The sequence below is a fragment of the Oryza brachyantha genome, chromosome 5 (assembly GCF_000231095.2).
Source record: "Oryza brachyantha chromosome 5, ObraRS2, whole genome shotgun sequence".
NCBI lineage: Eukaryota > Viridiplantae > Streptophyta > Magnoliopsida > Poales > Poaceae > Oryza > Oryza brachyantha.
Genome location: NC_023167.2, coordinates 12,330,021 through 12,447,305, shown reverse-complemented (window position 1 = coordinate 12,447,305; position 117,285 = coordinate 12,330,021). Strand labels below are relative to the sequence as shown.

Here is a 117,285-nt window from a genome sequence, read left to right as displayed (position 1 = left end):
GCGGGCAGCAACGGGGGAGATGGTGCGGAAGCGGAGGGGAGGCGCCGGCAAGGAGGAGCGGGCCAGGCTCTGCTGCTGCTGTAGTTGGAGGATGAGCGGAGGGCGGCGGCTATCTGTTTTTCCAGCTCAAGATGCACCTCTAGCTCTTCGAGCTGCAGGAGGTCAACGGCGAGAAGCCGGCGCTCGGGTTCTATGGCGCGCACTTTTGGCAACGCTCAGGTTCTACGGTGAGGAGCTGCAGGAGGCGCCGACGAGGAGGAGGTGGGCCATGCTCTGCTGCTGCTGCTGCTAGAGCTGGAGGAGCAGCGGAGGGTGGCGGCGGCTGGCCTACGTGGCGACGAGGACGGCCGGGGTCGACAGCTTCGTGAAGAACGCCTTCTCCGGCGAGCGGCCGCTGAAGTCGGGAAGAAGACGGAAACGAAGCATGCGGATGGAAAAAAGTGACGGAAGTGGCATGGCTGCAATTTGATAAAATTTCAGTGGCACGCATACGATTTCGTAAATAGTAATGGTATTTTTCAAAACCATGAAATTTATAATGGCATGGATACAATTAACCCATAGGTTAATTTGTAGCAGTGCAACAACGAGCTCGACATATATGCCAAACTGTTGCATCCATCTTCTTCAACCTAAGGCCCTGTTTAGTTCCTAATTTTTTTTTCAAAAACATCACATCGAATTTTTAGACACCTAAATAAAACATTAAACATAGATGAACCAAAAAACTAATTGCATAGTTATGAAAGAAATCTTGAGACGAATCTTTTGAACCTAATTAGTCTATGATTAGTCATAAATGCTACAGTAACAACAAGTGCTAATGACAGATTAATTAGGCTCAAAAGATTCGTCTCGCGGTTTCTAGGCTGGCCGTGAAATTCGTTTTTTCATTCGTGTACGAAAACCCCTTCCTACATCCGGTCAAACATTTGATGTGACACTTCTTCCAAAAATTTTCTTAATCTAAACACCACCTTAGCCTTCTGTCATCGTCATCCCGTCAGCTCTTTAATGTGTGGAGGTCTTGAGCTTCTAGCCGTCGGATCTAGCCATTGACAATAGAGAGCGGTGTGGCAGTTGGGGGCACAATCAAAATGGTGGGAAGTTTTGGTGGAATACGAGGTTGGCATGAAAAGTATATGAAATTTAGATTACATAGTGAATGATCATTTGGTTTATATATATTGAAAAATCACTGTTTTTGTTCACCATTACATATGCAATATATATTTATTAAAATTTAGCATATTATATACTAGACATGAATACTTTTCATCATTGAACTGCATGAGGTACTCTTACCAGAAAAATAGATGTAGTCAAGGTCACTCCACAATTCAACATTCACGGGACTAAACAAAATATCTTGTATATAATATTCATAATAAACTCCTTAAGCAACGAACCTAACAAACTTATTTAGACTAATACATCTATTCCAGAATATAAGCATTTCTAAGTTATTTAAAATTATTTATAAATACTAAGTTTATGTCAAAAGTTGTCAAAAGATCATCTTTTAGTCACTTTAGTGATAAAATTTGAGTATTGAATTAGTTAGATCTCTTTCCAAGTGCTCGATTGACTCTAGAATCATTCACCCTTAACGCTTCTGTTTGTAAGCCCAAATTTAAATTTTTAAACTTAAATTTGGAATTGATTTTAGAGCTTTTTCATCATACATTATTTTTCAATCTTTGCTTTTAGATCGCTAAGAATACTATATAAAATTTTTATTTACAAATTATTGTTCCTTTATATATATGTGCCGTTGGGCTATTTCCTTGTAAAAGCTAAACAATAATCCCCATGGTAATCAATGCAATATTATTTATATCCCATACTATAAAATTTTAATTCTATAAATGGTTATATTTTAAAATAGAATGAGTAATTGATACAACCATCCAAGCAACCCTAATTGTATGCCGGCCCTGTTTCTCTTCTCTACTCCCTATGACCTATGTAAACTATTTTTTTTTTTGCACTAGGTGTAATCTGTATGGAGAAAGCCAAATTTGCAGCAAATTGGATTGAGTTCAGTTTTTGACCAAGCTCGTGTTCAGTTTCGCCCCGACTTGGGCTACAGTGGTAAACATACCTTCAAATATAGTGAAGCGTGGCAACCATGTATGGCAGAGTAAGACCAGTCTTAATATATATTTTATATAGGTGTCATACACATTAAATAGAGTGTCATATTAGTAAAACTTTTGACTTCACAGGATCATTAAATAAAGGAGTTTTATGACATGGGAGAGAAGTTTTATCCCATAAAACTTATTTGACTTGGTTACTTAGTTTACAGTATTGGTAACTATGTCATGCACTGGCCTAACCGCCACCTTGAGCTAACAAATTAATCCCGTATAAATCATACTCAAAAACTATTTTTCTCCACCGAGCTCATCTGATCGAACGACATAGACGGATACCAATCGCCGATTTCACACGAAAGGGGAAAAAAAAAACAGATGCAGTAGCCAGCTCATGTAAACTTACACACAGATACACTTGCGAACAAAGACAAGAACAGATTCTATGCGTGATGATCTGATGATCTCCCTGGATGGATGAGAGATGGAGAATTGGATATTCCTCCCTTGAACTTGAAGATAAGCAAAAGCAGAAATCTCTCCTGATAGCAGAAAGGAATACATACCTGTCTGGCTTACCTACAAAGCAACCAACAAAAGGAGGAAAAATCTGCTGTATTTGGTCTTCCCCAGCTGCAATCTTTTCACTTATAATACTTCACTTTCTAGCGTATATATTGGCTCCCGATCGATCGAAGCATCAGCACAACAGCAGCAGCAGCGCAGAGTGTGTTTTCTCGGGGAGCAGAGTTAGAGGTAAGAGCAAGATCAGCAATGGCGACGGGGGGTCCCAGTTCCATGTCCGCCGGCCTCCTCTTCCTCAACCTCATCATGTACGTCGTCGTGGCCGTCATCGCCGGCTGGGCCATCAACTACAGCATCGACGAGAGCTTCAACTCACGTAAGCGCAGCGCAGATTCCCGCGCGCGTCTGAAATTAATTAACCCTGGACGCACATCACGCATGGATGTGCGCGTACGTGTTGCTGCGTTCGGTTGATGTGTTGTTGCGTTTTTTTGCGTGCGTGGTGTGGATGCAGTGCAGGGGGTGTCGCCGCCGGTGCGGATGTTCCCGATCTACTTCCCGATCGGCAACCTGGCCACGGGGTTCTTCGTCATCTTCGCGCTCCTCGCCGGCGTCGTCGGCGTCTCCACCTCGCTGACCGGGCTCCACGACGTCAGCCAGGGCCACCCCTCCAGCATGATGTCCGCCGCCGCCACCTCCCTCGTCACCTGGACCCTCACCCTCCTCGCCATGGGGTAAGCACCAAGAAGCCCCCGGTCAAAATCCCCATTCTATATATCTTCGATCGATCTGCAGGTTCTCGCGAATTAACACATTAACCAATCGCAGGCTGGCGTGCAAGGAGATCAGCATCGGATGGAGGCCACCGAGCCTGGTACGTAAATTCACCACCAACTAGCTTCTGAACTAATTACCGCGTGTTCCTCGTTCTTGAAGCTGAGCTGAGCTGAGCTGAGCTTGTTCTTGGGGTTCTCTTTTGGTCTCTGTGCAGCGAGCGTTGGAGACGTTCACCATCATCTTGGCCGGGACGCAGCTGCTCTGCGCCGGGTCGCTGCACGCCGGAGCACACGCGGCCATCATACAGACGCCCATGGCGAGCAGAGTGTGAGCACGCGCCGGAGGATTCTGTTAAACAAGACCGTATCAATCTTGGCGACGATTGGTTTCTGGTGTACGCGCACGCGCGCGCGTGAGGATGTGTGGATTATGTTAGTGTGTGTGTGGAACTGTGGATGTGTCTGTGTGCTCGTGGCGAATCTGTTCGTTTGTATTTGTCTCCGGCGGTAATTCTTTTCATTAATTAATTACTGAACTGAAGTTTGTGAATAATTAGGATTTGAGATGATTTGTAACCATGTCTGATTGACTGCGATTACGGACGTGGTTTAATTGTGGAGGGTGGCTGCAGTAGTGCAGTCACGAACTAAAGCTAATCGAAGAGGCTCAGTTGGAGAGCGAGTGAAACTTGAAGGAGAAGAAAGAAGAAGAAAATCAAACGAAACTAGGCGAGTTATTAGCATATTATTAATTGAGTATTAATTATTTTAAACTTCAAAAATGGATTAGTTTAATTTTTCAAAGCAACTTTTTTATATAGAAGTTTTGAAAAGACATGTTGTTTAGGGGTTTAAAAAGCATGCTCATAAAAACAGGTGATCTTTTCTCCCGCTAGCTCCAACGCGAGATTTTCATCTTTTAGCACTCAATTCGCATGCCTTTCATTTTTTACCATCTAATTCGCACGCCTTTCACAATATACCATAGGGGAGTGCGAATTTCTTTATTCCACACCACTTTCTTATCTTTTCTTCTATTTTCTTTTTTTTCCATTTTTTCTTTTCTTTTCAGTTGGATGGACTGTTTTGCCCCTATGTACACCTGCCAGAATACAAGTACTACAAAATTGAGATCGATCGGATCAGAGAAGGGAACTCGATTATCCTTGCCTGCTCGAGGGATCTCGTACTGGCAAATCGCATGCAGCATGCAGATATCGTCGTTTTGCCTCCCCGATACTATCTCCTGCAGGTCGCATACAGATATCCTGGCAGGTGGGCCTAGGGGCAAAACAGTCCATCCAGCTGAAATAAAAGATAAAATGGGAAGGAAAAAAATAGAAGAAAAGATGAGAAAGTGGTATGGAGTAAAGAAATTCGCACTCTCTATGGTATATTGTGAAAGACACGTGAATTAGATGGTAAAAGATAAAAGACATACGAATTGAGTGCTAAAAGATAAAAAATCTCCTCGAACGCAGGAAACGAACGTCGATCGCTCAAAAGTTTTTGTGACCATTTTCAGCCCTGTTTAGTCTTGGAAAATTTTTAGGTTTGGTTGTTACATTAGATATACAAACATACATTTAAAGTATAGTTAAATAATAAAATAAATTACAGATTCTGCCAGAAACTACGAGACGAATTTATTAAAACTAATTAATTTGCCATTACCAAATGTTTGTAGCACTATATTATTAAATCATGATATAATTAGGCTTAAAAGATTAATCTCACAATTACACATAAACTATGTAATTAGATTTTCCCCTAGATTTAATACTCTGTGCATATATCAAATAAGCGTGAGAAATTTTGTTTTGAAAACTAACCAGGCCCTCCATCCATCCCACGCGTGCACGAATGGCCGAGGGGCGTTTCTCAAAGACGGCACGAATCTAAAAGACAGATCGGACCTCTAGAAAGCGAGAGGACGCCACGCCACACGCCGACCCATCTCGCTTTGGCCCAACGAATCCACCCCCCGCCGTCCCCCCACCAACTCCGCCGCCGCCGCCGCCGCCGTGACCGAGTCCCGAGCGCGATGGGCCTGTGGGACGCGCTCTACCGCGTGGTGATGCGCCGCAACGCGGTCTACGTCACCTTCGTCGTCGCCGGAGCCTTCGCCGGCGAGCGGGTACGCCCCCCACCCTCTTCCCCTCAGATCTGTCCGGCCGCCGCGTCGCCGTTTGACCCGATCTCATGTTGCGCTCTCTTGGTTTCGCTGCAGGCGGTGGACTACGGGGTGCACAAGGTCTGGGAGATGAACAACATCGGGGTAATTATCTCTCTCTCTCCCTCCCTCTCCCTCTGTGATGCTCTCCCTTTCTAGGTTTCTTTTTTGTCGCGTGTTTTGAATCGTGGCGTTCTAGATATTGTATTCGTGATCTGAGTAGGGTTCTATCGGTATGTTCGTTGAAATTTTGTTCTCCGTCGTGATGGGAGTGATCCGTTGTGGAAGTGCGAACAATCTATTCGTGGTTTTTGTTTGTGCAAAATGAGGAACAGCCACGCGTAGAGATTGTTTGATCACATTTCGTGCTACAATAGTTGTTTGTTTAGGATTTTTCTGTCTATAAATTGGTACCTAGCAATATCTTTGTTCTGGTTCTAGAATTCCTTGAGGATTCTCCTTTTCTTTGTGAAACAAGAGGGTGACCTGCTTTGATCGTTACTTGATCAAAATCCTTATGATGCAATGTTTTTTTTTTTTTTTGCCATGCCATCGAATTTAGATGGCGAAATCATAAAAAAAACTGAGGCTACACCGTAGTATTTTTATTGTGCATACTCGAATTCACTTTAGAAATTTCTGCTTATCAGTTATTTGTTGGTATTATGCTAAACAACATGTTGTGAAGTTAAAGTCTAGAATCAGCGATGTTGTGGCATGCTTCATAAGAAAAGTCTATGTATTTTGATCATGGCTCAGGATCCTGCTGGTAGCTGCTATACTCCGAAAATCACCATCTAGGAATCTGAAACCTGCATGCATTGTGTTCTGCTTGACTTAAATGTATTTCCTATGCCACATACACATAGCATGGATGAACATGGTTCAAGAAGGCACTAGGTGCTAGTTGGGTGGCTACCTGGTGCTTAGCGCCTAGACCTGCTGAGACTGCCTAGGGGGCAGGGGAAAACAATGTATTCAAGCATAGGGGAGGGTACATAGAGCAAGTTAGGACTTAGGAGGAGCACTTGTTTTTCACGCCAGCCATGGGCCCATGGTGCAATCTAGAGGGAGGGAGATGGAGCAAAAGGAGAGGGAAATAGGGTAAGGAGAGGAAGAGAGACGAATTTGAAGGAGGGTGAGGACGACACTGCTTGTTTACCCTGATGGTAATCTCGTTCTTTGCTGTGGTCACGAGAGACAGAGAAAGGTGAGGGCGGCTGGTGGTAGCAAGGGGGAGAGGGGATCAATGTATAGAGAAACTATATAGAGTGCCTCCTCATGGTGCAAGTGGACATTGAGCTATCACAGCCGTTCGATACAACTCATCTCACCAGCTGTAGTACTTCCCTCTTGATGCCCAAGCCTGATGACGCCACGTGAAACAGAGCATCAAGCAGCGCCATGCCCTGTGAGCTCATCCAAGCCCTGCTGCTGCCTCCATGTGAGCTCCTCCGATCCTCACTGCCTCCCTGTGCCACCTCTGCCTGCCCCCACCAAGCAGGGGCTATCCCCACCGAGGCGGGTAGCCCGCCTAACCTGCCTACAAGGGCAAATCGTGGCGCTGAGCCCCTGCCTGGTGCTGAATCGCCACTGAGGTGGTGCCTAGACCCAATTTTTAGAAGTTGTGGATGAATCTTTTTACCAACAATAGTTGTGCAGTTAAGAAAGTAGGACTTGTGATGCACTTGATTTTCTGTGCAAAATTTGTTGACGAGCAAACTTGGTAAATTGCTTTGGTTTATTTACTGGATGCACTACATGAAACTATATAGTATGATTATACTTCAACTTATAAAATACAGCAATTATGAAGGAAAACTGTGTTTCGAATGGCACTGATAATTTGGTGAAGCCCATGTGAATATAATACATAAATGTATGTACCAAAGTATATGGAATCTGTTTTATTCCAAAGTGGAGAGTGAACTGTCTTGAGGGGATTCACATTGGTGAATACCCCATACGGAATATACATATTGATTTTGCTATGGACAACTTTCTGGTTGCAGATGCATATTTACTACATTTTTATCTAACATAGTATTGCATCTTGTTTGTGTTTTTGTCTATGCATGACCTTTGTATCGTATGCAAATATAACATTATGACGTGTCCCTCCCTATCTTCATTGTCTGCATTCCACATTTCCACTGCCCATACCCTAGAGTGATTTGGTGAAATGTGTACTCGATTCAATGATTTTCCCTTCTTTTTTTCAGCTTAGAGCAATTTTCTTATATACTCCCTCCATGTTTTATTATATGATGCCGTTGACTTTTGGATATATGTTTGACCATTCATTTTATTCAAATATACAAAATTATAAGCCACACTTAAAGTTCCTATAATAATAAATCAAATTATAACAAAATAATTAATAATGATTTTTTTTGAATAAGACGAATAGTCAAACGTAAATATAGAAGTCAACGGCGTCATATTAAAAAACATGGAAGGAGTAACTCCTTTATGTATACATTGCTACCCAATAATTCTGAGTTTGGACCTAGCTTAACTCATCGTTTTAGATGCAGATTGCCTCATTGTTACCCTTATTCATGTGCAATACTGTATAGCTTAATTTGTTTTTGAAAAACCCAAATCCTCTGTTGATATAGTCTGTTTGCTGAAAATGCAGAAAAGGTACGAAGATATATCAGTTCTGGGGCAAAGGCCGGCCGAGTAGAACAATGAAGCTCAACACATTATCTTGCTTTACTTGAAAGTAGACAACTCTTTTAATCTCATTTCTTCTGCACAATAAGCAATGTAAAACCCCTATCTCCGTTTCTGAGAGTTGGCACTCGATTCATTCACTCGGAACGTGATCCGTGAATTTTGAGATGCATTTGTGAAACCTTTTCGGTATCCATGTGATTGTGCGCACTGGAATCAGTTGAAAACTATCCAAACTCCCCGGAATGAAAGTTATTTTGCTGTTTTTTTTTTTTTGGTAATCAGCCATTACGACTTTGGATCGCTTTGGAATCAGATGAAAACTATTCAATCTTGGAACGAAAAATATTTTGAGGTTTTGTTTTTGTTGATATATACTATACGTACTTGTTACAGCAGCATGACATCGTACGTACGATTCAATGACAATGAGCACTGGTCAGAGACGCGGTACAATGTCAAGATAGGCCACCATATCTACTCAAGTTTTTGTAAAAGACTACTTAGAGCAATCCGTTGTAGTCTAGCTGGTTAGGATACTCGGCTCTCACCCGAGAGACCCGGGTTCGAGTCCCGGCAACGGAATTTTTTTTCCAATCTTCTTTTTTTGGTTTACTGCTTACATCACGTATACTTTTCTTTGAAATATGAAATATACATCACATATACTTAATAAGGGAATTGTGATAATTCATGATTTAGGGAATTTCTGAAACCAGGTGCTTTAGAGAATTTTGATAATTATGTAAGCTGCACAATTAATTTCTAATTTATCGGATACATCAGGGGCTCAGGGCAGCACATAGTAGTCTTTTTCTTATTTATTGGATGTATCCAAGTCCAAGGATTCGTGCAGCTGAAGCTCCCAGCTGTCTCAGAGTTTCAGATACTTGTCGAACCATTTAACCATGTCAACTCGAGCTTCGTCTGCAGTTCTGACGGCGAACGGATCGCTGGTGTTGTATCTGCAAGCGAAGCCATGGGGTGCCTTCGGAAAGATCTTCACGAAGTGATCAACCTGCAACCACACGAGTGTTCACGCTAAGCTAACTTTGGTTAAGTTAAACTTAAATCATCTGAACATGGTTGCAAATTAATCTGTAAATGCAATTACAGCCGATGATTTAAACCGGGTATAAAAGTGAAATCAGTTGGAACTTTTACCCTTTTGTTCTTATCTAAGGCATCCTCAAACTGGTGCGCTAGCTTTGGTGGAGACAAAGTATCAAGCTCACCTCCAAGAATTTCAATGGGGATTTTAACCTCTGAACATCACCAAAAAAAAAAAACTCAGAAAGTTTAGAGACAAATAACTACTGAACAGTTTAGGATTTTAGGGTTAAGTTTTGCTAAAATGAAGAAGAGATCAATATATTATATTCTGTACCGTTCATGTCTTCCACAACCACTAGCGCAGGATGCGAAATGACTGCTACTTTGGTTTCTTTGGTTTTCGATATTTCCGTGGCCACCTTTCCTGTTGAGAATTAAAGAGAAAAGTTAAGATACTGAGTTGGAAGGATGAACATGCATCTCTGGCACAAAAAGGAAAATAGAAGAAAGGAGATTGATTCAGATTTACGCAATAAGAAAGCAAAAACTTTTAGTGTTCATGTTGTTTAACTGAATGACTCACCACCCCAGCAATAGCCTCCGATCCCAATAGAAGACATCCCATCTTTCTTCATAGCCGCAATAAGGGGTTTAGTCTTTTCAGCTGCTTCCACCTGCGCAACAGCAACCAACAATACATAAATTTATCCTTCATGTTCTGAGATTGGGTGATTCAGTTAACATTCATATGATAAAAATTGCATTAGAACATGGACGAGTTTTTCATCAAATAATTTCTTAGTGTACGTTCTACTGTTCTCAGTAATGTAAAGTAATCAAGAGGTAAAATACATGAAAGGCATGGTGACCAAAGAAACAAACCGGAGAGTGAGTCTTGATCCACTCCTCAAATGGCCTCGCCGGATCATCCGTGTAAGGGTCTCCGAACAACAAATCAGGAACCACAACGCAGTATCCACGAAGCGCAACTTTGTCCGCTATTTTCCTTCAACTCAAGCAAAAAAACGAAAACATGAAAAAAATAGAAAACATGAAAAAAACGAAAAAACATGGAAAATAAAAGTGAGTTCATAAGGCGAGGCGGCTACACGAGACGAATTTGTGTAATATATATTCATGGAGTATTTAGAAAATAACTTGTGAGTACGTACCTCAGTTTTGGTGCTCGGAAACCTGCAAAAGATGAAGTGCCAACGACGTCAGCCATAATAAATATTTCCCGTATTTTAATTGATGATATCATTAAATTTTTATTCATAAGTTTGATCATTTATCTTATTTTAAAAACATATAAATTTATTTTATTTTGATTGAACTTATTACTAAATATATTTTAATTATAACTTATATTTTGTATATTTATATAATTTTTTGAATAAGACGTGTGATCAAGTTCAACAACTTCATGCTGCGGAAGGAGAGAATTTTATCAGATGGTACGGACAGTGTAACTACTCTCGTGCTATCGATCCTAACTTAGGTAGTACTAAGTACTGGCTATCATCTCCGGGTTCCGGGTAGGCAAGCGGCATGCATGGATGCACTGACCGTAGTAGTCGGAGACGAGGATGACGGCGAGGTGGAAGCGGCGGGAGCCGGTGACGTAGGCCTCCAGGCCGCCGTAGTCGTGGACGACCTCGCCGGCCTCCCCGCCGGTGTTCTCCGTCATGTTCGGCGGGTTCTCCAGGCACGGGTGGTGCTTCGACGTCCGCGCGCGCGACGACGACACCACCGAAGGGGACGGCGATGGCGACGGGGACACGTGCCATCCCGCGCCGCCGTTCTCCTCGGCCGAAGCGGCGGCCACGGCGACGGCGGCGAGGAAGACGAGGAGGCAGCGGGGCAGCGTCGGCGTGATTCCGGCGTCGTCGCCCATGGCGAACTCAGTACGGCAAATATTTCAGTCGATCGGCCTGCGTTTCGATCAGGCCCTTGATTGATTGATTCGTTGATCCACGAAGTGCTCCGGATGGTGATACATACATATATACATATATATAATATGAAAATTAGATCTAACAGGTGTAGCTACCCCTGCACGTTCATGATGAAAAACATTTTCATAACTATTTCTGCTTCCATCCAACAGAAAATATAAACACTATTAAATCTCGTATGAATTATACAACTACATGTACAGAGCTCGTACTTTCTATTAGAAAAGAGAAAAAAATATGTATACTTGTGTAGCTACTCGCTTCACGTCTAAGATATATATATATATCGGGACACGAAATCAAGAACAATGTCAATAGGCTTTAAAAAAAGAGAGAGGAAGGAACAGTGTTAATTGTGCGCACATACTACATGGGTGCAAGATGGTCAGACATCAACGGCGCGGCGCAGGATACGCACTGTGCACCATTATTCAACAAAGTAATGCTCTAGAGCAAGTACTATAGTAAGTCTTTTGAACACAAACACTAAAATGACGCGTGGAATTAAATGGTGAGGTACTGTACAGAAGAGAGGTGATAGAATAAGTCACCTCTCATATAAAGAGTAACTTCTACTCAATGTTCAAAAGAAAAAATAAAAATAATATATTGATTAATCATTTGTTAAAATCAATGTGCTAAAAGTAGTTTAGAGGTGATATGTTATTTATGTGACATTCATCTTTATTATAAAACTTACTTTTAAGAAACAAACATCCAATCATTTTGCTTTTGCTCATGGTTATAAGACAAAATTTAAATTTCCATTTTTAAATTTAGAATATAATTTTAGATTTTTCACTGTAGCTTATTTTTTAGTCTTGGTATTTAAATCGCTAAAAATATATATACATATGCAATTTTTATTCATAGATTAATTTTATTTATAAATATGACGTTTGTTTTTTTTTAAAAAAAATATCAAACAATCAGCCAAAATGTGCATGCGCGATTACCCGTGCGTCATAACTTCGTCCACGTCGCTCGACCGCACGCACGAATCGGAGCTTACACAGTTTGACCATTTTATGAACATTATTTGTTAGAGTAACATGTTATCTAAAAATGTTTGGACTAGGATAAAACATCCCTCTCTTAATGTATAGTTTTATCTATTATTGTTTTCTAAGTTACATGCAAGACATAAGCTATCTAACTCTGCATATATGGTTTATCTCTTTTCATTAATATGTTACCATATCATAAAAAATACACCCTATTTGCTGTTCATACAACTTTCACCGAGACCGGTGTTACACGGCAGGGGTGTGACCGAAGGTTGTACTACGTGGCTTTTAGAGCGAGCGAGAGCGTAGCAACGGCGGTACGTAGCTAGCTAGGTACGTTACGTACGTACGTACGTACGTGTGTGGCTTGCAAATGGAAACAAAAGCTAAGGTTTTGTTTAGTTTTTAAAAAGTTACTCTAAAAACATCGTATCAAATCTTTGGACATTTAAATAAAGTATTAAACATAGATAAACTAAAAAACTAATTGCACAGTTATGAAAGAAATCGCGAGATGAATTTTTTGAGACTAATTAGTCCATGATTAGCCATAAGTGCTACAGTAACAAATATGTGCTAATTACGGTATAATTAGGCTCAAAAGATTTGTCTCGCGGTTTCCAGACGAGCCGTGAAATTCATTTTTTCATTCGTGTCCAAAAACCGCTTTCAACATTCGATCAATCGTCTGATGTGACATTTCTAAATGTTGCCATCTAAACACCCCTGTACACCTAACACGCTCCGAAAAGGGAGAATACAATGCATACATAAACAAGATGTGTTTCCGTACGTACGGCGATCCATTCGACGAATAGAACGGAAGTACTGGGTTTCTGACTTTCTGTCCAACAACAACAAGAAATTTGCTCTCAAACAGGGATGAAGGGAAAAAAAAACTCGTGGACGAGTGAGGAGCTTCACGCCGGCAACATATTCTACCGCTCCACTACCCTGTGATTTTTTACCTTTTTAAATAAAAACACTTTAAATTATATACCAGTTATAGACTTATAGTTACACATACTTTATAGTTTTTTTGAAAAGACTAGATAATATATTTTTTTGAAAGTAGATTTCTTTTTGTTGAAAGTTGTACAGTTATAGTTGACAGAGAATAAAAGGTTCACGAGACAAAATGGAGAGACCAATAATAAAAGTCTAGTGGAGGAAAACATCAGCAACGCTGTAAATTTGGCCCGTGAGCCAACAAGTCACGCACCCGGCCCGTCCACCGAAATAGCAACCCCCTCTAATTACACCACACCACGCCCCACCGTACATGGTCTAGTTCCCTACGTCCTGCGACCAGGTAACTGTTCTAAAATCTTAACTAGACATCTTCTCATATAGTGTACGTCGTCTAAATGGGTACTAACATTTTTTGTAAAGATAGATTAACATTATCTCTATTTCATAAATTAAGATGTTTGATTTTTTTAACATTTTACCATTCGTCTTTGAGATTTGCTATCGTTCAATAAAAAGTACCTCAAGTTACCGGTACGTGGTACCAAATCGTTTCTGATCGTTGGATTTAACAGTGCATATCCTACTTAGCTAGATCCAATGGTAGGAAATGATTTAGTAACTTGAGTTACTGATACCTCGAGATACTTTTTATTGGACCAGAGCAAATCTGTTCGTCTTATTCAAAAAGTAGTACAAATACAAAAAATGATAAGTTGTGGTTAAAATTATTTCGATAATAAACTAAGTCACAAACAAAATAAATGACATTTTCATAATTTTTTGAATAAAAAAAATAATGATCAAACATTAAAAAAAAGTCAAACATCTTACGTTACGAAATGGATAACGTAACGGAGGAAGTACTAAATATACAACTCGATAAACATATGAGTTTAAATATATCTTCAACAAATTATAAAAAAATATATATATGACCGTGAATATACGTATATTATTAAGAGTTTAAATTTTTTATTTTTGTTATAAATTATAGAAAATATATTTAAACTTGCATGTTGGTGCAGTGACATATAGAATATTAATATATTTTATAATTTTTTTAAAATTATTTTATAACTATTTAGTTGACATGAGTGACGTTCTATCGAGAGTTTAGAATCTAGGTGCAGTTGCGAACAGCGCGAGTAAGATTTTCTTTAATGAATTAACGTTGGCGAGGATCCGACGATGCCCGGCGAGGTGGCGAGAGGTGCTCGAGGCTGGCGCTGGGTATCTCTTCGGAAGGCCGGAGGCTGCAGCTGCCATTGGATTCCTCTTCTGCTCTGTTGGTAAGCTCTTCCTCGATTCTTCCATCATTACAGGCTTACAGCGGTGCCAAGAACAAGCAGGAGCCGTCGCTACCGGATCATACCATGAGGAAATACGTTCAAGAAGATCGACACTACTTTATTCATACCATGATCATGTCATGAGACCATGCATAATACATACGGGCTTTCACAGATCCATGAAGAATTCCTCGCCCGAAACCACAGCATACGTAGCAAACTCGCTCGCTCGCTCCGGATGCAGAGCGGAGCGAACGTGTCGTACGCGCGCCGTACGCGGCGCGCAGTTTTTTATTCGGGGCCGGCACGGGCACGGCGGCACAGAGATGTCTAGTTCGCCGCCGCCGCCGACGACGACACGATGTCCCCGTCGAACGGCGCCTGGCCGTGGCAGTCCAGGTTGGGCCCGTAGCTGACGCCGAGCACGTCGCAGTAGCGCCTGTAGAAGGCGGCCCGGTCGGCGCCGCCGTCGCCTCCGGCGGCGCACTGGAGCCCGCCGGTGAGGATGTTCGTGGCGAGCCCGTAGCCCGGCGCGCGGCCGGCCGCGCGGTCCGCGGGCGTCGGAGCCCACTGCCCCGTGACGGCGGCGTGGGGCGACGGCTGGCCCGCGGACCGTGGGGTCATCCACAGCCACAGCGCCGTCTTGAACGCCACCGTCGGGTCCGTCGCCACCAGCTCCGGGCTGCCCAGCAGGTCGGCGCCGATCGCCTCCCCGGCCGCCCCATAGTTGTAGTTGCTGAAATTGAAATTGAAATTGAAATTTACTTTTAGATACTTCTGGTTATTTGAATCATCCTGGCTGATTCAAGCTTCGAAATTGAACTCTCGTTCTCGTCGATGAAAATTGAGAATATCTCGTTTATTCTTGCGATATTTCAGTGTTCGAATCCTCGAGTTCTCTTACTATGCGATTTGCATTGGCCCGCGTGCGTGGTATGCTTTGCCGGGAGCGCACGGCCAGCGCGCGTTCGGCACGCAGAAGTCTGACGTGGCACCCTCCACCTCCTTGTAGCAGTAGCCCCACGAGTAGGGCCCACCTGCAGTGACACATGCGTTCTCATGTATATGACTTCCAGTATGTATGTACGTACGTACGTATACTTGTGGCTGTACTGTACGTAGTATATTCTACTGTACAGTATGTTTACGCGCGAACCAAAGGTGGCGTGGGAAGTCTGCGCCAGGAACGCGGCGACCTCCCGCCTCCGGGCGTCGGCGTCGCCCGTGGCGGCGAAGGCCGGGAACGCGCCGGCCGCGGCGACGAAGGCGCGGTAGGTGTAGAACCCGCGGGCGGGGCACGCCGCGTCGTCGCGGTGGGACAGCATGCGCTCGAACTGGTCCGCCGTCACGACGGACGCCACGCCGGCGCGGCCCCCGCCGCCAGCTCCCTGCACGGGCACGGGCTCGCCGGCGCGGCACTGGCTCTGGCAGCCGCCTTTGCAGTACTCGTCGCTGAGGCCGCACCATCCCCACTGGCTGCAGCAGAGTCTGTTGGGGCACCGCGCGCCGCGGGCCTGCCAGCCGCACTGTTCGGCGCGCGCCGTCGCCGCGGCGCAGGTGAGGACTAGCACGGCCAGCGCCAGGGCCCGCATGGCCACCAGGTTTGCAGCTCTTGCTGCGATCATGACCAGATGATTCTCTCTCTCTCTCTCTTTTGCACTAGTTTTGACTCAGTAGGCACTGTCTGGCTAGTGATGAAGACACAAACTGCATGGCCGTCCTATATATAGAGGTCATGCATTCATGGGCAGAGGAGTGTGCTCGCATCTCAGAGTCACTTTAAACTCTCGCGGAGACGTTCTCTTATTTGTTACATGATATCTAGTTATTAAAAAAATTATAAAGATAAATTAATATGAGATATATCAGTACACAAACCCATTGGTTAAAATATGAATTCTACAATATATAATAAAAATAACAAATTAAACTTTAAATAGTATACGTATACTCACAATCATATATTTGTTATTTTTATTATGTATTATAGAAGTCATATTTGAACTTGTATATTTGTGGAGTTGTATATTTACAATTAATCTATCTTCATAATTTGTTTTTAATTTTTTAATAATTATTTAGATAACACGCAATAAATAAAGGGATATCCCTAAAAGTTTAAAACAATTTCCCCTCGCATCTCGACATTAGTTTTATTGCGGATGACTAGATCGATGGACATTTGATCAGTCTGGAGCTATCTGGCTTAATACTCTCTCTTCAGTTTTTAATGTGTGACAATTAATACAATTTATTTTTAAATATTTGTTTAATCACTTGTCTTATTCAAATTTATATGCAAATTATAATTCATATTTAATGCTCTTTTGATAATAAAACAAATCATAATAATATAAATAATAATTATGTAATTTTTTTAAATAAAATGAATGATCAAAATTAGACATAAAAGTCACTAACATCAAACGTACAAAAGCGAGAAAGAGAACGTAGCAAGCGTGTACAGTACACAGTATTTTTTTTGCGGCACAAGGGTGAGCGCTCATTTTTCATCTCCTGCATCTGCTTTGGTTTTATTAAGGCCTCCGATTCATGGATGCCTGATCGAATCCACAGGGTATGAATTAAACTGGATGAAGAGATAGAACAGTAGTGAAAACGACCATCTTGTCTTCGCAGATTCGTAGTGACATGCATCCGGGCTCAATAAGCCAGATCGAGCCATGCTCTGGTTTGATTCGTCGGAAAGCTTGCGTTAAAACTACCCAGATCTCTCCGCTTACACGATCCATCTCTTTGTGTGGTAGATATAAAATTCACACACGCGCTTGTCTATTCAATAGTTCAATGTTTGTTTTGTGGATAGAAGAAGAATTCATGTACCTCTCTATTTAACACGGTCATTTACTTTGTGTTACTAACAATTGAATTGGGTACGTTCTTAACCTGGCAACATTTTTTCAATGGATTGCAACACTCTTTTGCAGAAGCAGTTACGAAGAGCAACATGAAGTGATGCAGATCGGAGAAAGTGATGTTGTTCGTCGGGTAGAATCTCTCCAGCAGGAAACTATAGCATCCTGCGAAATGAATGTAGTTATGCAACCAATGTCTGATGTCTCTGATCTGAAGAAGAAAAAAACAATTAGTAACTTCGATATGTATAAGAGAGAACGTACGATACACGTCGAGTGATCCGGGGGGGGGGGGGGGGGGGGGGTGTCGCTTTGAAAGATAGTAAGAGATAAGGTATGGAAAAAATACTCCCTTCATATATACGTATGGCGTCGTTGATTTTTGAATCACGTTTGACCATTCGTCTTATTCAAAATTTATATCCAAATATGCAAAATCATAATGCATATAAAGTTTCTGTAACAATAAATCATATTATAACAAAATAATTAATAATTATATAATTTTTTTGAATAAGACGAATGATCAAACGTGAACCTAAAAATCAATGGCATCATAAAAAAATGAAGGGAGTACTATAATAGATGCTAATGGTATGATTATATAGGTAATTTAGTGTCAATTGTGTTTAGCATCGATAACTAAAAAAATATCCATCTTAAAGAAGTATCGTGCTTTTGGTCGTCGGTTGCAAACAGGAGCAATCATGCCTTATTCTTACTATGCAAATAATCCATCTTTAGCGTTTTTCAGTCGAGGAGGGATTGAGGAAGATCATTCTTTTTCTTACTATAATACTATGCAAAATAATCATCCATTTTTGGGTTTTCTCAGTTGAGTTAGAAATAAGGAAGATCGGTTTCATGGTTTTTTTGTGTCTACACAAATATTTTTCCTTTATGGTTTGTCCCTCATGGAGGAGTAAGATCGGTAGATAGTTGCTTGGCCTGATCTGTTAAAAGATTTGGTCGTGAACATGAGAGAAGTTCCCGTCGATACATAGGTGGCCAACATGCAAAGCTAGATATGGATTCAAGATTAATACAAATAAATCGAAGAGCAAAAAATATTATCAAATTTCGGACTAGAAACAACGCACAGCATTGCCGCGCGCACCTTTGATTTTTTTAAAATGACGCAATTAATTTTTAGATTTATGTTAGACCATTTATTTTTTTTAAATATGTATAATTATAAATTATACTTAAAGCTATTTTAGTAATAAATCAAATCATAATAAAATAATTAATAATTATGTAGTTTTTTTAATAAGACACATAGCCAATCATAGATTAAAAGTGAACAACGTTAATTAAAAAAATTAGAAGAAGTATAAAGGTTTATTAGGATTATTTATTAGCCAATGATATTTGATGAAATATTATAGGCTAGTTAAACTTAAATATTTGTTACTCGACACTCATTATTCGAGAAGAAGGTAAGTCACAATGAATTAAAAAATTCAGAGGAGATATAATTTTGGGAACTTTGATAAGAAGATTTTATTTTGCGAGCGGTGCGGCCTGGTGCCTGGCGGGCTGCCCTTCAACCTTGTTGACTTGTGCCTCCCTCTCATTGCTAGTACAGGGCCAAGCGTTGTCCTCTCATTTCCTGGGCAGTGGGTAGTGCCACGTGGCACGTTTCTATTTAGAGAAACTGAACAACTTTCGTATATAGAGATCGCATCAACCTGTATCCGAACTATGTATTCACATGATTTTGGGCATTAAAGCATTAACTGCATCCAACCTCTTTATTCACATGATCGTGCAAATCTTTTCAAAAAAAAAGTCACACAAATCATGTCATACTTGAAAAGAAAATTTAAACCAAAAAAATCACGCAAATCATGTTGGCCGTACGTAAATCACGTCGATACCTTTTATTTCACTCTAACCGTACTGACATGGTACTATTTCTTTTTTTTGACTTTTTTGCCCTTTTGTGAAATTATTCTTTTACACTTCCAACCTAAGTACATCTACTAATACTTAATTACCTTAGAAAAAAGTAAATTTTGCTGTTGAACGTTGGAATTTTACTCCTTTTGAATTCAAACACCGAAAAGATCTCCTCTTCATTTTGGCCAAAGAATAGGTTAGAAGATTCTGTAAATCACTACTAGCTACCAGGTGCATGCTTATGATCAACCTCATATGTCATTTGTTAGTTACTGAGCCAGTAATGTTGAGGTACTTCAGTAGCACTCAGAGTATGCTATAAATTAAAATTTGGTAGTAGAAAATTTCTTGTGATGTTATATTTTCTGATTTAACCGCCTAAACCGATCTCAGGTTTCTGTGGCTCTGTGCCTCTGTCTGATGGTTTCCGAGATGCCAAATGCATGGCGTGAATATCTTTTTATTTTTTGAAAGATCAGGGAGGGAGTTTCCCTACCTGAATATATTACGAGCATACAAAAAATGAGAATAAGAGGGGTGGAGGGGGAGTACAAGTGATTGTATCAGGTTACACCAAGTGATGAAGAAGACGGGTATATAGGAGACCACATGACCATCTTCTTCCTCGTCTGAAAGGATAAACCATATATATGAACAGTCGTAGTGGTGACCTGGTAGGCTGGTAGGTGCATGTCAAACCGAAAGTGCAGTTATTGGATAAATGAGACGAAGGAGCTATATAGCACCAGCTCTAAGGTGGGAGAGGAAACGTATTTTTTATTTTCTTTCTTGTGTGCTATAGAAAGAGATGACAAATTCAGATAATAACAATCCAAATTTGGGACCCAAATTTCGCATGATCAAGATAACTTTATTATCATACGTTTATTTATTCTGGACGGGCACATGCATATCAGCACATGTGTTTCTCGAAGGCTTATTACAGCGCATCTTCCCGCCATGCATACGGCATTGTACATTGTAAGCACCGAGTGTACGACGACGACACGTACAGGATCGAGCGGCAAAGCGCACTTATTTTTACCGGCCGGCCGCCGGCGGCGAGAAGCTGTTCACAGCGCGGCGAACCCGCTGTTGAACGGCCTCTGGCCGTAGCAGTCGAGGTTGCTCCCGTAGCCGATGCCGAGGACGTCGCAGTAGCGCTGGTAGAAGCCGATCCGGTTCGCCACCCGGTCGTCGGGGCCGTGGCCGCACTCCAGCCCGCCGTTGATGATGTTGGTGATCACGCCGTACCCGGGCACCCGCCCCGCCGCGACGTCCCCCGAGGTCGGCGTCCACCGCCCCGTGACCACGTCGTGGCACGACGGCTTGGGCGCCTGCGGCGTCATCCAGAACCACAGCGCCGTCTTGAACGACACCACCGGGTCCGTCGCCACCAGCTCCGGGTTGTTCAGGAGGTCCTCGCCGATGGCCTCTCCGGCCGGCCCGTAGTTGTAGTTGCTGATCGATCAAACAAAAAAAGTCCAAAAACCGAACCATTGATCCGTTCGTGCTGAGAATTCGATCGTACAATGGAAACTTGATGTGCATGGATGGAATAATGCATGGATGCGTGTTGCGACGTGGTGCTTACTAGGAGAGCTGGATGGGGCCGCGGCCGAAGTACTTCTTCCCCGGCGCGCACGGCCACTCGGCGCTGGGGACGCAGTAGTCGGCCGCGGCGCCGACCTCCTCCTTGAAGCAGTAGCCCCACGAGAAGGGGCCGTCGGGCGCGGTCGGCCACCCGCCCGTGGTCTCGTGGGAGGTCTGGCCCAGGAACGCGGCGACCTCACGCTTGCGCGCCTCGTCGTCGTCCCCCATCGAGGCGAAGTCGGGGAACGCGGCGGCGGCGGTGACGAAGGCGTCGTAGGTGTAGAACCCTCTGGCGGGGCACGCCGCGTCGTTGCGGTGGAGCAGCAGCTGCTCGAAGAGTTCCTTAGACACAATCGACTCCACCGCGCCGCCACCACCTCCCCCTCCCCCACCACCGCCGCCACCACCTCCTCCGCCGCCGCCGCAGCCGTCGCACTGGCTCTGGCAGCCGTCGCCGCAGTAGTCGGACGTGGAGCCGCACCAGCCGAAGCGGCTGCAGCAGAGGCAGTTCGGACACAGCGCGCCACCGGCCTGCGAGCCGCACTGCTCGGCGCCTGCGTGCGCCGCCAAGGCCGCGGCGGCCACGAGGAGGGCCAGTACCTTCGTCGTCGCGTTCATGGATGGCCTGGGAGTTCTCGTTCTTGATTCCGAGGTGGTAGAGATGGCGCGAAACCTCCAGCTCTTATAAGCAGCTCTTGCTGGCTCGTTGCTACTCCGAATGGACTTCGCTAGCGAGCTCGAGTTTTCTCCTCTCGGTGCACGCCTGCACGCTGCACGGAGTTTGGTGGTGATTGCTAAGATTGTGACCGCTCAACTGTCATCTTGACCACTATCTTTGATTATATAAAGCACGAAGGATAACTATGCACTGTATTTACTCCCAACGTTGTTTTATATTTGACATGGTTGCTTTTCAGATATAGATTATTTATTATATTTAAAATTTGTATTAAATATGTACGATTATAAGTTATTTTTACTAATGAATTAAATTATAACAAAATAATTATAGAGTAATTTTATCGGACAATTTTACTGTCCTTGATAAAAGTACCTACATATACCAAAATTTACGCTCAAAAATTTTGATGCTTCGAGATACAGAGGAACTGGAGATACCGAAATTTGACGCTAGAAAATATAATACCTATCAGTGCTTTATTAAGGGCGATATTTAACATCCTCCAACTATCTATACGTACTAAAATTTACGCTTAAGAATTTGACATCTCAAAGTATAAAGTAATTGGATGTACCAAATTGTACAAATATAGTACATCATAGTACTTTTTCAAGAATGACAAAGTTGTTCTAACTAATAATTATGTAATTTTTAAAATAAAATAAACGGCTAAACTTAGACAAAAGTTAATAGCGTAAAATAAAAACATAATACAATATGTGGAATTTACAGTGAGGAGTTACTTTTGGATCCATCGGGTCCTCCACGACGGAATGAAAATGGTTACATGTTTGCAAATGAGGACGACAATAATACAAGCGTATGAGATTTTATACACCATTAACAAATGCTGTGGCTATATTTCTGAAGTTGTTGCTATCTGAAAGAGTAGCAGGTTAATTCGAAACAGCAGAATGGGAAGGGATGCTAATTCCTTAAGGGGATGTTTCATTGTTTTTGCATACCGTTTAAACAATTATAAAAGAAGTTTAAAAATCGACATGATATGTCACATAAATGTGTGGTATATCACCCACAAATACGTCATATTTTTTTGCAACTAATCAAAATCAAACTTAAAGTTATTGTGTTTTTAAAACGATATATCAGACATTAATTTATCTTGTCCTTTTTTTTAAAAAAAACTCTTTTATAACTGTTTTGATGAAATATAACAAACAAGATTCGGCCATTGATCCATCGTCTTTCTCGTGTTTTTGTTTTTTGTTTTTTTGTTTTTTTGTTTTTTTGCCTCCTTACAACTCTGTACAGCTGTGTCATCTTCCATCAATCAGAGAGGAACGTTAAGGCTTCAAGCCCCCTTGGCAGAAGATCCACTAATTTGGTTCCCTGATTACTTCAGACTTCTGCAACTTCATCAGTTCATCAAGCTGGTTCTACCATTTGCACAGCCTATACTCTGCGGAGAGGATTGAATTATTTATAAACTCATAAACTTTTGGTAATAACATTCCGAGGTTTTGGGTATTTCAAAAAAAAAGGAAATTTAAACAAATCTTTGCTAGATTGAAAAAAAGAATGGTCATGACACCATCTAACAAGATACATGGGTAAATCCTAGATTTCAAAATTTTAAGTACAATATTTTGAGCCCGAGCTTTGTTCCGGTCCAACGGTTTATACCTTGAGGTACCGGTACCAGGGTTCTCGTTCCCGTTCCTGCCGTCCTGCCACGACACCGCGGTAGCACGGTTACCGCACGGTACCCGTGGATCCGGCAAAAACCGCGATGAATTTGAAAATCAAAAATTTAAATTCAAACCTTGTCGGTAAATTCGGTAACCGAACGGTTTGTCACGGTTACCGCGCGATTTTGCGAGCTTACCGCACGATTTCGCACAGTAACCGGCTAATACGTGCCGAAACAACGCATGAGAATGACGGAGACCGTGCAAAACCACGCGGTTTCGGCTGCGAAAACCGCGGTTACCGCGACAAAACCGCAGGGAGGAGAATATTTAAAAAAAATTGAGATGTCAAATGCAAAAAAACTTTAAAAAATCTGAAAAATATAGAAAATTAAGAAAAACATTTTGTGACTATATTTGTGACATTTAGGACATGTTATAGAAAAACAAGAAAATTTTGATATGACATTTTCTAAATTCTTGACATTGCAACATACCATTTTATATCACACTTCACCAAATAATTCACATCAATAACGAGTAACAACAACTTTATTTTAATTGTTGTGTCATAAATATACCTACTACCCATAATTACGAACAAAATATGTACTAACATGTACATATAATTTTTCTCTATGCATATTTTCCTATATCCATCATTGTATATTTATATTTCAATAGTATGTACAACGTGTGTCTAGTGCAAATTAATAATGTCTCAACAATAAAATATTATTAACCATCTTTTTACGAAATATTATTTGCAATAGGCTATTTTTATTTTTTCCTCCGAAATTTTTGTTATGATTTTTAATTGCGCCGAAAATACATTTTTTAAGGAATTTTTTTGACAAAACTATATTATATATCAACCTATACAACATATTTTTTTACATTAAATTTCCTCAAAAATTTTTACTTCTACTCAAATTTAAACTCAAAACCACGGTACATATCGTACCAAGTCTCCGCGGGACAGCCGGTTACCCCGGTAACGAGAACCCTGAGAGCCGGTACCGCCATCACCGTAGCCTGTGCTCTCCCCAGCGTGTCCTTCTCCGTGGCAAAGATAGTGCAGCCACAGCCAATGCATCCTTCCGCTCCAGACGCCTGACACCTTGTCCCTAATACGCCCCATGTGTCTCTACCACCGTAGTTGATGGAAGAGGTTAATTTTGATTTTTTTTAGTGTATTGAACTTCTGTTATGTGTTGTTTATGGAACATCTAGCAAAAAAAATAATTTTACAATACTTGAGTAGTACCGAGATACTAAAATTTTAGTGTAAAATTTAGTGCCTCGTAGTACCTAAGATACCAAGAGATACTAATATTTATATTAAAAAATGATACCTTCTGATACGTTCACAGGAACCGTAAAATTGCTCGCAGCTAGTTAATCATCTATCCATCACGGCCGGCATCGGTGAATCGATAAGCCATCGTCTAGGGTTCCAGCCCCCTCAACGTTGTCTATTTGTGAATTTCGGGTTTAATTACCTTCAACTTTACAGGCTTACAGCCCATCACTTAAGGCCAAAAGACAATATCACCCTTCCATTTAGCAAACCCTACATCGATGCCACCTCCCTGATAGCAAGGTTCTACCAGTACCAACAATTTTGAGTCATCAGATCTACGCCAACGAACCATCGGTATTTTGGTACCTACCCCCACTGCTGGACCGGAAAAAGAATTCTATCTGAACCCTGCTTCCATATGGCATAGTGTGCAATACTGCAATGGCAATCATTCAGACGAGCGGTGAGCAAAAAATATCGACAAACCGATGTCTAGACCAAACTGATCCCATTTTAAGATATAACGTGAACCGAGGGCACCAACTAAACCGATCTGTTCAGATGCTTCTGGTCCAACAGCACAAGAACCAAGCCCCACCAGTTCTTTTATGTGCCTCCATGTTTCCTTCATCAAGCAAATCGAGTAGCTGCATTGCCTCACATCCTAGATCGATTAGATCGAGCGGCGCTTGCTACTGGCTGCACAGGAAGATCCGCGGCGCAGATTGTAGGCTACGATACGCATCTTCGGTGGAAAACTGAGCCTGACAAAACCAAACTGATTTTATTTGGTAATTCCTCCGTTTCCTCCGTCTTAGATGTTTGACTTTTTTTTGGTTTGTAATATTTAATCATTTGTTTTATTTAAAAAATTATAAAAATATTATTTATTTTGCTTGTTACTTACTTTATTATCAAAAGAATTTTAAACATGATTTGTTATTTTTTATATTTGTACTAAATATTTGAATAATACGAATGATCAAATGTTGCAAAAAAAAATCAAATGTCTTACCTTATAATGTCTTACCTTATGAGACCGAGCGAGTAGTTTTTTTGCTCGGCTATGAGATTTTAGAACTTCTCTTAAGTTTTGTTTTGCAAAAACCAATTTACTGAAACAATCGAGTTGATTAACCCAAAAAAACCGAACGTCCCACCTAGGAGTGAGCCAAGGCCCTTGGTTTTTTCACGATGCTATTTAAGAACTTTAGCTCAAAACTATATAGTAGTAATATTTAGCTCCAACCCATTTTAAACGAAAAAGTTAAAATTTATTAAAAAAATAGGCAGATTACCACCCCTGTCCCACCCCTGCACACTCTGAGGATGCCTTGTTCTGATCGTAATGTTTTCGCTAGGCTTCGTTTAGTTCCCAAAAATTTTCATCTAAAAACATCATATTAAATCTTTGAACATCTAAATAGAGTATTAAACATAGATAAATCAAAAACTAATTACACAGTTACGTGAGAAATTATGAGACGAATCTTTTGAGCCTAATTAGTATATGATTAGTCATAAGTGCTACGGTAACCCACATGCACTAATGACGGATTAATTAGGCTCAAAAGATTCGTGTCGCGGTTTCCATGCTAGCCATAAAATTCGTTTTTTCATTTTTGTCCGAAAACCCTTTTCGACATCTGGTCAAACGCTGATGTGATATGTAAAAATTTTTATTTCACCAACTTTTAGGACTTGTTTAGTTCAATTTTTTTAAAAAAACATCACATCGAATCTTTGGACACCTAAATAAAGTATTAAATATAGATAAACCAAAAAACTAATTACATAGTTACAGAAGAAATTTTGAGACGGATGTTTTGAGCCTACCTAGTACATGATTAGCCATAAGTGCTACAGTACCAACATGTGCTAATGATAGATTAATTAAGCTCAAAAAATCCGTCTCGTGGTTTTCAGGTTAGCCGTAAAATTTATTTTTTCATTCGTATATAAAAACCACATCCGACATCGGCTCGATCATTTAATGTGACATATCTTCCGAGCAAATTTTTTTTTTCGAACTAAAACAGCCCCTAGACACCCCCTGAATACGGTAGCGCATTGCTCGATCGGCATCGAATCTCTGCACAAGCATCATCCCGTCGGCCCGTCCCGCGTCCCTTCACCGAGTCGTAACGACGCCTCCGATAATCTGGACAAGCTCAACGATCACCTCAGCTGTCACGTCGTCCTCTCCCTTTTGGTACGGTAGAAAACGATGTTGCTGCTGCTACTACTACTAGTGAAATTTACCGTGCTTCTAAATCTTCACGTCACATATTATCTCTTGCGCTCACGGTACACCACGCGCTGCATCATCAGAGGCTGCGTCCCCTGTTGCTGGATGCTGCTACGTACCCGCCGCTCGCGTGCATGTCAGCAAACAGAAGCAACAAATTAATCATTTTAGCTCGTGTTCCGCGCAGCCCGTGTACTTAGGCCTTGTTTATTTGCAAAAATATTTTGTAAAAACATTGCATTAAGTTTTTAGACATATATTTAAAGTTCTAAACATAGTCTAATTATAAAATAAATTTCAAATTTCGACTGGAAATCACGAGAGGAATCTTTTCAGACTAATTAATCTGTCATTAGCACAAGTCGGTTACTGTAGCACTTATAGCTAATCACGTTCTAATTAGGCTTAAAAGATTCGTCTCACAATTTAAAGTTCTAAACATAGTCTAATTATAAAATAAATTTCAGATTTCGACTGGAAATCACGAGAGAAATCTTTTCAGACTAATTAATCTGTCATTAGCACATGTCGGTTACTGTAGCACTTATAGCTAATCACGTTCTAATTAGGCTTAAAAGATTCGTCTCACGATTTTCTTCATAACTATGTAATTAGTTTTTAATGTTCATATATATTTATTGTTTTATTTATATATTCAAAAATAATATTTTTGGAAAAGTTTTTGACTAAACAGGCCTTAATTATTTTAGGCGACGAGGCGATGCCGTCCTCCTAGGCTGCCTAGGTCGTAGCCTCGTACTAATTCGGATTATCAAATGCGTTCTCCCCGGGTGATTTGATGCCATGCACATGCGAAAAACACAGGGTTTTCCTGTGCTCTGTCAATCACGCCAACGCATGGACTTCAACATCTGGTTAGGTGAGGTTAGAAGAAATAAAAAAACGTTGTGATTAACCGCTGTGTTTATTGCTGGCAATCAGTACTGCCTCCGTATCGTAATAACTCATTTTTCGATTTATGTGTTTAACGCTGAGACCATTCGTCTTATTTAAAAAATTATAAAAAACTTTAAAAAATTAATCATATATAAAGTACTATTTATATTTTATCATGTAATAACAATAAAAATATTAATCACAAAAAAATTTAAATAAGACGAAGAGTCAAAGCATTATATCTAAAAACTAAAAAAATGATCTTCGTTTGCGGATGACTTACACGATTTCGATCTTAAGGTAACATCAAAAATGTACGTCTAGGGGATATATAGGCACTGTTTAGTTCCGAAATATTTCTCTGCGTTAAATCTGTGAACACCTAAATAGAGCACTAAACATAGAAAAACAAAAAACTAATTGTACAGTTATGTGAGAAACTCTGAGACTAATCTTTTGAGCCTAATTAGTCTATGATTAGCCATAAGTGTTACAGTACCTACATATGTTAATAACAGATTAATTAGGCTCAAAAGATTCGTCTCGCGGTTTCTAGGCGAGCCGGAAAATTCGTTTTTTCATTCGTGTCCAAAAACCCTTCCGACGTCCAGTCAAACGTTTAATGTGATATTCAAAAATTTTCATTTCCCTAACTAAACACCGTCATAGAGATGAATCAGCACATTGATCACTTTGTTATCAACAGCCTGAACCCGTGCCAAGTGTTAGAAACCAATAGGTTTGTTTCAAATAGACGGATAGTTTGAACTGCACTAGTCGTGTCCCAAAATAAATACATGCATGTATACGTCCCCAATACAACTGTAGAAAAAATATTGTTATACCTCTTATATATATATGGGTAGCCAGGTAGGTTGATGGTCGGTAAGCCGACAGTATTGAAGTGATATTTCCCTCTTTTTTTTTTAACTGAAGGTAGGCAAGAATGTAAAGGTTAATTTATTTTGACACAAAATTTAAATTTTACGGATTAATTTATTTTGAGATGTGGAGTATATTTGTACTACTTTTAAATAGAATCACCGATATTAGCCACCATGTATTAAAGTATATATCCCAACCGTCGTAGTGATGCACCAAATGCTAGAGATCAAAGTTAATGGGATGCTAATGTTGTAGGGGACGTTGTAATCACGCTGATTACTATTGTTTAGACGCAAAATGTCTGATTAATCGCTAATAACAGAAATTATAAGTTCGTCAAAGACTAATGCAAGACGGATCAACGATATGTGACGGATTGCTGAACCTCCCTTGTCTTTTCGCTTATGCTTATGCTGATAAACTAAAATTTAATTTTTTAATATTAAATTTAGAGTTGATTTTGGAGTTTCTTACTTAGTTTATTTTCTGACCTTAGCTTTTAGATCACTAGAAATATGTATATAAAAAATTTATTAGTAAATTATTTTTTATTTATAAATACGTGGTTTTTACTTGCACTACGGTAGGGATGGGCGAGTGGCCGATCGGTTCTGTCGGTAGAAGCGGTCCGGTTTCTTTAGGTTTCGTTTTGAAAAGAGTACGCACCGTAAATCATCCAAAAGGAATGAAAACAAATCGTCTAATTTACTCCTATCTAACAACTTTGAATGGTTAATATGGGAGGTCAACAGCTATATGAGTCTACATGTAGTCAGTAATCCCACATCTGAGAAGAGCGAGACTCAATACTAAAATATAAAATATAAGGGATAGACAGAAATAACCAAGACCAAGATACCAAACCAAAATAACCGAGACCGAAATTTGGTTAGCATTTCACTAACCGAAATTAATTCGGTCATCATTCTTCATTAACCGAAATGACTGAACTAACCGAAATTACAAAAATATGATATAGTTACAGTAATCTTTGTAATTTAGAGCTTAAGTTGAAAGTAAAAGCGGGTATAATCGATGCTATCTTGGCAAATTATCAAACTATATATCGTTTGTTATTATCATGTTCTATTTAATTTAGACAACACCTTATAAAAAAGGAGAAATGCTAGTACTAAATTTTTATCGTTATTTGCTTGATTTTTTTCTCCTCAAACTATCATATGTTTTGGTTATAGCTAATTGCCCGGTCTTGATTTTTTTTTTCAACATGATTCAGTCCTAAGTTTTAGATAGTTGATTTTTCTTAAATACCGAATAATTGAATCGAGTAAACCGAATAATTGAGTTTGGCTCGGTTGTGCGAATTTTTTGAATTTTGAATTTTATTTATTAAATAATTTACAAAATTAAATTTTTATTTCAAAAATTCACAAATCTAACCTCCTGCCCTCCTATAGGCGCCGTCCGGCACAGACGGGTGATGACGACAGCATGTGCCCGCCCAGGAATTTTCGATTGAACCGTCGTTTGATACATATGTGTAATTGCTTAGTCACAAACATTATCTTAGCTTAGTGTTCCCCTCTTCTATAGGACGGAATGCCTATGTGGCGGACGGCGGGCTCCTACAAGGATTCGACCTTGGGTCTTCTAGATAGAAGAGGGGGGCAACGACCACTAGACCAAGGTAGTAAATGTGATTAAGTAATAACATACACTATACATATACATATGAAACCATGGTTCAATCGAAAAATCCCGGGCGCGCGCGGCAATTTTACATTTAGGTCTTTACTGCCCTTACAGAGGGCGGAAAGGATCTAAATGAAAAATATCGCCATCCGCCGCCCGTCTGTGCCGGCCGGCCCACCGTCTGCCACGTAGGCATTCCGCCCTCTGAGAGGACGGCAGGAGGTTAGATTTATGAATTTTTGAAATAAAATTTAATTTTGTAAATTATTTAATAAATAAAATTCAAAATTCAAAAAAATCGGTCTTCTCCGGTGTTAGAAAAGATAGGAAGGGCTTAACCCGTGTAGGCCATGACTCAGGCCAGCACGGCTTGTTCATCTCCAAGCGGCCCAACCAGATGCCCTTGGCCCAGTAAGCTTGCACCGAACTGGCACCTCGTCCGGCGGCCTGGCCGAATGCAGCGCTGGACTCGGGCGGTGTTTGCCCCCCGAACCGGTCGGAAAGCCCACACTGGACCAAAGAGGCCGATCTTCTCTTCTCCTCTTGCCCACAGCTCCAAGCTATAAAACGATGTTTACCTTTCTTTCTTTTTAATGTTTGATCATTTATTTTATTTTTAAAAATTATAGAAATATCATTTATGTTGCTTATGACTTAGTATATTATTAAAAGAATTTTAAACACAATGTTATTTTTATATTTGTACAATATTCAAACACTGTAACTAAAAAATCAACATCTTACATTATAAATTATAACACAAAGTAGTAATGATGCGCACATCGTTTTCATCACGTTGGAACCTTTTCTTTTCTCTCTTTTTTTTTTCATTTTGCACGTATTGTTTCGTTGAGTCCGTTGCAAATATTGTCTCAGGATGATAGTATCGCACGAGAGTTCACCGTGTTTACATATTCAATAACTAACACGGTGGTCCACATATATTACGTGGCTGGCATTATTATAAATTGCCTATATACATAATTTTGATATTGATTATTTCTTAGTTTTTAATTCGAATTTTAGATTTTTTTTTTCAAAATTGTAGTTCTACTTGGAACCTCATTTTAATTTTTTTAATTCTCAGTATTGTATTCATACATGAATTATCTACACTCTTTTTTGCGTTATTTATTTTCTAATTCACATTTTAGATACTTCTAAATTATATTTATATATAATTCTTTCTTTTAATATTACTTGTTTTTAACTGAAATTTTAGATGGTTTACAATTATAGATGAACTCTTCACACAATATTAATTATTTTTAAAAATTTTCATACAAATTTTGGATTTTTCTAAACTGTATTTACACCTGAACCTTATTACTTATTATTTATTTATTTATTTATTTATTGATGGATTCTATTTGTTTTTTGAGTAATGTAAGATTTTTTCTAGTTTATGAGAGTGAACATGATGACTCATTTTCATGTTACTTCTATGTATCGAAAACGTTATATTACAGTATATTGTTCCAACGGTATAGGCTTCCATACGTGGTAGGAATCATGGGATCCCATTGCGGAACGAGATAACGTATTATTCTCTCCATATTTTAATATGTATTACGCTATTAGGATTACGTTTGACCATTCGTCTTATTCAAAATTTATATCCAAATATGTAAAATTATAATGCATACTTAAAGCTCCTATAATAATAAATCATATTATAACAAAATAATTAATAATTATATAATTTTTTTTATAAGACGAATGGTCAAATGTGGACCAAAAAGTTAACGGCGTCGTAGAAAAAAATATGGAGGGAGTATATCTATCTAATAGATAATAGATAGATGGGCGAGGCTTGAACCAATTAAACAACCTCCAGTTTACTAACCCACACCCGGGCTTTATTAACATCGTGAACTGAGCTATGGAGCTCGTTCACCGGCAGTAATGTTCCAATTTTTTTTTCTCTCGTCACTGCTCCGCCCCCAACCCGACCGACGAGCCGCTGTTGAACGGCCTCTGGCTGTAGCAGTCGAGGTTGCTGCCGTAGCTGACGCCGAACACGTCGCAGTACCGCTGGTAGAACCCGATCCGGTCGGCCACCCGGTCGTCGGCGCCGTGCCCGCACTCCAGCCCGCCGTTGACGATGTTGGTGATCACGCCGTAGCCGGGCAGCCGGCCGCCCGAGATGTCGGCCGGCGACGGCGCCCACTGCCCCGTGATCACGTCGTGGCTCGACGGCTTGGGCGCCTGCGGCGTCATCCAGAACCACAGCGCCGTCTTGAACGACACCACCGGGTCCGTCGCCACCAGGTCCGGGTTGTTCAGGAGGTCCACGCCGATCGCCCGCCCCGCTGGACCGTAGTTGAAGTTGCTGAGTTCGCCGCCGCCGGCGACGTTGTCAGAGATCAGATCAGTATCCAAGCCAAGAACTCAAAACGGGTGCAAGCTAGTGAAGTGCATGCGACCATGGGGTGGTGCTTACAAGGAGAGTTGGATCGGGCCGCGGCCGTAGTACTGCCGGCCGGGGGCGCACGGCCACTCCGCCGATGGCTGGCAGTAGTCGGACGGCGGGTTCTGCTCCTGCTTGAAGCAGTAGCCCCAGGAGAAGGGGCCGTCGGGCGCGGTCGGCCACCCGCCGGTGGTCTCGTGGGAGGTCTGGCCCAGGAACGCGGCGACCTCACGCTTCCGCGTCTCGGTGCTGCCGGTGCCGCCGAACGCCGGGAACGCGGCGGCGGCGGCGATGAACGCGTCGTAGGTGTAGAACCAGCGGGCGGGGCACGCCGCGTCGTTGCGGTGGAGCAGGAGCCGCTGGAACAGGTCCCTGGGCACGATGGAGCCCACGCCGTCGGGCGTCGGCGGCGTCGGGCCGCAGCCGCTGCACTGGCTCTGGCAGCCGTCGCCGCAGTATTCGGAGGTCTTGCCACACCACCCCCACCGGCTGCAGCACAGGCAGTTCGGGCACAAAGCGCCGCCGGCCTGCACGCCGCACTGCTCGGCGCGCGCCGCCGTCGCGAGCGCCGCGGCCAGGACGGCCAGCGCCAGCGCCGCCTTCTTGGCCAGGCTCGCCGCTCTCGGCGTCGACATGCTGCTTCTCATCTTAGCTTGTTGCTGGATAACGAGCAAAATGGCCGCTTTTTATACACAAATCAAAATGAAAAGTCGTTGCTCGTTACGCCGCCCTGAGCTCAGCTTGCACTTAAACATTTTCTCCGTTTTATGTCAATTTAACCCATTGATCTTTTCTGAATTTATTATAAAAAGCTTTAAATACGAATTATAACTTTTTATATTTATAAAAAAATAAATAAGAAGAGTGACTACATATAAATTTAAAATTGAACGATATGAATTTCTTTTAAAAAAAACTGGAGTAAGTAACTCTTGGATCACGGAAGAACATGGATCATCACGTGCCGTGGCTGCTTCGACAACTTCTTTTAAATTAAGAGAATCAGATTTTAAATATGGAGATGTAAGGATACTGTAAGCAGCCGGACATGTGAGTGAACTGGCAATCGACGTGTATACTTTCAGAGTGCACCACTTGCTAGTTTGTACTTGCTCAAAGCAGTGGCGGAGCTTGGATTTAGGATACGAATGGTCCAACTGATTTTTTTTTTTCTAAACACAGTATGCTAACATACATATATATATATATATATATGCAAGTATAGATAATAGAATAGACTATAAGTACACTAGAATATATGAATAAAGCATCTTAAAACATATAAAATTAGTAGTTAAGTAAAATTTTAATTCAAAGAAACATATATGGCTATAAAATAGAAGCTTAAATGTCTAGAAAAATTTAAAGAATATTACCGTACTGCATTTCTTCAAATCAAGTCTATGTCTTCTAAATTCTAATGGCTATAAAAGTATTCATTATATCTTCTACATCCATTTTAAAAAACATCCCGCTCAATAAAGATGATTATGTTACGTTATTTGTGAGAATACCAATTAATAAAAATTATCATTTTTTGGGTTATTAAGGGCTGATTAGCATTTTTTTTTGGGGTGGTCTGGCTCCTCCGGTGGCCCAAAGTCAAAACTCATATAGTTCAGTGAAAGAAAATGTTTGGGCAATGCCAATATCTTTAGATATCATATCAAAGATAATCTTTAGATTATGTGTTATAGCAGACAGCAATTTACTATGTATTATGATGGCCATCTCTTTTTTTTAAAGACTAACAAAAATAATTTGTAAATAAAACATTTATATATATATGTGTTTTTAATAATTTAAAAGTAAAGGTTAAAAAATAAAGTTTAATAAAAAATCCTAAAATTAACTATAAATTTAAGGTTAATAATATAAATTTTAAATTATAAGTATAAGTATAAACGAAAAGATAAGATTATGGACACGGTCGCTACCATTGACAGCTATTGCAGTTTAATGCTGGGAGCTCGCATCTTCCCACTGGACGTGGCAATGCCATATTCTAAGCACGATCATCATCAAATGCATGCATTAGACCGGCTTAATAATTCATCTACCTTCTGTGTTTGTCAATATATTACTAGTGCACGCCAAAGCAAGGACTAGATAATGTTATTAGTCTAGGAGGAGGAAATAATGTTAGTAGTGTCCAGATGAACAAGAGAATTGAAGTGTTGAGAAAAAAAATGGTAAAATAGGATATCGATCTAGAAAAAACTGACTAGGCGATTGAAGGATTTCCAATTGTTTTAAGTATGTGTTTGATCCACGACACGTTATCGTAATTTCTTGCCACCTTAACGATTTCTTTTTGATGACTACATAGCCGACAAAGGCATTGTATTTGACGTACGTTTGAGAGTATCTTTCAGTAACTCATCACTGGCACGGTATATAGCTATGATCTACCGTACGTATCTCTTCGGTTCTGTTTATATTTATAAGATAAAATTTAAATTTTTATATTAAATTTAGAATAGATTTTGAGGTTTTTTATCCTAGTTTATTTTCTAGCGTTGTCTTTTAGATAGCTAAAAGCATATATAAAGGTTTTATTCATAAATTATTTTTTATTTATAAATATGTTGTTTGTCATTTTCTTTTAATAAACCGAATAATCATCCCCTTACTGCTATTCAAACATATAATTCTACGCTCTCATAAACTCTTTCACAAAAGAAAAAAGAAAAAGTGAGGGTTTAATATAAAACGATGTTGACTTTTTTACACGGTTAGACATGTATCTTATTAAAAACTTATATAATTATTATTTATTTTGTTTTAATTAAATATGTTACTAAATATATTTAACTATAACTTACATTTTCATATATTTATATGTTTTTCAATGAAATGGATAGTCAAACGTTTGACAGGAACTAATGACGTTATCTGTTAAAAATGAGTACACAGTATTTGTTTCAATGTACACATGGATCCATTTTTGCAAGATAATAGAAACATTATTGAACCCAACCAATTACATCGAGGTTATTCACCCACACTAAGATGTGCATAAGCAAAACTCACGCCCAGATGTGTGGGCGTGTTCTATTTTAGCCGAAGATGAAAGATTATCTTATTTTTAGGATATAAACAATATAATTAGTTACTATGAAGTTAAAATTATATTTTAACTTCATAAAATAATAAATTTTATGTAGATATTTTTTATAAAAAATACATTGTTTAGTAGTTTAGAAAACATGCGCACAAAAGCACGAAAATCTGGTTAAAGTACGCAGCCATGACTCAGGTAAGACACTCCTCTGACCCTCCGCTCCACCTATTGACGTGTCACGTAGTGCTTATTCCATGTAGTGCTTAGCGTAAATAATATTGTTGGAACTACTAAAGAGAAAAAAAAACATGGCGAAGAAGCAAGAGAAAGGTGACCAATTGACCATTGACTATCGTCAGATCAGCTGTGAACAAATAGAAGAAGCAAGGTAAGCAAAACAACATGCAGATTTCTGTATCACATAGCCAGTAGCCACCCCGAATTCCAACATTTGATATATATTTTTCCTTCTTGTAATTTGAAATAATCTTAATTAATGTTTAAGTTTCTGAATGAATGCTGGACATTTGGAAGGCGCGCCCAGACATTTAAAGATCAAACATTTTCAGAATTCAATATGCTTTCTGGAGTTTAGCGGGAGTGTTGCATACTTGCGTACATGCCGCGAGTAATCGCCTAGTTTGTCCAGGGCCTCCGGGCGCCCCTGGTTAACAATGGATAAATCAACTATAAACACAATAGATCAATCATACCAGACATGAGATTTAACGTGAAAAACTCTTCTAAACCAGAAGAGAAAAAATCACGGGCGCCGGTCAACAAATATCTTCACTATATTGCGATGAGGTTACAACGCCGCATGACGGCTTATAAGAGGGGTATATATATATATATATATATATATATATATATATATATATATATATATATATATATATATATATATATAAAACAGTACAATCCGTACCGCGGAGGCTCCGGCCCAAGCCTCCTAGCAACCTACCTCCGTTTCGTTCCGTCAAAGTCGACCTTTCTACTATGTATTTGAATCATAACTTAACACCACTTAATAGTAAGAATTTAATCACGACAGCCTCTTGTCGTGAGCCTCTGCCCTTTGCTGTAAGAAGTTTGTAAATTCTCTATCCTTAATGAAATTTGGCTGGCCACTCTTCGGCCAGCCCGGCAAAAAGAATTCAATATGCTTTCCGAAATGGATAATGGGTAGTACTACACAATCCAACGAGCAGATGCACTTCATATAGAGCATAAAAGTACAATCTTAATTCCAGCAACAATCTGATATGCTACTAGAGTTCAACCGAATAAAACTTTCATCATGAGTTTCATTAATCTACTGTGCCATTTTATTGCTGAATATATATTCAATAAACACATAGATTCAACAATTTTTTAAGTTGAACAAATAGGAACATTTGTGGTGGAAACAAATTCGAATAGAAAGCTACAGAAAGATGATCCAGTATTCTTGTATAATTCTGATCCCTTTTTCCTGGAACATGGCTTTGGAAGAAGAAATTCATAACAAGGCTCTATTCAGTTTGAGTTTGGAGGAATCAAATTGTTTTATGTGAAAATTCTATAAAATTCATGTGTTACAAAGGAGCCCTAACTGACATACATGCTTTCTTTTTACTTAAAAATGCCTTTTGCACTATCAATTACACATAGTAGTCCTTCATACAGGAGGTGAGGTGAACAAAGAACTGTATATGTGTAAGAGTTGAAAAATGTTTTACGGCTAGAACAACTTGTGTACCATATGCATCCCCCAAAAGTTTAAAAAGTCATGTCATGCCAGCTCTCCTGAAGGTAACATCACACCCTAGTCTACAACATCTATGTATTGTACGAATACCATAGTGGCATTGCCAACTTTTCCTTGAACCTTTGATGGAACCACGTCCCATTTTAATTGAGCAAAGCATCTCCCCACACCGTGATCGGTGGAGAGGTACGAAGGATAAACAGGAAATGCTTGCAAGCAGCTGCAGGGTTTTCCTATCTTGAAAATGGAATGGAATAGCGTTAAAAGAGAGTGAAAAGTAGATTCCGTAGCTCACCTCAGGTTTGGGGCTTCAAAGCCTGCACAAAAGAAAAAAAAAAGGAAATGGTTTTCAGCGGGCAACATCCCTAGCCGATTCGACTCTTGCGGATTCGATACTTCAATTTTTGAATAACTCGTGGATCGAAGCCTTTGGACTCGTGCGGTTGGTTCGAAACCTACCAAAGGCGTCGGAGCTGAGGACGACGGCGGCCTTGGAGCAGGCCGAGACGGCGACGTACGCCTTCTGCCCGCCGAAGTCGTCGATGACCTCTCCCCCTCCGCCGGCGGGCTCTCCCAGCAGTGCGAGCTTGCCATGGATTTCTGCTTCACAAGAGTCAAGACCACACCACTGGGCACTGCTAGCTGCAGCAGAGGACAGTGTGGTGGCCAGGAGACTGGGGGTTCAGAAATCGACGTCGAGATGGCTAGTACATCGAGATACTTTTTATTATTTTTTGTTGGGATCGAAAAATTGCTCCGGTGGGTTCTCCCAGCTGTACGAGCTTGCTATGGATTTATGCTTCACAAGAGTCAAGACCACACCACTGGGCACTGCTAGCTGCAGCAGAGGACAGTGCGGTGGCCAAGGATTTTCTGGGGGTTCATCAGAAATCGACGTCGTGCTCTGGCCGGCAGATTGTTTATTCGCCAGCGCCTCGTGACCTCACCGGTGACGCCGCTTTGATGCTAAGCTTTGACCGCTGTTGGGCTGCTAGCTACACGCACGGCTTGGAGTTGGAGCCATGGATCATCATCTATGGCGGCTCTAGTTTACACGAGGATTTAGCTGTGATTATAACCCGGCTAACAAAACGTAAGAACCTGGAACGGGAGCTGCTTGCAAGCTGCTCTGGTGCTACAGAAGTTCATGTGCAAAGAGAAATCTTATAGTCCTATGAACTCCATGCGCAAAGTTTCGAAATTCCACATAATATAATACTCCCTCTGATTTTTTTTAATACCACCGATCCTACGTCTTATTTAAAAATTTTATATAATATTAACTATTTTATTATGATTTGATTTATTACTTTAAGTATGATTTATAATTTTGTATATTTGGACAAAATTTTTAAATAAGACGAAAGTCAAACGTAAATAAAAAAAGTTAACGGCGTCAAAAAAAAAACGGAGGGAGCATGTTTTAGTGAACAAGCCAGAAAATAATACCACGTATGTTTTCGTTACCACCAAACCGGAAAGATGCCCGCATCCATTTTTATTGCATATAAGTGGAAGTTCAGTTTGACACAAGCACACACACATAAGCAAAGCATAGGTACAGCAAAAGCAGACTGGGAAGCCTACTCACCAGTCACCATAATTTAGGCCATACCGTTATTCTCATAAAACATGAATTCAGGATGCTTGCAATGGAGCATGGAGCGCTGCTAAGTCAAATTCACTTCAGGTTCTTATTAAACCAGTCGGTCATGTCTGCCAGGGCCTCCTCGGCGCTCTTGACAGCAGCTGCGTCGTCATTCTTGTATCTCACAGTCCATCCATGCTCGACCCCAGGGAAAATCTTGACGAAGTGAGCAATCTGTGTGACCACCAAAGTTAACGTCAGAATGGAAAAAAAAAAACATCTGAGCTTTAAAGCAATCTCCTTTTGCCGATGTGTTTCTCTAATCTCTATAAACAACTGCATTTTATGGTTTCTTTTACTTATTTGTTTCCTGTCTATTTCGTTCTGTTTTATAGCACTTTTCATCAGTTTCAGTTAATACAAGATATAGTGTGTCTAGGGGTGGCAATGGGAAGGCCTATGGGTTCTTTCAAAACCCAATTTAATTCTTAAAAATTTTTTAGCTCAAAACTCTATACAATTTTATTTACAACTCATTTTAAACCCGGCCCTTAAATTTTGTAGGTAAAATAGTTGGGCCCAATACCACCCCTAAGTGTGTCTCTATGTTTCACCGTTTGTAAGACCAAAATCTTCAGCTGGACGTACAATTGTGTTATAAATCGAAACAGCAAAAATGGGGACCTATGAGGTGAAATGCTGATTTCTTTGCATCACTACTACTTGGATTTTAATAACGAAAGGAGGGAGAATTTCCAATATCAAAAGCTAAGGACATACTTCCATCTTCTGAAAAGGAAAAACTAAAGACATGATATGATGGTGTAGTAGTATATACTATATGGGATAGTTTGGCTCTAGGTTCAATTTTGTCTTGAAGATCAGCTTCCATGAATTGAGAACTTACCCTTGACTTAGAAGAAAGAACCTGCTCAAACTGCTTGATCAATTCTGGTGGGGACATAATGTCAGTTTCAGCTCCGAGTATAGCAATTGGGCATTTAACCTCTGAAATTAGGTAGCACATGCCATAGTCAGAATAAGTATCAAATCCTCCTCAAGAGAACAATGTATGTGCATCTACGAAATTCTCGTGAGGGGATCTAACCTTTGATATCATCAACAGTAACAAAAGAGGGGTGACACATCACAGCAGCCTGGATCTCATGAGCTTTCGCTAACTCTACCACCACCTTTGCTGATACATGGAAGAAGTGATACAACACTCAAAAGTCAGCAGTTAGCAGGTTAAACAAGAGACAAAAATGAAGAGAAAAAAGCACTTACCACCCCAGCAATAACCGACAGCCCCAATACTAGACACTCCTTTCTCCTTTAGAGCAGCAATAACTGGTTTTGCTTCTTCAAACCCTTTATCCTGTAAAAAGGAAACACATATGGGTGCAATTTTACCCACCCATGGGTAACCATTGAACCATCCCATCATCTAATTGAAAGGTGCTCCCTCCAGTTTGATAATTCTTGACGTTATGGACAATAATATGGTCTTCAAAACCTATCTTTGATTATGATTTTCCATTAAAATTTATACAAGACATAAATTAATGTTTACTTTTATTAAATTACTTTTAAGACTCGTCTCAACATATTTGTCCTAGTGTTTAATAGACAAACTTTTAAAAGTTTGACCACACTCTTGTCCAAAACGACAGGAATTATCAAGCTAGAGTGAGTAATTTGCACTCGTTTGCTAGTTAATATTTTGTATAAAATTGCAAACTAAATGGACTTAGCAGTGGGTTGACAGGTACCCATGGTCCAACCGCCTTGCATGACTAAGATACGAAGGAAATAAGGAACCAACAGTCAATAAGGTATCTCTAATCAAGCTTTTGCACATAAGGGGATATGACTTCATACAAATTAGCATATATTCTAGCATAGAGATAGAATAATTAGTAATAAACAACTAGTGCTTTTGTTTTCCTAAATATAATTGTATTTTGAATCCAACTATATCGGTCAATCTACACCGTTATAAACTCATAATCTACTATCATGAACACATGGTGCATCTCTCTCTTTTTATCATATTAATGTGGTAATTTCTAGGCCTTTAAGAGTGAATGTGGTGGCTCATTTTAACACACTCTTAATAATATAATAGATGCTTAGAAGTCAGAAAGATATATAGCAAGGGCATTTATAGGCTCATAACTGTTACAATGGAATGAGAGATCCTATATACACCTACAAAATGAAACGTTACTCATATATACACCTAGTTGAATTTAAGAACATTTCAACAAACTGCAGTTTATGCTAGTAAGAAATCAATAGCAGCCACAAGATGGCAAAATCAGAATGATTCGAAAACATATAACATCAAGCAAACTTGAAACAAGGCAACCTAAATAGTTTTCCAAAATATAAGGGAAAAAAGAAGTGTAACATTATTCCAGGAGAGAACAACAAACCGCGCCATGCTCTTTTATCCACACTTGTATCGGTCTCTCTGTATTTTCACGTACAAAGGGATCCCCATGTAAGAAATCTGGCACCATGACAAAGTATCCAGAGGAGGCAACTTTGTCGGCTATTTTCCTTCAGGAGATAAAGTGATTACATCAGGTTCCACAGAATAGATTATAGGCAGCTGACAATTAGTGGTTACAACAGAGTACTTCAAAGAGGCACATCCTGCATCATGAAAATTGAACTTCATTTTTTTTCTTTCAAAATCTAATGACCGGGGTCAAAATCCCAGCAAGTAAACTTTGCCTGATATCTTCCTTCGTGAGATAAGAAATTATATCAGGTCTCATCCTAATTGATCATAGCTGACGGATAGACTTGGAGTGCTTTAAAAATGGAACATGTCATCCATAAAATTTTCAGAAAAATAGTAACCACATGAAAATCTCTATAGCCATCGGCCAACCAACAAAATCAAAGGACACGGAGATGTTCCAATAATCCATTTCCTCCAAATATATGGGAACAGTAGCATATCCTGTACAAGTGGAATCGAAATAGTACTAGCATACTGGGCGGATTTAACATGGGGGCCGTTAAAGCTATTGCAGCCCGCGCGAAGACCCTCTAAATTTCATGACAAAGATTAATAGAACGAGGGCTAAAATTCTATCTAACTTGTTCATCAGACCTTTCCTAATCTCGCTGGCGAGATCACCACTGCTAGCATATTATTGTAAGTGTGGTACACTGGTACTACACAAAGATGTGTACCTCAGGTTCGGAGCTTCGAACCCTGCACGAGAAGAGGAGTGACGGCTTGTTACTTTATTTTGTTACTGCATACGGGAGAATACGGTACGGAAGAGGGGAAGGAGGAAGGTCATAGATGAATCACCGTAGACGTCGGAGACGAGGACGACGGCGGCCTTGGAGTCGGCGGCGCCGGAGACGTACGCCTTGATCCCGCCGAAGCTGTCCACGACCTGCCCCTCCCCGCCGGCGGGGTCCAGCGTCGGTGGGTTCGCGCAGCACTGCGGGCTCGCCATCCTCTTCCGTAGAACCCCGCTCTGCTCGCTTCTCCGCACGCGCTGCCACCGGCACTGCTGCGGCCTGCTGTTGGTGATTGGTCGCAGCCTCGGCAGCGTCTCTCAGCGACGAGTCGACGACATAAAATGGGGGAGCACCGGAGGCGAGCCTGACCCGGCTCTTCCGTGGAAAGGGGCCGCTCGATTGCGACAGATTTTCCAGAGAAAAATACTCCTCCAATCCGCTTCCGTCTAGTGCGGAGGAGGCTGGCAGTGGTAGGGATGGCAAACGGCAAAGGGTCGGGTTTGGTGTGGATGGAGCTATTATCCACCCGCTAACTTAAAAGGTTACGAGTAGAATTCTCAACTCGTACTCATATTTATGGGTAAAATTTGAATCCTGTATCCGTACCCGTCGGGTACCGAGCGGATATCGGATACCCGTCAGGTCTATCATTTCATATGTCAAAAGCACATCAAAATAAAACATATACAACAAATTAAATATACTACTCCCTCCATATTTTTTTTTTATATGACGTCGTTGACTTTTAGATCTACGTTTGACTATTCGTCTTATTTAAAAAATTATATAATTATTAATTATTTTGTTATAATATGATTTATTATTATAGGAACTTTAAGTATGCATTATAATTTTGCATATTTGAATATAAATTTTGAATAAGACGAATGGTCAAACGTAATCCTAAAAGTCAACGGTGTCATATATAAAAATATGGAGGGAGTATATATAATACAATATTACATCACACATGAAAAGTTCAACAAATACAACGTATTGCTCATAATACATAGGTCATATCAAAGTTTTTAGCTAAAAGAGAGTACATCACAATATTATTACATGAATAACATAATAAGTTTTTAGAGAAAATTCAGCTACGTTCGGGTACCCGACGGGTGAGAAAATATACCCGTACCCATACCCGTGTTAATTCGGGTCGGGTACGGGTACTACCCGTGGGTGCCATCCCTAGCAGTGGCACGGTAAGAGCAAATTTAATAGCATAGCCTGCTACTGGCTTTAATTCATCTATAGTCAATTTAATAGTTAATTTATATAATAGTTACCTCTAAAATATTAATATATGGTCCCACATGTCATAGACACATGGCGTCTTAGAGCCCGAGCTGTAGCTAGCTACTAATTAGTAGTCCACTATTTTCTTTCCCCTCTTATCTCTTTAAAATATGTTTATGGCTGCTCTAAGAGCATCCCAACCGCTCATCTAAATTTGGTCATCCATATCTTCATTTGGATAATCATAAACAGTTTCATCCTTTATCTTTGTACTCCATCAGATCATCCATATATGACATCCTCTTTATCTATTTGATGGATGGAGAGATCATCCAAATATAAAGGTTTTCTCTCCTAATATAGATGATATCTAAAAACAGATGATAGAATAACCGTTCTGTTAGAACTCAATTTGTATTCTTTATTCTATATTTTTAGGATAGAGAAAGGAATAAATAAGCTGTCGAAGGAAAATGAATGGAAGGATTCACACTGCTTTCCACGTTAGCAGTTCACGCTACATAGATCAAAATGGCAAAAAAAGAGAATGAAATCACCTCTCTTAGGGTAAAAATGTAATGATGTTTTAAAGGTGGCTTTGAAGAGTACTACCTCCGTCCTATAATATTTTTTTCCTGAGTTCAACGTTTGAACATTCGTCTTATTGAAAATTTTGTACAAAATCTTTAAAAAATTAGTCACATATAAAGTACTATTCATATTTTATCATCTAGTAATAATAAAAATATTAATCGGAAAAAAATTCAAATAAGACGAATGGTCAAACGTTGGATACGAAAAAAACAAAAAATGAGGTTATTATGGGACAGAGGTAGTAGTGTTTTATAAAGGAGGTAAATAGTTAAAATTTTCACAAATTTTGGGTTCGAACCAAACTTACCCTTTGTTTGAAATCTGATTCGACAAAGTGGAGAAATTATCCGAGAGGCCAAGGTCAACAAGCCTGATTATGTGGAGAAATTATACAGTCGTAACCAGTACATAACAAGGACCATAAATTTACTCCACGTACAAAATAAAGTTCAGCTTAACGAAATGGTATGTTTTCGTGACCACCAAACCAATGAGATGCTTACATCCATTTTTATTTCAGAAGTGAAAGACTGAAAGTTGAGTTCAGGAAAGCATATGTACTAGAGGACTCCAAACACAAGCATAGCATACGAAATAGCACGGGCAGAGGCATACTCAACAATAATTCAGGCCCCATCATTACTAGCATAAAACGTAAATTGAGGATGTTTGCGATGATGAGCAATGTAATCAGCTTGCCATGTGAGGGCTGCTACATCTAGACATTCAGTTCACTTCAGGTTCTTATTAAACCAGTCAATCATGTCTGCCAGGGCCTCCTCGGCGCTCTTGACAGCAGCTGCATCGTCATTCTTGTATCTCACGGTCCATCCATGCTCAACCCCAGGGAAGATCTTGACGAAGTGGCCGATCTGCATGCACACCAAAGTTCGTGTCAGGATGAGAACCCTTCATATCAGCTTTACAGCAATCTCCTGCCACCAATGCGTTTCTCAATTTCTATATAAACTAATGCATTTTATGATTTCTTTTTTCCTTAATTTCTCCTGCCTATTTTGTATTGTCTCATAGTGTTTTTCACCAGTTCCCTTTGTTTCACCGTTTAAGCAACAAATCTTCAGCTGGACAACACCACCGTGTTATACATCTAAAATATACAATGGGGACACATAAGATGAAAGATTGATTGCATCACTACTGAATGGCTTTTAGTCACAAAAAAGAGGCTGACTATTTCCAATATCAAAAGCATACCAAAAGCTAAGGCATACTTGTTGTAGATACTTCCTCTTCTTACTTATAATATAAATATCACAAATGCTGGATCTTTAGAAAAAGGTAGAACCAAAGGCATGATTTGCCGGGACACCAAAATCAAAATATAATATGATGAGACAGTTTTGCACAAGGGCAAATCTTGACAACTTACATTAGAATAAGTTATATCTGGAAACCTAAAACTCGTAAAAATCTTTCTCTTGATGATCAATTTTCATGAATTGAAAACTTACCCCTGACTTAGAAGAAAGAACCTGCTCGAACTGCTTGACTACTTCTGGTGGGGACATCCGATCGATTTCAGCTCCAAGTATAGCAATTGAGCATTTGACCTCTGAAATTAGGTAGCCCATGCCATAGACATATAGTAAGTACCAAATCCTCCACGAGAGAACAACGTGTGCATCTACAAAGTTATCAAGGGATCTAACCTTTGATATCATCAACAGTAACAAAAGAGGGGTGACACATCACAGCAGTCTGGATCTCATGAGCTTTAGCTAGCTCTGCCACTACCTTTGCTGATACATGAAAGACGTGGCATGACCCTCAGCAATTAACTGGCTAAACCTTCACATTCTTGTTCAGAATTACAAAAAACACAATAGACAGAGAAAACAACACTTACCGCCCCAGCAATAACCTGCAGCCCCAACAGTAGACACTCCTTTCTCCTTTAGAGCAGCAATAACTGGTTTTGCCTCTTCAAATGCTTTGTCCTGTGAAGAGGGAAAGCTATATTATGTGGTGATATTTTCAATAGATGGAGAAATACTGAGAGATAAACAAACAAAGGTAGGTAAGTTTACCCATTCATGGGTAACCACTGACTTATCCCATCTAACCAAAAGTGTATTTTTTTAATCGTTTGCTAGTTTATATAGTGTGTAAAACTGAATGGACAGCATGGGTCGATTTGATGGGCACCCATGGGCCAACCACCTCTCATCCCTAGGTTAGGAAGGAAATATAGTTGGTATGGTATCTCTAATCAAGCTTTTGCACCCAAGGATAGATCACTTCATACATACTAGCAGATTTTCCTATGCAATTTTGTGCGGGGCTAACTTTAAATGAAGAATCAGATTTGGTATACAAATATTGCATTCATGCTTCTGTCTCTGTAAATATAGTGCACTTTGTATACAACCATATTGATCAATCTACACCGTTATAATCTGCCATCATGATCAAACTGTGAATCTCTCTTTTTTTCCCAATTAGCATGGTAATTTCTAGGCTTCTAGAGTGAATGTGGCGGCTTATTTTCCCCTCACATAATAATATAATACTCCCTCCGACCCAAATAAAGCTATTTCTACCACTCACCTTTGTCCTCAAATGAAGTTATTTCTCTATCTACCTCATTTCTACCAATCACTATCACTTTCCATTTAAATTTCTCACCTATATTATTTTCTCAACCAATCACCAGTTCACCACAACCTTTCTCCAATTGTTCTCGCCTACTTTCTTAATCCCCTTGTAAAGCTCTAAAAATGGTTACATTTTGGGACAAAGAGAATCGTTGCTTAGTACTCAGAAAGATGTAACTGTTGTAATGTAATGACAGATCATATATACACCTAGAAGAGAAATGGTACACGCATATACACCGAGTTAATTTAAGAACATTTAAAGAAACCACAGTATATGCTAGTGAGAAATCTTTGGTATCCACAAGACACAATCAAAAAGATTTTGAATTGAAAACATATAGCATCAAGAAAAAATGAAACAATGCAACCTGACTAATTTTCAAAAATAACAAAAAAGAAGTGGAAAGTGATTTCAGGAGAGAATAACAAACCGGGCCATGCTCTTTTATCCACACTGGAAATGGTTTCTCAGTACTTTCAGGTACTAAAGGATCCCCATGTAAGAAATCTGGCACCACGACAAAGAATCCAGACAAGGCAATTTTGTCGGCTATCTTCCTTCAGAAGATAAGTGATTACACATCAGGTTCCATTTCACAGTATAGGTTATATAGGCAGCAGTCAAGGAACTTGCTTACGACAAACTAGAATATTTCAAAAAGACACATATGTCATCATGAGAATTGTGCTTAATTTTTAAAAAAAGAAAATTAACCATGTGAAAAATCCAGCAATAGGCCATCAATCAACCTCGTACTCCCAATAATCCATTTCCGCAGAATATATAGGAACAGTGGCACATCCTATATAGGTGGAATCGAAATAGTATCATCAGACAACACAAAGATCTGTACCTCAGGTTCGGCGCTTCAAACCCTGAAAGAGTCGAGAAGACCTGTTACCTTTCCTTATACACCACTTTAAAACGAACGCAGCAGAAGAGAAGGAAGAAGAACATGCGAGGAAGAGGATCAATCACCGAAGACGTCGGAGACGAGGATGACGGCGGCCTTGGACTCGGCGGCGCCGGAGACGTACGCCTTGATCCCGCCGAAGCTGTCCACGACCTTCCCCTCCCCTCCGGCGGGGTCCGGCGTCGGCGGGTTCGCGCAGCACTGCGGGCTCGCCATCCTGTTCTACTCTACTCTCTTCTCCTCTCGCGCTACTGGTGCTGGGTACACTTCTTTCTGCTGCAGAAAGCGGCCGCTCGACTGCGACGGATTCCGAAAGGAAAATACGAATATTGCTCTCGGTTCGAATCCAACCGGAGATAGGGAAGAGAGGAGATGCGAAGGTTCCGGAGGGTTGGGGCCTTGGGGGGGTTTGGGTCTTTCGAGGTGACGTCAGCGCTGACGCCGGAGGGCTATGTGGGCCCGATTGTTCATGGGCCAGTTTGCGTGGCCTGTTAAACAGAGGGCCCATAGGCCCAGATCCAAGATACTTATATGGGCCTGCATGATTCGTCTTGGATGCGTTTTGTTTGGATCCATGCTCACCGGTCCCCATCTCGTAGTGATTACAATTTACACGCAGCAAACCCCTTCAAAAAGGGAAAAAAAGATCTCGTGACAAAGACTGATCTGGCATCGCTCTGCTCCATAATAAGCTCGATCTGATGATGCCAAATCTGTTCGCTTAACAAATGATGAAATAACCATCACACCGGATCTCGTGTCATCATTACAGTTTGGTGATGGCGGGACAAACCCAGCAACTCTTTAATTAGACAGCTCCTGAGAAAGGACTCATTTATTGTCTTTTTTTCCATCTTATCTTATTATACATGAATATGAATACTACTATAACATATATGATTTTTCGTACAAAAGAACAAGGAATCGTCGTACAGCTGTCCCTAAATATATAACCCGTACGTACTAGTACGTGAGTTTCGTACAATTGTCTGCAATTTGCAAGGATAACTTGCAAGGTGAGCTTGATGGAGAGGGTGACATGGTGGCACCGTTCTATACAGCAGGGGGAGTAGCGCCTGCAGCGATCTCCATCCGACCGATCGAGCAGCTTGACACGAGAGCAAGCAATTAAGCTGGTCATCTATCTCTTCTTCCCCACCTGCAAGCCTGGCTCAAGTAGTACTCCAGGCTAGCGATCGACGAGAGACGTGTACAGGAGATAGCCGCTACAGCATATGATCATATATATAAATGCAGCCGGTTTAATCCAGGGGGCCGTGCATGATGCACCGCGTTTCCAGCGCGGCGCCGCCGTTGGAGGATCCCCTGCCCGGGCTCATCATGTAGACGGCGTGGTGGTGCGCGGGCCGCAGCGGCGTGGAGGTGCAGGACATGAGCGGGGTCTTCACGATGGGGATCAGCGACTGCACCACGTCCGTCATCAGCGGCCGGTAGTCCGCCTTCGTCTGTATGCACATCGCGGTGATCGCGGCCACCTGCAGTTTGCAGAAGAGAGCAACGTTAATTTCCATGTCGTTAATTTGCTTTGTCTGGTGAGATTTGCTTCGGTCTAACAAAAACTAACAAAAAATATACCTCGTAGTACCAAATTGTTTTTTATTGTTGTATTTAACAGCGCACATCCTACTCAGCTAGATTCAATGATGAGAAACGATTTAATACCGAAGTATGTAGAGAAGGTGGATTAGGACGATGTATCCATGTATATGTATATACCTGGATCAGGTCTTTCAAGGAAAACTGGCCTATGAGGGCAGGGTCCACCATCTGCACGAGCTTCTCGCGGTTCGTCAGCCGCGGGAGCGCCTGCATGCGTTTATTGGACATGGCAAAAAGTGAGAGAACTTCGGCGTGTCGTCTGTTGGTCATCCTGATGGGCATGCAAGGCTGATCCTAACGAAGGCAAATGACAGATTCACATGGGAAATTAATGATGGTGTTATAGGGTACTGACCCAAGAGACGAGTACGTGCTGTCCCGGCGGCCGCTTCGTGTCGACGGGCACCCGGCCGGTGAGCAGCTCCAGGAGCACGACGCCGTAGCTGTACACGTCCGACTTGGTCGTCAGCTTCCCCGTCGACGCGTACCTGCAGCGCGCAGTAACGACCGCAGTTTAGCCAAGCACATCGATGAGTTAATAACAGAAGAGAGAGAGAGAGAGAGAGAGAGAGAGAGAGAGAGAGAGAGAGAGAGAGAGAGGATTGGATTCTTGTGGCGTGCGTACTCAGGGGCGAGGTAGCCGGTGGTGCCGAGGACGCGGGTGGTGACCTGGCCGTTGGCCTTGTTGGAGCCGAGCTTGGCCATGCCGAAGTCGGAGACACGGGCGCGGTAGTTGTGGTCGAGGAGGATGTTGCCGCACTTGAAGTCGCGGTGGATCACGGCGGGGGAGCTGTGCTCGTGGAGGAACTCCAGCGCGCGGGCGCAGTCCAGCGCGATGCCCAGCCGCGTCTGCCAGTCCAGCGGCGGCGGCTGCTCCGCCGGCGCCGCCGCGCGGCGGTGGAGGTGGCTCTTGAGGCTGCCGTTGGGCATGAACTCGAACACCAGCAGCCGGTGGCTCTGGTCGGCGCAGTAGCCCAGCAGCCCCACCAGGTACGGCGAGTGCATCCGGCTCAGCAGGTCGACCTGTGTTGCACAGGCGTACGTGTTACTGCAACAACACTAATCACTTGTACTGTGTATCACAGTATCGCCCCCACACACTGCATGCATGCATACATGCATGATACGGCCGATGGATCCATACTGTGCCATCGTGTCGGAATTTTTTTTTTTGTCGTTTCGCTTAATTTGGACAAAAGTGAGCACGAAGCGACGCCCCTGCACTGCACATCGACATACACAGGGTCACAGGGACGTGTCCTCGTCGTCCTCGATCCTCAATGGCTCATCCGTCACATGGATCCAAACGCATAGTATACTGTGCTACGCGTGTACTCACAGTAAAACGAAAGACCACAGTCGAGCGTACATACTAGTATACTACCCCAACCATGATCCATTCTGTGTTGCACTTGACACGGGCGTGGCAGGCTGAACGAGGATGGCCTGGGTTAGGTTATTTACTGCGGGGACATGTCGTACGTGAGGAGCCACCACGGCTCCCGGGACGACGGCCCAGATCGGGCAATTGATCCGATGGACCTGGCGCAGCTGTCAGACGGTCAGGTTCTTAAATGGCGAGACTGATGGATCCTCGGCTTCGTCAACCGACCACAGGCCGGCAGGAAAGCCCACACTCATCTCGTGACCATCATTTCCAAACTCTGCAAGGTCAATTCGATCTGTACGCAAATGTGCAATGCCACTCGCAGGGCTGCAGCGAGAGACATACCCTAGCCCCAACACATCAAACACATCAAACCGCACAACGGCATCGGTCGTCCGTGCCGAGGACATGTAGTAGAGCGTCAGTGGTGTCATGCACTCATGATGCCTTCTTCAAAGTTATAGGATGCCTCAGTAAGAAACAAAAGATGCCTACCTGAGCAGTAATAGCAACACCCCCAATCTGCTCGTCATTAACCCAAAATGTCAGTCCAAAAACGGTTGCCCTATGACACGAGCAAAACTGTCCCATGCAGATTTGAGAGTGACTCTACCTTAGATTAGATTAAGGCTCGCGTGATACTTAACCACTCCTAGCCAGTAAGTCAAAGGGCCGTGTGCATTAGCTACAGGCTATAGCCGCCTGGTGTGCCTTAGCCGATGAGCCAAACACCTCAAAGAACTGTACTGGCGGAGAAACAGCCGCGCGCGGGGCCGATGTGTCAAATATGTGTTAAAAAGTTAACGGTGTCAAATATTTAGGGACGGATAAAGTATGTATGTATATGTATCCTTATACGTATCGCATGCGGCGGAGGCGCGCGCCTGTCTGCGCATTAGATCGGCCCGTCACCCTGCTTGATGACCATGCTTCTGTTTGCTGTAGCCAACGCAAGCGAGCCGAGTATTCTCTCCCTTTCTCTCGAAGTCGGGAGTCGATCGACTGAACGTGGGATCTCACTCTCATCCACATGTCGCACATCCAAATCATGGTTGCAAGGGCTAATGTTTGCAGCCGGTATTCACCAAATTTTTTTTCCGTGCCTCACCTTCCCCCGTGTCGCGGCAAGTTGCGCATGACACGCCAAGGTTAGCCAGCCCGAATATCCTGCGCCGCTGTGCGTCTTCGGCTCATGCGTTCCGTCTCATTCCCCCGGGCACAAGACAGCGCCAACAGTCTGTCACAAACGACCAAAAGGGGGTGGGCACTGTCGCGGAAGGCACTAGCGTCCAGTGGTGATGCTGCTGCTGGTGCTGCACACTGGATTAAGCAACCGGGTGGACGGGCAGGCAGGCAGGCAGGAGGAGCACTTGTTTACGTTTCCAGGTCTCGTACGCTACGTACGCACGAGACACACAGGCATACGTGAACCGTGAACCGTCCAGGGCGGGCTGACGGCAGAGCTAGCCGGCAACAACCGCTGCTGCGTGGGAGCTAGCTACCCGCTCTGATCTGCTGCAGTGCTGCATGCGCGCGGGGCTGGTATTGCGGCTGCCTACAGGTAGCTACGGTTGGTACGAAATTGAAGAAACAAAAGCGGCGGCCGTACGTGCACATGGACGAGACGTGTGTTGATGGGGATGTTCGCTCACTCTCGCGCTCGCGCCCGCGCGTACGTACGTACGGTTGCTTCGCCAGAATGTGATGTTGGTTAATGTTTAAGCTATGGTTGGATGATGCATGGCGGGTGAAGGCTTGCTGGGGCATACCTCGATGCGGAACTCGCGCTCGCCCTCGCGCCGGCCGTCAAGCTGCAGCCGCTTGATGGCGGCCGTGGTGCCGTCGCCGAGCCGGCCGCGGAAGACCACGCCGTACGCGCCGCGGCCCACCACGTTGCACTCGCTGAACCCGTCCGTCGCGCTCTCCAGCTCGCGGTACGTGAACACCTGCGCGCCGCGGTTCCGCGGCTGCACCGAGAACCCGAGCCTCCCGCCGTATATGCACCCTGCACCACACGGACATGGTCAGCGCCTTGTTGCGATCGATGTAATGGTGCATTGGTTGGTGCGGTTGGTTGGTTGGATGGCTGCTTGCCGGGAAAACTTACCAGCGGCGGCGGCGGCGTAGTACCTCGAGTTGTTGTAGCCACGGACGCTGCTGCCGCAGCTGGACGCGGGGGCGCACGGCTTGTCGCCGTTGCAGCTGGCTCCGGCGGCGTCCACCGCCCCGGGCTTCGCCCGGCGCGTCATCACCAGTATGACGGCCACGGCGACGAGCAGCACGAGTCCTATCGCCAGCGCCGAGGCCGGCAGTATGGTGAAGAGCGGGTTCGGGTGCCCGCCGCCACGGGCGTTGTGGTGGTGGAGCTGGCCGGGCGCCGGCCACGGAGTGAACGGCGGCCACGGCGCGAGCCGCGCGTCGACGAGGTCGTCCGCGGCGAAAGGAGAAGGAGCCGCCGGCGAAGGAGGGGACGCCGCCGAAGCATCCGCCATTTTCTCCTTGCCGCGGGAGTGGCCGGAGAAGCCCGCGGGTGGAACAGTGAAGAGTGAGCCGAGATGAGCAGGCGCGCGCAGAAGCGCCAAAATATATAGGAGGAGGGCAGGTGCACGGGAATAAACCCAGAGTATAGTAAGAAATTCTCTGAATCTACTGGAATGTAGCTACCGTGCAATTTACTCCGGCCGATCGAGCTCGCATTCCCTGCACGGTGGGCAACGTGCGCCGTGCAAGAGATATGGGCCGGAGCACTAGAGCAAGCAGTGTAATACCCATAATTAACGTCCCAGCTGCAGCTAACGGCTTTGAGCTCTCTGCCTCTGCTGCTAGTAGTAGCTCGCCCTATCTGCTCCCCCCGACGAGTTGGCAAGTGGCGGCACTGGCGTTGGCACACCGGCGCACACAAGAGATGATTGTAATTGGAATTTTCTATAAAAAACCAAATAGCATATTTATAAATAAAAAATAATTTATAAATAAAAATTATATATATATATTACCTTTAGATATCTAAAAACTAAAACTGAAAAAATAAACATCGGTAAAAAACCTCTAAAATAAACTTTAAATTTATGATTAAAAATTTAAATTTTAAACTTACGAATATCAACACAAACTAAAAGGTGGGTGCGCCACTCCCGGTGCCATGGATGTGACATGTCGATTGGTAGGATACGTTATTCTTGTCCGGTTTTAGTAGTCTACGCATAACGTGATGTCTTCTTTTAGACAAGAACCGTAGCATACGCATTGTAAGTTTGCGAGCAATGATAAGTGGGCCTTCCTGTGCGAGGGACCACGCAGTGCGCCTACGCTAACTCGGTAAAACCGCACGTACGCAGCTGTATCTTCTTTCTGACAGTAGATGCGATGCGAGTGGCCGCCGGCAACTGCGTTACGGCAGGTGACGGGTGACGGCGCAGTTAGAGCAAGGCTAATAAAGGCTAATAATATAGTTAACAAGTTGACTATAAAATTTTTTATAGTCTTCTTATAGTCCACTTATATAATAGTTAGCTATTTATCTTTAATGCAAGACCCACATGTCTCTCACATAGTGTCTTGTTCCTGTGCCTGAGTTGGCTATAAGCTTATAGCCAGCTTCTTCTTTCTCCTCTTTTCTCTCTTCCACATCAGCATTTAGCTGGCTTATAGCTTGCTATTATACTCGCTCTTACACGAGCAGCGGCAGCGTGACCAGGGAAGTCGGTCAACCGGGGTGAGAAGAAACGCGCGCAGAGGGGGGAAAAAGAAATATGAGACGCGAGGCGGGGCCGCGACGGGCAAGCCGCCAAAAGGGGGCGGACTCACATGCGGTGCGGCGTGTGCGCGCGGGGGGGTGAAGCGCAGCCGGCCGGCCGGCCGGGCTGGCCACCGTTCCGCGCTCGTGACCGCCATTTTGTTTGCGCTCCCACTGTCCCACACCAAACTCCCCACCGGGCCGGGTAGCTAGGCTATACATGCGCATGAATTAGTCGCTGCAGCCGTCTCGCGCTCAGATCTACTGCAGCGGCAGTAACCTACACACGCATGATCAGGGCGACGCGTCTTGGTGGGTACTGTTACTGTACAAGCGGACACTGGAATGGCAGGGCCAAGTATAGTTGTTTTCTTTTTCCAGGTGGAAGATGAAAAGTAAACAATTATCAGATTTTTTTATAGTTATTTAGTGGTGTATATGATAAAGTCAAAATTTATTTTTAAAAGATGAGATGATGAAGTTATATATAGCTGTATTTTAGAGAAAATACACCGTTTAACTGTTTAAGAATCATTCGCATAAAAACGAAAGAACGATACGATAATGACTAGTTAGTGGAAAGAACGCAGCTTTTGTACAGAAAACGCACAGTAAATGATGGCGTCCGTACGCAGGCAGATCGATCTCTTCGCTTTTTGGGTGGATCTACGCTGAAGGTAAGAAGGAAGAATTCAATGATGGGCTATCGATTTAATCAGTGGTGAAGAAGTTAAGTGTCACGCAACAAGGCATACGTACTGGGGGTTGGGGGAGGGACACCAGAGATTTGTGTGCCGCGTGGTGGGTTAGTAATGTTAGTATATGCAACTTCTAGTTCGGATATTACTGAATGAAGGTTGGAGCCCCACGCAGCCATATGCATCGATTAAATACCGTCTTTTCCAAATGAAGAGTTAATATTTGTTTGTGTAGTGGTTATGGAAATGTTTCCACATTGATGGTTTGTCACGAATACTAGATTCAACGAACGGAGTAATAAGTGATTTCATATTTACGAGCAAGAGCTATGTAATAACTGATGATGTTATATATATTAGGGTAATTTACAAACACTTCACTAGGGTCGTTGGTTATGTTAGATCTGCTTTTTGTCGTATGTTATATTATTAATTCAAAGTCACAAATATATCATTACACTTTTAAAATTCAACACTTGTACTAAATTAAAATGCAACATTGAACCACATAAACAATCCTAGGCCGAGACGCCCATGCATTATATTCTCTTCTCTAATATTATCAACTATTTCATCTGTCATACTTAACAGCGCCATCTTCTAAGTAGTTGACATCTGGCGAAGATGGCGAAGACGCTGATGACGGCGTCGATGGTGACAACGAGCTGACTATCGACACTGGGATTGAGCGATTAAACATTTTTTATTAAACGTTTAGGATTTTTTTTCATGAAAAATTATTATTATTATTGGCGGTGGATGGTACGGAACGCCTGCAAAAATACATATTCGTCCGTGGTCGATGGGGTGCATCGCAGCATCGGTGGTAAAGATGTGCTTTATATTCACATGCGATCTGTTGCCTTCGACTGCCACTTCCGCTTGTAAAACTGTGTTTTGACTATGCGTAAAAACTGTTTGCAGAGCAGTGGTTGGCCAGACAGCGCACTGACTTTTCTTGACATGCCATCGAATCAAATGGCATTCTTGATTTTTCATTTTCGTTGTTATTTATGTTGTTCTACCAGGTTGATTAGAAAAATTGTGCACACACAAATTGAAAAACTAATGCCATGAACGATCATTGAGATCCTTTGACAGTCGACTGCAGATTTTCTTGTCACTGACATGTGGGCCCAGCAACTCCTTAGACCCATATGTCAACGACGACTGCACGGGAAAATCGACTGTGGAGGATCCGTTCCTCATGGCATGACACCATGGTGTAGGCTACAGTTATAGCGGAAAATTTTTGTGTTCTTATAAGACTTGAACTCCTCGTGGAGTCGTGGGATAGTTACGAACCAACACAAAGTTTTTATCTAACAAATAACGCAGCCTCACGAATGATTTGAAAAGTCCAAATCAGTGAATAATTGGTTCATGCCCATAGGTGAGGTGGTATTTAGACACCGTTTTTTCAAACTAACCCCTATTCAGGCATTCAGCTGCTCAGCCATGCTCAGGTTGAGTGTCTAGTGTTTCTTCTGGAGGACTTATATGGTTGTGTTCTTTTTACTCATGGAAAGATGAAGATGAAAATATCTTATTTTTAATAACTATTTAATAATATAAAAAGCTACTCTCTAAAAGATGAGCTGATGAAATTCTATATATAAACTTTTTTTAAAAAAAATACACCATTTAGTTGTTTGGGAAGGTGCGCGCGCAAAAACCGAGGAATAATCTAGCCCGAAGAACGCAATCATAATATAATGGCTGAACCACTAACCACTACTCGATAATATGGTTTTAGCTATGATGTTTTTGAATATATGAATTCTAGTATATAAGTGTTTTTTAGGAAATCAAAGATAAAAAAAAACCCCAAGAGTTGCTTAAAATATCTAAACGAGATTGGGAGCTTCCAATTCCAACCCCAATCCAGACTCTACATATCCCAAAGCTGTCCCAAGGAATGCTACAAGTTTTAAAGTCAAATAAGCTTTCAATTATGGAAATAAACCAACTTATTATTTACTCTTAAGGTTTAATATTACATTAGTTGTCATTTTTCCTACATCTCTTTATTAACGCTAAAATTTGGTATGTGCCTCTAGTGGATCCAATTAAGAAAAGAAGCCAATCGATGTATGGAAAGACCAAATTTAAAAGGAAATGAGAATACCATGTCAAGAGAGTTTTTATCCTTTCTTCAAATATCTCTTGTAATTAGACCTAACTAGTTATTTTTCTTTTCTTGTTAGAAAAGTCTTATGTCATATTCAAGCTCAACTTTTAGAACTGAAGGGTATAAACATGTGCCTGAGGCCATGTAAATAATCTAATTAGATCAATACAATTCCAACACATCCCTGCCCTTAGAAGTAATTTTTCGACTAAGCGGCCTCTCGACTGGGCTACATCGGTTAGATCTGACCTCTGGTACGTGAGTTTGTTATCATCGCCATGGTAGCTGCATCGACTAGATTAGGACTTTCTCGGTTCAGTCTGATATTTTGATATGGTTTTATGGCTCAAAACTTGTATTATTGTTACTGACTATATCAATTCGGTTCTAAGTTATTCTGGTATATTGCGTTGATCTGGTCGGCCACTTTGAGTGATTCATCTTGACTTAATATTTGTTGTTTGATATCTTCAATCTCATACTGTCTCGGTTAGGTTCGATCTACTAGATTATGTTTATCAAATAGTTTATATCAAGTTGATTTATCTTGCTCACTATTTTATCGAAGTTCTAGCCGATAAGTTATCAACCACTGACTCATTACATTTATAGTCTATCTAGGTTTGCTAGTCGGTCAATCTATCTTTTGTTAATTGTGATATTATGTTGCATTGATTCGATCCGACATATAAAGGTCATCCGTACTAAGCTAAATTAGATAGATTTATGTTTGTTATTGTCTGGTGGTAGCCTTCGGCTAATAGGCTCCTTGTTGATAATCAATTTTGATCTATTTAGTATCTAATCTGACATTGCTAGGTGTCATATGATGTTGCATCGGTTTGGTTTGACCTAATAAGATTACTCATAGTAAGCTATGTTAGATATTTTATAGTTCTTGATCAATCATTAGTTGGTTGTAGCCGATGATACTTGCCAGTCTGCATACTTGTTGCTTGTGTATCAATAATATACCCGATTGTCTTACTATAACGCTTCTACACCAATCGGTTGGTCTTAATATCTCATCAATCTGGTGGTCTTAGCGAATCTTGTCATCCTATCGGTTGTTTGATATAATTCTATCTTCCTTGTCATTTGACTGGCACGCACCAAACCTGATTTGATAAGACCTGCACTCGAGTTAAGAAAATCTCCTCAGCCTTTGCATGTTGTGCAAATTTCGCGTCAACGCTCCTATAAATAAGTCTACATGTGAGGCCACGTCATAAAAAATTGACAATTTCTCTTGAGATATTTACTCAAATTATTGGTTTTGCTTAATACACGATTTGTCATCTAGTGTTAAAAAAAGATAAGTTATCTGGGAACGTCATGCCGAAAAAATGACCTACAATAAATTTGTAGTTACACTAATATTGTGTACTTTTGTTGGTAAAAGTAGAGGATTATCTTTTATATAGCTATTTAATGATACAAATGATGCAATTAATCATTACAAAGTTGAAACCCTAGCGTAGAAAAGTGAAATGATGAATTTCTATAGACAAACTTAAAAAACAGATTGTTTTTAAGTTTGTAAAACGTGTACATAAAAGCTGAGGACAAGCTAACAATAAGTTTGATTCTAGTTTCCAAAGAGATGTCCTCTGGTATACCTTTTCTCTCAAAACCAATACACATCGTTGCAAAAAAAAATCTAAAGAAAATTATAATGTAGAAGAATGACATCTATTATTCCACCAAAATTCAAGTGCTACCCTGACCTACGCTGCTACGCATTGAGAAAAAAAAACACAAATTGGGTGTGAATAATATAAATATAGTTTATGCACTGGATTTATCTTTTTTTATTTCTTGATGTATAAGCTGAGTATACACTTAATAACTTGAGTACTTCATATACTCTCTCTGGTTGGTCTCCAGACAACAAAAGCATACGAAATCACTCACTAACTTGATGTCCTACATCTCATATAAAAGTGACCGAAGGAGTAATTAACTCGCCAATATCCCAACCAGATCGAGAATCCAACCTGAGGAGTGATGCGCCGGATCGATTGTGTGTTTGCATTTTATCGAACTGGCTAAAATTCACGACTGAAAAATGACAGGCATGTGCTCCCTATATAGCATATGGCATTCATTCTCCCCGCGTATGTGGTTAGACCATAAATACAACATTATGCATTGGCATGCACAACATTATGCATTGATATGCACCACAACTAAAATTTTTGTGATATGTTAAACTAAAATCAAGCCCCAAAATTATTATATCAGGTCCTTTCAAACTGCTACAAGTCTTAGAGCATCTACGACAAAGTCAAAAATCAAGCCCAAAATTATTATGTCAAAGGGTTGTCCCAAAATAATTCTCTCCCTAAATATTCCCCAACTCCAATGGCCTCCTATTTTATTGGTTTTGAGTAATTGAGAACACAAAAAATCTCTAAATCTGGCTCAGTGTTAGGAGCAAAGTAAAATTAGGAGCATGTATTGAATACTATTGGAGATTGATTTTTTAGACTTGTTTTTCCAAAATAAATTTTAAGGTAGATATTGGACACAGTTGAACACACAGCTCTTACCTCTCTTAACTTGTGGGTTTGTAAAAATAATATTCTTCAACTATAAAACTAATAGAGTAGAATACATGGCCGGTCCTTCGCGGTACTATTTAGGTTCATGAACTTAGAAGATGCATGTTTAGGTCCATAAAGTTGCTTTAATGTACCATCCAGGTCCATAAACTTGTTTTAATATATCATCCAGGTCGATGAACTCGTTTTAATATACAATCCAGGTCTATGGTTTTAGACATTAAAACAAGTTCATGAAGCTAAACGTGTATTTTCTAAATTTATGGACCTAAGTGGTACCGCACCACAAGTTTATGGACCGGCCACGTACTTTACTCAAACTAATATTTTACTCCCATCAAACTATCGAAACCAACCAAAATACCCCAAGGCCAATATAACCCGGTTTTATTGTTGTTCATACATACAAATATATATTTATTTACTCACATTTAATTACTTTTTACATCTCTGACTAACTATGTATCATACAAATAAAAAAGAATATACCAATTGATTTGGACATGACAAAAAAAAGAAAGCCGCCACTAAAACCAAAATGCATTGTCTTTACGGGCATTTAGCTGGTTTTGCTGTCTGAGGTGTATAAAATATTTGTCATAAATAAGGGATTTCTTACACAAGCATGATAATTAAGCGGTGTGATATGAACTTATCCGTATCTCAAGTAGACCATGGCCAATAGGTGTCTACAAATAAAACTATCATTTCACGCTAAATGCTCCCTGATAATGTTGGAATTCTGTATAACTTTATAGGAATCAGTTAAAAATCTAAAATTACTCTAAAATGATAGTTTCATATTATAAGACTTTTTAGTCTTGTCTAAATTCATCAATGAATATATATATAGACAGATTCATTGACATCCATATAAATCTAGTCAAGACTAGAATATCTTATATTATGAAATGAAGGGAGTACGATGTAAAGGAAAAAAATGAAAAAAAATAAAGATACGGTATTGGTTGCATAGACACGAGAATGCAATCCTACGTGAATACAGGTGACATGGGGAGAAACATAGAATGAATATATGGTAAAAAGTTGGGACTATCGTTGCTGGAGTATTCAGCAATAGGTTTTGTGATTTCAACTCACCATATTTTCCATGTTAAAATTACTTCAAATAAAACAAGTTAAGAAAACAAACATTTTTTGGTTATTTTTTGAACCTTTTTAATTTTAAGACTAAACCTTTAAAAAAACTTACTCGTTTTGTCCCAAAAAATGAATCTATTACTAAACGTGACACACTCTAGCATAACGAACTTAGACCCAGAGAAATAGCCACATTCATAGTGCTGAGATGTACCACGTCTAATAATATAGGATGACATTTATATGATAGAGTGACTATGTTAAGAACTAAACCTTTTCGATCCGACATAGTCACATTATTCAGAAGTGAGAATAATGCGATAGAGTTATTTGGAGTTGGCACAACATAGCAACTACTCCGGACATATCCGGACGTAATGTTATTATTTGTCTACACGACACATTTTATAAAGATTAAGATAAGTTTTAGAATATTTTAAGTTTAAAATTAAAAAATAGAAAGCTTCAAAAGATAATAAAAATCGAGAAAAGTTATATACTGGGGTATTCCGTGGAAAAAAAGAGCAAAAATTGTCACGGTAAAAACTAATACGAACAGTAAAGTGTTCAATTTTTAACCAATCACGAAATAAATCCCTCCTTCGCTGGGCACAAACACTTTGCTTCCGCCCCCTTTCTTCCCCAACCTCCGACAAGCCCCTCCCATCGCCGTCCATGGAGGCGGAGCAGCAGCAGCAGCCGCCGCATCGCCCGCGCCGCAAGGGGCAGAAGAGGAAGTTGGAGGACGAGGCCGCGGCCTCCGCCTCGGCGGCGGCGGCGGCGGCCGCCGCCGCCACCGCCACCGCCACCCCGTCGTCGCTCGGGAGCGCCGGCGCCGACGACGACAACGAGGAGGAGGAGGACGGCTCGGCCGGGCCGGAGATCTGCTGCCGCCACTCCCAGGCGGCGCTGGTCCGCGAGGTCCGCACGCAGGTCGATGCCCTCCACCGGTGCTTCTCTTGGCGCCACGCGGACCGCGCCGCCGCCAAGCGCGCCACCCACGTCCTCGCGGAGCTCGCGAAGAACGGTAAAATCCCCACCCGAACCCCACGCGCACCGCGCCGATCCGTGGTTTTCCGCGATCGCTCCGGGCCCGTTCACTGCTGAGGCGGATCTGGATGTTGTGTTTTTCTTTCGCAGAGGAGGTTGTGAACGTGATCGTAGAGGGCGGCGCGGTGCCGGCGTTGGTGTGCCACCTGAAGGAGCCCCCTGCCCTGGCGGTGGTGCAGGAGGAGCAGCAGCCTCGGCCGTTCGAGCACGAGGTCGAGAAGGGGGCTGCCTTCGCTCTCGGCCTCCTAGCAGTAAAGGTTCACCGTTCGTTCTGTAGTAGTTTCCCCAATTCCATTCTGATTGATTGAACTACTGTTATTGTTCCCAGCTAAAATCATCCAAATGTCTCATTTCTTAACACAAATTATAGTTGTAGCTTTGGATATGCCACCATCTAGCAAAATTTAACGAGGACAACTATTGTACAAGATACTTAGCAGTTAGCACCTAGTAACTTACTAGTTTTGTGTAAACATGTTTCATGTTCCCTAGCTCCCTTAAGCGATTCATGAAAATTGATGTTTTTGAGCGGACCTCATTAGTATGTTTTTGACCTAAGTTACTATTGAAAAAATTAGTTATTAATTGCTTACTGTTGTTTGCATAACAGCCTGAACATCAACAACTTATAGTTGATGCCGGTGCCTTACCACTGCTGGTGAATCTTCTAAAAAGGCACAAAAATGCTACAAACTTGAGGGCAGTTAACAGTGTTATCAGGAGAGCAGCTGATGCAATCACCAATTTAGCTCATGAAAATAGCAACATCAAAACTTGTGTCAGGTTTTTCTCTATATTTTGTTGATGGTATGATGCTCCTTTAACTGGGATCTTTTGATCACTTAATGATGTTTTTATATGTTTCCTTACTGCAGAATTGAAGGCGGAATTCCACCTCTTGTTGAATTGCTAGAATCACAGGATCTTAAGGTGCAGAGGGCAGCTGCAGGCGCCTTGCGGACGTTGGCTTTCAAAAATGATGAAAACAAAAGCCAGGTGAGATGCCAAAAGTTCAAAATAACGAAGCCCAAATACGATACATTTTAACACCATAGCACCACAGTTGCATCCATATTTACTCATACTTTTCTTTTGTGTAATTCTCCCCTTAATACAGATTGTTGATTGCAATGCATTGCCAACTTTGATCTTAATGCTTCGTTCAGAGGATGCTGCGATTCATTATGAAGCGGTAAGACACTAAGAATTTGTTTTTTTGTGAATTATGAACTGCTCTTCTCTGGTAGAACTCTTTTTTTGTTAAGGTTGATACTGACTGATATGTTGTATTGCTCATGTGGTTAGTGTTGCAAATTTTCTAGTTACGTGCAATCTTGAATCAGCAGTTATCCTAATGCGTTCTAGAACATGGACTTTAAAGGGTTCATTCTCTACAGCCAGGGTTACAAATTTCACTTTGTGTTCTCCCAGAACAATAAAACCCCTGTTTTCTTGTTTGCTGTAGCAATTTTTATTTAAGTTTTTTTTTTGTTGAATTTGATTCAAGTTCTCTACTACTTCAGCCTCCAAACAACATGCAATTATAGTTTAAAATAACATAGGGAGCTGTTAGCTACAGTAATGGTGGAATAGGCAACAAATGTACTGCCGTTTTTTTGAACCCTGTCTACAGAACATTGAATATTGACTACTATGCTTGACTGCATGAAATGGACCTAGTGCATGAACATATTAAAGCGTATAAAGTTGCATGACTTGGACAAAGCATAAACAAGCATGCTTGAAACTTAGCATGAACTTGTTGAACTGAGCCAATTAGGTAATTAGGTAAATCTGCTGGTTTAGTGAAAGTAAAAATACATATTAGGCTGTTGGACTGATAAAACAAATTTTATATCTGCAATTACAGAGGTAAGGAACTAAGGGCATTTACAATGCAATGGCTAGGATGGTATCTATAGAATTAAATGAGTTGTTACACAAGAACTTCTGTTACACAAGATCTACAAATTCAATGACCCATTGACCGTTCCACTGTTTTCGATTTATGACAAGCCAAATACCAGTGCATTGTAATGATTTAGAATAATTATATCAGAGACTCTCAACTTGAAAAACAAATATATAAGGATGAACATCAATCTTCAAATAGTTCTATTACAAACCACATGCGCAAATAATATGATTATCAAGGGAATATTCTTCATTTAGTAAAGACATATACACATGTATCTATGCACAGATCCCATGGTGCTGGTGGTGGGATGGCAGTGCCACCACCACCATGATCACTTGAGCATGGGGCAAAAACATCAATTACCGCTAACAGCCTAATAGATGCTAGTTATACACGTCATGGATTTAGTACATAGAACAAGTAAATTGCATGGGAATGGTCTCTGCACTTTCTCCTACCTTTCTCCAAATATTTCTATCAGTATTATGTATATTGGCTTTCTCACCGTGCAATACTTCCTATCTGTATGAAGTATTTTACCGAATATTGATCCAACAAGCATTACAGCCATCTTGCATGTCTTCTGTTTTTGAGCTTTCCTATAGTGCATGCCAATAAATACTCTGTTGACATATTTTACTGAATATTGATCCAACAAGCATTACAGCCATCTTGCATGCCTTCTGTTTTTGAGCTTTCTTATAGTGCATGCCAATAAATACTCTGTTCACATGTCAGGTTGGCGTCATCGGAAATTTGGTTCATTCATCCCCAAATATCAAAAAAGAGGTTCTCAATGCAGGGGCCCTGCAACCTGTAATTGGGTTATTAAGGTATGATCATCGCATGTAGTTTAGGATCATAGTTTTAAACTGTTCTTGGAAATAATTGAATGCATAAATCATATTGTATATATTTGTTGAATCCTACTCCTGATGGTTCAAACATAGTAGTATAATTTTTAGCCCTGTATGATAAGTTTTAACATTCCCAATTACTATGGTAATAACTGTTTGCTTGGTTGAATACTCCATATGTTTGATGGGTGTGAAGATCCTATTGTACACATGTTTCTGGATGGTGGTTAACTTTACGCCTTTACCACTTTAAATTCAGGATATTAAGTTAGCTAACATCTTATGATTGTTCATTTTGCAGTTCCTGTTGTACGGAGAGTCAAAGAGAGGCTGCTTTGTTGCTAGGGCAGTTTGCTTCGGCTGATTCTGATTGCAAGGTACCTGATGATTCTTCAATTTCCATTCATTTTTAGCTGGCTCGCTGTTTCTAATTCTTTTATGACAAGTTACTGCAGTAAACTTAAATTGTGTTTCTATTGATACAATATTCTGGTGTGAGATACGTCACTATTGTATTGTGTTTTTGTACTTGCTAAACATTTTATGTGTATGACAGAATGCTCAAGCATGGAATTCTAGAATATATGAATCAAAACAAGTTCATTTTTTTTTCTTACCTTTTTGTTGTTAAACACCCTGTGCATGTGTATTATTCACAGGTCCATATTGTGCAAAGAGGTGCAGTCCGACCTCTAATTGAAATGCTACAGTCAGCAGATGTCCAACTCAGAGAAATGTCTGCTTTTGCCCTTGGGAGGCTTGCCCAGGTTTAATTTAATTCCTTTTTTATTTAGTGATGCAAACATTACTTTGTTCCTCTAAATTTCTGTGTGCATGGAAGTTGTATGTTAAGACACAAATATAATAATATACAGTTTGTCAAAAATTATAATGGGTCTTCACTCTTGAATGAATTGACTTAGGCTCCTTACTATGTGTGTTTTTTTTCGTTATTCATTGGCACAGTGGCGACTTAACAACAGTTTAGGTATAATAGAGTAGGAATAACTGAAGTATCCTAGCTTATTCTCCATTTAGACAAACTTTTCATACTAACTTTTGAGCACCTGAGCAGTTGAGCAATGTTCATTGCGCATGCTGGTGCTTTTTGTCTGATTCTCTTTCTCCCACTGTATCCAATATCCTTTGAGGAGTAACACTGGATAGTTTATAGATCTGAATCTGTGCATATAGGAGTCTTTGGTCGGAGAAAAATACCCTGTTTTGTCATTAACTGATTTTTTGCAGAGCAGTGGCTTGAGCCTTGGAAGTCACTGATGCAAATGCATCTGTAGAACTTTAAGAGATAATTTCTATCACCTGATTATTTAACTATATTAATGCAAGGGATAATCCACAAGCATCATATTAACATCTTAGGTGATGACACTAACATATATTGGTCTTCCGTAAGACAAAAGAACCATATATACCCACAACTGCTTCATGTGTTATGCACCAGTTGAGACATGCCCAAATGTTCATTAATGTACCATGTTGATATATTATTCTTTTGCCTATCAATTCTTTCCTGTTCTCGACAGAGCACATTCTGTATATTAGTGATGAAGTCCAGATATCTGAGACATAAGCCTATTTATTTTCTTCTCAAATCCCTAGTATACAAAGATATTAGTGTAAAATGCTCCAGTCAATTCACAGAGTTCATTTGTTTCCCAGGACACACATAACCAAGCAGGCATTGCATATAATGGTGGTTTGTTGCCTCTACTAAAGCTTCTAGACTCAAAAAATGGGTCTCTGCAACATAATGCAGCATTTGCCCTTTACGGAGTTGCTGACAATGAGGTAATTCATGATTATTAAAGCAAATGGTAATCTATTTGTGGATAGCTTGTTTCCCACCAGTAGGTCAATGGTTTGATTTCTGAATAGGGAATGATCTCTCTTCACTTTTCTTTTCAAAATAAATGATTATACTCTTCTTGTTGTAGGACTATGTGTCTGACTTCATTAAAGTGGGAGGCATACAAAAGTTGCAAGATGGAGAATTTATTGTGCAGGTATGCAGGCCATCGTATTATTGTTCGGTCACTTTCATTGAACTGAGTTTAATTAAGACATCTTAAATTTCAGGCCACAAAGGATTGTGTAGCCAAGACCCTGAAGAGGTTAGAAGAGAAGATAAATGGCCGAGTAAGCTGCGCTCAGTGCTCACCAGATTTTGCTTTTCCTTTGTTTGCATGTAGTTCATTTTGCTCCTGTATGATCGCAGGTGTTAAAGCACTTGCTTTACATGATGAGAGTAGGAGAAAAATGTGTGCAGAGGCGTGTTGCTCTGGCCCTTGCACACCTCTGTGCGCCTGAAGATCAAAGAACAATTTTTATTGATAATAACGGTATAAGAAATTCTAAATGCACCAAAATGTGCTCCTTTTTATTTCTTTTATGTTATATTTATCATTGACTATATTGTGGATTATTTCAGGTCTTGAATTGCTTCTTGATCTTCTGGTTTCGGTAAGCCTGAAGCATCAGCTAGATGGTTCAGTAGCACTATACAAATTGGCCAATAAAGCTGCAGCACTTTCTCCCATGGATGCTGCACCTCCATCTCCAACACCACAGGTAGAATTTTGGTTTTTAATTCAATCCAACCTTTCCATATTTATGACAAAGGCTTTATAGAGTTGATTGTGGTGCAATATCCAAATAGTTTTCACTGTGATATGAACTGAACTACAATGTGGATAGCTCAGATGTTGATTTTGATTTGTATAATCAATGTGCTAAAGGGAATTTGTTAGAAATGAACAAAAGAGTACATGTTTGGGGGGGAATTTATGTAATTCAACAAAACCAGCTAAATGTTGCCTGACAATATGGTTCAGTTAGTATTTTGACAGGAAACTGGAGGTGGATGTATAATAACTGTACATACACAACACAATTCTTGGTTCTTGCTTAAGTCTTGGACATTCTTGGTTAGACACAGAATGATCTAGAAAAAAATGTTGCAGTACTGTAAACGTGTGAATTGTGTGATAGTTGTAGAAAACTGTTGCAAAATATTTCTAAAGGGGCAAATTTTGTACGTTCATCACAATATTTCATTAAGAAGCTTAGGATTATGTAGATGTGAAAATTAATAGCTAAAGTTTAATGTTATTTTTAAGTTGAAAAGGAAACATTAGTTACATATCAACTACCAAGTGCGATATGATTGCACTTATATTTTGCTGAGATATATTTGTGTTGCAAAACTATGAACATACTGCAACATTTGAGTTGAACTACCAAACAGTTTTTTTAAAAAAAAATTCCTTATCGTAAGTTAATTTTGTAGCAGTTTATGATTAGCAATTTCATTTGACCTATTGTTATCCTAAGGTTACCAACAATCGAATAATTTGTTTAGACCCATGTGTTATTTGACTCATCCATAGCAGCAGAGCATCACCTCCTACCATCTTGTTCTTGTTGCCTGACGCCCTGACCTTGCCATTCCAAAGGTTTTGATCATGATATTGGTGGTACCATTGTTGCCATGAAATTTCAAAAGTGTAATTTCCCCCATGGCTGATGTGAACTAATACAAATGGTGTTTCATCTCTCGAATTGCATGAAGCTTCGTTGCACTATCACACTCATTTAAAATTTTAAATACTTCTCGTCCTAGTCAGCGTATGCATGATTTCCCATTCATGTATTATAAGATTTGCCCATCAGGTCAGCACAGTTATTCTTTCTAAGAAAGCCAAACATGCATTTCCTTTGTTGGGAATTTGTAGTACAACATTTTAAATAACCTTTTCAGACATGAACAAGGGGCACTAGCAAAATTTGAATTCACTTAGGGAGTATGAATATGCATGTGTGGGTTTCTATGGATTAGAGTGTAGCACACATTAGAATCCAGATATTCTGCCATCTGAATTTATAATGCTTGGTAGTTACCTCATTGGCAGTCCTATTAAGGTGTTAGCTATCTCAGTAAAAAAAAAACCTAATTTATGCAATGCTGGTTTCAAAGATATATTTTGTAGCAATTGTTCCATCCATAATTCTGGCAATCCCTGCTACTTAATAGTTTTTCTTCAATTGTAGGTTTATCTTGGCGAGCAGTATGTGAACAGTTCGACACTTTCAGATGTTACCTTCTTGGTGGAAGGTTGGTACTTTATCTGGAGCCAGCTGTTGTCAGAAAATCACTTTAGATACTCTTGTATTTTTCATTAAATCCATGTAAATCATATTCCTGTTATCTCCAGGGAAGCGCTTTTATGCACATAGAATTGCCTTGCTTGCTTCTTCGGATGCGTTTCGTGCAATGTTTGATGGTGGATATAGGGTGAGTCTTGGCATAACATTTCATTTTCTGGTTGGTAGATGTGGATTTTATTTCTTAGTGGAATAATTCCTGTTGTAGATATTGTTTTCTTTTCATCTTTCAAAGAATCTGAATATATTTTTGTGACTTAAATACTGTTATCTTAATTAGGAAAAGGATGCGAGGGACATAGAAATTCCAAATATCAGATGGAATGTGTTTGAACTCATGATGAGGTACGCAGTGTGGTTGAGCTTTCTTCCTCCGTCATGGATGCTTTTGTTGTTTTTTCGTTTGTAGGCAAATGCCTGTTGAACTAGCGTCTGAAAATCCTATTTGTTTTATGCAGATTTATCTATACAGGATCAGTGGAAGTAACTAGTGATATCTCTCAGGACCTTCTTAGAGCTGCTGATCAGTATCTATTAGAAGGCCTCAAACGTCTGTGTGAATATACAATTGCGCAGGTAAATATGATTGTTGTATGCTCTATGCTAAAAGTGCTGGCTTGATCTGATTTAGTATATCTGCCGCCTTGCAGGATGTGAATGTAGATAACGTTTCTGACATGTATGACTTATCCGAAGCTTTTCATGCAATGTCACTCAGACATACATGCGTCCTATTTATCTTGGAGCAGTTTGAAAAGATCTGCATCAGACCGGGGTATCCTTCCTCCCCTAATGCCTGTTCATAGGACCAAATGCCTCTACCATATCCGACTCACTCTAGGCCACAGAAATCGTTTACCATGTCATTTTACAATGCAGGTCCAGTCAGCTGATCCAGCGTGTCATCCCAGAGCTCCGCAACTTCTTCGCTAAGGCGCTAAGGCCAAGCCACAGGAATGCGCAGCCATGAGCCCCACGTCCACATCCTTGACACCACCACAATCTGACAGCCGCCTCTGAAGATCTTGTACAGCTAAAATTCCTTTTTTCTGGCGTTGGGACATTGGCATTCGATGGTACCAACAACATTGTAACATCCTTCATTCGATTAAACAGTGCCCATCATGGTAAGAGCCATGGCTTAGCCAGCCATGCCTCGGACCAGCCTAGGCTGGGATAGGTTTACTTTGTTTCACCTTCGCATAGTTACCAGAGTTATTTAGGGCCACTTTCCCAGTCCAGAGCAGCTCCGTGTACGCCCGTGTCTGGAGGATGGAGGAGAGGATAAGATCGAGCGGTGTAATAGTGATGTAGTTGCAAGCAGTCTCCTTTGTGTTAACAAATGCAGAAAAGCTAATCAGATTTGGCGTTTTCTCCCAACTTGGCCTGGTCATGGTCCATATGTATACTGATGATGTACATTGCCTGGGATGCATTGCGCTCCAGCCTGACGTCGGTAGACGGGGACAAATACGGGAGCGGGCGCCGCCATCTCGTCAGCGGCTTAATCGGTTGTCTGAGCCCCCACTGAATATTCGGCCGAAGAGTAGCCAGACAACCGAGCATATAATTCAGCAGCTGGTGATGAGTTGCAAACATGTTTGCTTCTGTGTTTTTGTTGGAAACACTCTGACAAAGGGTATATAATAATTTTCAAAACCAGTAAGCGATACTGCAATAAGCAAAGGATTGTCTTGGCCCTTTTTTTTTTTAAAAAAAATGATTGTGTTGGAAGGTGCAGAGTGGGTCGTGTCGTGTTCTCCACTACTGTTTATTATTAGTCGAGGAACTAATAATGGGGCCTTTTCCAGGCTTCCAGCGAAAATTTTGATGAACGGAGCACGAGGTTTTCTAGGTACTACAAATTTTTTATGTTTAACTGGTTTTTGAAAACACGTTTAATTATTTGTCAAATTAGATAATATAATTATCTATTTTATTATGATTTATTTATTATTAAAAATAAAACATGGCTTATATTTTTGTGTATTTGTGTTGAAAAATTAAATATGATAAATTGTGAAACATGTGTCTAAAAGCTAACCATGTCAAAGCATAGCACCCAAATCTATTGTCTTTTGCTTATGCTTATAAGTTAAAATTTTAATTTTAAATTTAAGTTGATTTTGAGGCTTTCTAATCATAATTTATTTTGTAACTTTGACTTTTAGATTGTTATTGTTTCATTTATAAATTATTTCTATTTATAAATATGTCGTTTGGATTTTTTAAAAAAACAAAAGAGGACCCCTGTTAACCTAGTAGTACCAAAAACGCTGAGGAAGAAGTTTGACAGGCTTGGGTCCGTTTAGTTCTAATTTTTTTTTAAAAACATCGTTTTAAATCTTTGGACACCTAAATGAAGTATTAAACATAGATGAAAAAGAAAACTAAGTGCACAGCTAGAGGAGAAATCGTGAGATGAATCTTTTAAGTCTAATTAGTTCATGATTAGTCATAAGTATTACATTAACTCATATGTGCTAATGATATATTAATTAGGCTCAAAAGATTTATCTCGCGGTTTTCCATGCGAGCCATGAAATTCATTTTTTTATTTATATTCGAAAACTTTTTTCCACTTCCGCTCAATCTAACTGAGTGTTGGCAGGGGGGGCATGTACCCTAGATTCTTGCCCGGTTTCCCTCCCAATCTATCAATACCATGCTTTCAATTTCCGCCTTAAAAAGGCACACTTTCACTTTCGATGCAGTAACGTGATGTCGGCGTTGGCCCACCACAAGTCGATCCCGGCTTGGATAATCCTTTTCCCTTTTTTGCTTTTTCCGATTTGGAGAGCAGTATGATCACGAGCCTTTTGCAGAGTAGAGAACGCATCGGTTTCCAATTTCTCCTGCCGCTCTTCGCATGCGTATCGTCTCCGTGTGACCCATGAGCTTTGTATGCATTATCCTCGCCTCTGTCGCAGAAAAAGCACTGGTACATCTAGCTAACGATGGGTAACCGAGTGGCCGTTTCTCTAAACCTTTGTGTGCTCCGTTGCCTAATATCCACTTATCCTATGCACCACTGAGTTGCTGACTAGAGACAGCACTTGTACAACTAGCGGCGATATCTTTTCATTTATGCTTATAACTTAAAATTAAGTTTTGAACCTTAAATGTAGAGTGGATTTTGATTTTTTTTTTCCATCATATTTTACTTTTCAGTCTTAATTTTTAATTTTTAGATCGCTAAGAACACGTCTATAAAAATTTTATTTAAAATTTTTTGTATTTGCCTAACCGTTTGACTTTTTCCACAGTCATCCTAAGTAGGAAGAATGCGCTATACTTTTTAGACTTATTTGCAATGGAGGATTGCGTTGGTACCAAATATTTATGACACGAGAAAGCATTTTTTGGGTTATTGTTTGGCTAAGGGAAAATATCAAATGGCATATTTGCAAAAATAAATAATTTATGGATAAAAATTCTTAGCGATATAAAAGACAGGACTGAAAACACAGACTACTATAAGTAAAACCCAAAGTCTACTCTAAATTTAAGACTCAAAATTCAAATTTTGGCTTATAAGCATCAGTGGAAGTGAAAATATGGGGTGTTTTTATGTACAAATTTGATTTGCTTCTTTTCTAAAATTTATTTGCAATTTTTTAATATGGAATACTTGACAGGGTTAGTTACCTTAAGATAACGTTCTTTTCTCCTGAGATATTTGGATTTTATAAATTATCTAAAGTTGTGATAGCATATAAACGGTCGAATTAATTACTACTGTAAAATTAAAAGACAAAATTTGCTATAGGGCATCGAAAAAATGTGTAATTAGCTGGTGGACACCGTAAGATTACGAATTTGCTGCAGAGCACCACAAAAGTGTGGTAATTAGCTATAGGACACTCCGGCCAATTTTTTATTATTTTTAGAGTCAAAAATTCTAAAAATGACGAGACTACCCTTGGTGGCCAACCCGTTATGCGCCCTTATCGCTGTTGGGTTGCCACTGTCGCCGCCTGCTCACTTGCCCTGTAGGCTAGGGTTCAGGTGTGGTGCGGCGCCGAGACCAACTGTGTCTGGTTTGATTGGACCCAGTCGACATAACGGGTTAGCCGACGAGGGAAATCTCGTCATTTTTAGAATTTTTACTCTGAAAATAATAAAAAATTGGCCAAAGTGCTTTATAGTTAATTACCATACTTTTGTGGTGCCCTGTAGCAAATTCGTGATCTTACGGTGTCCACCGACTAATTACGTGTTTTTTATGCCCTTTAGCAAATTTTGTCAAATTAAAACTTGCTAGAGGAAGAGCAAATGAAGAAGTTTTATAAAGAATTCTTTAAAATAAATGATACCGTATACTTGAAAAATTGTACCAACGAAAATCCATAATCGATGATATAAAAAAAACATAGTGCCTAAGTATCACTGTCAGCAGATGATGACATGGCCATAGGTTGGATATTAGAATAAAAAAACCATCCCGCTATTATTGATAAAAGATAATATTATATAATTTAGATAGCTATTTAGTGATATAAATAATAAATTAATTTCTATAAATTTAAAAATCTACTTTAAAAATATGAGATAATAAACTTAACTATATAAACTTAAAAAAATATATACCGTTTAAGAATGTTAAAAAAAATTAGAAAACAATCATTGGACTTAAAAAACGCAACCTTTCTCCCTCCTTCGTACATTCTGCATCTTGCTCGGCCAGGTCTCACCGTCTCGGCATCCTAAGGAGGGAAGAGCTGCTTTGCAGCTTTGCTTGCTCGTCCAAAGGGAAGACGAGCTGAGGAGCGTGAGGCTGTGCCTGAGCACAAACCTGCGCATATCCCGGCTTCTCCCCAAGTCCACAAGCTGAAGCTCGAGCGAGTTGTAAGAATCCATGCATCCGTCCAACTCTCTCTCTCTCTCTCTCTCTCTCTTCATTTCCGACCTGGGTTAGATCTGAGTTTGCAGGGGATGCTGTCCTAGCTAGCTCAAAATCTGCGGCATTTGGGTTTAGACGCGATTTCTGATTCTGGTATCGCTTCCAGTCCGATGCTTTTCTCCTTCCTCTAGTCGATTCGGACCGATTTAGGTGCGTGCAAGAGGCAGAAGCTTACTTGTCGGGGTGATTTGAGGGTGGGCTCAGTTCTTGGAATAGATTTGGGCCTAGCCGCATCATGCAGTTATTATTCCCTGCCATCCCTTTACCCATTTGATTTTCTTTGTATGATTTAGGTTTATAAATGAGACAAAATATACCAATTTGGAAAGTATTTCTCAGGATAGGAACATGAGAGGCGAAAATAACTAATAATGTGACAAAATTGGTATAACACCCAACTATCCACATATCTTGAATTACTGTGAAGCAGCTTCATGCTGTTATTATTATTTTTTTGGCTAGTTGGCCACATTATTAAGCGAATATCTCGACTTGGAAATTGCATTACGAGTATATTGCATGCTGTGGAGAGCTATTTGCTAATTGCCTAATTTATGGAAACACTTGGAGACCTCACAGAATCTTTTGTTGTCTGTTCATCGTACGAATTCTTTTGTGCAATTCCATATGTGACCTAACGGAATTATCGGAATCTCATATCCTTCATTTATCTGTTTTAATGTATAAAACAGAGCAATTTATTTGCATTACTTGCATCAACTTTCTGTTGCACTGAAATTTGTTGGGTAACAACTTCATTATCTTTTACAGTACTAATGTCTGGATATGGGGAAATTCACATCTGATGGCAGCAACGAGCATACAGAGATCTACCTGTCATTGGGTTTGACAGTACCCCAGTCAAAGAAAAAAGATGCTGAATACCCCAAGGTTCTGTTGCTTCTAGCGACTTATCTTGATAGAGTGGTTCAGAAGAATGAAGATTTACTAGATTCAAATGAAATAAAGAATTCAAGCACTATTTTTCATGGTCAGAGGGCTCCAGATCTTAGTATTAAGCTTTATGCAGAGCGCATTTTCAAGTACTCAGAGTGCAGCCCATCTTGCTTTGTGTTGGCCCTTATCTACATGGAGAGATACCTGCAGCAGCCACATGTGTACATGACATCCCTTAGTGTTCATCGCTTGCTAATTACATCTGTGGTGGTTGCTGCCAAATTTACAGATGATGCGTAAGCCCCCCCCCCCCCCTACCATTCAGTTACATTATGTGTGAATCTGTTTTGCAGTATGTTCTATCATGGTCTAAGCCTTTGATTAGTCGTGGATATCGGAGAAATTTTATACACCTTACAGACACAAAATCATTTGGGGAGGGGCAGCCGGACAGACAAATATTTGACAAGTTATCCTAATTTTTCATGCGGTGGCAATGCATAAAAGTGAATAGTTTTTTAAAATGGTTAATATATCTTACATGTACATTTAAATTGCACCGCATGATTCTTCGCCGTATTGAAATCATCGATAATCGAATCTGTCATCACCTTCATTGCAATCTTTCTCTCTCTCAATAGAGTACCAAACAACCTCTTAAAAGTCAATCTTCCATACCAAACAATCTCTTGAAAATCAATCTTCTTTTTTGTTTCGTAGCCTAGTCTTAACAAGTTCCATTGCAGAAAATGCTTGCTCTGTAGCTACATTTGAAACCAGTAAAGTAAATAAACAAGACGAATCAACAAACAAATAAAAACATTTTTTATTGGGATGGGCCATGGCCCTTGCCCCCCACCCCCCAAAGTTCCGTCACTGCCTTACATTCCCTGGTGGTGATGCTAAGATATGCTCTATAGGTGTTTGTCAGCACAGAGTCGCATTACATAGCTTCCCAATAACTTTCTGAATACATTTCTTGTAGGTTTTTCAACAATGCATTCTATGCTAGAGTTGGGGGAATTAGCACAGTTGAGATGAATCGACTTGAGCTGGATTTGCTATTTAATCTGGATTTTAGACTGAAAGTGGATTTAGATACATTCGGAAGCTACTGCTTGCAGTTGGAAAAGGAAACAAGGGTTTTTGCACTAGAGAGACCTATTCAAGTTCATGGTGTCGATGGGGCTAAAGATTTGAGTCGTAACAGTAGCATTGACGAGTGTTGCAAGAGTGAGCTAATGCGGGGAAGATACAACAGTCAGGCTCTCCAAGGATGTATTTGACCAATCCTGCATCTTCACCAAGGGTTAGGACCACTAGGAAATTCTTTTGGAGTTTACAGTTGTGCTTCAGATTATGTCAAATTGATCTGGAGCTTTTTTGGTGATAGGACCTTTTCTTTTGCTTGTATTACTGTAATTCTTTTGAACCACGTTGTTTGAATATTCACCAGTTAATTGAAAGACAAGTGGTCTGAACATTATTCAATTTAGTGAAAACCGATACTGTAAGATCATGATTTATTGATCGTGTTGAATACAAGTAATACCTTGCAACACACATCTACATGGTGACAGGGGGTGATTGTTTAAGTGTTTCATAAAAAAAGCCAAATGACATGTTTACAAACGAAAAATAATCTATGAATAAAAATTTCATATATGTATTCTTAGCCATTTAAAAACTAAGGTTGGAAAATAAACTTTAGTGGAAAAACCTCAAAATAAACTCTAAATTTAAAGTTGAAAATTCAAAATTTGGCAAGAAACCTTCGTATGTTTTTTTTGGCACGAAACACATCATTTACGAACTTGATAAACATGCCCACAAAAATCCAAAATCTATAATGACCTTTGACGGGGAATAGCCCTTATCAAGCATAATAATTCTAATAAGAATAACACGGAGATGATAGCATGTTCCACAGAACAAGGGGTGTACCAACTGGATTACTGCAAAAGTCTGCAGCTGTAAAGAATCTATACAACATAAGAACATCAATCCTTTTTAATAAAGCTGATGAATGGGTACATCACTACAGCCCTTATCACAGACATTTTATCAACACAGCCATGAGAACAGATGGATGGCTTTCACCGAAATGAAAATCAACTGACTACATTCCAACTCTGCATCAATGTTTGAACATCCAAACAATTGCCGGTCATCACTTCTGGTCTGGAGAAAATACCTAGAGGACAGACTTCCTCCTGTTGGCGTTGAACACGCGCTGTGCGTTCCCTACTTTCGCCGCCATCATTTTCTCACGCAGAGCGGGATTGAAGATGCCTGCACCGGAGAGCAGGCCGCTTTTCACAGGAGCAGGTGAACCTAGGATTACTCTTTTCTGGACACTAAAGCATAGCTTGCTTGCATTTCCAGAAGCTGATGCTAGCCGCAGCTTCTGCTGTGGTGACGAGGCGTTATTCCTTGGCTGCCACATGCCCAGCCTCGTGGGGCTTCTGAACTTGCTGCTGCTGAACTCGAGGCTCCTGAATCTTCCATTTGTATCTGGGGTTGCATCAACCGGTGCATGTGCTGGAGCTGCCACAGGTGTTCCTGGAATCGAACTAAATGTTGCGATTGATCTCCTTGGCATTGGGAGATGGGACAATCGGGACATTGTTCTCTTCTCAGGAAGTATAGACAGCTGCTCTCTCTGGGATGGTAGTACCGCAAATGAGGATCGCCTCTTGGGCTGCAGAGGAATATGTCGAATCACAGGAGTCAGAGACACACGGCGTGCCTTGCCAACAGCCTTGCTAGTATCAGCCCCAGAGGATGATGCTTTGTTCATCATAGGAATGTTCTCTTTGTTTTGAATGGTGGGTGCTTTACTGAGCCTCAGTCTAAGAGGAGGAGCCGAAGGTGGCATGTGATTACCAATTCTGCCAAGAGGTGGTCGCTGCCTCACAGGTGCAAGTGGTGGCCTTGTGGATCTAGCTGTATCCCTAGCTGCCTTCTTCTGATTGGTTAATTCATTCTCTAGATCTCTAACCTGTAGAAAAGAAAAATGTCACACAGATTGAATACAAAAAAGCATGCACAAGGATCTAATCTCTGATGAATTAAGCGTGAGTGGTTATTCCTACTTACCCGCTGCTGATAAGTTTTTGCCGTCTGTTCAGCTTCCCTGATCTGTTCACAATGTTCGTTACACTAGAATTTAGTTCCATAAAATATGCAAGGGTATCCAAGAGAATTGCAATGAATCTAGACAAGATACCTTATCTTGAAGTGTCTTAAAGACATTCTCTCGAGAAGTATACTTGATCTGCATGAATTGCAAGCTTTCACTTAACTTTGCATTTTCCTTCTCCTCATGACGAAGTTTCTCTGTCTGTAATAAAATTTACAGTTAGTATCAGTTTGTCACATCATAATTCTTTAGTTCTTGAAGAATCAAATTACCAGCTGCTTGAGCTTAAAAGTTTCAGCTGGATCTGCTTGTTTACGAGCAGGGCCATGGTCTATAGCCCTAACTCTACTAGCAAAATTAAGTGAGCAGAGAGTCTCTCCATAATCTGCAGAGCTTGGACTTATCTGCACAAACATAAGTGTCTTGCAATCGCCGCCTGCAACAAGTCAACCATCACGAGTAATATATCTATTTGTTAATTTGATTTGATTGGACATTCCAGTACGCAAAAACAATCATCCACATACAAGTCAACGCACTTCTCCCATAATTACTAATTAGTACAAAAAAATTGAACTTACCTAGCGAGCTTTGGAGCAGATGAGTCAACTTGGAGTTCCTGTTTGATAGCAAAAAGAATAAAAAACAGTGATGAGACTGAGATGAAGCTCTCATAAAGTATCTAGACAAGATATATGTTGAATTCTATTAGACTAAATATTACTAACCGGTAAGGAATGTGTGCATTTTTTGAGGCAAGAGCAGAAATAACATCACCCAAAGAAGAGAGCGACTTGTTGATGAACTGTGACTCCTTTAGCCTCTCCCCTTCAACTTCCGTTTTGGCCACACGCTCACTACCTGCTAGGTCTACCAACCAGATGTGACTCCTACACCTTTGCCCTGTCACTAACTGCTCACTCCTAACGGTAACTCTAACCAAACTGCATACAGAATAGAACCACCAATACCATAATGTTTTAGAAGCACGTATTGAATTGAGAATGATCTATTGCTAATACTGAAAAACATGCGCATATCTTAATATATAAGCTAAATTAGTTTAAACGAATATTGTAAAAATAATGAACCACCACAAAAGAAAAACTCACCTATGAGAGCGGCTGCTTAGTTCATTAGCATTGGTTGCTCCAACTGATCTATTTTTAGCTCCAACTTTCAGTTTTTCCCAAACACCATCTATAGTATGTATTGGAGCTTCAATCAAACCAACCACCTCTTGTGTGCCTTCAGCACTTTGTTTTATCTCCAACCTTTGCATACAAGATGTTAGGTGAATACTATCAAATCGGGATTAAATGAATATTATCAAATAAAATGGGTGAAGGGAAATATACTTTTTTCCTGTTTGCTCAGAGCTTTCATCAAGAAGATCCCTGATTTTTTCATTATAGACTTCCATAATGCTCACAGCAAAATTGTATGCAACAGATGAACTTCTTTCTTCTGACAATCTAAAAAGTTCTTCCAATGCTCTATAGTTAACACCCCTATCCTCCGGAACCCCTTCCATGGTGTAGGTCTTCCCTGTTCCAGTTTGTCCATATGCAAAGATGCATACATTGAAACCATCCATGACAGACCTCACTACCGGCAAGCTCTCAGCAAATACAGTCTCTGAAGATAAAACATTGATCATAGAATATTAAGGAAACAGAACATGATTATTCATATCCTTCAACATATAATCATGTCTCAAAATGTACCGTGAAAAACAAAGAAAATGACTTCTGTTTAATCAAGCTATAATTGCAATATAACTAATTTGACACCATGTTAGTGTATCAATCTTCACACAGAGTATGTAATAGACTGTAAAAAATGCGACTTTCCATACCTTGGTCATCAGATGGCCCAAAAACATGGTCAAATTTAAAAACCTTCCTTTCTTTATCAGATGGAGCATACTGTAGCTCCGTCTCATGGGATGGATCGATCTCAACTATCGAAGAACACCCATTGGAGATCTCATCATGAGTCAGAGGGCGGCAGCGACAGAACACCCTGATGTTACCCCTCAGCTCGATGAGTTCATTGTACAACCGCCGCCGCTCTGCACACTCATCCGTGTACTTCTTCTTCAAGCCATCGTATCGAGGCACGCACTCCTCGGCGCACTTAGCCACCTGCTGCTTATACCTCTCCACCAGGCCGTTGTACCTCCCCCCTACAAACACGCATACCAATCATGCCCATGCAGAAAAGCTTCCATGAGCAAGGTATAGAGTATGCTCCATTGTGTAGATGTGTACCAAGAAAACGGAGAGCAGCGAGACGGTCAGGGGTGTCTATCTGTTCTAGCCGGGGAGACGGGATAAGGGAATCATCCATTTGATCTCCAAATTCCTGCAAGAATTAGAGCCGTTAAAGAGTAGAAATGAAGCACAGATTACAGAAAGTATAACCGATCTTTGAGTGAGAGCTAAGAAAAGTAGAATTTTCCTACCTCCAAGAAGCTACGAAGAGCATCCCCTTCACCTCCTGCAACCACTGCGATCCCCTCCTCCTCGCTGCCCGCCACCGGCTCCTCTCCTGACAATTTTGCCACCGTGAGTGAGACAGACCCAAAGCAAAATAGCCCCTACTGCTCGCCTGTACGCCACAGTTACCACGAATCAAACCTTTCGGCGGCGCCGCAGAAGCGGGCGACGGCGGCGGCGCGTGGTTGGGGCCGGCGCCTCCGCCGACGCAACCTGGGCTCGCGGGATCCGCACGCTCCACCTCCACGCGCTCAGCCCCTTCTTCCTCACCTGCCCAAAAAAAAAAAAGAATCCCCCTCCATGACGCACGAATCCACGAGAAGCCCCCCCAGCCGTCGCCTCGCCCACTCAACCACCACGAAGCACGCGTACCTAGAGGAGCAGCCGGCGCCGGGGAGGGCGGCGGCGTCGAGGATGCGGCCGGATCCGCGTCCATGGGCCGAGATCTGGAGCACGGGAGCGGAGGGGCCTCACGGCGCCGCCTCGAGGTGGGGGAATTTCGGGGTATTTGGCTGGGGAGCGGAGGAGGAGACGACGAGATGAGTTTGGGGGAGAAGGGGAGGGGAGGAGCGGATTCGATTTTTGAATTCGCGGAGACGACCGTTTGGGGGTGCAGCGCTACACGCAAGCTTGGTTTTTCTTTTTCTTTTTCTTTTCTCATTTTGACTTGCCACGTTTGCCGTTCGGAAGGGACGGCCGGATGGGCTGCCACGTCGTACTAGCCAGTGGCCTGATGAGATCGACGGCCTGGATCTGCGACGCGAGCCATCGGTCATAAGTATTTTTGACCATGAAGATGAAGAATATATTAATCAAAGTATTAAACTGTGACAATCAATATTTTCTTTCTTATAAGTGCTTAGTTAAAAAAACAAAAGTATAAGCATCACAAACTTATTCCAAATATAAAATGAATGGCTATTTTGTAATAAAGTTTAATCAAATCACATCTTAAATATCGAATATGTAGTGTTACGACGGGAGGGAGCTCTAAAAAAAGAAGATTAAATTCGAACGTCATCAACATCAAATGCAATGTGGTTTATATATTCTTTTAAAAAAACAAATAGAATGGACACATTTTTCGATATAATCTTTTTTAAGATATAGATATAATATGTAATAGTAGTAGTCTGGAATATGGATTGAAAATATAACCGGTTGAAGGATGTCACTAACACGTAATTCTTCCATTTCTTCCATGTTTATGCATAACATTTTGACTTTTAGACTTAACGTTTGATTGTTTGTCCTATATAAAATATGTATAAACATTCAAAAATATGCATTGTGCTTGAATTTTTAGGGATAAAATAAGTCACACCAAAATAAATGATTTTTACGAATGAGCAAATTTTATGGCCAAAAGTCAAAGTCATATTTAATTACGGAGGTATTATGAAAATAATATTTTTTTTGCTAAAAGACACACATATAAATTTGCCATGGCTGGCTGAAGGACACTCAACAGTTTGCTAGAGGACACAGTAGCTATTATTTATTATTTTCACCCAACTTAAGAGAGAAATCATGTTGAAATAACGAGTTTTCCCCTTGGACCAGTACTTGTTGCTCACTTTGGTATGGTACATTTGGGTTCGGAGTAGGCAACTCTCCCTTGATCCCCTCCAATATCCCAACTACATTGTGAGAAAAATTTAGATTTTCCAACTACATACTATTAAGTAAAATTATGTAATTTTCAAACTACACATTACACAACTCCCTATGTTCCATCACCCTAAATACATTGTAATAATGTTCATCTCTATTTTTGCTCTAACTCTATGTTCTCATCTTTTTAGAAGAAAATTTCTCGCGAATTGAGCTGAAAATAATATAATATTTGTGGAGAGTATGATACCAAGTACCACAATGGCTGCGTTCGGCGGTTGGTGGGGGTGGCTTAGTTATCTGTCGTGAAAAATATAATAATAGATTAGTACATGATTAATTAATTATTAAAAAATAAAATATATTAATATAATTTTTTAAAACAACTTTCCTATAGACATTTTTTTGCAAAAAAAATACATTGTTTAGTATTTGGAAAGATTGCACGCGAAAAATGAGGGGGTTTAGATAATTTAGCCCTAGGGGCGAACGCGGCCATGCATAGAAGTCATAAATGGCTATGACAGTAGATCGGATACATGAACCATAAGATAGACTAAAACTCAGGCAATACGTTGCCTTGTATCCTAAGGCAAGATATAGAATTCTAATCAAATAATATCACGTAAACATAAGAAAACTGAGGTCGTATTTGGAGGAAGGAGGCCTCTTAAGGGCATGAGAATATTCAACACCAATACACAATGGAATATATCTATCAAACAAGACTAGTGTATTAACTTATATCGATGGTTGGAACCAATGTAAGGCTATGTTTGTTTTAGCTTATAATTACTGTAATCTAGACTATAGAAATAATCTGAACCAAACTCTTAGATTATTTTGATAGCTTATTATAATCTAGAGCCTATATTATTGCAATATAATAAGCTCTTTTAAGGATGCTTTTTGCATATTACTAGACTAAAGACCCCCTTGTTCGTAAGTATTTTAAAATAATTACCATATTATAATTCATTATAAATTTCAACTTATAATAATCATGCTTATAATGATTTGACTCAATAGTCTAGATTAGTATAATACTAAGTGAAAACATGTTAAACATGGTCTGAATCTTTGCATTCCACATGCATCATGCTTCAGGTCTTGTGCGCCACCCTTGACATTTACTATAACGACAATATTGGTTGTGATGTCCTCCAAAAAATTACCAACTTCTTAGAGTGTACTTCAATTGTGGCATGTTTTTGCGATGCCGATCAGCAAACTACACAAATTTTGAGTGCTTTATAGTGGTTCCATTCTACACACTTTAGAACATACATTCTACACAAAACATCTACTAGCACTTACAGTTTCCCTACAATAATACAGAGTATTTATTTACAGTATAAACAATACATCTTGAACCATTTAACGGTGCTTTTAGAGTGGAAGTGGATCATATCCAGTCGACATAATCTGAAGATGATTTCGTTTCCTTTTTGGGCTTCTTGTACCTGTTATTCTCGAACATTGCTTTCGATAAGAGAGAATCCAGAACTGCTGCTTCAGAGAGGTCGTATGGAGTCATCAACACACTGGAGGTGTGAGAAAGATTAGCATAAGCGGCAAAAGGGCCTTGTTTAAATGGCTAAAGCTTTAGTATGACCTATTTTCGATTATACATTACTCAAACCTCTTTTTGTCCTATCATTGTAAATGACAGATGATAATAGACAAACTAAAAGTGAAACTAGGCAACGACTACAACGAGTATAAATGGTAAATGCTTCACAACTTTCCCATGACAATCGATATAGACACCTCAGTTCAGATCATAATATTTACCTAGCAAGAATTTCCTCCAAAATAATGCGTTGGCAAGGCGTGACATAGCATATACACTTTCTTGGGCATTGCCCGACAGCAAGTTGGACATTGTAATCATTATCATGACCTGAAATAAAGGTTAGATTAATTTCAAAGAAAGCAAGATAAGCAATATCCTTGTCCCTAGCATGGAAAAAAAAAAGGAGTTTATATACAAGAGAGCTTATGGATCTGCTGATCATAACTTGCCAGGAAACTAGCTATATACTAGGACAGCTCTCACTCAGTTAAGTGAAGTGGCAATGATCAGCATACCTTGAGATATTGCACGTGCTGTACCAGTGTCATCTGCAAATGCAAATGTATGAGGTGCCCTTTTAACACAAGAATATGGGCATCCTGCAAAAAATACAATGATTGTCTTTTTCAGATCTAGTTGCCAAAATATGTTATAACTCTGTCAAAAATTTTGAAATAAACAAAACATAATTGTTCTGAATATAAAAATAATAGTACTGTGTTATTAGAAAAATATAAAGCATTTTAATCCCTACTCCATCCATTCCAAAATATAAAGCATTTCTGACTACAAATATAGACACCCCTCCATCCAGAAGTGATAATATTTTGGAACGGAGGTAATTTCTGCCAATTGTAACACAAGAATATTAGCAAGCATCAGATCTCGTCCTTGACACCAAACATGGTCAATAAAAAGATATAACATAACATGAAACCAGCAAAATGAAACAGCATGAATGCATAAAGTACCGGTGCCAATGCAAAGAAGTTCGTTCACAAATATATCACAAACTTCACACTCAGGTTCATCAAATGGGTCAACATTGTTCCTGCGATAGTGTAATATATGAACGTATCAGTTGGTTTTTCTTGAAAATGTATGCAAGCAATAGTTTCATTGTATTTTTAGAGGCACCCATTGGGTCTCATGGAAAAGCCTTTAAAATTGCACCCGATTGCAGAGGTTGTATAAACACACCAGTTTCAGCAAGGCGTCACTTTAGAATCTAGGATGTGGACTAAGAGATCATCTGGTACAAAGCCCATAAAGTGTCAGACTAAGTTGCACATATTTAGAGCAGGTACAATACGATGACATAAGCATGCTATAAGAGTTGTCAAATTAGATTTCTGGTGAGTCAGAGAGAGGAGAGAGGAGTGAGGAGAGAAGCGGGCTCTAGATCTGTGGACAGCTGTAGCATGGGCTCCTAGGAGCTCTGTGAGAGAATGTGGTGGGCCAGACATTAATATTTTAACATGTATCTATAGCTAGTTATTGCATAATTTGACTATTGGATTGACTGTAGATGATGTGGCATTTTGTTAGAGCAAGTAGTTGACTATACTATGAACCTTGCTCTTACCCCTGGTGGCATCTCTAACTAGATAATAATCTTCTACACAAATAACTACCTTTCTTTAATGGTGGAGCAAAATAAAATTTAATATGGCAATAGATGTGCATAACACAATGCCAATGGGGAGAAATCATACTTAACCAACCCTCCAATATGTAGCGTTGTACCATCAGACAAACTGTTGTAGTCTAGTACTCCCTCCGTTTCACTATACCAATATAGTGAAACAGAGCGATCTATTCATCTCTCATAAATTACTCAGGCAATCCCACTACAAGTGTAGCATTCTCCTGCTCGTCTTTGACCAATCAATCTTCAAATGACATGTGTTCCATAATTCCACTAGATATGTAGTGTTCAATTATAAATAATGCCAGTATATCACTAATTATGGTTAGAAAAGTATGAGATCACCAAAATAAGCTTTAAGACTCAATTTATTATCCACATTGAAGTTTATATGGGAACCCGAAAGTTAATGTAGTTAGGGATACAAAAGCAGTGTATCTAGATAACGGCTAGTTTAATCAACATTGAATCATATGTTTAGCATTCAAGCAATGGAAGTATTTTCTACCTCTTGATCATCATTCCTTGGTTACCAGATAATATCTGCACATGAAACATAACAATGTAACTAATAGTGATCTATAAATAGAAATTTGGAGATAATATCTATCGGAAGAACAACATACAGAACTCATCCAGCTGTACACACATAAATTTCAAAGGCAACATTTTCAGAGACAACCAAGACCATGAACACTGTTGGTTACAAATTTTCTGTGATGTTACCTTTATCTGTTGATTTTATGCTAGCAACTCACAGGCAATTGCACAAAACACACACACACACACACACACACATCTAGTTAGTACAATTACCTCATAGGCCTCAAGAACTCTTCTCATTATTAAATCTGCATTCTTTGTGTCCTTGCAAACATCTGGATGAAATTCTTTTACCTGCAACACAAACTAACAAATGTCAAAACTGGTACAAGCATGTGAATACAATTGCTCTTGGACTCCTCGACTCCTCTCTCCACCTTGTTGTTGCCAGAGCAGGCCACCGGCATGCCATGTGGCTGCGAGGAGTTCCGGCTCCACGTCTATGGTGCGGCCTCTAGCCATGTAGCGGTGAAGTGTGGCGACCTAGGCAACGGTGCTTCCGATGGCTGGCTTGTCGGGGCGAGCAAGAGGCGGAGGCAGCGTACAGATCCAGTGAAGTCGCCACGATTGTGGCACGGACCTGGCGAGGACGTACAGTGGCTCACATATCCAGTCTCGTTTTTGCAGCGCGGATTTGGATGTCGCCGGCGGGCTTGCTCATTGCTGGTTGGCCACGCAACGATACTGGCGGTGGATGGGAGCAGTGTGGCATCGCCGGAGCTTGTAGGCGGCGGTGCATGCACTGTAGAGCAGCTCTGCCATGCTCTAGGAGCGGCGTCAAGGGCCAAGGCCGTAGCAGTGGTTGACAAAAGGTTCAGCGTTGGCCGTTCCACGGTTGCAGCGTGACGGTTGATTGTGGTGGTCGGCAGTGGCATGGTAGGGCCACTACGTGGCGCTCTACAAGCGGCGGGGAGTGAGGAGGTGGCGCCAGGGGAACAGTGATGACCAGTGGTGTCAGAACCTCGCGAAGCGTCGATTGATGGGGGTGGCCCGACAGTGCGGCTCAGCGGTGTCCGGATGTGCTGCAGTGGGGCCAGGGGTGGCAACAATGGATGGTGACACCCCCTGGTTGCCTGCCTTGGCGATGTGCTAGGCGCATAGACTAGCGTGGAGGTGGCGTTGGTGGATAGTGGTGGTCACAGACTCACCGCATGGCCGGTTGGCTCATGCCGCTCATCCATGTGCTAGGAACGGCTGCGAGCGAAGCAACGACGACGGGGATGTGGACTCAGTGACGGTGTGGTTTGGCGGTGCGATTGGAGCACCGGCGAACTCCCTAACAGCACCATGCGTCATGAAGATGCTGGTGAAGAGTTGGAAGATGAAGTAGCAACGACAGTCAAGCTTGGAGGTTAGGCTTAGATGAAGGTTGAAGCTTAGTCTTCTATCTTTTCTTTATGTGTTTCTTTTATGTTCCTCGGTGGTGAGGTTTAGATTCCAAGGCTGTGTATATCCTCCTGGATATAGAGGCTGGATTAATGAAAAATCCATTATCTAAATAACAAATGTCAACACTGGAGTTAGTGTTGCGATAGATCACCATGGAACCTGTAGCTTCCGGTTTAGGAAAACTACCATGCTTACACAGTTCTGCTCAATTTTACTTTTTTACCCAGGACATGACTTTGCACGAACGCAATTTTAAGATGTTGGAAATACTGTGTTTTATTTATATCGCAATTCATAAACTCTAAACTGATGGTGGGAACCTCCAAATTAAACCCCCTTCCTCCAAACAGTAATTCAAGAAGACGAATTTAGTGTTGTCGTATTCTATCGAGAGAGATGAACTAAGTTATTCGATGTGAATCATCATTTGGTTCACCAAAAACTAAACCTGCCAAGGCAGTCCTAAGCCCTAAGGAATGAGCATATGGTGGTGCGTAATAAGCTGCAAGCCTGCGAGGAAGACGGAGGGCAGGGAGCGGTACACTACCCGGGCGCGGAAGGCGGCCTTGAGCTCCGCGGCGGAGTAGGAGGCCGAGGCGTCGAGGCCGAGAATCTGGGATGGCGTGGCGAGCGGGTCGAGTATCCTGCTCGGGTCTCCGCCGCCGCCGTGGCCGTTGTGCGCCAAGACGGGCCGGAGTCGCCGCACCGCGCCACGCCGCGGCATAAGAGACGGCGATGGCGACGGCGCCCTCGCCCGGCCCAAGGGCATGCCATGGCTGCGCGGCGGGAAGGAGGAGGCGGAGGCGGAGGGCACCCGGGCTGCCATGCGCGCGCGCGCGCGAGGCGCGACCGGCGACACGTGCTCGGGCGGCTGCCTGTGTTGTGCTTTGCCGCTCGGTGTGTGTGTTCGTGTGGTGGGGAAAAACTGACTCTGTATTGACGATTCGAATTTTCAGATTTTTAATTTTATTTATTAAATAATTTACAAAATTGTTTTTTATTTAAAAAAATCACATATCTAACTTCCCATCGCCCTCTCCGGAAAGCCCGATGGCGCGGCGGACGGTAGTGAACGTGATTACGTGAATTTTTTGTGTTTGGCTCCTTGCCACCCTTACAGACGGTGGCAAGAGGTTTTATACAAAAATGTAAAATTGTCGCTCGCGTCAGAGAATTTTTCGATAAAATCATGGTTGATTCATATATGTATAACGTATGTAATTTTTTAATCACAAGTATACCTTGGCTTAGTGGTGAGTGTCTCTCTCTTCTATCCAAGAGACCAGGAATCGAGTAGCGATAACCACTAAGCTAATAAATATATGTCAGGCGTGTACGAGAAATTTTATATAAAACCCCTTGTTGTTGTCAAGGACCAAACATAAAAATTCACCCCAGCGCCACCATTACGTTCACTGCCGTCCGCGCATGGTGTGCCACATATGCTTTCTGTCCCCATAGAGTGTGGCAGAAGATTAGATCTATGATTTTCTGAAATGAAAAATCAATCTCATGAATTATTTAATAAATAAAATTAAAAATCCAAAAAATTCAAACGATTCGGCACGAATCCCATTGGGCCGCCGTGTCGTGCCGATGGCACACGGGCCAGGGGCCCACGGCCCGTGGCAGCCGCAGCTCAACGGCGACGGCGACGGCGACTCCGCGGGAGAGAAACCACCGACGTGGCGGCACCGCCGGATTTTTTCCAAAAAAAAAAAGGAAAAAGAAGAAAAATTCCAATCCTATCGAAGCGGCCGGCCGCGCAACGGGACAACGGCGGCAGTGCCGCCACCGCCGCCGCCGGCGCCATGCCCCACTGCCTCTCCCTCCTACTCACGCCCAGCCGCGCGCTCTCCTCCCCGCCCTCTCGCCTCGCCCCAGCGTGCCCGCTTCTTCGCGGGCACCACCACTGCCACCTCATCGTCCGCACGGTGAAGCGGCAGGCCCCCTCGCCTCGCCTTCTCCATGCCGCCAGGGCTTCCGCATCGTCGGCCGCGTCCCCTGTAGGGCCTGTGGGCGAGGGTGGCGCGGTGGGGGGTACGGGTAGGGGTAGGGTCGGGTACCGGAACAGGTTCCTGGACCTGGCGCGGCTGGGGGCGGTGGCGGAGAGCGCCGCGGAGGCGTTCTTCCGCAGCGAGATTCGCCGGCGGCTGGCCGTCACGGCCGTCCTCATCCTGTTCAGCCGCGTCGGCTACTTCGTCCCGCTCCCTGGGTTCGACCGACGGCTCATCCCCGACTCTTACCTCAGCTTTGCGCCCCTTCCTGCAGGTCTATTCACTTTAATCCTCCGGAATATTCATTCGTGTTAGCTGCAATGTATGGAAGTGCTCAGTCATTTGATCATTTTGATATCTTTGGTGAACTGTTTGAAGAATGTGCGGTGCTCTTTCGGATGTGCAGATGACCTCGGTGATTTTTCTTCTGAATTGAAGCTGTCATTTTTTCAGCTCGGGATCAGTCATCAGATTTCAGCATCTATTGTCATGCAGGTTTGATAAATTTATCCTTTGTTCGGTCCCGCCTTTTTTTTTTCCAATGGAGATGCATGTCTCTGAATAAGTTCTTTTATTCTAGTGTTTGTTCGTGTATTCGTGTATGGTCTTAAGAGCGCGTTTTGCATCTGTTGCTTATAACGTCCTAATAAGGTTTTTTCTCAATATTTTTTGATGATAACAAACTGTGATTTTTAGGTTCTTTGTCATGTTCTTCCATCACTTGAAAAAATCCGGAAGGAAGGATTAGATGGACATGAGAAGATCAAAGGCTATATGTGAGTCCAGTTCTATTTCTTGAACCAGATTATTTGAAAAGGGGACATTTTTCTCAGCATTGCTATTTTGATGCTCTAGTTGGTGGTTGTCGCTGGGTTTTGCACTTGTGGCGGCTTTTACAGTGTCATGCTATTCACTGCAGTATTCTATATATGCTGCAAGTTACAGGTTTGTTGTATGTTAGCTCTATATGGAGAAAAAGCCTTTACTAATAATAATTTGTTTGGACTGGAAGGATGCTCGTCAGTATTTGTTTGCCTCTACTTATTTGTTTTAATGTTTCAGGGTTAAGCATGTGATGATAACAAGCCTTTATCTTGTTATTGGCGCGATGACAATGACATGGATATGTGACACTATATCGGAATCTGGATTTGGTAATACCCTATCTCATGTATATCAGAATCTGGATTTGGTATCCTGGCACCACCTTTGCATGCTTTGATTGTATTGTGTTAAATTCTTATTCGCTATGGCATATTATGTCATAATGTCATATCCAAGCTTTAGACTAACCTAAGCTGTTGGACATGAAAACATGCATGCTGGCATGATTTCATTACTATATTAGAATTTATCTCTGTGATTGTGTTTCATGTAAATGATCTTGTAAGGTAGAAGCATAAAATGGTGGTGGTTATTCATTTAGTGTATATTTTCTTGTACTTATTTGCATTTTTTTTTGCTTATTGTGTCTTTTATGTCTTTGCATCCAGGACATGGCTCTTCCTTGATTATCTGTATGGGAATATTGACTGGTTATACAGACACACTCCATAAGATGTTAACTCAATTTTCAGGTAATCTTTCATGACATATACTTTGCAACTTTTCAACTGCTAAGTTTTACTCATTTGAGTTGGATGGGACCAGGAAATTCTAACGATAATGATGTGTATATACTGAATTTAGTATCCTTACATTTTCTTATATCTCTTTGTGGAAGTTCTGTGAGAGGTGGAGTATTTCTTCAAGGCATTTTTCCAAACCTAGCAGTATCATCTATGAAGATATTATCCTTTTGATATTTTTTATCTGCCTGTTTGATACCACACTTTGTATTACCAGCCAAAATTCATTGTTGGATTTAACTCCCTTGATGGGTTAAATTTCATTACAGTTTGGCATATGTTGCTGAATAAATAAGAAGCATTATGCTACTGCAAATTTGGCCAACCTAGATATGCCACTCAAAATTTGCAAACCCTGGATGTGCTGCTATTGTACAAGTACAATAATTTACCCGTTTATTTGATTGTTTGCCAAATTCCATCATATCAAACCGTGTCCAGGCTGCGCAAAGACCATTCTACCCATTCTCTATTATTTTTCTCTCTTTTTTATTGCACTTCTCCATAGCTGAATGGAGAGAACGACCTCATATGCTATCTAATGGCTAGTTTGGAGATATGTTAGCCATTAATCAGAAATTAAAAATGAGAGAAGAGGAGTAAAATGGTCTTTGAGCTGCTTGTTCATGGTTGACCAATGGAATTTGATCAACAAGGGCAGAAAAGGGTAAGGTTTGATACAGGAGAGCATATTTGGAATCGGCCAATTTTCAATGGCATATCTAGAACCAGACATATAACGCCCCCATCTTTTCGCTTATACTTATGCTTATAAGCCAAAATTTGGATTTTAGTAACATAAATTTGGAGTTGATTTTAGCATTTGTTTTCATTGCAGTATATTTTTCAGCCTTTAGAGCATCTCCAAGAGAATGCTAATATTTTGATTTCCAAAAGTTTGTATTGGGTTCATCTAAAAAAATATATTAGGCATAAAAATTATGCCCTCCTTCAATAGAAATCTAAAAATGAATAACTTGTATTAGGAACAAGTATTCTTGCCCCAAATTTAGGACACAAGTGAGTTAAGTTTAGGCATGTGTAAATATTAGGAATGTCTTTAGAAACCTGTTGGAGATATATTTTCTTGCTCAATTCCCAAATTTTAGTTTTAGGGATCAATTTTAGACATCTCTTGGAGATGCTCTTAGTCTTAGGTCACTAAGAACACACATATAAAAGTTTTACCACAAATTATTTTTAATCGTTAATAAGCGGGTTTGCTTATGCTTAATTTCAGCGGAACAATGAGGCTGAATTATCCTGTTTTATATTCTATTAATTAATTACAGGTGGTGAAATCTAGTTATTTTGCACTTAAAAATCTTGGATGGTTGTGTCTATTATAACCTCGTTGCAGTAGCATTATCTTAACTAGAGCCACCAGCTAGTCTACCAGAGCTTCATTTTTCTAGCTAAGCCTAGCATTCGTGCACCCTCTTAACACTTGTTTGCATGACCATTTGGGCACTAGCCCAGTTATGAAGATATAATGTTGATAGTTTTGTTGCCAGTAACGTGTATATATGAACTAAAACTAAGTCTGAACACTTCACCAATTTGTACAATGCAATAACTTGTTTACCGAGATGGATCAGATAAACATTGAGAGGAAAGAGACCAAAAATGTAACTCCTAATTTTATTCGGGTCATATACTGTATCTGCCCAGACAGCTGATATGCTGAGAGTTCTAGTGTTATTTTTATTGTATTTGATATGCCTTTTGAAACAGGAAATTGGTACAGCTGTTGGCCCTACATCTTGGTGATAGTTGGAACTTTTATTTTGGTTACCATGGGAGCAGTGCTGGTGACCGAAGGGTGTAGGAAGATAAAGCTTCAGTACTATGGATTTAAATTGGCTTCTGGTGCAAGGTAGTGATAAAATCTACTCTACATTCATTTTTATTACCATGCACTTTTGAATGCTGTTATCTGCATGGAGCACATATACATTATCCAAACAAGCTACACACACCTCCAATGCAGGATGCTTGGTGAGGTGCTTGACAACATAATTAAGCTAAGCACTATACTTAGCTTAAGTATAGTGCTTAGCTTAATTATGTTGTCAATCACCTCACCAAGCACCCTGCATTGGAGGTGCCAAGAACCTTTCATGTTGACCAAAGGCCCAAACTGAATATAAATTATCACATTAACTACAAACCTTTTGTTTGAAATATCTTTTTACGTCATTTGAAAACTCAGTATACTTTGTTATACACTGTTTAAGTTCTAATTCCTAAACAATTTAACCACACCCTTCACTGATATTTTTAGCTGCACCTGCCATGGCTATATGGCAGAATGATATGGCTGGGTGTGGATTGGCGCAAAGGCTGCTCCATCATCAACTATTTGTTCTAATTACAAGGCTTTTTGGTTTCAGTCCTTTTGCTTCTCTTATAATTAACCATTTTTTTGTAGGAATGATGGCTCCCCAGTTACAGAGGTAGAGCCATATATCCCTTTTAACATAAATCCAACTGGGATGCAGCCTTTGCTTACCACCTCATACTTATTAGCATTTCCAAGCATTATGGCCAGGTAATTCATTATGTTTATTTTTTGGGTGTATTTAGATTGTATTTTCCATTCTGATGTGGAATTTCTCCAGCATTTTTGGTACGCCATTTTGGGAAAGCTTGAAGGAAACATTTAATCCAAGGACTTCAGTTGGTAGTGGTCCTTGGGTTTATTATTTGACATATGCATTTCTTGTCTTCGTCTTCAATATTTTTGACATTGTAAGTTATTTTCTCGTCTTAATGACTGTCTAACTATTATATTAGTCAGGATACACTCATTATACCAATATTCCTGCTATTATTTTGTGGTGATGCTCTTGTAGTTGCTTGTGACTTTTATAATCTAACGAGTTCAGTTTTTCTCCCTGGGGAACTCACTTTGTTTGCACACGCCTTATTAAAATTTAGCTTAATCTACAAATTATTCTCTGCAGGCAAACTTACCAAAAGAGATATCTGACTATCTGAATAAAATGAGTGCCAGAGTACCGAAGATAAAGCCTGGAAGAGCAACAGTAGAGTATCTTACAAAAATACAAACATCTACACGTTTCTGGGGTGGGTGGTCTTCATGGAAACTTGTAGCATGGACAAAAGTTTCCTCCATTTCATCTTTATGCTTTTTCTCATTTTTTAAGTATTTTTCCTTGTATTCCAGGGGGTATCCTGCTGAGCTTGTTGGCGACTTCCTCTTTATTACTTGACCGGTATCTAAGGCAGATAAATGAGGGATTTTCTATAGGTTTCACATCGGTGTTGATTATTGTGAGTGCATTTTCTTCGTTATTGTTTGTTACCATGAAAAAGATTGATGTTGAATTATATTTTCATGGTGCTATTTTTTCAAGAACTGGCCTATTTAGATGTGCCTTAATCTAAAGTTCTAAATGTATTTAAACTTGGTCAAGTAATTAGGGGTTTTAGTTGATTATGCACACTTCCAATGTTGACCTTCTGTATCTTGTTTTTTCAATATTTCTGCCTTTTGATCTTCTTAAATATTGGTTAAATCCAAATGCTTTATAAGATAATTTAGAGCTTTAGACCTTCCTCTCGGTCAAACTAAGTCCTTCTACTCTCCTAGCAGTCCCCACTCCCCACAGTCCATTCATACTCCCCCACAGGCCCACACCCATCAAAAAACCCATTAGAATCTATTGTTTTATGTACAGAGGAAAGCTGGGTGATTTTGAGTTTTTGAGAGATGAATATTGTGTAATTAAATAAAGGCAATTGTGTTCTTGCCCCTACTTTCAGATGCACTTGTGATTTTGCCCCTATTTTTTAGGGTTTGTATGTTTATGCAGTCTAGATATTATTGCAAGTTATTCCATAATGCAGAGTCCACTATGCAAAGTTTTAAATCTAGGTAACATATTTAGAAACTAAAATACACACAATTTTTTTTGGTTGAAAAGAAAAAAGAACACCTGAAGATTTTGTTTCCTTGAATGAAAAGCTTCCAGCCTAGTGCAGCAAGGGATCATGCAGTATAGGGATCATTTCCAGCTGTAGACATATTAGCAGTGAATTTGGAAATCCGCTAGTTCTTTGCAATTGAATAATTAATGTACTTACCTGCCTATTGGTAGTTAATGATGTGGAAAGTTCAAAGTTTATGTTGATTTCCATTTCCATTGCATTTTCTTTATACTATTATTTATGTTCAAAATAAAAATGGATATGGACTACAAAAAAGTTGTATTAGTACATCTTATTTTCTACTGCTGCATTAGGTGTTCTGGCCCTTCTCTAGTTTCATTTACTTTTGGACATTAAATAGTACTCCCTCCGTTCCATAATATAGCTATCTAGGACTACGATTAGACATCACCTAGTGCTACGGATGGAGTATTTTTTTTCTTTGATTAAGATGAATGCTACTTGGATAATGAAATTATATGAAAATGATTGTTCAGGTGGGCTCAATTATTGAGCTGAGAAGGTCTTATCAAGCATACAATGTGATGCCAGCACTAAGCAAAGTTCTAAGGAGATATGGTGCCTGAGCTTATGTAGGCACATATTTGGATATGATGGTATCATCCACCAGGTACTTATTATTATTACTTTGTTGCTAATTTTTGTTAATATTTAAGCTAAGCCTGGCTTCTTTTCTTTGTTCTAGAAGAAGAGTGCCATTTCTTACAGCCGTCTTGATGCCGTGACCTTGGTTATTTTCAACTTGCATTGAAGTGCGGTAAGGAGAGTTCTATAGCCCAGACTGTTGTCGTGCTTGTTTTGGGATGAGATTAATATGGTTTGACACCGATCTTATGTGGCATAAACTGGAACTGAAGAACCAAGGGGATATTCTGCTACTCGTAATACAGCAAATATGAAGGACGGTGACCTACGAGTAACTGTGTTATTGTCGTCTAGGCACTTTTGGGATGGCTGACGGCTTGATCCAATCTGAACGGAGTAATTTGGATCCGATGTTAACCAGCCGTATAACTGTCTGAAGATCACACTTCCAAATTGCTAGCTGGAAGTTGGATTTTATCTGCACAACGCGTGATGCATGGTGCGGTCAGAACCTCCGAAAAGGCATTTCGTTTCGACTCTGAAGTCTGCATTATTGTTGGTTTTTGGTTGATTGTTGGAACGATTGTCAGAGATGGCTGGTTGACTACCTGGACTTGACCATGTAGCATAGTGAAGAACAGCTATTGGGCATCTCATTACCAGTATACCCCTGTAGGTTTATGCTTTTGTAAATACATATGGCTTAACAGTAGAACTTCACTTCTGACTTCTTTTTTTATACAAAAGATTAGAAAAAAAAGCAACTTCATTGTAGGCTATTCTGTTCACTTTATAACAAAGCAACTTCATATTTACAAAAATAAAAAAAAACATATTTTATTGGCAAAGACTTATTGAACAAACAGACTTATTGGCAAGTTTTGTCACGAGAATTTGAGATTTTCTGGATTATTCGATTTTGTAATAGCTATTTAATAAATAGCTAAAATTAACTAATACAGTACAGAGCCATAAAGTTAATGTTTTAAAAGGTCAAATAAAAAATTTTGAATTATTTTCTATGAAACGTATTTATTAGGAACTTGAAAGGCGGGACAACAAAAATCCAAAATCAGAGAAGAATATTAGCCTCATGCTTAATAGTCAAAAATTAAAATTTCAACCTTGAATTTAGAGTTGATTTTAGGATTTTTTTATTATAAGTTATTTTTCAGACTTTGTTTTTAAATTGATAAGAACATGATATAAAAGTTTTATTCATAGATAATATCGTTTAGGTTTTTTTTTTAAAAAAAACCAAACGATCACCCCCTATAACTACATACACTAGTATTAACTTCCTTTTACATTATAAAGTGTTTGGGTTTTTCATAGCTGACATATATAAAATATATTTATTAATAACATATATAGTCTCTGATCAAAACATTTTTGGTTTGAGTCTCAAACAGAAAATCTGCTCGCATCATAACAGACTTGTGTGGTCAGTGGGGCATCATAACATTAGTGTGCTCAGTGGGGGCGTCGCAACATTATCCTATGTGACCCGCATATTTTTGTGAAGGATTACGATGTATAGTTAGGAATTTAGCTAATCAAGTATAGTCACGGAGTACGGAGGTATTCTTTGCGTCTGTTTGAGGGGTTTAGATTTTAAGAGCTGTATATTTAGGTAAAGGATTACGATGTATTGTTAGGAATTTAGCTAATCAAGTATAGTCACGGAGTATGGAGATATTATTTGGGTCTGTTTAGAAGAGTTTAGATTTTAAAAAACAGCTGCTTAGTAGCCTGTTTTTGATTTTCAGAAACTACGCATCGTTTGGAACAACTTCGAAATGAAATAGCTTTTAAAAAAAGCTGCACGAAAAAGCTCCATTTACCTCCATCATCACACGCTTCTTTTTGGCGCCGGTCCGGTCAATACCAACAGCGACGACGAGAGGGAGGCCACACCAAAAGCTCCGTCCATCATCTCTCCCCTCCCCGTCCACGCACAGTTCGCGCCACCGCCACCGTCACCCACCACCTCACCTCACCTCACCTGCCGCGCGCCATCCATCGTCGCCATCCCGGAGATCGAGAAGGAGACGTCCCCCTCCCCCTCCCCCGACACACGTGAACACGAGAGAGAGAGAGAGAGAGAGAGAGAGAGAGAGAGAGAGAGCGCCGCCGTGCGCGCAACGGCGCAAGTCAATCCCCCCTCCCCATCCCGTGTGGCCGAGTCCTCGCGCGTCCGTCAACACCACCGCGAGCGCGCACCCACCGCGACGCGGCTAAGCAACCTCTGCTTCCCTCCCATCGGCGCCTCCCCCCTCCTCCTCCTTCTCCTCGTCGTCGTCCCCGGCGCGGGCGAATCCACCGCGCGGACCAGCCATGGGTGGCTCCTCCTCCAGCACCCGCCGCCGCCGCGACGACTACTACACTGCCCGGCCTCCCCCTCCCCCTCCACCGCCGCCGCACCACTACTACTCCTACCCGCCGCCGCCTCCCCCACCGCCGCACCACCACCCGCACCCGCACCCGCACCGGCCCCCGCCGCCGCCGCCGCCGCACGCCTACCACGGCCCGTGGCACCCGGCGCCCCACCCGCCGCGCCCGGAGCAACCCGCGCTGACGGGGCCGCCGCCCGAGTTCGTGGAGCACCAGCAGGCTAAGAAGGTGAAGAACGATGTCAACCTGCACAAGGACACCATCAGGCTCGTGCCCGATGTCGCGGACCCCGACCGACGCCTCGTCGCCTTCACCTTCGACGCCGTGACCGACGGCAGGTGAGGCCGGGATTCGGATCAAGGTGTCTGCAACTGTGATCGCGTCTCGATTTGCTTACCTAGGAGGCCAGGAGTAGTTGCTACTGCTTTTGAATAGTGTACCTACTGCTACCTGACAATTGAACTGTAAAATTTAGTATATTTGAGACCAAAGATGGAACAAATTCTTCTTGAGATTTTGAAAGTAAAATCTGCAACTAATGAGCTATACGAAGTTGGGACCTCTTTTTATACAGCAAATTCTATATATGCATCTTCTTGCTCTTTACAGTCGAGGCTAATGTTTAATATTGTAAGTTGGAACTGGTCTTTCACTTTAGTAATAAATCTGAACCAGAGGAAAACATCGAACAATAGATGCCTAATCTGAAACAAACCTCTAAAATTATTTAAACTTAACCTCTATTGTAAGAAATTAACTGCTCTATCATTATGTACGTTGATATACTTGCACCTGCAGACTTAGCATTAGGTGTTCAACCTTGGTAAATGGTAACTCCACAATATTTTGTTCCTTTATTTTAACATTTCCGTTCTGTACTATTGCACCATGCGGAAACTTTTACTGTGGTCTTGATGAAGCTTAAAACTAGTTCTATAAAAATCATTTTCTAGGAAAGTTTTCGTATTGTTTTGACATCCAACCAAATTGTGTATTCATTTTTCCAGTTATAGTTACTGTTTGTAGACCATAGCTAAACTTGTTCTTCTCTTTTGCAGTGTAACTATTTATTACTTTGGCACAGAAGGAAAAAACTGTACTTATTCTTCGGTATATCCAGAATTACAAGCACCTACAAAGATACGTTTCCAGAAAGGATTGGCTCAAAAGTTTGTCCAGCCCTCTGGATCTGGTGTTGATTTGGGATTCTTTTCTCTGGATGAGCTTTCAAATCCTTCAGGGGAAGTATTCCCGCTGGTAATTTATGCAGAAGCTCTTCCATCTCCAGAGGAAGGTCATCAAGCAATAAATTCCACTAGAGCACAAATTACTCTTGCTGTTATAGAGAAGCATAACAGTGACTTTCAAGTTAAAGTTGTCAAGCAAATATTGTGGAGTGATGGAGAGAAGTATGAGCTACAAGAAATTTATGGGATTGTCAACTCAACTGAAGCTGATGTTCCTGACGCTGATGATGGTGATATGGGGAAAGAATGTGTCATCTGCTTGACGGAGCCAAGGGACACAGCTGTTTTCCCTTGTAGGCATTTGGTAAGTACTAGATTCACCATAGTCTATAGCTTACATCTATACTTTTGCTTTGTCAGATCTAACTTACATTGCCTTAAATTGGCTTGTCTGATTGGTCCTGTATTATCCAGTGCATGTGCAGTGAATGTGCAAAAACCTTGAGGTTTCAGACAGATAAATGCCCCATATGCAGACAGCCTGTTGAGAAACTAATGGAGATCAAAGTTAGAAGTACTGAGCCATAAAGACACCTTTGCTGGTATGATTGTTGCTTCATTTTATAGTTTATTGTCTATAGTCCCTTTAAAATAGCAGCAGCCTTCAAAGTCGATGTCTTTGTAGCAAGCTCTACGTGTTTATTTCTGTTAGCATAGAGAGAACATGGTTCCTCTGAAACCAAACCTTGTCATACCTTCTCCTTTTATTGAGCTAATTGTAAAATAGTATATTCCTTTTTGTGGTGTCAACTGCCAAATTTTGTTTGCTTGACTACATATGCTAGACTTATGCTGCCATTTTCATATTTCACTCATCCTTTCTGCTTTTACATTTACTTGAACCTCGATGATTGCTTTGAAGTTCCAATACAGTCTATCTGGAAGCATAGCCTGCTAACTCTATGAGCCAGACTCATCGGGTAGGGAATCCCATCCTCAGCGAGGCCAGTAAGCAAGCCCAACTCCATGCATACCTACAAGTTTCACTGTTAGCCAAGTTACTGCATACTAGATTCTTTTACCTGGGCATGAAAAGGAACGTAATGGTTGGAAGGAAAACCGTCTCATTGTGACCAAAGCATGCCAAATTCCGGTTACTCTGGAACAATAGAATTGTTAGTTTGCCATTCAACTTGGGATCAACTCCCCTGCTCAGGTTAATAGGGAGAAAAAAAATCGTTCGAAGCTCACTAGCAGGCTTAAACCCAGCATATGTAAATGCTGTATGGATTTTAGCCCCATTTGATTTAGGCCCCCATCTTTTCGCTTATGTTGATGCTTATAAGCAAAATTTTGAATTTTAAAACTTCAGTATAGAGTTGATTTTGGGATTTTTCTCATTATAGTTTATTTTCCAGCATGTGCTTTTAGATCGCTAAGAATGCGTATATAAAAGTTTTACCCACAAAATTATCTTTTAATCAATTATAAGTTGCTTATGCTTATTTGTACATATTATCTACTCGATTGTGGGGATAAATTAAATATTTTAAATAAACTTATCAAGTAACTTAAAGCAAGTGATCTAAGCAATGCTGTAGAGGAGACTTTTTGAGAAAAATGTATTTTTTCGAAGTTTGGAGCAAATAATCCAGTTCAATAATCCAGTGAATAATATGAAAGAACAGAGTTTTGAACTTGAAAACTCTTTACCACCACCAAGTAGATGACAATATTTCCAGTTCTAAAAGGCTGAATGAATGATGGATTCTGATTTTACGATACTATTCGAGGGTACAAATGAATGAGTTAACTATTACAAAGTTAAAAGTTGTTTTAAGAAAGTATTCTAAACGATTTATATAGAAGATTTTAGTGAAATTTGTACCACAAAAGCTTGGGAAGCGTATCCATGGCAATCCATAATCCATAAGTGGATGCAAATGTAATCTGGGTGTTATGAGTTTCTGGATGCTGAAAGCAGGTCCAGATATTACTTATTACTCAGCATATATATGGGAATGAGTTAGGTGGAGCATTTTACATGTGTATCCTACATTAAAATACTGATCTGTTGTAAGCTGGGGATTTAACAAAACATTTTTATTTTCTTTCGAGTTAGAACAAATGCTATAAACCATTCAAAAGGTGTCACTCTATCTGCCATTCCTGTTTAAACTGGGCTATGTTGTTCCATAAGCTTCTTCACACCTGTTTGTCGCTTACCATGTTTATTATTATTATATTCACTGAAAAACAATAGTTTCTATTTCCTTGATTTAGTCCTTATTGGTTGATCCATTGGTTTGATTTGAAATATAATGGAGTGAATGTTTTATTTTGTCAGACACTTAGTTACCATAGTCACATCAAAGGGAAGCTACGAGTGAAACCTTTATCAATGGATATTACTAGTTCAGTACCATCAAAGCTACTGCATTGGAAAAAATTATATTTTCACCGAAATTTTAAGTTTTAACCGTTTGGCATGCACATCAAGTACCAAATGGAAATTCCAAAACTTACTGCTGGCTCACATGATGCAGAAATTGAATCAATTTGCATACTGCAGAAATTTTTGGTACCAATTTGTTGTTTCTGTTTTGCTTGCCAGTATGCTGTCCATGTTGAGGATCCTTAAATAATGAGCTGGCATGGTGTATGAGAAGCTTCAATCAGGTCCTGCTGCCTCTTTCGTTTCTAGCAGACTGACAGAGGTGCCTTTGGAAATTTTGCCAAGCTTTTCCGGTGTACAAAGCATGTAAACTGGACGTTCATGTCCATAAACCACAATGTACAGTGCTCTAAGATATGACTCTGATTTTGGGGATGCAAATGTATAAGAATATCTGTGTGTTCGCCATCCTCGATACGCTCTTCCGCTATGTTGTGGCCTACCGTCGTACATCACACACCTGTGCAGTTCACCTTTTCTTACATTCAATTCGAAAAGGTCCCATGAGTAAATTACTTGGATCTTGTATGGGCACTACTTCTGTAATTATAGCAACAATAACATCACCTATATCTGCAGCATACTTCTAATTAGTAGCCGCTCTTATAGCTCGAATACATATTAATTTCCGATATTTCATTCCATAGATATTATATATATTTGTGGTGGGGGTATGGAAAAAGGGAAACATATATTGGCAAACTCAGGAGAAATGTTTTTTTATAACTTCGCTGGGTTGCCTTGCTCTGTGTTCTCGCGTTTGTGTTGTTTTGTTGTGAATGTCTGAATAGCTGAATGGTTTCTGATAATATTTAAGAGTACAAATAAACGAATTGACTTAAATAGATTCAAAACGGTGTTTATAAGAAATTTGTATATAAAAAGCTCTTTTCTTTAATAACCGATTTACATGTTTTGGAAGTGTGCATATTTATCCATTCATATGAAAAAAAAAATATGCACTCACATTTTATCTTTTTTTGTTTCGTTTATGCTTATAAACTAAAATTTAAATTTTTAACCTTAAATTTAGGGTTGATTTGAGGTTTTTTCATCAAAATTTAATTTTTAAAATTAGCTTTCATATCAGTAAGAATATGTATAAAAAAGATTTATTTACAAATTGTTTTTATTTTTAGTTTGTAACAATCACCCCTTTGAATTTTCAAGTTGATTTTTTTCATCGCAGTTTATTCCCTAAATCTCGTCTTATTCTCAAGTTCCAACCAATTAAAATAATATCCCATTTGAATTTCTTTTCACATATGTATAGGGTGAATGTTTGGGTGATTCATGAAAAAAAACAAAGGGTATATTTGTAAACAGAAAATAATTTGTAAAAAAATTATATACGTATTCTTAGCTATCTAAAAGGTAAGGCTAGAAAATAAACTTTGGTAAAAAAAAACTTTAAAATTAACTCTAAATATAAGGCTACAAATTTTCAAGTTTTAGTTTATAAACATAAACATAAGCGAAAAGACGAGATAACCATCATTTCAGTCAATCATAAGGAGGACTATCTATGTTTAATTTAATCATATTCTCAGTCCCTTTAAATAAGTCTGAACGTAAATATATTTTGTATTATCGCTTCTTGAAAATGTCTCTAGGCAAAGACATCTCCCTCGATGCCCAACTTGGATGACTTACGGGAACGGAGCGCGCTGGTGTGATGGTGTCCATGCTGCAGTGTTTCTCGTCAATACATCAATCAAAGCAACATATTAGGCTGAAAAATAATTTATAAGTAAAACATTTTAATAATTGTTATTAGCAATATAACATAATCTTAAATTTTTATTCATGAGCGTAGCATGAGTGAAAAGATTAAGATGGGAATAAATTCCAATCACCTTCGGCCACAGCCACCATCTCCAGAGTCTACTACCATGTTGAATTGTTTGCACTGTCATCAGAGTATCATACATCGACCAACGATGCCACCGTCACCCAAAGCTGGGAAGAAAGACCGCCGCCGGTTTCCGCTCATCTCGGAGCCTTCCCCTCCTGCTCCGTCCATCTCGACCAATCGGCAGCGACGGCGACAAGGCAAGGGTGAACAACGTCCATGCCACGACCGCGATCGATCGATCGGCACCGCGGCACTGGCAACACCCCCGAAAATCCTCTTCCCCTGCCGACCTCGGGCTGGCGATCCATCGGTGGAAGCTGGGAACCCCCAGCAAAAACGCTTCCGCGAAACGCGCGACGGCCGTATACACACACGAGCCCGTGCGGCCGTGCGCGCCGGGGGGTCCCCCAGCCAGCCAGCCAGCCGAATCCAATCCAACGGGCCGCGCCCACCGATCATCAAGCGGCGGGTTAGCGGCCGCTCGGCGCGAACATCCATCCAGCCACATCGTGACACCGCCGCAGATCACCACCACACCACTGGTAGTTCGTGCTCCCGTCCAAAACGCGACGTCGCGCTCGTCACCCAGCCCTGCCCTGCCCGCCGTACCACTGTTGCAATCTACAACACATGCAGAGAGAGTGGAGGGGTCGAGCGCGCGGCTGCTGACCCCAGACGGCGGCGGAGGCGGCCCCCACCGAGCGGGAGAACGGGAGCAGCCCGACGTGGAGCGCCCGCGTCCTCTCCCCGCCGCTCGCGTAATTTTATTGCACCCATTCCATCCATCCATCCAATCCGATCCCGTCGCACGGCTTTCCGGATAGGAACGGCCGGGCGCAGGCAGCCGACCTGGAGAGGTGGAGGCCCAGCCCACGCCGACGGCAACCAACCACCACTGCAGCTGCTACCGCTGCCGGCTGCTGCTGCCGTCCTGTGCTTCCGGTGGCTCTCAGTCGCCTGTCCTACCCCTACGTACGGGCACGGCACAGCCTGCCTACAACTTGCTGCATCGGTGCAACGCACGAAGCCAGCCAGCCAGCCAGCCAGCCAAAACACGATGTCGAGGCGTACTTGCTTTTTACTTAAGCAGTGTAGCAGTCCCGTCTCCCGCGTCCGTGACTGCCGACGGCCGGGCTGGACCGGACGTGACATGCACCGCATGCTGTTTTGCTGCAATCGCTCGCTGTTAGCCAGGACGGCCGCTGATGCAGGCAAAAGGGCGTGGGGTCCCACCAGCCTGAAAGGAAGGAAGGCAGGCAGGCAGGCGGTGCGCCCCCACCCTGGCGACCATGTGCCCGCCCGGGAGCGCAGCGCAGGGGAGGGTGCGGTGCAGCGTAATCCGGCCCCAATCGCGGGGGTTTTCTCACGCCACGATGAGGGGCTTCGGTGGCCGACTCGCCGCCGGAGCAGCCTCATCCTCCTGCGACTGCGACCCAGAGGAGATAACACTTATACTCCATAAGCTTTATTATTATTATTGTTGTTGTTGTTGTGTTAAACCGTCACATAAACAGCGCGCCTGAAATAGCGAAACCCAGGTCGCTTTCTTCGTCACGTTCCCGCGGGAATCAGCGTGTGGTCACGCGGGTCGCGTTCGTACAGTGCCTAATATGTGTATGCAGCATTGCAAAAGGCGGCCTGCTGTACGGTGTACCACAGGTTCGAAAAGGGCTCCGCTCGCTGTACCGTGAGATTTTTCTTTTTCTCTATCCGCAACACGTAGCTCAGTAGCTGGGCTGTTACTATTTTTTTTTTGGCGTAAAATGAAACTAACTTCGATTCCTGTACAATTCGTGAGAGATAGTAGCGAGGGAGGACGGCTTTTTGCATCTTCTGATCCGGATCTCCCATGTCAAGATCAGACTACTCTTCCTGTGGCTCAAACCCGGTCTAATCCGACAACGCTATCTGTGTCGGGCCTTGGTATCCCTCCCTCTAATCGCAGAACCCGAATTGCGATAAGCTCTCCTCTCGTCATCACGGGGGGCTCACTCACCGGCTCAGCTCGCACGTCTCGTACGCATCTCGTGGATGGGGAGGGGAAATCCCGGGAAATTCATTCTCGTTACACTGACTCGTGGAGCCCACCTCCGCCGGAGCAGAAGGGCTCCCTTGCGAACTGCTCATCAGCGCTGCCGCTGCTGCACATTCGTGGGGGCCCACGACCTTTCCGAGTAGGGATTGGCCAACTGCTCCGCCGGGCCCACACCCCAGCCACCCCAACCCCGAGCTCTGATGACGCTGGTGAGAAGCTTATTAAAGCGGAACGTCCCCTCCCCTGAGGCCGCCCGCCATAGGCAACGCAAACGCCTCCCCTCCTGCTCCTCTGCTTTTCCTCTGCTCTCTCTCTGCCTCCAACTGCAAACTCCGTCTCCTACCTCGAGCTCAATCGCAGCACCAGCAACAGTAGAAGGAGAAGAGAAGGATGGAGGTGGAGATGATGGAGGACGACGTGTTCTTCGCCGAGCTCAGCAAGCGGATATCGCTCCTCATCACCGACGACGACGAGTCGACCGACTTCGGCGCCGGTCACTTCCCCGGAGCCAGAGCCGCCGCCGCCGCCGCGCCCATCCCGGTGAGCCCTCCCCCGCCCTCTCCCGTTTTGCCTATCGCCATCCATTCTCTCCCTCTCCGCCGCGCACGTCGTCGTCATTCATCAAACATGCGTGCACCCGTGCGTGAATGCGAGCCAGTTCTATTCGAGCTCGCCTCGGTTGGGGGCGTTCGGGTTCCTGCGCTTCTCGCGCTCCTCGGCTGTTGGTTGGTAGTTGCAGCACCACCTAGCACGTGGTTGCACTCGCATACAACCAAATTAAACCTAACCGAATTACAAAACCAGTCTTTAATCTTCTCTTCCATTTTTTTTTCGAACACTATTCAAGCCTTTTTCTTCCTCTTCTTCTTCTTCCCCAGAATGGATTTAATAAAATTTGAATTTTTTTCAAGATTCAGGAGTGACCAACCATGAACAGTTTCTGCTAGGTCTTCACGTAGCTAGCACCGGATGGTCTCATTAATCAAGCTTCCTAACGCCATGTGCGCAGGTTGTTCGTGTTGTTCGCTGTTGCACTGCTGTTTGTTAGTTAGGACTTAGCTGCCCGGCACACTCGCGCTGGCCGCTAATTATGATCGAGTAGCTAGCTATCTACATGACACACTTGCACGGTTGCATGTGCCGATGTGTGTATGCGTGTCCTTTGAGCTACTACTGCTCATGAGTCATAAGGGTATATATGGAGGGGGTTTGTTTAGCTTTTTTTAAGGGATAATAACCATTTGATAAAAAAATAGTTTATAAATAGAATTATATATATATATTAATAAACTCTAGTAGATTAAAATTAACTTTAAGTTTAACGTTGAAAATTTAAATTTTAGTTTAAGCGAAAGCAAAAGGACGTGGGTGATGTCTACTCTTGGTCCATTTCTGTAAGTATGTTACGTCAGCGAGAGCCTGTTTAGCAGGAGTAACAAACCACCTTTCTTAGGAAATTGACCATTTTACAGCTAGTGTTGCTATTGCCAAATTCTGCTTGGGCCCCACCAACACAGGAAAAGAATCATCACCACCAGTCGGACAAACCTTGCATCTATAAAGGGCGCTTTAGCATTTCATTTTGGAGGAACCGTACAATATCATGTTCGTCATAAAATTCATGTTCGGTTGTCAGCAAAAACCTTGAGAGTACTAGGCCAGCTGATAGATACCACTAGCACATAAATGGTTCTTTTTACTGGTTTGTGTATTATATAAAGTGCCATTTCCCAGCGAGATAAGAGCACAATGGGCCAACTAAAATCTGCTCTAATCCAAATCGTTAGCTGCTTGGAAGGGGCCCCCCATGATGTCCACAGGTGTTATTCAGAACCACAGCCAGCCATGTCTCTTTCGCTGGCCATTCCTGAATTAGAAACTTGCAAGGAACGCCTTCCCAATCGCCCGTGGCTGCAGACCATTCGCGTCGCTCCATGAAACATGGTGCTTAATACTAGTAACTATAGCTAATTAGCAACTTTAGCTCCAAACCTCCAGTTAAGCCTCCACTAATCCTTTTTATGCATGTACGGTGCGTAATTTCCAAAAAAAAACTCCAGGTTAAACATGCATATGGTATGCAGATGGTCGGCACTCTCGATCGTCTGGCATGATTAGGCCGAGGAATTTTAGTTGTTTTTAGGGCCTACACGCGATGCGACAAGAGCTCGATCGGTGTTGCTTGGAGCTCCAAGCTTCTAAGTTCTAAATCCAATCGACGTTGCTTGCACACGACACCTCATCATGCGACCCGTACTGCATGTCTATTTTTGCCACAAATAATTACTCGTAGATAGACATCATATACTGCATGCATGATGCTTGTTTAATAATCACATCTCATCCTCCGTGACAATATCGAATCCCGGGTGCTCAACAAATCTTTGCATGCACGCAAGTTGCCATGAGCTGCTCTAGTTGGTGATGTTGTTGTTGTTTCCTACAGCTAGCTATTGGCCGGCCACTGAAGTTTTAATTAGTTTATAGGAATAAACGGATAAAAGATGTTTTTTTCTTGTCTACTTTTCTCCACCATGATCGCATCATGTCAATCGCATCGATCATTTGCATGTGCGCCCCTACATCGCAGCGACGCCTCGACACTAACAGCTAGCCCATTTGGTTGGAATCGCGCAAAAACAACAGGGATTCTCGCTCGCCCATGTGCCGATGGGCGCGTCGATGGTGGCGCCACCGGCCTACACGTTGTACCACCACGCCGCCAGCTACAACAGCATCGGCGCCGGCGGCGACAGCGCCGCCGTCCGGGCGTGGCAGCAGCAGCAGTGCGGCAGCAAGGGCACCGGCGTGTTCATCCCCCGGTCGTCGCCGGGATCCGTTCACCCCAAGAAGAAGGGCAAGAGCAAGGGCAACGTGCACAAGGCGGTACGGGCCCAAACGGCGCCGGCGAAGAAACAATCCTCTCACAAATGAAAAAAAAAAACAAAGAAGGAAAAAAAAAAGGCACAACTAACTCCAATTGCAGTGCTGAATTGTCAGTGGAATTAAATTAATTATGTACTATAAATATATTGATAAATAACCAGTTGCTCCCCATGGCCAACGTGTGATGGGCAGCAACCGGGGCACCACCACAACACCAACCAAGTTACTGCTAGGGTTGCTGTTTGTGTATAATAGTAAAGCTGGTGTCCGTGAAGTGGTGCCATGCGGTTTTTCTTTTCTCTTTCTCTCTCTCCTTGGCTTTTAATAATTCAATTTATTATTTATTATTTTTTGTATTTCCTTTTCTCTGTCACAACACTTTTGTAAGATGGAATATATAGATTGGTGTAGTAGCAGTACTACTGTACTAATTTAATTAAGCAATTAAGGAATGGAATGGAACCAGTGATGATTGGCGATAGTTTGTAAGTTTTTCTCTTCCCAGAAGACAACACTGAGGCATGCATGATTGGTCCACGTTGTGTGTCTCGGACCGGGCGCGTGCCTGCGTGCGTGCGTGCGCGCCCGGCGCTGCCACCACCCCTGCTCCGTTGGATCCTTCGCCGCGATGGAATCGCTCAGGGTCTTGGAACATGCGCGCAGATCTGGAATCTGCCCCGCAATGCACCCCTGGCTGCGTGCGTGCGTGCGTGCATGCATGTAGCAGCTGCTGCCGCCGCTGCAACTACGTGCCACGCCACGGGACCAGCAGGAGGTGAGGAGGGAGATGAGGCCGCCGGGTGGTTTCGTGCGCGCGGCGCAGGGGGGGCTGACACGACACGCGCCGTGGCGCAGGGTGGATGGCTTGGCTTGGCAGTGGTGACTGGGGATTGGAGGATCCACCCTCGCGGAGGCGGTGCGTGCGGCGCCAGCCGGCCGGAGTTCGGGGGCGGTCAAGGCATGGGGGGCGCCGGGCGCGCGTGTGTGCAAAGCGGCGCGGGGGCGTCGGGTTGCGGCACGTCAGTCATGTGATGCATGGACGGCACGGCTTTTGTGTTGTGTGCCCGTCAGTGCGTGGACGGAGGAGTGCCAGGTCAGTCTCAATGTATGTTTTATAGGTATTATACATATTAAAAAGGATATCATATCAGTAAAATTGTTGATTTGACGAACCATTAAATAAGGGAGTTTTATAAGATGATTGAGTTTTATAAGACGAGAGAACTTTTCATTCTCATAAAACCTATCTGGATCAATTACCTATTTATAGCCTTATTATCTATATAATAAAACTATGCATTATACATTAAGACTGGTGTTAGTAAAGAAGGTCGCTGCACATGGACGAGCGGTAGGCATGGGCCGAACTTTCCCGCACTTACCAGTACTGGCTTTCTACGTGTGCACGCACACATCGTAGGTCATCCTCCTCCGAGCATGTAAATGTTCAGCATCAAGCACACCATGCTATTGCTTCGGATTATAACCTAAAATTTAAATTTTTATATTTAAGTTTATAGTTGATTTTTAAATTTTTATCAAATTTTATTTTTCACCATTATATAAATATTTTATTAATATTTTTTTACATACCGCTTGGAAAGCCAATCAATCACTTCGAAGAACACATGGACAGTTGCCTTGAGATCAAATTTCTCGAAATACCAGTAGGCGGGAGCGATAGCAATTGGGCATGAATTTCGCACGAGTTTTACACGCGTGCTGATGAAAACGCACTGATTCAAATTGCTCAGAAAATGTGGCAAGGGTCGGGAATATACCATGTTCGAAACAGACGCTCTGGTTTCCGCCAGCAGGCCGTGAGCAAGAAAAACGACAGCTGCGGACACCATGATCAACTGCCATTTGGCAGCGCCAAGTTGGCGGAAGAAATTTTAGGAAATGTTCAGGGTGTACCTCAACCACGTCACAGCTGATGGTGCAAACCTTAACTGGAGCAGCAGGGATCATTTCGAGTGGAGAAGGGTAAGGAGTAGAATAGTAAGTTCAATGCTATACATATATTTTCTCTTTTTTTATATTATAAGACTTTCTGACTTTATATAAATTTATTTATGTACTAATAAATTTAGACACATATAAAACTTATGCATTGATACATGAACAAATATAGACAAATCTCTAAAAATATCTATTATATATATAAAGTAACAGAAAAAGGAGGCTCCACGTTTCTCCTCGCGTGCTAGAAATTCTGAGATTAATCGAAAGAAAATAGGAGAAAAAAAAGGAAAAAAATTTTTTTTTAGTCGGACTACTACAAGATAGAAAAAAAAGGAAAATATCTTTTTTTTAGTCGGACACGACGTAATGTAATGTAAAAAAAAAAGAAACACGGTTGTAGGGCCATGGATACCACCGGCCTATTAGGACTGTGATCTAATTGAAAAAAAAAGGGAAAGAAAGGCTCGGACGTAGGTCTCATGGTGACCAGATTTTGAGGCCTACACATTGGACCTCCAAATTATAGAAAAGAAAAAGGCCAACACAAAATTAAAGAAAAATCCAGACTCAATGTAAAATATATCCACATGAGCATTGATCTATCTTTTCCAAGTCAATGCATGGATAAAATCAGGCCATGATCTTTTGTTTCTTTAGAGAAAAATCCAAATAACATATTCGTAAATGAAAAATAATTTATTAGGCTGAAAATAAACTATTATGAAAAATATCAAAATTGACCAAATTTAAACTCAAAAATTCAAATTTTGACTTATAATCATAAGCAAAAGCAAAAAGATGAGGGTGTCAATTTATACGAAGAGAATGTATCAACCGGCAACAAAAGTATTATTTATTTCAACTTTAGGTTTGCCTTTGAGGTTTAGAATCTACGTGTGCTCTCATGCCCTAAAAAATCCCACATTGAACTTAGGAAAAAAACAGAATTAAATTAGAAATACATTTTTAAAAGGAAAAGTAAAAAAAGATTTCATGTAGAAACAATTTAGAAAATTCTAAAATTCATATTTAAAATAAGTAATGTTAACAGAAAAAGAATCTGCATGGCATTACAAATTATAAGTATCTAAAGTTGGATTAAAAAATAAAGTTATGAATAAAAGAGCTTATGAAGGAGTACAATATAGAAATACTGTTAATATTATAAAGAGAAAAAGTTCATGTGGAAATGTAATTTATAAATATCTTAAATTGAGGTTACAACTAATTATTAATGAGAAAAGAGTTTATGCATGAGTAAAGATTAAAAATATTTAAATCTAGACAAAAAGTATATTGACTGATGACTCTTTTAGGAGCCACGTGTTAATCGTACAAGATAAAAATAAGTAGATATTCTCATGGGCGGACCTAGCCTAAACATCGAGTAGGGCACCTTATTAAAATGGTTAATGTGCTCAAACATTTTTTACTTAATTACACATTAGTAATACACTAAGTATTAAATTTAAGTAGGGTCATAGGACCCCACTCAATATACTGTGCATCCGCCCCTGGATATTCTCACGTCAATTGAAAATTCTTAGAATTCACGCATTAAAAAAGAAAAATAAAATAGCTAGATCCTCTTACCTACATAAAAGTTACAGCTAACGGATTAAATTAGATCCTCAGACCTATACTAATGTGATAAAAGAATTTCTAGATAGGTGGAATAATATCATTGATAATTCTGAGGTAATACCACTATTAACTTAAACATAAAGATAGAGACAAGAAGAGAAACAAATATACCAAAAAATTTTATATCTTTGACTTATTATATTATTAAGAGAATACTAAAGCATCCACAATATGAATTACCATATTATATTTAGAATAGTATACGTATAATTTGATCAATTTAGATCAGAGTTTAAAATACATTAATGTTTAATATTTTTCACAATAAAATATTAAATATTCTATGATGTAAAGTAATTTTGTAATAATGCGAGCCGCGCAATCTGCGCGGACCAGCATACTAGTTATAATATATATTATATATATATATATATATATATATATATATAGGAGAGAGTGCTAGCAAAGGACGAGCCAGGGGCATGATTTTGTCGGCTCAATACCGGAAAACAAGGGCAACGGCTTCATCTTGCATGTCCTGCACTCGTGGGGGAGTTGGGGCCGTGTTTATTTGGTGGTTAAGCCTGGTTAGGGAATTGGGCCGTCACCGGTGTACCGGGATTTCAGTTCAAAATCACCAAACCCGTCCACAGAGATAGGCCGAAAATTGTGGGGGCCCGAACATTACCAGAGAGGTTAGGGATTGAGCTGACGGGACAGCCTAAACATTCATTCTCGTTGGATGCAGATTTATCCACCTTTTCGGTTGTCGCTGGAATAAGTCCATGTGACCCCCTTCATTATGGGCGAAAAATCTGATTTAACTCAAAAAACCAGGGATAATGTCGCCTCCAACTCTGAAAACATGACCAATTTACCTCCCTAGGTGGTTTGCACCCTGATTTTATCGTAAGTTGTATTATGATAAGCAGTTTTGTTTCACAGGGGATGGAGCGTTGGTCTACGCATACCGACGTGGTACTTATGTGGCTAAAATATATAAAGTGCGGGGCCCATAGCTAGTCGAAAGAAAAAATCATATGGCCCACGTGTTAGCCTCCCTCTTTTCTTCTCTCTTCCTCCTCTCCGCTCAGTCGTGCGGTGGTGGAATGGTGGTGGAGTGGCGCAGCGCGACCATGGAGATCGAGGACAGCATGGTGACGGGTGAGAGCCCCATCGAGCTCCAAACATGTACCAGTGCACCTATTCCTCTTGCTTCCAGGCCGCGCGGGCCGGTCGGCCTGCTTGCCATCCGAGCACACGGGCCGCGCGCACGTGCTCCTGCGGCCGCACCGCAGCCTGCTCCGCCTGATGGCCTGCCTCCTGACTAGCTGGGCCGGCGTCGGCCTGCCGCCTGTGCTGCCGGGCTGAGCCGCACGTTTAGTCAGATATCTCGTGGTATTCCAACAAATACAACAAACTAAGCATACTGTTTATAATACAATATTGTATCATACATGAAAAATTCAATAAATACAATTCATGGTATTCCAGCAAATACAATTAACTAATCATAGCAATAAGAACAATACACAACACATTATTTGATATTCAGATTCAATCATCCAATATTGCATTACACATCAAAAGTTTAAGACATGGGTCACAATAAAGTTTTTAGCTAAAAGAGAGTACATCACAAATATTATTACATGAATAACATAATAAGTTTATAGCAAAATACAATATGTGAGCTACATTCGGATACCCAACTGGTTACCCGCAGGTGGAAAAAAAAATACCCGTATCCGTGTCGATTCGGGTTAGGTACAAGTACTACTCATGGATAAAAAAATCATACCGGTATCCATCTTTATCGGGACGGGTACCTGGCGGGTACCAGTCCCCAGATTGCCATCCCTACTCTTTCCAACATAGGACAACCCTGAACATGACTGATGGATCAGCTAAATTCAGCGTAGCTACTGGTTGAGAAAGCCCACATGGAACACAATTATACAAACACATGCCAATAAAAATGGACAGGTAGCTAGAGTTCTCAGTTAGGCAGGTGCCCGGTGGAGTAACAGAGCGAAAGAGCAAGAAAACAAGAGGGAGATAGTCGGGCGTAGGTGGTAATGGGACTAACCATTTTACCTATAAAATTTAAGGGTCGGGTTTAAAACGGATTTAAAATAAAATTGTATAGAGTTTTGAGCTAAATTTTTTTTAAGAATTAAATAGGGTTACGAAAGAACCCACGGAGCTTGGCCCATACCTCTAGCTGGGCGTCGGTCAGGAGCAGTGGATGACATTCTGTCAGCTACCTGCTTGATTGTCCCGCATATCACGCAGCTTGCATTACGACTTCAGGCCAGGGTTGCTAGAGCCCTGGCCAGTTGGCCTGTTAAAATGTTCATTGCTTGTCAACCCGCGTTCTGTCTGCCACGTTCAATTCAGTCCCAGCGGCAGGGCCTCCACTTTATAAACAACTTCCTCTCTTTCGGTTTTTTCTAGTTGAAAATACTAAGGCAGCGTTTAGATTGCAAAAATTTTTTGCAATAGATGTTACGTCACACGTTTAACCAGATGTCGGAAACGGTTTTCGGACACAAATGCAAAAAAAAATTACAAATTCCACTAAGAAACTACGAGACGAATTTTTTAAGCTTAATTAATCTGTCATTAGCACATGTTGGTTACTGGAGCACTTATGACTAATCATGACCTAATTAGGTTCAAAAGATTCGTCTCACGATTTCTCCAATAACTGTGTAATTAGTTTTTTGTTCTATCTATATTTAATGTTCTATTTATATGTCTAAAGATTCGATATGATATTTTTGTGAAAAAATTTTGGGAACTAACAGGGCCTAACTTTTTATTCCTTGTGAAGTGTAATCGTTGATCCTCTATAACTTATGATAAGGAGCACTGTTGGCATAGTATTTTGAGTTTATTGCCATAGCTCACGCAGCGGCATACGGAGTATGATGTAGCAACAGTACTCCGATTTGCTGCAACGCACGCACACTGTGCCATTTGTACTGTCCCCCTGTTCCAATTTATCTATGCCGTTGAGTGCAGATTCGGCGGTGAGGATGCCGGCTAAGAGCAAGCCTACTAATATAGTCAATAAGGTCGCTATAAGACTCCTTATAGATTTTTCGTAGTTCACTTTATAATCAGAGCAATTTTATAGCACTTGATAAAGTATCAAGAGGTATCAAAATTTTACGCTAAAATTTTAGTATCTCATAGTACCTTTTCAAGTACGGCAAAATTGCTCTTATAATTAATATATGACCCACTTATCTCTATCGCAGAGTTATTTGATTCACATTTAGAGACAACCATAAGCTTACGACCTACTTTTCCTCCGTCTATCTCTCTTCGCATTTATAGAATCGCTTTACCTTGAGACATAGAAATCATTGCCCATCATGCAGGACGAGAAAGGCATCATTGGTAGCTGTCGATCAACGAACTGAGGGCACCCTCTTAATTGTACCATAAACAGGAATCTCATTCCATGGAGGAAAATTATCTGGGGTCCAGCAGGAGTAGGTTGCAAAAGGTAATGTGCAATAAAGAGGACATTTTCAGTGCAGCTGGGCGCCCAGTTCTATGCTCCTCGTGGCAGCCTCACTCTGCCTGCCGCTCTACCAAAAAAAAAAAAACTCTCCTCTCCTGTAATCTCCTGTAAAATGGTGCTATCATTCATGCAATTAGGAAAAGGGAAAGCCGATGCGTTCCCGTAGGGACAAAGAACGAGGAGAATTCAACCAATAATTAACTTTTTGTCACTTAAATATTTAGTTCAAACGGATTTATCATTGGATGGCATATGAGAATTCACGTGTTATAGACAGTAAGTAACAGATCTGTTATCGTCTATTTTTAAAATTAACACAGAGTTAAATGTTCCAGAAAACAAAGGTGCTTTGGATTTCTTTTCTGAAAATCTGGATCGACGCAGCTTGCAGCGACGATCCTCTGATGAACTGCTTGAAAAACATTTTTAGAGTCCGTTCTTTTCTGGTTTGGATTTTAGGTTTTCATTTGCATTTTCTGACAAAATAAATTGTACGATCTTTAGAAATACTTTTCGGTAAGAATATTTAATTTTGTATGTTAACTCATTCGTTTGTCCTCTCAAATACTTTACTCCCTCCGTTTCGCAATGTAAAACTTTCTAGCATTGTCTAGATTTATATGGATGCTAATAAATCTAGACACATATATAAATTATATATATATTAATTAATAGATTTAGACAATGCTAGAATGTCTTACAATATAAAACAGAGATAGTAGTAACTATACAAAATAGAGTTAACACAAGCTTAGCATTTGATGGCTCCATTAGAACACAAGATTACCAGAACAGAGGAATAGAGAGAAGAAACATAAAATTAAGATGTCATGCCATGTCAAATCATATGGGAAATAATTACAAATTTTGCAAAAAAAATGTGATTGTATGTATATCACAGGAAAAATACAGAAAAATTCAAGATTATATGATGATCTGTTAGACAGGGATTCACATTTTACCAATGGCAGAGGGCTATAGTGATATATAGTGAGGTCCAATTACAGATAACTGTACAACTACACTGTATACGACTGTAGTAAATAATTGTACCTATTAAAATTATTATTTTACTTTATCTTATGAATACACTGTAGCGGTCGACCCATAGCCATTAATTGACTGATATTTATCCAATTGCATGGTACTATTCACCGTCTGATATTACTGACTAATGGCAGACGATACAAATCCGTTAGACAGAGAGGGGATAAAAAACACAAGTCACATTGGAACTCTTAAAGAAATTTAAAACATAATATTTGAACTCATGCTAAGAATTCCTCCAATATTCAGAGGGAATCTTCTATTCTATGTATTTTTTAAATGATTCACCGAACAAATAACCTATATTGAATTTGTTCATTTGGATTGAATTCTTCTATTATTTTTCATAGAAATCCTATCAACGAAGTCCTGAAAGATTGGTACAGCTCAGAGTTGTCTTCTTATACCCAAATCGGCCTATTGTTCCGAAATACCATTGTTAAAGAAATTTTAAAACATCATGTTAGAACTCATGCTCAGAATTCCTCCAGAATATTGAGGGAATCTTCTACTCTGTGTATTTTTTAAACGATTCACCAAACAAATAACCTATATTGAATTTGTTCACTTGTTGATTTCTTCTATTTCTTTCGTAGAAATCCTTCGACCAACGAAGTCCTGAAAGATTGGTACAGCTCGGGGTTGTCTTCTTATACCTAAATTGGCCTTTTGTTTCGAAATATCACTGCTATATGTATGGCAATTTTCTCTTCTGATTGAACTTTAGGGCCCATAAGTGTTGTTATGTTTTTCTCCATACCGTTATGTTTGATCGTACGAAGATCAAAAAAAAATAGTATGTGTAGCATTTGTCTTTCCGGAAGCATAATTTGACACTGTAATGCATACATGTGCAGTATTCAAGGCACCGTACCAGACAACTCCTTTGCTGGGAGAGTTTCTATTAAGAGTCATGACATCCGTTGATCACCTATAACAGCAAGTTAAATAGTATAGCTAACTATTAGCTCTTA

At 41.0% G+C, this 117,285-nt stretch overlaps 15 protein-coding genes and 1 non-coding gene across 19 annotated transcripts; 7 read left to right on the top strand and 9 right to left on the bottom strand.

Moving 5' to 3' along the window:
- Positions 1-2,789: 2,789 nt before the first annotated feature.
- Positions 2,790-3,936, top strand: LOC102709744 (membrane protein PM19L). The gene is made up of 4 exons (XM_006655237.2): positions 2,790-3,000; positions 3,139-3,358; positions 3,453-3,498; positions 3,616-3,936. The coding sequence occupies exons 1-4, from the start codon at positions 2,874-2,876 to the stop codon at positions 3,730-3,732; spliced, it is 510 nt and encodes a 169-aa protein (XP_006655300.1). The 5' UTR covers positions 2,790-2,873; the 3' UTR covers positions 3,733-3,936.
- A 4,828-nt stretch (positions 3,937-8,764) lies between these two features.
- Positions 8,765-8,837, top strand: TRNAE-CUC. Its single transcript has one exon. It is a non-coding gene; the product is annotated as a tRNA-Glu (tRNA).
- Positions 8,838-8,975: 138 nt separating this feature from the next.
- On the bottom strand, positions 8,976-11,282 carry LOC102709467 (endo-1,3;1,4-beta-D-glucanase-like). The gene is made up of 7 exons (XM_015837528.2): positions 10,875-11,282; positions 10,478-10,499; positions 10,188-10,311; positions 9,889-9,979; positions 9,640-9,729; positions 9,417-9,517; positions 8,976-9,270 (listed from the first exon to the last, which is right to left on the bottom strand). Exons 1-7 carry the CDS (start codon positions 11,200-11,202, stop codon positions 9,127-9,129), a joined length of 900 nt encoding a protein of 299 aa, XP_015693014.1. The 5' UTR covers positions 11,203-11,282; the 3' UTR covers positions 8,976-9,126.
- A 3,342-nt stretch (positions 11,283-14,624) lies between these two features.
- On the bottom strand, positions 14,625-16,248 carry LOC102709180 (chitinase 7-like). Its single transcript, XM_040524641.1, has 3 exons — positions 15,688-16,248; positions 15,436-15,568; positions 14,625-15,267 (listed from the first exon to the last, which is right to left on the bottom strand). The coding sequence occupies exons 1-3, from the start codon at positions 16,154-16,156 to the stop codon at positions 14,862-14,864; spliced, it is 1,008 nt and encodes a 335-aa protein (XP_040380575.1). The 5' UTR covers positions 16,157-16,248; the 3' UTR covers positions 14,625-14,861.
- A 3,829-nt stretch (positions 16,249-20,077) lies between these two features.
- LOC102708900 (chitinase 9) lies at positions 20,078-21,602 on the bottom strand. Its single transcript, XM_040524642.1, has 2 exons — positions 20,904-21,602; positions 20,078-20,770 (listed from the first exon to the last, which is right to left on the bottom strand). Exons 1-2 carry the CDS (start codon positions 21,518-21,520, stop codon positions 20,383-20,385), a joined length of 1,005 nt encoding a protein of 334 aa, XP_040380576.1. The 5' UTR covers positions 21,521-21,602; the 3' UTR covers positions 20,078-20,382.
- A 10,464-nt stretch (positions 21,603-32,066) lies between these two features.
- Positions 32,067-33,267, bottom strand: LOC102708623 (chitinase 2). The gene is made up of 2 exons (XM_006655233.3): positions 32,663-33,267; positions 32,067-32,551 (listed from the first exon to the last, which is right to left on the bottom strand). The coding sequence occupies exons 1-2, from the start codon at positions 33,262-33,264 to the stop codon at positions 32,149-32,151; spliced, it is 1,005 nt and encodes a 334-aa protein (XP_006655296.2). The 5' UTR covers positions 33,265-33,267; the 3' UTR covers positions 32,067-32,148.
- A 5,633-nt stretch (positions 33,268-38,900) lies between these two features.
- LOC102719387 (endo-1,3;1,4-beta-D-glucanase-like) lies at positions 38,901-42,719 on the bottom strand. The gene is made up of 7 exons (XM_006654305.3): positions 42,366-42,719; positions 42,242-42,263; positions 41,470-41,596; positions 40,319-40,409; positions 40,140-40,229; positions 39,939-40,039; positions 38,901-39,265 (listed from the first exon to the last, which is right to left on the bottom strand). Exons 1-7 carry the CDS (start codon positions 42,514-42,516, stop codon positions 39,125-39,127), a joined length of 723 nt encoding a protein of 240 aa, XP_006654368.1. The 5' UTR covers positions 42,517-42,719; the 3' UTR covers positions 38,901-39,124.
- A 1,869-nt stretch (positions 42,720-44,588) lies between these two features.
- LOC102719674 (endo-1,3;1,4-beta-D-glucanase-like) lies at positions 44,589-48,026 on the bottom strand. Its single transcript, XM_006654306.2, has 7 exons — positions 47,732-48,026; positions 47,607-47,628; positions 47,184-47,310; positions 46,002-46,092; positions 45,805-45,894; positions 45,607-45,707; positions 44,589-45,006 (listed from the first exon to the last, which is right to left on the bottom strand). Exons 1-7 carry the CDS (start codon positions 47,880-47,882, stop codon positions 44,866-44,868), a joined length of 723 nt encoding a protein of 240 aa, XP_006654369.1. The 5' UTR covers positions 47,883-48,026; the 3' UTR covers positions 44,589-44,865.
- Positions 48,027-48,395: 369 nt separating this feature from the next.
- On the bottom strand, positions 48,396-53,221 carry LOC102719112 (probable serine/threonine-protein kinase PBL7). The gene is made up of 6 exons (XM_040523824.1): positions 52,781-53,221; positions 52,443-52,678; positions 49,912-50,309; positions 49,642-49,774; positions 49,404-49,493; positions 48,396-49,162 (listed from the first exon to the last, which is right to left on the bottom strand). Exons 1-6 carry the CDS (start codon positions 53,163-53,165, stop codon positions 48,929-48,931), a joined length of 1,476 nt encoding a protein of 491 aa, XP_040379758.1. The 5' UTR covers positions 53,166-53,221; the 3' UTR covers positions 48,396-48,928.
- An 8,306-nt stretch (positions 53,222-61,527) lies between these two features.
- LOC102708342 (ARM REPEAT PROTEIN INTERACTING WITH ABF2) lies at positions 61,528-70,215 on the top strand. Its single transcript, XM_015837105.2, has 19 exons — positions 61,528-61,930; positions 62,044-62,210; positions 62,564-62,736; positions 62,829-62,949; positions 63,071-63,145; positions 64,610-64,704; positions 65,030-65,105; positions 65,388-65,495; positions 66,409-66,537; positions 66,684-66,752; positions 66,826-66,885; positions 66,965-67,088; positions 67,178-67,317; positions 68,797-68,860; positions 68,961-69,040; positions 69,191-69,255; positions 69,369-69,486; positions 69,561-69,685; positions 69,790-70,215. The coding sequence occupies exons 1-19, from the start codon at positions 61,579-61,581 to the stop codon at positions 69,878-69,880; spliced, it is 2,232 nt and encodes a 743-aa protein (XP_015692591.2). The 5' UTR covers positions 61,528-61,578; the 3' UTR covers positions 69,881-70,215.
- Positions 70,216-73,589: 3,374 nt separating this feature from the next.
- LOC102718834 (cyclin-P3-1) lies at positions 73,590-76,261 on the top strand. Its single transcript, XM_006654304.3, has 3 exons — positions 73,590-73,758; positions 74,585-75,006; positions 75,696-76,261. The coding sequence occupies exons 2-3, from the start codon at positions 74,600-74,602 to the stop codon at positions 75,994-75,996; spliced, it is 708 nt and encodes a 235-aa protein (XP_006654367.1). The 5' UTR covers positions 73,590-73,758; positions 74,585-74,599; the 3' UTR covers positions 75,997-76,261.
- Positions 76,262-76,545: 284 nt separating this feature from the next.
- LOC102718550 (kinesin-like protein KIN-14J) lies at positions 76,546-81,129 on the bottom strand. Its single transcript, XM_006654303.3, is given in 14 exon segments — positions 76,546-77,711; positions 77,810-77,851; positions 77,940-78,053; positions 78,125-78,288; positions 78,434-78,471; positions 78,581-78,796; positions 78,965-79,126; positions 79,211-79,490; positions 79,711-80,040; positions 80,126-80,219; positions 80,320-80,405; positions 80,495-80,623; positions 80,726-80,949; positions 80,951-81,129. Coding segments are annotated over 14 exon segments (2,865 nt in total). The 3' UTR covers positions 76,546-76,904.
- A 1,989-nt stretch (positions 81,130-83,118) lies between these two features.
- Positions 83,119-88,077, bottom strand: LOC102708061. Its single transcript, XM_006655231.3, has 7 exons — positions 87,731-88,077; positions 86,008-86,088; positions 85,700-85,734; positions 84,515-84,594; positions 84,059-84,142; positions 83,762-83,870; positions 83,119-83,511 (listed from the first exon to the last, which is right to left on the bottom strand). Exons 1-7 carry the CDS (start codon positions 88,007-88,009, stop codon positions 83,373-83,375), a joined length of 807 nt encoding a protein of 268 aa, XP_006655294.1. The 5' UTR covers positions 88,010-88,077; the 3' UTR covers positions 83,119-83,372.
- Positions 88,078-88,878: 801 nt separating this feature from the next.
- LOC102718084 (preprotein translocase subunit SCY2, chloroplastic) lies at positions 88,879-96,210 on the top strand. Of its 4 annotated transcripts, XR_001550229.2 has the most exons (14): positions 88,879-89,454; positions 89,587-89,675; positions 89,877-89,956; positions 90,036-90,125; positions 90,243-90,334; positions 90,674-90,757; positions 92,543-92,684; positions 93,240-93,359; positions 93,430-93,559; positions 93,775-93,898; positions 93,999-94,105; positions 95,260-95,393; positions 95,469-95,540; positions 95,641-96,210. XR_001550229.2 is itself a non-coding variant. In XM_006654302.3 (13 exons), exons 1-12 carry the CDS (start codon positions 88,995-88,997, stop codon positions 95,347-95,349), a joined length of 1,608 nt encoding a protein of 535 aa, XP_006654365.2. In that variant the 5' UTR covers positions 88,879-88,994; the 3' UTR covers positions 95,350-95,393; positions 95,472-96,210. The 4 variants fall into 4 exon arrangements, 3 of the variants coding, with proteins under 3 accessions (XP_006654365.2, XP_006654364.2, XP_015692769.2); XM_006654302.3 differs by having other exon boundaries at positions 95,472-96,210; XM_006654301.3 differs by having other exon boundaries at positions 95,469-96,210.
- A 1,069-nt stretch (positions 96,211-97,279) lies between these two features.
- On the top strand, positions 97,280-102,108 carry LOC102707775 (probable E3 ubiquitin-protein ligase LUL4). The gene is made up of 4 exons (XM_015837104.2): positions 97,280-98,100; positions 98,821-99,313; positions 99,424-99,551; positions 101,564-102,108. Exons 1-3 carry the CDS (start codon positions 97,706-97,708, stop codon positions 99,535-99,537), a joined length of 1,002 nt encoding a protein of 333 aa, XP_015692590.2. The 5' UTR covers positions 97,280-97,705; the 3' UTR covers positions 99,538-99,551; positions 101,564-102,108.
- Positions 102,109-105,554: 3,446 nt separating this feature from the next.
- LOC102717800 lies at positions 105,555-108,656 on the top strand. Its single transcript, XM_006654300.2, has 2 exons — positions 105,555-105,834; positions 107,941-108,656. The coding sequence occupies exons 1-2, from the start codon at positions 105,685-105,687 to the stop codon at positions 108,226-108,228; spliced, it is 438 nt and encodes a 145-aa protein (XP_006654363.1). The 5' UTR covers positions 105,555-105,684; the 3' UTR covers positions 108,229-108,656.
- The last annotated feature ends 8,629 nt before the right edge of the window (positions 108,657-117,285 follow it).

Coding starts and splice junctions, on each gene's coding strand:
- LOC102709744 (XM_006655237.2), top strand. CDS start 2,874: ATGGCGACGGGGGGTCCCAGTTCCATGTCCGCCGGCCTCCTCTTCCTC. Junction 3,001..3,138: donor CGACGAGAGCTTCAACTCAC/GTAAGCGCAGCG, acceptor GTGTGGATGCAG/TGCAGGGGGTGTCGCCGCCG. Junction 3,499..3,615: donor GATGGAGGCCACCGAGCCTG/GTACGTAAATTC, acceptor GTCTCTGTGCAG/CGAGCGTTGGAGACGTTCAC.
- LOC102709467 (XM_015837528.2), bottom strand. CDS start 11,202: ATGGGCGACGACGCCGGAATCACGCCGACGCTGCCCCGCTGCCTCCTC. Junction 10,312..10,477: donor TTCCGAGCACCAAAACTGAG/GTACGTACTCAC, acceptor CTTGAGTTGAAG/GAAAATAGCGGACAAAGTTG. Junction 9,730..9,888: donor CGGAGGCTATTGCTGGGGTG/GTGAGTCATTCA, acceptor AATTCTCAACAG/GAAAGGTGGCCACGGAAATA.
- LOC102709180 (XM_040524641.1), bottom strand. CDS start 16,156: ATGATCGCAGCAAGAGCTGCAAACCTGGTGGCCATGCGGGCCCTGGCG. Junction 15,569..15,687: donor GACTTCCCACGCCACCTTTG/GTTCGCGCGTAA, acceptor GTGTCACTGCAG/GTGGGCCCTACTCGTGGGGC. Junction 15,268..15,435: donor GGGCCAATGCAAATCGCATA/GTAAGAGAACTC, acceptor TTTCAATTTCAG/CAACTACAACTATGGGGCGG.
- LOC102708900 (XM_040524642.1), bottom strand. CDS start 21,520: ATGAACGCGACGACGAAGGTACTGGCCCTCCTCGTGGCCGCCGCGGCC. Junction 20,771..20,903: donor GGCCCCATCCAGCTCTCCTA/GTAAGCACCACG, acceptor TTGATCGATCAG/CAACTACAACTACGGGCCGG.
- LOC102708623 (XM_006655233.3), bottom strand. CDS start 33,264: ATGTCGACGCCGAGAGCGGCGAGCCTGGCCAAGAAGGCGGCGCTGGCG. Junction 32,552..32,662: donor GGCCCGATCCAACTCTCCTT/GTAAGCACCACC, acceptor CGGCGAACTCAG/CAACTTCAACTACGGTCCAG.
- LOC102719387 (XM_006654305.3), bottom strand. CDS start 42,516: ATGGCGAGCCCGCAGTGCTGCGCGAACCCACCGACGCTGGACCCCGCC. Junction 41,597..42,241: donor TTCGAAGCTCCGAACCTGAG/GTACACATCTTT, acceptor TATCTCCTGAAG/GAAAATAGCCGACAAAGTTG. Junction 40,040..40,139: donor TACTGTTGATGATATCAAAG/GTTAGATCCCCT, acceptor ACCTAATTTCAG/AGGTTAAATGCCCAATTGCT.
- LOC102719674 (XM_006654306.2), bottom strand. CDS start 47,882: ATGGCGAGCCCGCAGTGCTGCGCGAACCCGCCGACGCCGGACCCCGCC. Junction 47,311..47,606: donor TTTGAAGCGCCGAACCTGAG/GTACAGATCTTT, acceptor TATCTTCTGAAG/GAAGATAGCCGACAAAATTG. Junction 45,007..45,606: donor TTCTTTCTTCTAAGTCAGGG/GTAAGTTTTCAA, acceptor GTGTGCATGCAG/ATCGGCCACTTCGTCAAGAT.
- LOC102719112 (XM_040523824.1), bottom strand. CDS start 53,165: ATGGCGGATGCTTCGGCGGCGTCCCCTCCTTCGCCGGCGGCTCCTTCT. Junction 50,310..52,442: donor AGCGCGAGTTCCGCATCGAG/GTATGCCCCAGC, acceptor TGTGCAACACAG/GTCGACCTGCTGAGCCGGAT. Junction 49,494..49,641: donor AGCACGTACTCGTCTCTTGG/GTCAGTACCCTA, acceptor AAACGCATGCAG/GCGCTCCCGCGGCTGACGAA.
- LOC102708342 (XM_015837105.2), top strand. CDS start 61,579: ATGGAGGCGGAGCAGCAGCAGCAGCCGCCGCATCGCCCGCGCCGCAAG. Junction 62,211..62,563: donor TCGGCCTCCTAGCAGTAAAG/GTTCACCGTTCG, acceptor TTTGCATAACAG/CCTGAACATCAACAACTTAT. Junction 66,538..66,683: donor ACGGAGTTGCTGACAATGAG/GTAATTCATGAT, acceptor TTCTTGTTGTAG/GACTATGTGTCTGACTTCAT.
- LOC102718834 (XM_006654304.3), top strand. CDS start 74,600: ATGGGGAAATTCACATCTGATGGCAGCAACGAGCATACAGAGATCTAC. Junction 75,007..75,695: donor GCCAAATTTACAGATGATGC/GTAAGCCCCCCC, acceptor CATTTCTTGTAG/GTTTTTCAACAATGCATTCT.
- LOC102708061 (XM_006655231.3), bottom strand. CDS start 88,009: ATGGCAGCCCGGGTGCCCTCCGCCTCCGCCTCCTCCTTCCCGCCGCGC. Junction 84,143..84,514: donor ACTTCTTTGCATTGGCACCG/GTACTTTATGCA, acceptor TATTTTTTGCAG/GATGCCCATATTCTTGTGTT. Junction 83,871..84,058: donor AGCACGTGCAATATCTCAAG/GTATGCTGATCA, acceptor CCTTTATTTCAG/GTCATGATAATGATTACAAT.
- LOC102718084 (XM_006654302.3), top strand. CDS start 88,995: ATGCCCCACTGCCTCTCCCTCCTACTCACGCCCAGCCGCGCGCTCTCC. Junction 93,899..93,998: donor AACATCTACACGTTTCTGGG/GTGGGTGGTCTT, acceptor CTTGTATTCCAG/GGGGTATCCTGCTGAGCTTG. Junction 94,106..95,259: donor TCACATCGGTGTTGATTATT/GTGAGTGCATTT, acceptor ATGATTGTTCAG/GTGGGCTCAATTATTGAGCT.
- LOC102707775 (XM_015837104.2), top strand. CDS start 97,706: ATGGGTGGCTCCTCCTCCAGCACCCGCCGCCGCCGCGACGACTACTAC. Junction 98,101..98,820: donor GACGCCGTGACCGACGGCAG/GTGAGGCCGGGA, acceptor TCTCTTTTGCAG/TGTAACTATTTATTACTTTG. Junction 99,314..99,423: donor TTTTCCCTTGTAGGCATTTG/GTAAGTACTAGA, acceptor TGTATTATCCAG/TGCATGTGCAGTGAATGTGC.
- LOC102717800 (XM_006654300.2), top strand. CDS start 105,685: ATGGAGGTGGAGATGATGGAGGACGACGTGTTCTTCGCCGAGCTCAGC. Junction 105,835..107,940: donor CCGCCGCCGCGCCCATCCCG/GTGAGCCCTCCC, acceptor CAAAAACAACAG/GGATTCTCGCTCGCCCATGT.